General features: G+C 38.8%; 2 protein-coding genes, 1 long non-coding RNA gene and 1 other non-coding gene across 12 annotated transcripts; 1 reads left to right on the forward strand and 3 right to left on the reverse strand.

The window, feature by feature from the left end:
• Window positions 1–1840: 1840 nt before the first annotated feature.
• On the reverse strand, window positions 1841–1913 carry TRNAR-UCU (transfer RNA arginine (anticodon UCU)). Its single transcript has one exon. It is a non-coding gene; the product is annotated as a tRNA-Arg (tRNA).
• Window positions 1914–18310: 16397 nt separating this feature from the next.
• Window positions 18311–22088, forward strand: erm (earmuff). The gene is made up of 2 exons (XM_064679402.1): window positions 18311–18470; window positions 19888–22088. The coding sequence occupies exons 1-2, from the start codon at window positions 18459–18461 to the stop codon at window positions 21781–21783; spliced, it is 1908 nt and encodes a 635-aa protein (XP_064535472.1). The 5' UTR covers window positions 18311–18458; the 3' UTR covers window positions 21784–22088.
• An 18036-nt stretch (window positions 22089–40124) lies between these two features.
• Window positions 40125–41110, reverse strand: LOC135426264 (uncharacterized). The gene is made up of 3 exons (XR_010435881.1): window positions 40911–41110; window positions 40603–40851; window positions 40125–40542 (listed from the first exon to the last, which is right to left on the reverse strand). It is a non-coding gene; the product is annotated as an uncharacterized LOC135426264 (long non-coding RNA).
• Window positions 41111–42449: 1339 nt separating this feature from the next.
• Window positions 42450–112584, reverse strand: Wdr62 (WD repeat domain 62). Of its 9 annotated transcripts, XM_064679200.1 has the most exons (20): window positions 111790–112584; window positions 78207–78346; window positions 77478–77611; window positions 53789–53880; window positions 53160–53403; window positions 52884–53093; window positions 52404–52823; window positions 51526–52248; window positions 50226–51460; window positions 49775–50085; window positions 49572–49714; window positions 49314–49358; window positions 48114–48219; window positions 44961–45056; window positions 44734–44879; window positions 44597–44672; window positions 43864–43938; window positions 43614–43799; window positions 42974–43130; window positions 42450–42909 (listed from the first exon to the last, which is right to left on the reverse strand). In XM_064679200.1, exons 3-20 carry the CDS (start codon window positions 77553–77555, stop codon window positions 42705–42707), a joined length of 4548 nt encoding a protein of 1515 aa, XP_064535270.1. In that variant the 5' UTR covers window positions 77556–77611; window positions 78207–78346; window positions 111790–112584; the 3' UTR covers window positions 42450–42704. The 9 variants fall into 9 exon arrangements, with proteins under 9 accessions (XP_064535270.1, XP_064535273.1, XP_064535275.1 ...); XM_064679203.1 differs by lacking the exon at window positions 49314–49358; XM_064679205.1 differs by lacking the exons at window positions 77478–77611; window positions 78207–78346; window positions 111790–112584 and adding exons at window positions 45292–47867; window positions 73814–74191 and having other exon boundaries at window positions 44961–45090.
• Window positions 112585–121990: the final 9406 nt, after the last annotated feature.

A 121990-nucleotide genomic window follows, 5' to 3' on the forward strand; every position in this document is an offset into this window, starting at 1 on the left:
CTCCTTAGACCTCTATGCCATAGTCTGCCTGCCAGAGTATTTAATCTTCGGTGTGTCGAAGAAGCTGTTCCTTCTTTGTTTTAGTTGAAATACCCAATGCACCCGGCGAATCTTTAAAATGGATATACATATAAATATATACGGGCTCCTCCCTGATTCATTTAACGAAGATTACGAACATGCAAAGTCTGGGCTCAAGCAACGCGTACAAGTGTAAATCCGAGTCTTCGTGGCGAGAGGGGACTGTGGCTGCCTGTCGGCAAATTACGGCAAAGTAAATGTGAATTTATTTAGAAAGCAGCAACAGCAACAACGGGAATAACAAAACAATAAAGTGCCTAAAGTGTCGAGAGTGCCCGACTAGCAGATACTCTGGATCCTCCTCACCTTGCTACACACTATACGAAATGCATTCCAGAGACTTGTACTCCGATCCTTTTGCAATTTTCAAATCTTGAATGTGGCACCCAACTCTGTGTATAGACCAAATTACAAGTTGAAATTTGTAAGGATCTAAAAAGTAAAATATTCTTATTCTTATAAAATTTGGTACATCTATGACTTATAGTCTTCGAGTTACGCCTAAATTTTAAATTCAGGTATTATTAAAATGGGAGGGAATGCTAAAACCAAAAACCAAATTGAGTGAGAGACCATATTTAGTTGAAATTACAAGTCTCTAGCTATTCTAGTTTACAAGCTCGACAAGATTATACAGCCAGACATAGATAGATCAACTCAGTGCGTCCTTCTGGTCAAGAATATATATGTTATATATTTTGTGGAGTGAAGCTTTCTTCTGCCTGTTACATACTTTTTCGCAAAATCATGTAACCTTTTGAAAGCATTTTCAATGGGTCAGGGTATAACAAGTTGCAAATTGTAAATTGCTGGGTTACTGGCATAGTCGTCGTCGTCGTCGTCGTCGTCTTCTTCTTCTGCTTCATGCAGAGTTGCACATTTGAAGGCGAACAAAATGGCGTCGGCTCATTTGATTTGTGTGGCGTGTTAGATTTGCGCAATTCGCGTGCGGCGCTGATCATTTGGCGAGCGACAACAAATTGCTACCTTTAGTTTATCGTCGAGAGTATCTGCATCCATTATATGAGTATGTACGAGATACACAGATACATATGTGTGTATGAGTGTGTGTGTGTGTGTGTGAGAAACAACCCTCGGTGCGTGTTATGCGTTATGGAGCGCATCTTTTGTCAATATTTGTACTGGGCATGTAAACAATTTAATAGGCTGTTAGTTGCTGTGTGTTTTACAGATATGGAAAAACCGCCGTTCAGCGACCACTTGACAGCTGTTGCAATTTACGCTTGATCTAAATCAGAAATATGCCTGCCCTTGTATATTTGTGTTTGGGCCTTGGGGGGGTTGTGTGTTGAGATTTTGTATCTTGTAGATGCTTAATTCATGTTATTTGTGCACAGCAAATAGTTTGTTTAGCGCTTGCCAAGCAGAAGTTTCACTGTACTTCAGGGACTTCAATTGAAAATTACATCGTGAAATACTTGTGTACATAAATTCAGCTTGTTTTGTGTTTGTTTAATTTAATGAGCCTTACACTTTATTGTATGCATTGCAAATTGCTTGCAATGCCATAAAGAGTTATTATTATTTATTGCGAGAGTCAAGTACATTGCAAAACTGCAATGATTATCCATAATTTAAGGCTTTCATTTCTCATAAAGAGTCTAAGAGAGTCTTATCCTAGAGAAGTTCCATAGCTTTAATTTTATTATACGTCTACAAATTCGACAAATTTAGTGAAAGTGTTAGACGTCATGGGTATACAGTAATTTTTGAAAAATAAAAAAAGGAAATTCATTAACAACCCTTGCGGGGATCGAACCCGCGACCTTTGGATTAGAAGTCCAACGCGCTATCCGCTGCGCCAAAGGGTCTAATTGTCTGTTGTTGTCTTAACACCCCTGAATATGCTACAGCAAGAACAGAATTTTTGGTATCGTTTGGAACCAAAAACAAGCTGAATAGAAATATAAGAGCAGCCCAATAACTAATCTAGCATCAATTCATTTGTAAACAAACCATTTAAACGCACACTTTTTTCACAATGCCAGAGAAACAGCTATTTAAATATGCGTATATGTAGTTATTTATTTATAGAACTAAATTCGGTGGTTTACCTCCACGGTGTGCCGCAGTATAGATATAGACAAAACTATATATATATAGTCAAAGCATAAATGTGCGACAGTGCTGCAGTGTTGCAGCATTGAACAAATCGATGAAAAACTCAAGATCTGTTGGCAATGATTTCGCTAAAGGGTTTCCAACTTATCCACACCCTGGGCACTGGTGAATCCGACGGGGCATTCAAGTGCTCAATTTGCCTGATTCTCAGTCTCAGTTTCATTTTCATTTGCATTTTCCGTGCTTGCTGGCGAGTTGCTTTTATCGCCGCTGCGATCTTCATGCGCTTTTGGCTGATACCCGGCCATTCAATGGGAAACCCAGAACCATGGAGAGAGCTCGGGGTTGTTCACGAAAATATTTCGTGACTGGTCGCAATTACTCAACGCTTGTGTTGTTGTGTTGTGGCTGTTGCTACTTTCAGTTTGTTAACAAATTAATCAAATCGAACACCAGACTCTGCACTCTGCACTCGGGCCAAGTCCATGTCTAATAGAGTAATCGTCGAAATGTGAAAATGCCCCAAAGCCAACGTCAAAGTTCTTATCGCTCTCTATCTTACGGCTTGCTTTTGGTATTGTCCCCTTTCGGGGAGTTTTCTCACTTTTCGCTGCGTGATTTATCTACTCCTTCCGACGTTTTTTCCTTTTCTTTTTTTTTTTTTGGACGCCTTACTGTATCTATGTAGACCCGCCACCAGCCAGTGTCCGGGCAGATTATGCAAACATTTTTTTTTACGCAAATCGCACACTCGAAACGGATATTAAATTTTATTGCTCCTGTTGCCATGACTTTGACTTGGGCTGGAGTTTCGGGCTCCGGCCGTTCCATTGTTATGTTCATTGAGCATTGAAGTAGTTGCCTGGTCAATTAGCCTAGACTAATAGGAATGATAAGTATGTGCATTTGGAATCTGCTGGTGGCAGGTGCTTCACGTGGAGGGAGGGAAAAGTTGGATTTGCATAGGGAGTGTTTGCTTCGGTATATCAAACAAATGTGAGCATATTCAAAAGATTATGCCCTGTATTTTAAGCAATTTTAGTTAGTATTTTAAATTTAAACCAATTTAGACGTGTCAAATAGTAAAGACTAAAATGACGTTGATAAACAAAATAAATATAAATGCAATAGATAAAAAGGTCAACATATACATATAGGATTTTTATATAGTATGCATTATAGTTTTGCTTAAAGCTGTAAGATTATTTCTAAGCCTGGGCATAAGGGAAGGGAATCAAAAAAAAAGTGACAGACTAGAAGATACACTGAACTCTATACTCCCTTCAATACATACATGCACAGAAATATATACACATACAAATACACGCGGGTCTGCTTCTTCTTTCCTTGTACTATATTATGAGTGGAAAATGGAGTCTTGATTACCTTCGGTGTTTGTAATCCGATCTTAATAAAATTTGCAGAGTTTGCATATGACATAAAGAAATGTGGGCATACCAAAGCGCATGGCTATACCTATAAAAATTACTTTAATTTTTATAAAATGAACAATTTTAAATCTGGATAGACTATACACGAAACTACTTACTAAATTTGGGGACTCTTGTTTCTATAGTCTTCGAGGTATGCTTAAGAAAGCATGATCCATAGTCGAAAAAATTACATACTCGTTTTGCGTATAGTATAGACGAATATACATTTTAAATTTGAAGTCTGCCTCTGTTGTAGATCGACGCAGAGACAGACTTTATGTGGTCGGAGATGCTTCCTTTTGCCTGCTGCACACACATTTGCAAACAAAACCCTTTCATACAGTTTCAATGGAATGCAAATGCAAATGTGCGCAGATAAATTCAAAATTTTAATATCAAATATTTATGCTCCGTACTCATTGATAGTGGATAAAATATGTGAATACGAAGGTTGTGCAGATGTACGCAACAGGCAGAAGAAGACATCGCCCGTGAATCTCGATATATAAAACTGTTTGTCCTCACTGACTGACTGACTGACTAATTGACTGATTGAATGACTGACTGACGATCAACGCACAGCCATAAACTTAAAAGCTAGGAATATAGAATGATAGAAGTGCACGCTAAAGCAGGGGGAAACCCTGCAGGAATCCCGTATGGTAAAATCGCGAAAAACATTTAAACGAAAAACTCTTGAGCTTACCTTTCGATCGGTCTCAAGATTATTTTCAACGATTTTCGTTCATTCAGGGGTGTTTCACATTTTTCTGAAAATAAATACCATCTTCTACATCCGTTTGCAGTACACCTAATAGAGCGATCGGATAATACGTCAAGAATCAAATAAAGCATGTCTTGGATATATTGTGGAGCAGAGGGAGTAAGATACACACACGTTTTTTAAAGTTCTTAGCTCTTTCTGTAGTGGAGCAGGGTACAGGGTATCTCCTAATCGGGTGCTTTCGACTAGAGCAGTCATATTTTGTTTTGCAGTGGAACTGCCTTAGCACAGTTAGCACAGAGTTCGCACTTCTTTTTCGTCTTAACTCTTGTTGAGGGTTATTTGGAATACCTCTGAATACCCTTAAGGAAGGCATATGGCAAACTTAGCTGCAGCTGCTGCTTCAATCTCTCTTCAATCCAATAAGATCGGGTGACTGCAATGCCTTCTGGAAATGTTATGCAGCAGTCGCTACGCCCCTTTTAGACAACGCCCCGTCCAAACGCCTCCTCAAGAAACTGTCTCGGCCGGCGTCTCAGTCCCAATCTCGGCACGCGCTCAACAGGGAAGTTTAGTGCCGAAATTTGCACATGTTCCGTCATCAGGCAATCTAATTGCTACATATGCGACACTCACCAGGCCTACGCCTCCAAAAGGAGCGCTTGGGCACGAGATTCGAGGTACCCTCGTGCTGCTGCTTTTCTTCGACTGCTTCTGCTGCTGTTGTTGTTGTTGTTGTTGATCCTTCCGGTGGCTGTTGGCTGTGTGGCGGGACACACAATACGCCGGCTGAGCATAAAGACAGGAAGCAATGTGCGCTGTGGAACAATTGTTGGCTGAGATTTTGGTAGGCGCAGCTGCTGGGGCAGCTCTATCAGCTCCTTAAGTGGGCAGGAATAATCAAATGGTGTACTTGTTTACTCCTCGATCGTCATCATCAGCGTCATCATCATCTTAATCATCGTCAGCTCAGACTCGACAATTGTTGAAAACCGGTTGGCTCTTTTGGGCGTTACCTAGTCCTTGTCCTCCGACTGACATTTGATTTCGCTGCTTTGCTTTTTAATTTCGCTTTCGGCAGCGGCGGAAACGCTTTTTCTACCCAAAGGCCAAGGCTCGCATATTTGTACGGTTGTTGACACGCGATCCTTGCCAAAGATACTCGCCGAGGCCGTGGCTGCGTCTTTGACGAATTCAGCGGTTTCTGGTACGTCTGGCGCGTGTGCCTGCTTCCGGTTAATTATATTCACGTACATTTCCAAAATGTGCAAAAGCGAGCAACAAAACATGCCCTTCGGCCCCTCAGCTCCTCAGCTATGTAATTGAAAGCGAAATTTTATGCTTTCATTTGTTCGCTTCGCTCCATATTAAATTAAATGCATATGCTTTGGCTTGCTGCATTGTGAACTGCCTCGCATCTTGATGTCCTGGCATTGGCATTGGCTTTGTGCTCCAGCGTATGCTGTCACTTCCTTTTTTTGTCGGTTGTCCCTCGCTTTGTGTGTCTTTCATTTGAGCTCTATGAAACCTAAACAACTGCTCATTAATTGTGTGTTGGCCCTCTTATGCTTTACTCCTGCCGCTATCGCCCTCATCACCGACTTTGCATTACACTTTGACTCGTGCCAGCTTTGGCATCATTTTGTAATTCCCAGAAACGAATCCTACCTCAAAACGAAAGAGATTTTTGAGCTAATGCTTGGCCTGAATTAACTTTTAGCATGTAACCGTTGCAAGCTACTGACAGACTTCTATATCATATAGCTTCCATAGGAACACTCGGTTGAATGTTCAAGTTCAAGTTAAAGTTGAAAGATATCTTGAGGAAATTGTACATCTCTATAAATAAAACTTTTGTTTTGACTGTCTTATTGATTGGTGATAAACGAAGCTGACATTTTTACTTTAACTACCCACCTACCCTAGGACGGGGTTTTTGGAAATTCCACTTGTTAGTGTGAAAAAAGAGCGGAAAACGGCTGTATTGAAATTTTTGTTTACCATCCGATCGGCCTTAGGCTCAGGAAATTGTGGCTTGAAAATTGGTTCAGTTAAGTTCTACATTTTTAAAAGATTAAGATATCGAATACGTGTTTCAACGATTTTTTACCATTTTTTTATCCGATCGACTTTGGACTAATATATAAATGTTCGAGCAGTCAAACGGACGTTACATGAAATCAAAATAAATTAACGATTCCTCGGATTGGGTGAGATGGAAGTGATTAGATTTAATGTATATAATATAATATTTAATTCAGTTATTGAGATTTTGTTCTATTTGTAAATTGTAATCAGCATAGTAGATGTTTCTTCTTCTTTGTGATCAACAGGGGAATAAATTGGAGTAAGACGCTGGTGTAATATGCTGTAACTTAATAGTTAAAAAACAATTTATTTCATGAGAGCAAAATTGATTTTAGCGTCAGTTAGCATGGTTAAAAATAATGCCAATGTTAGTGTAGAATGTGCTGAGAAAGCATTTATTAAGAGAACCTGGCTCGAGTTTCTCCGCCGGTATCTAATTTCCACATAAGTAAAATGTAATCCGGAAATGAAAAAAGAAAACTTCTTAAAGATAGAGTTAGGTGCATATCTAAAATGTATGCAAAAGTTAATGAAATATTTATGTTTATAAAATGTGTTACAGGTTTTAAACTGCAAAACTCCCAAAAGAGAGTTACAATTCGATTTAGATTTTCTTATGTCTTGGCCAAGTTGGCGTAGTTTTTTCACCAAATTTGTCAATTGAATTTTCTTTGCAAAAAGTAGGTTGTATGAAAAAACTTCCATTCGTCAAAAAATGCTAGAGTTCTAATTTCCCACACATTTGTTATGCCCCATTCAATAAGCGCATTGCTGTGCGGGTACATATATTATATATATATATATAATATATATATTCAACCGAATTGGCTGGAATCACGCTGCCTAGTTGAAGCCCCCTTTTCATTGTCTACTTATCGAGGCCAATGAATTTCTCACCCGCATTTCAAAAGCACACACATTCAATGCGCAACAAAATAAAACTCTTCCAAGCTGATTAGCATAGGGATATAAACAGTTTGCCGGCGACCAGCTCGGGAAGTGTGAGCGGAAAATTGTGCCGCATGTCGCAGTACTTCCTGTTAATAAAAAGCAACAACAGGCAACATTAACACTTCCGGGTGACAAATGCCTCGCGCCTCCTGCAAGGGTTGAGACTCCTTAACAACCTGCAAACAGGACAAGTCAAACGGTCCAAGCCCAAAACGCGTGTCGACGTTTCTGTCGGGGCCCGAGGACATTATTATTATCATGTTTAGTGCTCAGTTCCCAGCCCAATTTCGGCCCACCCCAGTGAAGGAACTGCGGTTAAGCGTATTACGCAACATTATGACATTCACCTACAACAAATATGCGACACGCGACTGAGACGCCAAACAGGCAATACAATTATAATTGCAACAAATTGAACGACGCTCCCGGCACGCGTCCTATTAGCTCATCTTCCGGTAGTCAGCCTCACTCAGAGACAAAGGGAATGGCGACTAGAAACGCCCATCGAAGTGGGTTGGGTCTATGTCCGGCTTGCTGCTGTCTGTCTGTTGTTTGTTTTGTCTGTTCTTGAAAATTGTTTTCCTCTAGTCTGCGTGTTTTATATACCCTGTTGCCAAAGTGGACGGAAGGGTATAATACAATATCAATATGCTTAAGTTAGTATATCACAAATAAATATATACTTATATTATAAACTAGGATAAGTTACCCGGCGTCGCCTGGTTCAAACTTCAGACACTTAGAAAGCTGCCCAAAAAATCCATTTTTAACCCTCATAAATACATATAACAGCAGAAAGATTAACCAAATTAAACGAAAACATTCAATTAATTATACTTTGCTTTTGCTATGTGAATAGTAAAAAATTTGAACCAGCGACCTTACGCTGGTTAGTTCCACGCTCAGACAGCTCTAGAAGAATGTGGAACGAAATACATTTTTGCACAGCTCGAGACAGGGTATCTTACAGTATACCCTGCGAATGGTCTGCGTGTGTTATGTACTTTTTTATGTTTAAGTGTTGCCGTATTTTTTCTGCGGCTGATTTATTGGCTTTTACTTATTTCCGGTCACGTCTATTGGGGTATTGTTGGTTGCGTACATTGGGAGGTCGGGCGAATCAGCACAATGTTGTTTAAGTAGTTGTTATAAGCCTGTTGGTGACACATTTTGGTGGCTTTTCGACATCAACTTGAACCTAACCGTAAACAGGAACTGATATCCTTATTTAAATGACTAGCAAGTGTATTTAAACTGTATTTAGATGCATTGTCTAAATGGAGTAAATTAAAAGGAGGCCATGTGGTCGTCAGGAGAGTAGGAACAAGTGTTGTCACATCTATGGTGTAGTCTATTAATATTCCCCTGAGCTAGTCATGAGAGAGTTTATATTTGTATTCTCTCCTTACATCGTGATTAATATTTAGTTGGTTATTTGCAATGTTCTATTGTTCTTCTTTCCGGCTGTCTTTGGAGACACGATTTCTTCGACCTTATATTACAAAATGCCATATTTTTTACATTCGGTATAATAATGTCAATTTCCTCAAATAGTCAATTATTTCCAGACGTTGTCTTGGGGTTAAAGTCAAGAGGACATATGACCACATCCACAATTAAAGAGCAAAATATAGAAAAGAAAAATCCAATTTGTACCTAATTTTCTTCGATAACTGATAAATATATTGCAGCTTTTCTAATAATAATTAATTATAATATTATTCCATAATTGAATCCATTAAGTTTGTATACCCAGTATATATGTTGGATAGTGTAATGTATGTAAGAGCTAAAAGGAGATACCTTGAGCCTGTCTGTCTATAGGTCTATCCGCTCGTACTCCTCTATAGACATGCGAACCTAGAAGAGTCTTAGAATCCAAATTTGGTATATAACGTTTCGTATGCCATTATCCGATCGGTAACTTTCGATAACTATCCGAAACTAGTAAAAATTAAATTTTTTTTTCTCTATGAACTGAATTTCATGAAGATTATAATAGTTAAAAAAATCCAATCGTTGCCTCTTTGATTGGATCACAGATATTACTCCATTTCGGATATTTCCACTTAAAGCCAGATACGTGGTATCTTCTAGACGGACACTCTCAACACAGAACCTTCATCAGGAGGTAGTCTTAGAGTCATGCTAATTATATTAGGCAACTATTGAGGATTTTCTTAGATTTATTCAGGCGCAAACCGCAGCTGTTGGTCAACCGCTGCAACCAAAGGCAATTAGCAACTTATCATCGATTGGGTTGCACAATGGGAAAAGATTTGGCAATTGCAAGGCATCTCTGGCGGTCTGATCCGCTGATATCGTTTATAATAATTTCTCATCCACATTTTACTAATTTCGATTTGGTTAATGTCCGATCGGAGAGCAACCGCACAATGCCCGGCAAACTATTTGTTTTCTGTTTATAAACGAAACACGTCAAAATACTGTCAGCTCATTTTCCTAGCTGCACTTGTGGCCAATTGTTCGACAGGCAGAGTGAAAGATGTTTTTTCGGCTTTGATCCAACCCGACAATCGGTCTGGTACCTAAATGCAGAAGCAGCAGGATCAGGATGATGCTCTTAGTTCCTAAGATACCTATTGTGTTTGCCGGCAGGGTAATGATTGGGATTGGGCATATCTACACAAAAGGATTAAACGTGTAGTTTGACATGATTAGTTGCTTAATTGAGCCAAAATGCATGCACAGCTTATAAAATATTTGCCTTAAATATTTTGGTTAAATTATGAAAGGGTACACACTTGTTTAGCCGCTAGAAGGATAAAGGATACGAGTTGGCAGCAGACTAGACAGAAAGCGTGTTTGATGAGCCCTGCCGCAAGGCTTGAGAAAATGAAAAAAATCAGCTCAATATTTGGGTATCATTTCATGTTAATCGCAATCAGAGCTGCAGGCTCCCAAAAGAATAATAATTTGGGGAATCGATTTATGGTTTGAAGAAAATCGATGTATCTAAGTTTCTTTATGCTAACATTAAGTTGGCCCTTTTTTCATACCCTGTAACGCATAGAAGAAGACATCTCCGACTCCATAAAGTATATATATTCTAGATCAGCATCAATAGCCGAGGTGATATGTAATATGCCCGACTGTCTGATTCTATGTGAACTAGTCTCTCAGTTTTAAGGCTGTCGTCTTGACAATTTGTTTATATGTATATGTATGACATTCCGTACTCATGTCCAAACCAGCCGGATCGGACCACTAAATCATATAGCTATCAAAGAAACGATCGGTCGAAAGAAGGTCCTTGGTTGAAAAATATTCTGTTCATCAAGATATTTTCATAAAACTCAGCATTTACGAGCCTCACTATTCTCAAATAACTGCAAAAGGGAAATGTCTACAAGTGTATTTAACAATTGAGTAAAAGTATATTATATATTTATCATATATTATCCGTACAATATTCATATTTAATTGTTTATCAAAAGTTAGTTTAAACCTAAGATTTTAAAATAAACATAGGATTAAGCCATCTAAGGGTTAAGCTACAGATGCCTCAAACAACTTTGATTTGCTCTTGATTTTGATTGAAAAGAATTATTGTTCTTAGTAGAGATAATTGATGTTTTCGATCATGGTCGAAGCACACCTCCTGCCAGAAATCCACTTAACAGTCCCCAAGCTGAAGGACTCCCTGTCCTGCACAAATCTTCTCACTCAATTTGGCAAATAAATAATTTTGCCCAAGCAGCAATGTCTACCGTTGAGCGATGTCAAACGTTTATTATTTTGCTCGCTAAGCCACAATTTCCGGTAACGCCTACCAAAAACCACCACAACGGCCCCCATGACCGCAGGAGGACGACAGTCGGTACATCACATCAAGAGTTGCTGTCAAAACGCATGCATTAAAATATGACAGGGCGGATGGGTGAATAAATGCCAAAATACGCATGGAAAGCCAATTAGGAAAAAATAAATCACGCGTCATGTGTGCGATTTCTTGGCACGACCGCCAGGACTCGCCCATAGATCCCAGCTATTCAGAGCGTGTGTGTGTGTGGTTGTGTGGTTGTGTGTTGCAAACAAAGCGACTAGAGCCAGAACCAGATCCACATGCAGCTGCCCCAGTCCATAATCAAAGCCAACCACCCCGCATCCCATCCAGTTCACAGCTTGCTGAAGAATCTGAACAAGTGCCAAAAGCTGATTTCACTGTAATTACAATTCACACTCGCAGCATATTCGAGACCGGGAAAGTCGGGGAATATCCCCGTAAATGTGTTCTTTTTGTTTGGTAGCACTTAAGCAACGCCCCCACCAAACCCACCCACATGACCCACCCAACACCCAACACACTCCATATCCAAAAAGGGACAGAAGAGAACAGAGCAAACTTTTTGTGTGCCAGCTGATGATGGCGATGAGCAGGAAAACCCACAAACAGACACACCTACTAACCGACAGTAAGCAGAAACTCTTTCAGTGGATGGCCTGGCCCTTTGGGTGGTTGGGAGGTTGGGTTTGGGTGGGGGTAACTGGGTGGCTGTGTTCGCGGTGAACGCGTGTCAAGCCTACCACTAAGTAAACAAAGACCAAGCCCTGCCTGGCAGGGTTAGCAATAGAAATGTCACAAACAAACCGATTAAACAAGTACTTTTCAAACAAAACACTACGGCAAAAAAAAGCCGCCTACTGCCAGCAAAAAAGTTGAGTTAAGAAATGTCCGAGGGTTGACAAAGTTTCCGACATCGAGCAACCCTTTAAGCTGGAGATCAATAAATTTGCCCAAAGTGGGCGACTTTTCAGTGCGGTGGTCTTTAAAATGTATATTTCCATAAGTTTCTGGTCACGCGACTGCTTTGTCCCAATTTCATCTTCTCCCAAATTATGTTAATGCGCCTTAAGCCTATTAGTGTCAATTAAATAGTATTTCACAGCATTTCATTTCGGTGTTTTTTGTGCCTGGGTGTGAAGGGCTTACCAATGGGAGTCTCATTCCCAGCTACCAAGTGTCAAATGCAATCAGTTTTCGCCTGTGATGCGATTAGTCGGTCAACAGGTTAGACGATGCTCTGTGCTTCGGTTCACGGTTCGAATCCTGCTTTCTATATAGAACAATTTAATTTTTTATCACATATATGTCATCGCTTTTATTATCTTATATTATCTTATCCTAGTCCAAAGTTCAACTAATGATTAATAAGCAATTAGAATACCTGAGTCAAATACTTATATGATATCCGAGCTTATGAGATCTTTAAAGATTTTAATTGAAGCAAATCCACAGCTCATTATTGGGTTCTCGGTCTACTAAACCACTAAAACAATTTACGGTTCGCACCTTGGGCATGTCACCTGAACGAAGTCCACAGAAATTAACCTTAAAATTGAAGATTTACACCTCGGAGTCCTGTTTGGCATAAACCTATGTGTAATCATGGAAACTGCATTTTCCAGTGAAAAACTGAAAATCAATGAGAGCTCGACGAAACATTTTCGCCCAGTTACTTGCATAATCTGCTGTAAGCCCACGGCGATTACAAGGCATTGTATAAGAACGGGCAGTGTGTTCATGAGATACATGGCGGACATGCAAAGCGAAGTTCGCTGTGAGCCATGCGAGCTACTGACCCAGCAAAGTACACATAATGCCGAGTACCCAACGGTGACCACAATGGCGTTCCATACTCGAGGGAAACTCAACAGCTGCTTTCGATGGGCGGATGAGAGGATGAGTGGATGGCGTGGGCGTCTGTGTCCGGGCAACAAATATCCGTTTTGCAAATGAAACAATTGCGGTGTTTGACCAATTTCACAATTGATGTAATCCTGTAAATCGCTATATTAGCGACGACGACGACGACGAGGACGAGGAGCGAGAAACGGGAACGGGAACGAGAACGGGCGCTGGCATTGTGAACATTGCCAGCATTACGATTGTGAAATTGAAATGTTTTGAGTTCATTGAAGAGTAAACGAACACATAATTTGTGTTAGACCCGAAGGTTTATAATAATATTTTGCTAACCTTCTTTTCGCTTGTAAAAGTTCAAAAAGATTTCGCCCGCTCTTTGTAGGCATTTGGCGATTACCGACACAGATTAAGGGATGTTCGCCAGCATCATCGTCTGCTCTGCTCCGAGGCTTGGCTATCCCACAATCGGCTTTTGCGCATGCGCGGCAGGTTCCTTTCGTTCCTCCGTCCTTTCGTCCTTTCGTCCTTTTGCCCTGTTGTCCGGTCGTCTCATTGCCAATTCATACGATGGCAATTAGACGAGTTTTCGCTTTTGTTTTGTTTTCCGCCCGACAGACATATTTCGGGCATTTATGCCCCTGATCCTCTCTATCCCTAAATCTGTGCACTCGAACATGCGTCCGTAGCTTCATAGAGTCTCCTAGTCCCGATTCTCCCCGATTTTCCCATTGTGTCGCGTGTATTTGGCGCGTTTAAATAGATTAACCGCCTTGCAATTTGCTTGAATCGTATCTCAGATTGTAGCAACAGCTACCTAAAACTCCGTATCCGAGCGTTGACTCAGGTTTGCGTGCATTCTCATCTGCCTGCTGCAACTACACTCAGTTCCTTCCCTGGCTACTCTGCTTGTCTGTCTAAGATTTGCCTGGCTATTACAATTAGCTGTGGTCGTCTTTGTTTGCCGTCTTAATCTTTAGTAAATTAGTTCATTAAGAGGTTAATTCTTCACAACTCCCACAAATTGTTCCCGAAATGAATAGGACCATGTGTGCAGCAGTGATTCTCACTCTTCTCCCATTGGCCAATAACCTGTATATATGTATATATTTGTAGCCCAATTATCTTGTGCTTATTACTGATGACCATTATAGAATGGAATCGTTTGTAGGCTTACCACTAATATGTTGATACATTGGCGCTTAAGCCGCAGTAAAATCTGTATATTAGTCTATAATGTACTTGGAATATCTCTAACTACATTTAACCTTCAGTCGTGATCAACATTTAGCTGGACTTCAAATCTTTTAAAAATAAAACAGCAATACAAAAATTTTAATAAAATAATTTAAATAAAATAATTAGTGTTACTTGGTCAATGTATACCCTTAAATATGGTATATTGCGATTTTGCGAATTTATGTATCGTATAGCTTTATCCGTTTGTCTATCTGTCCGTTTATCTGCCCGTCCTTCCATTGACACCTCGGACTTTAGGAGTTCACTTGGCTTGTGGTGTTTGGATCCTGTATTGGAGACGAAAATTAAGAATATTTATTTTATTGGATAACTCCCACAAAAGCATTTTTGGACGCTTATTAAGATGTAACTTTGCTTAACAAGATTTAATTTATAACTTCGAAAGTAATTGTTGAATGAAAAGAACATGTTCTATTAATATTAATATTTTTGTACTTTGCCGGTCTTTTCCCCTTTCTTTGAATCAAAATCCTCTGCACATTTTTTCAGTGGTTTCCTAGTTACATACAAATTTACCATGAACTCTGACAACCTTGCTTGAGCACACGCACTTGTCCCACATCATAAGCTCTGTGTTTGCACAACGCCGTGTGCACTCTACATTGGGTCAACTTGAGATTTGCAACAACGTAAGGACAAGCAAGTTGTTGTGATTTATCGAGGGTGCTGGCTTCGAGATACTCTGTTGCTCAACAACACACATACAGTGTGAATGACTTAGCTGTGCATAGTTTAATTTTTATGTAATTTGTAGGCCTCAATATCATCTATCTGTATATATATTTAGAACAGCATAAGCCGTAATGTTAGTGTATCTATGTTGAGATTTTTGAATCACACACTCGCAAGTCCAAAAATATTTGTAGAAACAGATCCTTTAATACTTATTGGATTACTGATCCATCACATGTTAACTAGCATTCAAAGTTATTGGTGGAAATTCAACTTTCATATTTTTCGAAAAGACCATCCACCTGAGTGAAACATGGAGGACTAGGGTCGATCGTTTAGGGGTTTTCCGATCGCCATTAAAATTGTAAAAGAATGATTACATAAAACATTATTCAATGAAAGCTACTTCGTTTATTCAAAAAGTGTGGGCTTAAAATAGCAAAGATAAGTTATAATTCACGAAAATCCAAGAAGCGTTGCGTACTTGTGTGCTACTGAGTAATATTCATTTTGTGTTTATAACAAAAAATAGAATATGCTTTGGGAGGACTTGAATATAACATACTTATATATATATATATATATATATATATACTTAGCGGCAGGAGAGGTTCTGCCCCTTACTCTCACTCGCATTAATCCATTATACCCTTTTTTGTACGGGCACAGGGTAAAAAACAAAAAATTGCACATTTAACGCTGCACTAAAAAATGACGAGTCCATTTTGAACATCAGCAAACAAACTGGACATTCACATGTGCAGAGCCAACAAAATGACAAATGAAAAGCTTGCTGATGCCTATTGCCTGCTGACTCCTCCAGGGCTTAGCCATCGTCCTCAGTCCGGTCGTGCAGCACGTTTCTCTCAGTAATGGCCTGTGCCTGGTCACAAAGGCCGTGCAAACATGGCACACACACACAAACATATCCACACAAACACCCAATGGGCGGGCAGACTCTGATTATGCTAACTTTCAATGCAAAGCTGTTGCAGGATAGACTGCGGCAGGACATGAAGGTTGAGTGGCGGCTGTGTAAGGAGGGTAAAGGGAAGAGAAAGCACTGAGTAAATTGCAAACACAAATGCAAAATCTGAAAAAAAAAAAACAACAGTGTTGTTCACTCGAGAGTGCAAGACTAGAGATACCCTGTAGCCAGTGCCGAGCTGCTGTTATAAATAAGACTGAATGCTGCGCACTTTGTTCAGTGGCTGTTCTTCTTCTACCCTAATGGTATATACGTTCTTGATGTTATTCGATTGTTCAGAGTACAGATTAAGTATTCAAATGTGTGTGAATACCAGAGCACAAGACTCTTCTAATTTTGGGGTTTTTAAACATACGAATAGGGGAACATGTTGATGCAGATCAATAGCTGCACTTTATAAGGCCGAAGAAGCCTTCCTCTGCCTATTTACTATATTTCCATAACACCATTTTACCGTCCATTCATTTGAATGTGAACCCAACATATCTAGTGTGGCTTTTTTAGGTGGTTTTTCGCTCTTCAAGCGCCTCGCGATCCGTATGGCTTTTCGTATATATAATTTGAGGGTTTTGCATGTTAAATACTTTGCACAACTTTATTAATAATATTAATAATATTAATAATAATAATAATAATAATAATAATTATACAAATAATAATAATAATAATAATTATGAAATTTAAGTATTTAATTTGTTTTCGCACTCCAAGTTTTGCATCTGTACCTGCATATACATATGTAGCTTGCGTATGTGTCCCTGTATTTAACCATTTGCAGGGACATGTTGTTGAATGGCCCGGGTTCGGTTTAGTTCAATTATTGTAATGTACCGTGTATTAGGGACAATTTGACTGGCCCCGTTTATTTGCGGATGTAGTTCAGCATCGTTTAAATTATAAAGCAACAGAATGGCGGCTGTGAGTCTGTCGTCATTGTCGTCATCCTGGTTTATTTCTTGGCCTTTCCGTCTCCCCGAAGAGTTGTGCTTTTGGATGTACAAGTTGCTCAACTGCAGCGGAGCTGCGCTTTGACAGTGAAGGCAGCGAGGATTCGACGCCGTGGACGAAGTCGAAGCAAACTCCAAGAGCAAACAAAATCAAGAATGTCGCGTCGTGCTGTGCGATATCATCAAAATGAATATAAGATTATATTTGCCAAGTCGGGGCGACGGAGCAGTAGACATCTGGAGACCGAGAACATGGGCGAGCCCACGTTTTAAAAGTGGGCGCAGGCGGATGATGGCGGAGGACGCCATTGCCATTATCCGGCGGCAGAGTCGAGGTGAAAGATGTGCAAACAAAGACACTGATAAAACGAAATGCCAAACGGCAATTGAAATGCATAACAAAGGCATGCACACTGCAGGATCGGAGCTGGGGAGATGGAGACGGAGCTGGAGACGTAGACAGAGACAGAGACAGAGACAGAGACAGAGACAGAGGCCAGAGCATGGGAATGGGCTCGTTGGACAAGTGAAAGAGGCGACGTCAACTCTTTCGAGTGGGCGACCAGAGGCGCTGCCATTTCGGTGTCTGGCTGCGCTTCTTGCAGATGCCTGCTGAATCCGCCGGGGGCGAAGGGAGCTCAAATCAAGTGTGAACAGAATACGGCCAAGTTTTGGCTGCCACTTTGCGTGGCCGCTTGAGAGAGGTGCGTCGGCTTGTAGGGGCGAGCCGGGTGTCGGGGCACGTACCCCTTAAGGCAACACTCACCCATAAGAAGACAGCCTCTACTACCATCTCTCTCGCTCTCTCGCTCACTCCCTCTCTCACTCGCTCTCACTCACTCTGTCGTGCATACAAATATTTTAGGGGCGGGCTCTGCGCTCGCTCTCTCTGTAAATTATTCCAATTCGACATTTTGTGTGAAATTCATAAAGCGGTTGACGTCGCTGCCAACTGCCACTGCCACTGCTACTGCTACTGCTGCTGCTGCTGGCGTCGACGTTAACAGCAACAGTAACGTGAATGCTGTTGTCCCATCCAATCTGAACGTCATCATGAGGTTGCCGTAGTCCTTTTGCCTGCTATGTCCTGGCCAGCCGCAGCCCTCGCATGCCATCTCTTTCGCAATCGCACAAACCAAAGACAGTACCCGGAACGCAAGTTAAGGGTGGTTTTCCGCACCCCTCGCGCTCACGAGTTTGCTCAGTTAACAGGCCCAGTCAGAGTCACAGTCAGCAGAGTCCCCTCGTCGATTCGGCAGAGTCCTTTTCATAATTCTTAAGGCCACACTGCCTCGTGTTTGCTTTCATTCCGCTTCGGTCGCTGAGTCTGTGCGGAACGCGTTAGTGCCAAAAAAAGCAAGAAATATATAAGAAATCAACTTAAAAACTCTCGGAACGAACGAAATTTTAACCAGTTGACAAGTGCACAGGGCTAAAAAATAAATAAACAAAACAAGAATATAAACAAATTTATTGATACATTAGTGCTGGTGAAACGTGAATAAATATATCGTATTATATTCAGAGCAGGGCACACAAATTGGATACGATTGGGCAGCGCCTAAATATGGTTTACTTTGTACGTACCTCAGCCTTATTTATTGATAATATAGTAGTTAAAATTTGAGATGAGTCGCATTAAATAAGTTAGCTTTTAATTGTGTATGATTGGAATGCAAACAAAATTAATTCTTGGGAATGCTTGCATTTTGAGCTGAAAGATAAATGTGTGTGGAATATTGTTTTTACTATATATCATGTAATGCTTAACCTATCTGGAGATATCGAAGGAAAAAAAAATGAAAATTATTTATAATATTTTAAAAGATAAATGTGTTAGCGAGGCATCAAGTATTATGTGTAGATTAGTTGGATTTGAAATAATCAATTATAGTTTCGTTTATATCAAAGTAAATGTTGGTCAACCTATTTTGTAGTTGCCCGTATGTGGGAAGAGCCTGTCAAAGCTACTTAGTTCTTGAGTTTCGAGTGGCCACTGGAAAACTTATATTAGTCCGCATAAGTTTAGTAAAGCAAGTGTCAAGATTCAATTGAGCAAGGGCGAGGGTTAAAACTAGGCCGCCCCCATAGGGCAAGACTTAATGGAATTAATAGCACTTGAAGTCGGGCCATCCACAACACTATTCCCAGCTCCATATGCGAGCTACTTACTGAAGCGTCAAATAAAGTTAATTAAAAACGGCAGTCGCGTGCATCGACGCCTGGCAAGGAACGGGCACGGGAACCCGCAAGGCTGAGGCCTGGGCTGAGCCGAAACCGAAAACGGATGTCGCGCATTATGCACACTCGAGAGAGCAGGCGTGGAGATGGCGACCGAGCGTAGCTTGGAGATGGCAGACCTTACACTTGCATCCAAGTGTAAACAATTTAATGAGGAGCAAATAAAAGCAGTGCAAGACCCGCGCCAAAAATATGCTGAGAACGCGACTCTCGGAGCATGTGTGTGCGAGTGTGTGATATGATTGATTTAGCCGAAGCGATTTATGGCAATATGCTGTCAAAGAGGTGATCTGGTCCCCGGTGACTTGCCGACTTGGTGGCTTGGACCATTGTTCTGGGCTAGTCGAGCGTGGTTAAAGCACGGGTTAAGAATCAAACCCACAATCAATAAGCGGACCTATTAAAATTCTATAGGGTATTTTGCATAATTTTTACATCGCTGCGGTTTTGTTTTAATTGCGACCCGCTGACTGGGCAGCCACAAAGAGTGTGTCCTCCCGGTGAGCTTTGGAGGAACGGGTACGGGAACGGTTGGGAATAAAATTGGGAATGGGAGTAAGAATGGGGTTAGAGGCATGCAACGCCCCTGCGACGATGCTGCGTTTGTTTGTATTGCTTTAGATTTGCCTTTTCACTTGACTGAGCAGCTTGTAAGGCGGCTGCCAACCAACAATGGGGCGTATGCTCGATATTAATTGATGACCCGTTGCTTATTTGCATACACGACTAACTAAATGCCTTTGTTTCACTTGCAGAGTCCGCGTGGCATGCAACCGTGTAGTCCATCGGGTGTTGTCGCTATGATGCCGCCATCGAAAAGTCCCATCATGGAAACCGCCGCCAGTGATGGCAACCAAGCAAGCAGCGATACAAAGCGCTCGTGTCCACTCAAGTTCTCCATTGCCAAGATCATGGAGCCGGATAACAAGCAGGCAGCGCCGACCTCTCTTTCCTCAGTGCAACAACAGCGACAACAACAACAACAACAACAGAATCAGCAACAGTCTGAGGAACATGCTCTGCGGGAGGAGGAACCACGAAACCCGGATACGTACGCGGATTCGGAGCGCTCATGCAGCCCCATTGAGGTGACGGGAGATGAGGAGCCGGCAGCTATGACGGCAATTAACTACGACTCGGCCTTCAAGAAGTATGTGCCCGGATCAAGCTTGGGCTCCGCCACAGTTTCCGGCTCAGCTTCGGCCTCAGCCAGCGCTGTGCAGCAGTTTGTCAGCACGCGGCATCAGGAACTGCTCTCGCAGTATCCCCTGCTCTACTATGCGCCCAACCAGCTGATGTGCGCCGCCGCCGCCGCCCAGTATGCGGCTCTGACTGCCCAGCAGCAGACGCTGGCCAGCGCGGCGCATATCAGTAGCTTCACAGCCTCCCTCAACGCCACCCTGCATCATTCGCAGACGCTGCGTCGCAACTTGGGCCATCCACTGGCTGCAGCTGCCGCTGCTGCTGCAGTGGCTCAGTCCCAGCAGCAGCAGCCATTGGCACCGCAGCAGCAGAGCCTGGAGAAGTCTCCAATCCGGGCTCCACATGTGCCCCAGCATGCCAGCCTGAAGCGCAAGCGCTCTCCCCAAGGCGACGTAACAACGCCGCCATTGACATTGCCGTTGCCGTTGCCGCCGCCAGTTGGAACGTCGTCGCATTTGTCTGTTGCACGGTCCCGGTCGCCGTCGCCGCACGGCTCGATGGAGGACAGCAGCCCGGGCTCGGCCAATGGGGGCAAGCCGAAGACCTTCTCGTGCTTGGAGTGCGGCAAGGTTTTCAATGCGCACTACAACCTTACACGGCATATGCCGGTGCATACGGGCGCCCGGCCGTTCGTCTGCAAGGTGTGCGGCAAGGGTTTTCGGCAGGCGTCGACCTTGTGTCGCCACAAGATCATACACACCTCGGAGAAGCCGCACAAGTGTCAGACCTGCGGCAAGGCCTTCAATCGCAGCTCTACGCTCAACACGCACGCCCGCATCCATGCCGGCTATAAGCCGTTTGTGTGCGAGTACTGCGGCAAGGGATTCCACCAGAAGGGCAACTACAAGAACCACAAGCTGACCCACAGCGGCGAGAAGGCGTACAAGTGCAACATCTGCAACAAGGCCTTCCACCAGATCTACAATCTCACCTTCCACATGCACACACACAACGACAAAAAGCCGTACACGTGCCGGGTCTGCGCCAAAGGCTTTTGCCGCAACTTCGACCTGAAGAAGCACATGCGCAAGCTGCACGAGCTAGGCGGCGATTGTCTCGACGATGATCTGCCGCCGGCCTACGAGCGCAGGCGGGAGTACACCAGACGCGAGCCCCTTTCCAACTACAGCCAGGCCAGCCAGTTGACGCCGGACTCCTCCTCCGGCAGTCTGTCGCCGCCCATCAATGTAACCACCCCGCCACTGTCCAGCGGCGAGGCCAGCAACTCGGCCTGGACGCGCACAGCATACCAAGAGTCGTCTGCGGCCAACGCGGCCAGCAGCCACTTTCACCATCATCTGCAGGCGCCGCCTGGGGGCTTGCACGGCGATTACCCGGGCAGCTCCCCGTTCCTTCAGCTGGCTCATCCCGCGCAACAGCAGCACCAACAGCAGCGCCTGACAGCTGCCGCCCTGGAGAACGTGCCGTTCATAGCCAAGGTATTTTGACAGAGATACTATGCGGAAAATCTTGCCAGTTGTACGGCGACGGCAACGGCATCGTCATCAGCATCAGCGGCGGCAACTCTGGTCACGAGTTCTTTGTCCAAAATCCCGTTGCCAACGGCAACCAAGTCCGGTACGAGCTTGAGCAGCGATCTGCTGATCGATTGACTGCAGTTCGTGTCGGCAGCGGCAGCTGCCACAGCGCCACAGGAAGGCGCCACGTCCGGCCAGGGGCAAGCACGTGATGCCGCCTCGCCGGAGCTCGGCTGCACGACTCTGGGCAATGCTGTGCGTGCGCTAAATGGTCTCTTCTGAATGCGCCCCCGGAATTTGTCTGCCCCACCAAATGGTTTCAACACAACCTGTGCAATATTCTATATACAGATTAGTACCAATCCCCCCCACTCAAAAAAGAAAACAAATTTCGAGCTATCTATGCAGCACATAGGCTAGGAAAATAGTATGTGTGATCTTCAGAGCAAATTAATGTCGATTTTATTTATACAATTGAAAGTAAGTAACTTAATTGTTTATTGACAAGATACACTCTCGAGTCATACGCGTATCTTGCCTCAATCCAATTAGTAAGTGTGTATTAAAGTTAGTTAGTACGAAATGCAGCCTGGACCGATTCCCGATTCCCTGGCCGTGCATATAGGACTTTAAATCTGCATGTCGAATTGTAAATGTATTATTAATTTCAAGGATTTAAATAAAAAAGTAAACAAAAATTCAACATACAAATATCAGCATCATACTAAGTATATGTATTTTTATGGATTGGTTGAAATGGAATCAAATTTTATCGACATCATTGAAATTGTTTAGAACTTAAGTGAAATTATTGATAATGTTTAAGCAATAAATCAATTCTTCAATATAACTAACCATTTTTGTATGGAAATGTATTTATACTGTGGAGACCATTTACATTAATCTTGACATTTTATTTAATTAAAAATTTAATATCCAGGCGCGTAAGCCATATATGTCCGTCATCAAGCAGACGAGCTGGACGATGTATCGTCCTTCAGTCAATTGAAGAGTCGTCTTTCCAACCGTCTGTCTATGTCAACTTTTAATAAGCCTCTCAGTTTTCAAACTAAAACATATATATACATGTGCATATGCCGGCATTGGAACAGAAAGTGTGATTTTCGGGATATATTTATCCAACTCTTTAACAAAACCAAACGTCTTAGTATGCTTTTAATACACACACGATTTATATACAGATTACCAGCTGAATTTACCCAAGTATGTTTCTTTATATTCCATATTCCGTCCAGGGAAAGTTATAACTTAGCCATTTTACGTCCTAAATGACATATTACATATGTACATATATCTTCAAAAGTCGATCGGATGAAAAAATTTGAAGATAGATATAGATATCCGATTGTTTTTCCAAGACCTTTTAAGCCTGGTAATAACCCCGGTTAGTCTATGGATATTGTCTTTGCTGGCCCATAGTCTAGCATATGGGAATCACATTTTACATGGCTGTAAGATTCCTTGAAGACGGATACATTTAAAAAACTTCAGGTACATTTTGTTTCCATTTAATAAACATTTCAAATGTTGTATGTTTTAAGTTAAAGTTAAATAATAATCAAGCTACTTTTATGGTGAATAACTTAGGGAAATCAGCTTTAGTAATAAATAAAATTTAGATTAGAATTCAGTTATCGGCAACCTAGGGAGCTGCTAAAAGAGCCTGTTCCTATCCATTAGACTTGTTCTCCTTCAAAAACAACTTAGACTCAGATGAAATGCTCAACGCATCTGCAATTTAAATATGCAAATGGAATGTGGCGCTTTTTAATGAAAACAATTATTGCCGCATTTGCGTAAGAGGTGTCTTAATGGGCTGAGTCAAATCGGAGTTAAAACAACCCACGTGGAATTTTCGCAATTTAATTAGTGGTGAGCTGGTTGGCCACTCTTACGGTGCTCCGCCGCAGCACACGCCGCAGCACATTTGCATTTCACTTTGATCTCTAGAAAAATGAAAAAAAACAAAATTTTACGGAGGCAAAATTATCACGAAGATGGCGTGTCTGCGACTCCGCGTTTTACTGCGATTCAAGCTCTCGAGGTTGCTCATAAAAATGCAACACAAATAAGTGTTCTCTATCAACAGTTGTTTTACTTCTTAAGTAAACTTAACTTAAGATGTAGAAAGCGCCAATGACAACATACTGGGCCTCCAGAGGCGAGAATGTAATCTGGATTATTAGAGAAATAATGATAAGCCGGATATAGCATTTAACTCTTTAGCAGTTATTAGGTTGGAGTTCATAGTTTTCAAATATTTTATTTTTATACTGTCCGGTACATATTTGATATAAGTAGTAGTTCGATGTCGAGAGGCTTTGCAGATATGTTACTTATTAGTTATTAGTAGGGTACATCTGAATGTTACATTAAATGTTACCCCCAAAAAATAAGGGTTTTCATTCAATAACTTTATTTATGACCGATCTTTCCTACTGCATCAGCATGATCTGGTCGACTACGAATAAAATGTTTATGAACTCTCTTAAAAGAAATGCAGCTTTTAATCTTAGAGATTAGTTTGCATAGAAATAGTTAGCCCGCCATAGCTAAATCGACTTGGCCCTTGATACTGAGCTACCCCTTTTCTTTGTGGGCTTGGAGAGCTCTCCTTCACACTTCGGAACATAATTATAATAACCCCTGCAAGTGTATAATGCATAAGTTGAAGCATTCCAGTCGGATGTAAACCATTTCGATTATTTGGTTGGTGAGTCTGAGACAGTAACTTTATAGCGGTAATTATAAATCTGTTAGATTGGGAACTATTAATTTTTCGAATTTGATTGGACGGATGTGGGATGTGTCCACAATAGTCTTGACTCAATCTTCTTCAATCGAATCGGGGCCCAATCAGCGGCGGGCCTGCAATTGCAAGAAATTCCCACAAATTGTGTCAAAAAAACTCAAACACGAAACAATGTATCTCATTCGGGCGCCGATCGTCAGGTATATTATACTTGCAACTTATAATATCTAGATCTTTTCCTGCCACCTAGTGAGTCTGCTTATTAATTTTCCAATTTTATCACAATATATTTGCCGATTTCGTGTATAACGAATTTTCAGCCTATGAGGCATCGTTTAAAAATTATTAAGCTGGTAAGTACTGAATTTTGGAATATTCACAAATTTTATTGATATTCTTAGTGCTTTAAAGTTACATAATAACAAATAACTAATTTATAAATTCACCCATGTGCCAAATTTGCTTAAGTGTTAGAAAAGTTATTTCTACCCATATCCCGCTTAGTATTACCTAAAATATCTAATTTTTATCTATATTTTACATATCTATTTTAAATGAAGTGAAATCGATTTGAGTTTTTCCCACTTTACTCAAGAAAAATAATGAATAGCTTTGCAAATGACTTTTGACTTTCTTTACTTAGGTGATATTACGCCAAGCCTGTTTAGGTCCTCAGGCTTTATCGTGGACAAACGTCAAAGGCGGCTTTTTGAGTAAGGCTGCATCGTCACGTAGGTAGTCGGGGGACTCTGGGGCGGCTCCTATGTCGTGGTTGGAGGAGGTCCTTGAACGATCTTCTCTTGAGCCTCCTGACTACACACCTCCCAGCGAGGTCTCTTGCTACCCGGCTGCAGTGTCGCTGCAAGCGTTCGCTGTACCGGTTGGCGAATGCTCCGACTTGGCTGTCTATGGTCTCCATTTTGAGGTCTCTGTGCAAGGTTGAATTTCTGACGTACCAGTCAGCACCCGTAATTCGGCGTATGGCCAAGTTTTGGAGTGTCTGAATCCGTCTTCGATTTGTCCGAGATGCGATGCCCCAAACCTGAATACCGTATCTCCAAGTTGGTGCCACCACGACGTTGTAAACTGCCCGTTTGCAGCGAAGTGGCAATGGGCTGTTGGGGACTTTTGACTTTCGTCCACACAACATTTGACCTCAATTTTCTACCCAGGAGGTATGGATATTGTTTAGAAATTCCGTGAGAATGTAACCAATAGACTTTCACTTTCTGTGAAGCAAATTGTTACAACCATTTTCGTAAGCTTTCCACAGCATCTAGTAGAGTTTCCCTGAACCCCATCTTGGCTTTTACGTATATCACATAAGGTAACTAAGGTAAAAATGTCAGCTACCTGGCTGATCACCAATCAGTGTTATACTAGTTTGGGGCTTAGGGAAATGTGAAGCTCAACCGCTGCGTTAAATGTGCAGCTTGTGTCTATAAAGGTGAAAATCGCCTTGACTTCAGATCAATCATAATTTCTTTGTTCCATTAATTGGTTGAAGTCTATGAAAGATATCAGTTAAAAGCTAAAACAAAATGACAATTTTAGCCATATTTTTGTTTGCAGTCAACGCTAGAAATGTTATTACAAAGAACAACATTCGTAATTTTTATATTTTTAAGTTAATTTATTCACAATTTGATTGAGTTTGCGATGTCTCGTTTAGCAGAGCCCTTCTTTACAGGGTATAAATACAGAAGTTGGTGCATGTGTTGCCACTTCAGTTGACATATCGCTCACAATTGCTGTCGCCAGCCTCTCTGGGTCTCCCCTGCATCTGCATCTGCAGGCGGATATGAATAATTTAAGCGAAATCAAATCAAATGGGAGCGAAAAGCGGTATTAAAAAGCATTACTTTATGCAAATGCAAATACGACTGCGAATGCTCTCTATCTGCGTGCATATGCCTAAGCACACCGCCCACTGACAGACCCATCCCATTGCCCAGCCTCAGCCCAGCATCAGCCCCCGCCTTAGTTTCCTTCTTAGTTGACAGTTTGTGCAAGGAACCAGCCCACAACGAACACACACACACACACACACACACACTTATGTACTAGGATACACATCATAAATGGCGCAAAGCTTGTGCCAAAATTCAGATGACTTTTGACACCGCCTCGCGGCATTCTTTTGAACCCAGTTGGCTGCGAGGATGATTTGTATCAGCCTCGACGAGTCAAAGACCAACCCCCAATTTTGACGTCGATGGTCCTTCACGTTTTGTCATGTTGTCCGCGCGCTGATTTGATTCCTTTTGATGTTTGCTTTATGCACGCCCAAACGACCATTCGAGTGGCATTTCGCCACAGGTCCGTTCCATCTATCATCCATTCGAGCCATCCGCTAGCCATCATACGTCCACAATCGCATTGACACAAAACCGCCTTATTTGGCTAATTGAAGTCCTTGGCTATTGCCACCCACCCCAACTTTGCAGATCTTATGCAGATAATTCTCTACTTTTCGATTCGCTTAAGCATGAATCCTTGACACTTCTTGGCCACAACTCCCCAGGCCTTTAATTAAGCTAATTAATTGATATGTGTTAGGTTAGTTGGCCAATTGCTGTAACTCTCAGTCCCAAAAACTAAAATCATGTATATGTACATGTAAAAACATATATAGTCTTGTGTGCTCATCACGAGATTCCGACTGTCAGTCTGTCTGTCTGTTCACCTGTCTATCCATCCATGTGATCACGTCGATCCCCGAGACTATAAGAGGTAAAGACTTTAAATGAAGATTTGGGATAAAAATGTAGAATAAGTTTATCTATTTTTTAATAACTCAGCAATTTCCTCGAAATTCATAATAAATAGATTTTCTGCCTGGAATTTTTAAACATATCAAAGAATTTATTACATATCAAGAATGCTTCAGTTATTTAAAAGATATAGAACAAATTTTTCGGAGCTGAGGCTAGAGTATCTTTTAGTCAGACACTTTGTCGACAAAGTAAGTTATAGCTGGAGCCGTTCGAGTTAAGCGGATGTGGTGCCTACCATTTGTGTATTTTTGTTGTCGAACCAATTCAAACTCTTTCAGCAATTCCTTCTTCAGTTCAGTTTACTTGATATTACTTGATATTGATATTTAATAGGCTATTATAAGTTGTATGTGCCATATAAGGAGATGCGCATATACACACTGTGTTCTTATTCGCTGTGCACAAAAAGAAAGAATATTTATATAGGTTATGAAACCATTTAAAATGGAAGGGTATAATGGCTAAGTGATAATGTATGTAACAGCTGAATGAACTCGAAGATGCGACCCCATTCTATTCTTGATCAGGTTGACGAGCTGAGTCGATCTACAGAAGCTTAAGACTGGATATTTGAAGGACAGATGTATTCTGGTATATCATGTGCTGAAGGAGATTATCTCTTTTGTATGATGTATCCTAACATTATCAAAATATCGATACATATCGATTTTGAGGCATGTTATACCATAAAGAAATGCTCGAAGATTATACGAGCTAGAGAGCTAGACATTGTTATGTAGCTTCCCATATATTCTAGACATATCCAGAATATTTAACATTTTGTATACCTCTTCGCATTCCACCAAAGATTTGTATCATGTTTTAATGATTAGATAAATATCATTATGTTGTCCATTGAAAATATGATTGTTTCCCATACTTCATGTATTGCACTTCATATTTATCGTCATCCAAATGCTTGTTTATGTCTCCCAAATTGTTTACAGCACATAAACAATTTGAAAGGCGCCATTGCTGTATTTTGTATTTTGGCGCCAAATGTCTTCCATTATTGCATATTAATAACTCTTATCGGGGCCCAATCAGAGCCGGGCCTGCAATGGCAGGAATTTCCTTATAAATTGTGTCAAAACAACTCGAACACGAAACAATGTGTCTCATTCGGGCGCGGTTAAGCACTTTGCCATCAAAAAATTATAATCCAATTCTATTGTTTAACGTGCAGCAATGGAGAAACAAAAAGATGAAAAATTTACAGAGCTGTTGTGTCGACTGCGCTTATCACCTACAACCCCAAGGAGAGCAAGGAGAGGCCTGCAGAGGCCAGAGCACAATGGAACGAGTGAAACCCTCAAGTGTGCGGCGCATTCGGGCGTAAATTGCAGCATAATCTCTTCCGGATATGATTACGTTCTTAAGTGATCTGACAGGGACATTGTTGCCTTGCTGTCAGCTCTCATCTTGGCTAAACGCTGTGACCTATCAGCTTTGTATCTTTATCTGCGCGAGTGCAATATGTTGTGATTACAATTTTTTAAAAAGCTAAAGCTGCATTTTTCTTTGAATTACAAGGGCTGTTTTGTCTTGGGCCCCAGCGCTCGGGACGCATGACTTAGGACCTGTGTCTCGCGCTATGGTTATGGGCATGTATGGTATGTAAGTGTATCTCTCACTGGCAAAAACACTTAACGCTGCACGGGCGTGGCTCGTTGTCAACAACATCTTGGCATTGTTTATAATTGTGCCGTTAATTGTCGAGGTGACGACCCCTCCGCTACCATGACACGACCCTGCCTCCCTACAACCAATGTGCGGGTGTGAGTGTATCTCAATTCTTGGCAACTATTAAATGCGAGAATTTTAGCATGCAGAGACTTCGAGTAGTTTCTTAACACGAAGCTACATGGGTACCCATTTCAGTTCTGAGAAAAAATTGTAAAATAATAAATAAAAACAATTAAAATAAATAAGTTAACAACCGACAGATTGCTAGAGGACGAGTCATTTTGAGTATGATAGTGACATAGGTGGATCTCCAAAATAGTCAGCTTCAAACTGTAACTTTGTAAGTGGGGGACTTTTGCAGTAAATAAAGAGAAGGCCACCAAAATAACATATCCTAAGCAGACTTTATTAACCTTATTTTTTTTAATGCAATCAACTTAATAACCAACATTTTTAATAAATTATTTCAATAATTATTTGTATGAATTTAACTCGTTTTATCAACATAGATTGAAATGTCTTTAATAACAGATTGTATGATAAGACGGCTTAATATGCATGAAAATGTATATATGTATTTATAAGCTAGTGCATTATTATTTTATAATACTTCGTATAATGTTTTTGTGCCTATATGTGACAGGCAGAAGGAGGCATTTCCCACTGAAAATGGATACGGACCGGGCAAAATGAAGACGAATCTACAATTTTCAAATACACACCGCAAAATGTTACCAAGGTACATAATATCATTCTACGAGTATCTTAGTATACTCGAATGTTTTTTTCGACTGGTTTGCGTCGGAAAACTTGTAACAGTCGTGTCTATGAGTTTTAGTTGGAGCATGGGTCTATCGCCCAGTCGATACCTAAGTCGAAAGCTATACCTTATACACTGTTTTTACTGTATCCTGATTTGATATTGCGTTTCTTATTGATAAGGCTTTTACGAACCCACACTGAGCACGTACGAAATAAAGTTTTGCAGCACGAGCCCGTCAAGCCCTATTCTATCTCCGGCCTCATAAAAAGGTGCGCCGATCCACCCGCCGGTCTGCCAGTCTATTGACTTAATGTTAGGTATCATCATGCGATATTTTTGTCGATATCTTCTCTATGTTCATAGCATGTATAATAATAATATAGTATGGTGTGAATAACACCCGACTGAAACGTTCCTACTAGTTAGCAGATGTAGGAGTCAGGCATAAAAGCTGAAAAACACGTTTGTTAAGAATCTTTTCTGTTATCTACTAATTAATAAACAAAATAAAGTTGTAAAACAGCATTTATCCGTGGCTGCATTTAGCGAGTAATGGGAGAGAGAGATGCTCACAATGGATACAGTGCATGTGCTCGTCATGCCAAATCGCAAAGCCAAGTACATAAAAGCCAGACCATATTACACAGGCCATATTATATTTAAAACATATTCATGGCCTGTCAGGCAGCACAAATGGGCAGCAAGGCGTTTTTGTGCCCTGGTGTGAAAAAGCGTGTAAGGAGTTGACATAAAGCTGACGACTGCGACCGGCGACAATGCCGACAGCGATGGTATCCCGGATCGCTGCAAATCTGCATTGGAAGCTGCTGAACCGAACTAATTGAGTCGCGTTACATCAAGTTGAATGCATTTCAATGTGTTGCCGAGCATCATCAGATCATCGTCACACATTGCCATAGCTTCTATCTTGTCTGTTGATTCTGGTCTGGGAAATGGAACAACTGCCTGTGTTTCAGACCCTCAGCTACACTTGCACGCTAGATAAAAAAATGCTTACCAGATGCGCAAATAACAAGTAGAATACTCTAGTCGATAGTCTTGTCCAACCAGGTCTAGGGTCCTACCGAAGTTTTCTTATACAAATCTTTGAATGCGTCTGAAGAACATTCGAATGCACACATTTAAGTGGGCGACTTAAGATAACCCTCTAGTCGAGAATGCTCAACTAGGAGACGCCGTATAACCTAGTCCGAAGAAATTATTTGTAATAATGTAAGTACAAAATTAAACATATGTTACATAAAATATTCGTTAATAACTTACTTGTTAGCTGTCTAAATATCTATATATGGTATATAAAGTAACTAACTGATCAGGGTTATAAGAAATATGTGCATATTTGTATATATTTTCGTATGTTATTCGAGAATATATATATGTCGAATTTCAGGTCTCTAGCTTTTGCAGTTTACGGAATCGGCGCTCGTCCTTCTAATCGAGGCCTTAGAGGCCTCATTTTGACACTTACATATATTTGTACTATTAAAAAAATAAACACATAAAGGATGGGAAGCATTTTAAGCCAGATAGAGCGCAAATAAACTCAGCTCGTATTGCTTATAATAAAGTAGAGATAATGTATTATTTGACTGACATCAGAATAATCACACACAGCAGACGCATATTTCGAGAACCTATTGTAGCTGAACGTTAGCCCGAGTATCCCACGATTTTTTTAATAACTTTTGTTTTAACAGTAAATCTTATTGTACTATGGAATATTTGTATATTCTCAAACGTCATTTCCATTAAAATTATGGCTTAAATTGGTGGGCAATAAAATTTGGATTATTTAGAAAAAACGTGATGTAACCCCTTGCCATTTTGACGATTTTGGTGAAAATTTAGATTTTCATTTTTTTGATGCCAATCGATAGTACTGATCCTTACGAGTCCAAAATGGTATAAAATTCCCAAAACGGACATTATTTGGCCGAGATATCCCAAAAAATCATAATCAAAAATTTACAAACGAATCGGTTTTTGTTCAACAACATTTTTTTACCCATCGATTTTTAAAATGTTTGAATGCCAATTGATAGTAGGGATCCGCACGAACTCAAAAAGGTATAACATTTCAAAATCTGACAATATTAACCCGAGTTATTAAAAAAAAATCATCAAAAAAGTTTTGATTTTCGAACCGACCCGGATTTTTAGAAAAACCCCTTGCCATTTTGACGATTTTGGTGAAAATTTAGATTTTCATTTTTTGGATGCCAATCGATAGTACTGATCCTTACGAGTCCAAAATGGTATAAAATTCCCAAAACGGACATTATTTGGCCCAGATATCCCAAAAAATCATCAAAAAAAGGTTGACTTTAAAAACGAATCGGTTTTTGGTCAACAACATTTTTTTACCCATCGATTTTTAAAAGTTTTGAATGCCAATTGATAGTAGGGATCCGCACGAACTCAAAAAGGTATAACATTTCAAAATCTGACAATATTTACCCGAGTTATTAAAAAAAAATCATCAAAAAAGTTTTGATTTTCGAACCGACCCCGATTTTTAGAAAAAACGTGATGTAACCCCTTGCCATTTTGACGAGTTTGGTCAAAATTTAGATTTTCATTTTTTTGATGCCAATCGATAGTACTGATCCTTACGAGTCCAAAATGGTATAAAATTCCCAAAACGGACATTATTTGGCCGAGATATCCCAAAAAATCATCAAAAAAGGTTGACTTTACAAACGAATCGGTTTTTGGTCAACCACATTTTTTTACCCATCGATTTTTAAAATGTTTGAATGCCAATTGATAGTAGGGATCCGCACGAACTCAAAAAGGTATAACATTTCAAAATCTGACAATATTAACCCGAGTTATTAAAAAAAAATCATCAAAAAAGTTTTGATTTTCGAACCGACCCCATTTTAGAAAAAACGTGATGTAACCCCTTGCCATTTTGACGAGTTTGGTCAAAATTTAGATTTTCGTTTTTTTGATGCCAATCGATAGTACAAAAACCCCTTGCCATTTTACGATTTTGGTGAAAATTTAGATTTTCATTTTTTTGATGCCAATCGATAGTACTGATCCTTACGAGTCCAAAATGGTATAAAATTCCCAAAACGGACATTATTTGGCCCAGATATCCCAAAAAAATCATCAAAAAAGGTTGACTTTACAAACGAATCGGTTTTTGGTCAACAACATTTTTTTACCCATCGATTTTTAAAATGTTTGAATGCCAATTGATAGTAGGGATCCGCACGAACTCAAAAAGGTATAACATTTCAAAATCTGACAATATTTACCCGAGTTATTAAAAAAAAATCATCAAAAAAGTTTTGATTTTCGAACCGACCCCGATTTTTAGAAAAAACGTGATGTAACCCCTTGCCATTTTGACGATTTTGGTGAAAATTTAGATTTTCATTTTTTTGATGCCAATCGATAGTACTGATCCTTACGAGTCCAAAATGGTATAAAATTTCCCAAAACGGACATTATTTGGCCGAGATATCCCCCTTGAAAAAATACAATTTAGATTTATCGATACCGACCCAAAAATTTACAAAACGAATCGGTTTTTGTTCAACCACATTTTTTTACCCATCGATTTTTAAAATGTTTGAATGCCAATTGATAGTAGGGATCCGCACGAACTCAAAAAGGTATAACATTTCAAAACTGACAATATTAACCCGAGTTATTAAAAAAAAATCATCAAAAAAGTTTTGATTTTCGAACCGACCCGGATTTTTAGAAAACAACCCCTTGCCATTTTGACGATTTTGGTGAAAATTTAGATTTTCATTTTTTTGATGCCAATCGATAGTACTGATCCTTACGAGTCCAAAATGGTATAAAATTCCCAAAACGGACATTATTTGGCCCAGATATCCCAAAAAATCATCAAAAAAAGGTTGACTTTACAAACGAATCGGTTTTTGGTCAACAACATTTTTTTACCCATCGATTTTTAAAATGTTTTGAATGCCAATTGATAGTAGGGATCCGCACGAACTCAAAAAGGTATAACATTTCAAAATCTGACAATATTAACCCGAGTTATTAAAAAAAAATCATCAAAAAAGTTTTGATTTTCGAACCGACCCCGATTTTTAGAAAAAACGTGATGTAACCCCTTGCCATTTTGTCGATTTGGGTGAAAATTTAGATTTTCATTTTTTTGATGCCAATCGATAGTACTGATCCTTACGAGTCTAAAATGGTATAAAATTCCCAAATCGGACATTATTTGGCCGAGATATCCCAAAAAATCATCAAAAAAGGTTGACTTTACAAATGAATCGGTTTTTGGTCAACCAAATTTTTTAACCCATCGATTTTTAAAATGTTTGAATGCCAATTGATAGTAGGGATCCGTACGAACTCAAAAAGGTATAACATTTCAAAATCTGACAATATTTACCCGAGATATTCAAAAAAAATCATCAAAAAAGTTTTGATTTTCGAACCGACCCCGATTTTTAGAAAAAACGTGATGTAACCCCTTGCCATTTTGTCGATTTGGGTGAAAATTTAGATTTTCATTTTTTTGATGCCAATCGATAGTACTGATCCTTACGAGTCTAAAATGGTATAAAATTCCCAAATCGGACATTATTTGGCCGAGATATCCCAAAAAATCATCAAAAAAGGTTGACTTTACAAATGAATCGGTTTTTGGTCAACCAAATTTTTTAACCCATCGATTTTTAAAATGTTTGAATGCCAATTGATAGTAGGGATCCGTACGAACTCAAAAAGGTATAACATTTCAAAATCTGACAATATTTACCCGAGATATTCAAAAAAAATCATCAAAAAAGTTTTGATTTTCGAACCGACCCCGATTTTTAGAAAAAACGTGATGTAACCCCTTGCCATTTTGTCGATTTGGGTGAAAATTTAGATTTTCATTTTTTTGATGCCAATCGATAGTACTGATCCTTACGAGTCTAAAATGGTATAAAATTTCCAAATCGGACATTATTTGGCCGAGATATCCCAAAAAATCATCAAAAAAGGTTGACTTTACAAATGAATCGGTTTTTGGTCAACCAAATTTTTTAACCCATCGATTTTTAAAATGTTTGAATGCCAATTGATAGTAGGGATCCGTACGAACTCAAAAAGGTATAACATTTCAAAATCTGACAATATTTACCCGAGATATTAAAAAAAAATCATCAAAAAAGTTTTGATTTTCGAACCGACCCCGATTTTTAGAAAAAACGTGATGTAACCCCTTGCCATTTTGTCGATTTGGGTGAAAATTTAGATTTTCATTTTTTTGATGCCAATCGATAGTACTGATCCTTACGAGTCCAAAATGGTATAAAATTCCCAAATCGGACATTATTTGGCCGAGATATCCCAAAAAATCATCAAAAAAGGTTGACTTTACAAACGAATCGGTTTTTGGTCAACCAACATTTTTTTACCCATCGATTTTTAAAATGTTTGAATGCCAATTGATAGTAGGGATCCGTACGAACTCAAAAAGGTATAACATTTCAAAATCTGACAATATTTACCCGAGATATTCAAAAAAAATCATCAAAAAAGTTTTGATTTTCGAACCGACCCCGATTTTTAGAAAAAACGTGATGTAACCCCTTGCCATTTTGTCGATTTGGGTGAAAATTTAGATTTTCATTTTTTTGATGCCAATCGATAGTACTGATCCTTACGAGTCCAAAATGGTATAAAATTCCCAAATCGGACATTATTTGGCCGAGATATCCCAAAAAATCATCAAAAAAGGTTGACTTTACAAATGAATCGGTTTTTGGTCAACCACATTTTTTTACCCATCGATTTTTAAAATGTTTGAATGCCAATTGATAGTAGGGATCCGTACGAACTCAAAAAGGTATAACATTTCAAAATCTGACAATATTTACCCGAGATATTCAAAAAAAATCATCAAAAAAGTTTTGATTTTCGAACCGACCCCGATTTTTAGAAAAAACGTGATGTAACCCCTTGCCATTTTGTCGATTTGGGTGAAAATTTAGATTTTCATTTTTTTGATGCCAATCGATAGTACTGATCCTTACGAGTCTAAAATGGTATAAAATTCCAAATCGGACATTATTTGGCCGAGATATCCCAAAAAATCATCAAAAAAGGTTGACTTTACAAATGAATCGGTTTTTGGTCAACCAAATTTTTTAACCCATCGATTTTTAAAATGTTTGAATGCCAATTGATAGTAGGGATCCGTACGAACTCAAAAAGGTATAACATTTCAAAATCTGACAATATTTACCCGAGTTATTAAAAAAAAATCATCAAAAAAGTTTTGATTTTCGAACCGACCCCGATTTTTAGAAAAAACGTGATGTAACCCCTTGCCATTTTGACGATTTTGGTGAAAATTTAGATTTTCATTTTTTTGATGCCAATCGATAGTACTGATCCTTACGAGTCCAAAATGGTATAAAATTCCCAAATCGGACATTATTTGGCCCAGATATCCCAAAAAATCATCAAAAAAGGTTGACTTTACAAACGAATCGGTTTTTGGTCAACAACATTTTTTTACCCATCGATTTTTAAAATGTTTGAATGCCAATTGATAGTAGGGATCCGCACGAACTCAAAAAGGTATAACATTTCAAAATCTGACAATATTTACCCGAGTTATTAAAAAAAATCATCAAAAAAGTTTTGATTTTCGAACCGACCCCGATTTTTAGAAAAAACGTGATGTAACCCCTTGCCATTTTGACGAGTTTGGTGAAAATTTAGATTTTCATTTTTTTGATGCCAATCGATAGTACTGATCCTTACGAGTCCAAAATGGTATAAAATTCCCAAAACGGACATTATTTGGCCCAGATATCCCAAAAAATCATCAAAAAAGGTTGACTTTACAAACGAATCGGTTTTTGGTCAACAACATTTTTTTACCCATCGATTTTAAAAATGTTTGAATGCCAATTGATAGTAGGGATCCGTACGAACTCAAAAAGGTATAACATTTCAAAATCTGACAATATTTACCCGAGTTATTAAAAAAAAATCATCAAAAAAGTTTTGATTTTCGAACCGACCCCGATTTTTAGAAAAAACGTGATGTAACCCCTTGCCATTTTGTCGATTTTGGTGAAAATTTAGATTTTCATTTTTTTGATGCCAATCGATAGTACTGATCCTTACGAGTCCAAAATGGTATAAAATTCCCAAAACGGACATTATTTGGCCGAGATATCCCAAAAAATCATCAAAAAAGGTTGACTTTACAAACGAATCGGTTTTTGGTCAACCACATTTTTTAACCCATCGATTTTTAAAATGTTTGAATGCCAATTGATAGTAGGGATCCGTACGAACTCAAAAAGGTATAACATTTCAAAATCTGACAATATTTACCCGAGTTATTCAAAAAAAATCATCAAAAAAGTTTTGATTTTCGAACCGACCCCGATTTTTAGAAAAAACGTGATGTAACCCCTTGCCATTTTGCGATTTTGGTGAAAATTTAGATTTTCATTTTTTTGATGCCAATCGATAGTAGGATCCGTACGAACTCAAAAAGGTATAACATTTCAAAATCTGACAATTTTACCAAGTTATTAAAAAAAAATCATCAAAAAAGTTTTGATTTTCGAACCGACCCCGATTTTTAGAAAAAACGTGATGTAACCCCTTGCCATTTTTCGATTTTGGTGAAAATTTAGATTTTCATTTTTTTGATGCCAATCGATAGTACTGATCCTTACGAGTCCAAAATGGTATAAAATTCCCAAAACGGACATTATTTGGCCGAGATATCCCAAAAAATCATCAAAAAAGGTTGACTTTACAAACGAATCGGTTTTTGGTCAACCAACATTTTTTTACCCATCGATTTTTAAAATGTTTGAATGCCAATTGATAGTAGGGATCCGTACGAACTCAAAAAGGTATAACATTTCAAAATCTGACAATATTAACCCGAGTTATTAAAAAAAAATCATCAAAAAAGTTTTGATTTTCGAACCGACCCCGATTTTTAGAAAAAACGTGATGTAACCCCTTGCCATTTTGACGATTTTGGTGAAAATTTAGATTTTCATTTTTTTGATGCCAATCGATAGTACTGATCCTTACGAGTCCAAAATGGTATAAAATTCCCAAATCGGACATTATTTGGCCGAGATATCCCAAAAAATCATCAAAAAAGGTTGACTTTACAAACGAATCGGTTTTTGGTCAACCACATTTTTTTACCCATCGATTTTTAAAATGTTTGAATGCCAATTGATAGTAGGGATCCGTACGAACTCAAAAAGGTATAACATTTCAAAACCTGACAATATTTACCCGAGTTATTAAAAAAAAATCATCAAAAAAGTTTTGATTTTCGAACCGACCCCGATTTTTAGAAAAAACGTGATGTAACCCCTTGCCATTTTTCCGATTTTGGTGAAAATTTAGATTTTCATTTTTTTGATGCCAATCGATAGTACTGATCCTTACGAGTCAAAAATGGTATAAAATTCCCAAAAAAAAATCATCAAAAAAGGTTGACTTTACAAACGAATCGGTTTTTGGTCAACCACTTTTCTTAACCCATCGATTTTTAAAATGTTTAAATGCCAATTGATAGTAGGGATCCGTACGAACTCAAAAAGGTATAACATTTCAAAATCTGACAATATTAACCCGAGTTATTAAAAAAAAATCATCAAAAAAGTTTTGATTTTCGAACCGACCCCGATTTTTAGAAAAAACGTGATGTAACCCCTTGCCATTTTGACGATTTTGGTGAAAATTTAGATTTTCGTTTTTGGCCGAGACATTATTTGGCCGAGATATTCCAAAAAACATCAAAAAAAGGTTGACTACAAACGAATTAAAAACGTATATAAGCAACTCGATAATAATATAAAAAAATTATAGTAAATATATTCTTGCTGAGTACGTCGAGATATTCGAGGGATCTCTTGCTTGTTTACTTGACCAGCATGCCAAATATGGCGATTCCAGCTCTATTAGTCTCTGAGATCGACTAAGGTCTGACGTCCTTCTGACAACTTTGCCACCAGGGACCTTCGAAGGATTGTCGTGCAGGTTTTCGCTTAGCTCAATATTGACACAATTTAATTGAGCCCCAATGGCTGTGAATGTATCAATGGCAACGACGGACGTAGTCACTTTCGCTTTGGGTCAACAATGAACTGAACAACCACGGACAGCAGCGGGCCAATACGGAGGATGGACTCCAACACGGCCACAGTGGCTGGCACGGCCTGTAACACGTGCTGCCCGGTTCATTGAATTGCCTGCCACATATGGCACGTTGGCAGGGTCGAGGCAAAAAGTTTAAAGCGAACACGTCCGACTCCAGTCGAAATTTGGGCACCAAGAAGGGTGTCACCTGCTGTGCTGGTCAGCTCTTTGATAGCTTTAATGTAGCTTAATTGCGGCACACCTACTGTGTGACTGGCCATCTCATACAATGTAAAGAGAATACAAAATGTATATATATCATGGCCATTATTGCATGTCCAGCCTATTCTTTAGAGATTCAATTATCCGATAACGATTCCACTGTCATGTATTAGTCGAGTTTTGATTTGAAAATCATGGTTCAGGTCGGCAATGTTACCATGCGGCTCGTCCATTTTAAGGTCGACCAACGAGCGATACATTCTATTGACCATGGATCATTTTATTTCACATATGCTCTTAATGATAATACGCAGCTGCAAAGACGTCGTTCCGAGTGCACCGTAAAAACACCTATTACAGCTAAGGCGAAGTTTCGAGGAGGACCCAAACAAGTCGATTACCCATCGCGCGCGGCAATTGAGGCTGTGCAACCATTTTTCGAAATGCATTCACGCAAGCATAACGGTGGCTAAATTAGCTAAAATTATATTTATAAACAAATACCCTTACAATACAACAAATTTTAAATAAATACAAAATTCTGTAATTAATAACAATTTTAGTTTCATTGTAAAATTTAACAATATTGATTGGCTCAAAAACAATATTTGAATATGGAATCTTAAGAATATCATGGTAACGGGGAAAGTTATCGTAGTAATAGATATTTGAAAATAACCTTGGAGTCCATAAGGAACCAAAAGTTGGAATCAACGTTTCCCATATCTTATGGTGAGAATCTTGATGCCAAAAAATTTACTTTTATCAATTCACAATTCACAATGATCTCTGAAAATATACTTGAAGCTAATCGAATAGTCAGCAAATTATTACGTGGAATCATAAAGCAGCTGACCAATCCCAAAAACAATATAAATATTATATTTTCACCATAACATGCGCAAAGTTTACCCATCCAAATGTTCGATTCGCATAAGAAAAATTAGTATTTATTTTACGGAACTGACACTGTGTGGATTTTTATTTTCACGGACATCGAATTTAACAACTCAGGCGTCAACTAGGCCTAAGATACCCAAAATCATAATGAAAATATAAACAATGTCAATGTAAATACCTAAAGCGGCAATAATATAATCATCTTCGCTATACTCGTTCCTACGACCGCCGACCATTAATTGTATATCGTACACTAGGTAAAGCGAAAATACTAATAGGCCAAGGCTACAGTAGACCAACGATAGGATTCTATTCCTTATAAAGAACGCAAGTAATCCCATTATCACAAGGATTATCGATAGCACGCACAAGTAAGGGCCCCAGCCTGTAAAGTCGCACGGTGCAAAAATCGCGAATAAACTAAGTGCTATACAAATGGTAAGCGTGATTCCGATAGCGTACAGGATCTTGGAGAAATAAAATGAATTAGTACATTAGCTATTAGGTTAAATTCACGTTCTACTCACCAACCGTGTCGTATAATAAATAGACATACAGCTGATTCCGAGAGCCATAAACCCGGTGAACAAGAATAACAGTATGTAATTAATGGGAACTTTTCGCGCGACTGAATTGCAACAAATTAATATTAAACTGATGATCATAGTCCCAGCCAATGCTATCCATTTGATATATGGATTTTCCATTAACAAATCATTGGCTGATTCGACGAACAGGAATATGGCTGTAATTATTGTCGTTACGGCCATTTGCAACTGCAAAAGATTATTACCGCAGTTGATTGGGGTTAATAGCATAAACATTTTAGACTTACGGCAACAATACTGCAGACTTTACTGATAAAGTGCCGCCGTGTATGATCGTCGTCCCAATCAGTGCCATTTGTAAGATCCTCACTGGGACTACGTCTCATGAACGGCATTTTTCACTTAGGCCAGTTATAAGTAGCTGCTTGTGCTTATTGGAAATCTGAGTTTTTGTGTGTGACATGTTACGCCTACTAGATTTTGAAAACAATTATGTGTGTCTTTGTGTGATTCGCGCCTACTTTTGATGGTTACAACAAGTCAGATTGAGTGGGTAAGTGGGAAGAGCTCAACTAGGAGATACTCGGTAGCCGGAACTCGGATCGTCGACTAAGTCACTACAAGGAGCAGCGATAAGATATTTTTGGTCTTACTAGAGCACCATATGTTCTTTGTTTCAAGGACTTTTAAATTATTTTGAAATATGTATGTAATATATAACTATATACGTTAAGTTCAAAATAGTATCGGTCGATTTGCGGCTGGAAAATGGTTGAAAAAGTTGTATTTTAAATTTGAAGCACAAAACTTGCCACGGGCAAGGCCGGGAATTTATTATAATTTATAGTCTCACAATTTAAAGTTTCGCTTTTGTTCTTAGTTCGTTTTAGTTTGCTTACGATGTAAGGAGTTAAAATATTGTTAGGTTTTGCCGCAGCCCATCATATAAAACACACTTTATATGTAGTATATGTGCACACATATATACCAAATGTGATATTTTGTTGGATGGATCGAGGCCATCCTTTAGATTAGTTAAACCCCTAAGCAAACTTGAAAGATAAATGTAAAATTGAATTTACACAGTGCCTGGAGTGTTGAGTTTTAGTAGTTAAAAGAAGAAAGATAAAAATACAAAGTTAATATTTTTTAAAATTATACTTCTGTATTACTTTCGATCAAATTACAAATCTATAGTTTTAGAGTGAGTAGCATAAGTGGAGATAAATAATCATTTTAGGTTTTGTTCTAGGTTAAGTTAATTTTAATACATTTTGTTTAGTTGTAAATTATTGTAATGTAGAGTTTAATTATATTTTATAAATTTAGTGTCAATGCTTAGGTATAGGTGTTTGGAATACAATCAAATAATGAACTTCTAATTTACAAAAAATAGTGCTTTGAAATTGAATTATGTAAATTTGACAATAATTATGCCATTATCCGACGATTAGAAGCACTTGATAATTGTATATATATATATGTATATTTTGTATGCTTATTTATAAAGTAAAGAGGTGCAAAATATTGGCATACAACATTTGCATTTTCTTGCTAACATTTTTGAATAATCCGATGGATTTTGCCTTTCGGCTTAGGTTAGTCCCTTGACTAAATTGTAAACATGGAAGAGAAAAAAACAAAAAGTCAACATACAGAATGTTTGGCGTACTTTACAATTCTGCCACGCCTGGCATCCGTTTTAGACGAACGTAACTAAGATAACACTTAACAAATATAAATTGCATATTAACCTTAAAGCGCTAAGAATTCAATTCAAACTTTACAAAAGTGAATTTATATTAATAAAGGCCAAAGCAAAAAAAAAAAAGAAATGCACGCTCACAAATACGCAAATACTTAAGAGCTACAAAGCTTGACTAAAAACAAATTAGATCTTTACAATAACTATTAATGAATATCAATTAGAAATAAGTTGGATCTGATTTTAGTTTTGTTGCTTATCTCTGCCATTTGCCAGTTTAGTGATTTAGATAATTAGATTTAATAAATATTAGTTTGTTTTAACCCATTTAGTTGCCATTTATTGTTAACCTAACAAGTAGTATAAGCGCTACACACTAGGAGTTATTCTCACAGTCGTCGGGTTTGTGCTTGGTGCGTAAATTGCTTAGCAGATCGGCACAGTTATTGACCATCATAAGGTATTGGCCATTCTCCAGATTGCCTGTGGCTGATATCTGCTCACGATTGAGCCCGTCTCCGATCTCAGCTCCTCCCCCGCTATGATTGTAGCTTTGACTCGAGGGCGCCTTCTCAGTTTGCCTGAAATAATTACAGAAAGTTATAAATCAATTCTCCTTTATTTATTGGTTAAGTTAAGCATTACCGATTGTGAGTTATACTGCCAAGCATATTACGAGACATAATCACAGCATTTTCCAGTTCCTTTAGCAACAACGAATTCTTCAGATTCGCGTGCAGCTGCATTGCAGTCTGCGTAGTCGTGTAAAGCTTGTTGATCACATTGTGTACCTGCGCCTCGGCTGGTAAATATGAAATATGCAATAAAAAAGAATTTATTGATTAGCCATAAACGCACACTATTATATTTATTTAAATATATCACAATCATTGCTTTTTGGTATATACACAAAGGTGGGTAGCATATTCAACCTCTGAAAATGTCTCGGTGTGGCTGGGCGAAAAATATGTGTTTACTATGTGTGTGTATATAATATTGTTCCTGCATTCCAGGCTAGATCTACCTGACTTATTAGAATTAGAGTTCCCTTTTTTTGACAGGTAGAATACTAAGGAACTGCTCTTTAGATCGTGATGAACATAATAAGACCCTGCACTGATGAATTTCAGACATTAATATGTTTTAACTGATAGACCAAAAAACGTTGGGCTTATCTCTCATTATTATCAAGAACGCTTTTCTTCGCCGAGGCTGAATACTAAGAACAGAGTATTGCGGAGTTTCAACCCTTTTCTGTTATTGGTATTTCGTCTTTACGACTTACAATCAGCGGCCTCGTAGTCATCAAGTCCGCCGACTCTCTGCTTGGCTGCAGTGGTTGGAGTATTGCTGTTCAGTTTGCTCTTGTGATCGAATCCCAAATTTCGAGGTCTGGGCGGCACAACCGGCTTGTTGCCGGCGGCGATGTTGGGTGTTTCCTCCGAACTGGAGTCATCTTGCAGTGCTGTGCCTATAAATCAAAATCGAACTGCTTTGTAGAGTATTTCAGTCAAATGTGCAATTACCAATATTACCACTGTTGAAGTTGGGCGCTTTGCGTCGATTGCTGTTGGCGTTCGTGATTTTGTTGCTGTACTGTCGAGAGGCGGCTGCAAGACGGCAAAAAGAAATGGGTTAGAGGAGATTGGTTTAAGACCAACTTTGGGTTAATAAACCCTGTTCAATAAAGAGTGCTCTAGTCGATAGGGCACGACTAGTACCCGAAATTCCTGCTGTACATACATGTGATTCCTTTCTCAGCCCCACTTTATGGAATAGACATTCTTGAATAACTTCGCTGTTACTACCCGAATCCTAATGAAAAGTTCGGGTCTCATATGTGCGAATATTCCACTAAATACGAAGGAAACTTTTAATCAGAATGACGAACTCAGATTAAGTTTACATTTATTTTTCGATAGCTCCCCAAATTCCATATTGATAGATATAATATATATGGATCTCGAGCCAGCCAAACAAATATTTATAATATGGAAGGGTCGCCAAATCCAGCATTCGATTTTTTTTAAATGTTTGTTAAACATGCAGCTAAAATATTAGACACTAGGGTATGCACATTGCGTGCCCTCGAACTATATACACTGGAGTTATTCTAGAAGTCATTTCCCAACAATAAGCACATTCACAGGCATGTATGTATATGAAATCAAGTTCGAATTCTGGTTGCGCAGAGGGCAACCTTTAGTAGGGAGTCGTTTTCTAGATCACTCTTGCCTTTCTCTTTATGTCTTTAAGATTAAAACCTACCGACAGCTCCATTGTTACGACCTTGTCCGTTGTTGGCACTGCGCAATCGATTGATGTCTTCTGTCTCCGAGTCGCTCTGAAAGAATGGTTTGAGTTTTGATTCGAATGAAGTGGTTTGTGCTGAATTTGGTACTTACGACCTGATTGAGCACGTTCATGGAGTTGCTGGAGGCGCCTAGGCCCGATTTTCCCTGCAGACTGTTGCGTTTGCTGGCCGATCGGGCGATGTTGCCGTTCCGATGCTGAGCCGTGGGCTTTTGAGGAGTGCCATTGGACTTGCTGGCTGTAGGGGAGAAGAGTGGGAAACGGGTGTGAAACGTTAACGTTAGCTGCGGGAGCAACAGGAGTTTTTCGTGGCCCTTACGCTTGCCAAAGTTTCCCATATGCAGATCACTCAGCGAGCAGGCGCGACGAATCGACGACTCCTCAATGGGGATGGGATTGATCAGTTTGGGATTACCTGTAAGTAGGCGTACACGGTTATTAATCGGGGTCTCACATGCCGGGCAGGTGCTTCTTCAATGGTTCGTGTAATAAAGGACGCGTCAACTAATAAGCAAAACAAAATGTGTGCGCACGATCATGAAGGAGTACAAAATGATTCAGTGGAGCAAAAGAATATTTGTGCTTGTTCTGTGGTGGTACAACAACGAGGCTGAAACGCTCAAACCTTGATCCTCAGCATTCGATTTGGCGGCGTCCATTTGCTCGCTGTCGGAGTCGAGATGAACACATTGTTGGGTGTCATCGTCGGCAATCACTTCCTTGGCCAGCTCCACGTCGTTACCATTGCTGTGGGCACGGTGATAGCCAAAGTCGGAGCTCTCCAGTACGTCCGGCAGGCTGCAGTTCCTGCGGATGTGACGCGCATAGGCACACAGATCGGCATCTGTGGCGGGCATATGCTCCCCCAGCTGCAGATTATGCTGGTCCTGGGCACGCGCCAGCATGTCAAAGTTCATAGTCAGACTCTTGACGTAGCCCTTTTGCTTCGAATTGCAGGCAAAGGGACGCAAGCGGGTCTCAGTGGCCTTTCGTATCTGCTCTATTTTGCGCTCCTCCATGGCGATCAGCTTCTCAATGATGTCTATCTTCTCGGCAATGTTCTGGCACTGATGACTGGTGGAATTGCCACCACCGGAGCGCACCACATTGTCCATGTTCTTTTTGTGCTTGGCGCGCTCCTGTTGAATGTCATCGACTACCGCCTGCAGTTGGGGCTTCTTGTACAGCTTCAAGCTTTGCATATTCTCCATATTCTCCAAATTCTCCGGCGCATTGCCGTTCTCTGCGAAGTACATCTCAAAACTGCGCTCGCCCCCGTAGTCGCTGGGCAGACTGCCCACGAGCGGCGCCTCTAGCGCCTCCGACTCAATCTCATTGCTGTTGACATCGTTGAGGCTGGCGCGCTCCCGCTTCGCGCTGGGGGTGTACTTTATTTGCGACACGGTATTGAAACGGACGCTGATCTTGGGTCGGGATTTCTGGCGCACGCTGGTGGCGCGTCGGCTGCTCTCGCTGGTGTCGAAGCGAGACACCTTCTTCAGGCAGCTGCTGGGCGTAGCCAGCGCGCCGCTGCTCACCGAGTATCTCATCGCCGGCAACGGGCGCTGCTGGGTGCGCTGCTTCTCGCGCTCAAACTTGAGCAGATTGTGCTCGAACTGACGCACCACCGTGGCCGTCCTGGAGGTGCCCACACAGGGCTGACTTTTTTCAACATTGCATGTGAGCGTGGACACCAGATTGTGAGGTTTCGCCGGTATCGGAGGCTTCGGCTTGAGTTGCTTGCGCACAAACAGCAGCTGGCTATTGGGACGAGCAGGTGTTTGGCATTGGGATTGCGATGGGGATGGGGCATGGTGACTGGGCTGCGAGACTGGATTGTGAGACTGAGACAGGGGATTTGAGTTGCGCTGCTGCCGCTGCTGGGCAAAGTCAGTGCTGAGACTCTTGTTTACTCCGGAATTGTATTGCTTGTTCTTGGATCGCATTGTGGGAATATGCTCCACGGCGGCAGTTCCCGTTGGAACCGAGGCTAGACGAGGGTATGTTTTCGAGCTGGGCAGTGGCTTCAGCGGCTTCAGGTTGTAGCCGGTGACATCGAAGCTGTCGTAAGTAGCCGCCGCAGCGGCGGCTGTCTGCTGGCGCATATAGTAGTCAAAGCTGCCGTAGGCATTGGGACTGTTGCCGTACGACTTGGAGACGGGACCGTGCAGAATAAAGTTGCGTATGCCAGCGTGGCACTGCATCGCTTGCAGGGGCCGCTGCTGGTCGAGAGCCGGTTCAAGGGGAGCACTCTTGCAGTCGCTTTCGTCGGAGAGGACGCTCTCAAGACTGTTGCAGTAGCTGCCGCCGTCTGAGAGCAGCGACTCCTGGCTGTGCTCGTGCGGCAGCTGGCCGGAGCTGCTCAGGAAGAAGCTGGCACTGGAGTGGCGCTGTGTCTCTAGGAAGCGAGCCTCCTCGAGGCGCTGCTGCGTCTCAGTAAACTGCTCTGGCTTTAGAATATCTGACAGCGACACTTTCCGCTCGCACTGATAGATTTCTCGGTAGACATAGTATTGGGCGCGTGGTGGAGTCGCCGTCGGCGTGGACTCGCTGGTGGAGTCCAGGGCACGCAGATTGGCCGGCACGGAGCAGGAAGCGGGAAGAACAGCATATCTAGATGGTTCATCAAGATCGCCGTACTTGCGCGTTATTTCATCGATCATCTTTTCGGTGTCCGCGTGAATCATGTCCAGAATTGTGCGTGCGTCGTCCGCGTAGACCGAGTGTCGCTTTGGCTCAGCAGGCGCGACCCGCTCCGCTTCTGCCGACCACTCCACCTCCTCGTGCACCGGCGAGACTGGACACGATTTGTAATGCTTGAGAATGCTTGGGGTACGCCGATTGTTGCCCGCCGGATTGCGCTTGGCTGCGCTCAGCCGGGGCGTGGTTTTCGCTGTGGCTTGTCTCGCTGCTGCTGCCGACCTGCCGGACACGTAGCCGGCGTTGCTGTGGCCAAATGGAACGCCCGGTGGCGGGTGTATCTGATGAACGCCCACGTGATGCGGATAGGGCGGATAATGTTGCTGCACTTGACGCATGGTTTGAAAGTTCTGTTGTAGTTTCGTCCTGGAGGCGGCGCTGTTAAAGAAGTGCTGCACAGAGCAGCCATAATGCTGAGCGTGCTGTTGTTGTTGTTGTTGTTGTGAAGGCGGAAGCTGCTGAGGCGATGCGGTGGTAATGGATGAGGTAGTGGACCTAATGTACTGTGAAGTATCGTGGGAATCAACTAGTGGAGTTATTCAACAAGGTTAACAGCAAATGCAGATAACAAGTATTTATGATTTTTTGTTTTACCAACATTATTTAGGCCAAAGTGAGCGCAATACGGAAAGAGAGACAAAGAAATTGAAAGAGAGAGAGAGAGAGTGGACGAGGCAAACAAAATATCGCAAAAGTTGACGAATTAGCCTACGTTCTTAAAGGTACACATATATATCCACACAAGCTTATAGCTCACGCGGCCGATCCTCACCTGGCTTCGTGTAGCGCATCGGGCCGGAACTGCGCGATCCATCAAAGTTTCCCGCAAGGCTTAGATCCGAAATGCTATGGCTGCCTCGCAGGGGTCTATGGCCGACCTGTGAATATTACAGCAATAAATATTTATTTTAATACGTTTCTTTCCAGATTTTTATAGTGTTGATTAGGTTAAGAACTGAGGAACTTAACTGTTAACAAGCGAGAAAAGCTATTTTCTTAGTATAATTGTTGCTTTAGATGGTATTATAATGTTGCATGGGGATTAAATAACTGTTAGAAATAAGCAAAAGCCATATCTTTTTTCGTTGGCCAAACGGGCGACTCTTGTTAAGTCCCGTCTAATGAATAATCCCTGCTCCCTTTGGAACAGGCAAGCGAAAGCTTCTACGACCTCAAAATGTTTAAATATTATTGATCATGAGCTGAGCCGATCTCAGAAACCCTAAGAGCTTGAAGCTTAAAACATATTAATAATAAATATCGTACATTCAGAACGAAGGGTATTTTTATTTTGAATATCTCTCTCAATTATCATAATATCGATAAATATCGATTTAAAAACCTTGTTTTATAAGTCTAACTCGGAAATTATAAAAGTCAGATATCAAGATATCAAATTCGTTAGCTAGGGTCTCCACCTTAACCTCTTATACATACGGACCGACGCACAGACAGAATAATGCGGAGCAAGAATGAAGAGATGTGTGTTTGATGTATACATAGACCAAAGTTCGAATGCATGTGACAGCAGTTTGGAGTACAGGGTATTTAGTGGTCGAGTTCTCCCTTGCGGAGGGTATTATTATGTTGCCTTGTAAGGGATGACAAAAAGCTTGGTCCATCTGACTGTATGCAAACTAGTTAGTTTCGATTTAAGGCTTGATGAAACTTGGCAATTTTCCGTCAGTCGGACTCTTAACCAAGCTCTTTAATAAGCTGATCTACTCTATATTAAGACCTGTCTAAGTTTTAGTTGATTTTTGGGGAAATGCATCGAGTAATTCAAAGCTCTTCTTGTTAAGTCATGTTTTTGTTGTTTGGTTAAGTATCTCTTGAATAATTAGTTGTCGTTAAATGAAATGCCAAATTTCTTCAGCTCTGCATACTTAGTTTAATGAGAATGCAATAGAAACAAGGCAAGTGTCAGTCGTAAAGCATCGACAGAAGCAGTTAAGATAACTCGGTTTCTCACCTCAGCGATGGTATTTAACTTTTTAATACCATTTTTGTGCGTGCCCTACATATATATATATATAAGGTCGGGGATTTAAGTATTTGGGAGTTGATTTGTCGTTCAAAAGTGTTGAGTGGTGCCCAAGACAGACACAGACAAAGCAATACGCAACACAATAAAATACATAAGGAAAACGAGAGGAACACAAGATGTCAGCGTCAAAACAAAGAGTATTTGAAACGAAAACAGCATTAATAGACTCAGATATATACTCACATTCTCCAGCTGCTGCTTGACCTTGTTGATGACCTGAAGTAACTCCTCTTTCTTGGTGCTTGTATATGACTTTGTGATGGTCGGCGCCGCTGACACGCCCTTCCCGCTCTCCGTGTTGTGCTTGGCGCTGATGCTGCGACGGCCTGCGGCATTACAACGAGGCGAGAATGAGTAAAGAAACGACATTATAAAGATTCGCTTACTGCTTGTGCCGCGCTCCAGCAACGTGCCAGGGCCTTCAGGCAGTGCCGCATGCAGAAAGCTATTGCTGGTCTGTGGCAAGTTCTCGGAGCTGCCACCCAACGTTGAGGCCAACGAGCGCTCGGCATTTTCAGCGCTGGGCGTCGAGCCCTCGTCCTCTGTGTCCGATGTTCCTGTTCCAGTTCCGGTACTCGCCGTGTGGGAGCTGCCGTTGTTACTGGCTGGGGCCAATTGGAGTCCGGTTTTTTCGAACTTCTGGCGGCGCACCGACTTTCGTAGTTCCTCCTCGTTCATGGCGGTCACCTTGAAGTCGCTGTGCATAACAAATAATATTAATAAAATATTTAATTGTAATATAATTCTATTAAATGTAAGCAGGAAGTCATCTCTGTCCCTTTGGAGTATATATATATACTCGGCCCACATTAGTCTGTTCCCCGTTTTGGAACTTACGTTGGCGTGCTGGGTGCCAGATTGTTGTAGAACATGCCGTGATCCGAGCTGGTTCGTTCGCCATCCGAGATATCCTCAACATCGCCATCGTGATCGTGAGTGTGCGTGTCGAAGCGCATTCCGGGCTTGCGTTTGTCGAGGAGCAAGCGCTGTTGACCAACGCCCGTAGCCGGAGCATTTGTGCTGGAGTTGGTGGTTGAGATGTTGGAGATGGTGCCATTGTTGTTGCTGCCAACGAACTTAAGATCCCGTCGCGTCTCCATGCCCGAGTCAATGGAGGAGTCCTCGCTTAGGTACGTCTGATTGTACATGATGTCCTTGGAGGAAGCGCTATTGTAGTCGGAGGTTTGTATATTATGGCCGCCCACGGAAGAGACTGTGCCCAGCGGGCTCTCGGAATTCGAGCGCAGATCCTCCGACTCCAGTTGACTGCTGCGCTGGGCCCAGCGTCCACGAGCGCGGGGTGCTGCCACGCCCAACTGTTGACTGGGCGATGAGCTAAGGTTGCCCATGGATGACGCCGCATGTATGGTCGCAGACGACAAGCCGCCGACAACAGGCGTTGGTATGGACAACGCGCCGCTCTCCGATTCTGCCGCCTTGCGCATGGCCCACTGCGGCAGCTGGCCCACGTCGGACAGCCTGTAGGCATGGCGATTGGGCTGCGTCTCTTCAGCTACTGCGAACTTGGGAGCTAGCTGCTGGTGCTCAAGCTCGCTGCTCGGAGACTCGACCACAATAGCATCGGGCGGCGATATGGGCGCCAGTGGTCGCTGCAACGGAGCGATGCCGGAGCGCAGTCGCTGCTGGGACATGCGCGCCTGCATGGTGACAATCATGTCGTGCGGCACCTGCCAGATGAATATGCAGCCGTCGCCGCTGGCCGAGATGAGGTGCCGGCAGTCGTTGGTGAACTTGAGGCCCGTAACCAGCTCGCTGTGTCCGTACATGCGCGCCATGCACTCGCTGGAGTAGTAATCGTAGACGGCGAGCGTCTTGTCCGTGCAGGAGGTGGCCACGTAAATGCCGCTCGGATCCAGGCTCAGTTTAATCAAGCTACCCTCGTCCGAGTGGGAGCCTTTAAAGGTTTTCGTTTGCTTCGCGTTCTGAGTGCCGTAGACGCGAACATTCCGGTCCTGGCACGCGGTCAAAATGTGCTTGGCGTTCGAGTCTACCTCCATGTCGTAGAGCGTTGTCTTGCCAGAGGTGTTTGTGCCGCGCATAAAGATGTTACCCTACAGGAGACAAAGGTCCAATCAGCTACTTGGTTACCAATAGAGAGACAGCGGCAGACACTTACCTGAAAGCTTCTAAACATAATAGACTTGTCTGCCCCGCAGCTGATCATCTGAAAGTTGAGTCCAGCGCCCACAAATTTAATGGAAGTGATGGAGGAGCTGTGATCATCTAATGTCTGCAGCAGCAGGTAGTTCTGCGAGACGTCAAACACGTGGATGAGCCGGTCGCGACTGGCGCTGGCGAGCAGCTTGCGTTCAATCTTCTCATTGGAGTACTCCAGGCAGAGCACTTCGGACTCGTGGGCCTCTATGGTGGTCAACAGCTTGAGGTTAACCAGACTGTAGACGCGTATGTTGCCACAGCGATCGCCGCTCGCCAGATGCTGTAGCTCTGGGCTGATTTTAATGCAGCGGACGCCGTTTCGGCCATCGTAGCTTGAGTTGCCGGCCTTGTCGAAGAGCGAGGAGCCCTGGTCCTTGATGTACTGCAAATCCTCGTCGCTGTAGATGATCTTGAGTAACTCTTTGGAATATATATTCTTGCGATATATCTCATTGTTGGCACAACTCTCTAAGCCCCACACGCGTATCGTGTCGTCCGACGAGCAGGTAACAAAACAATCCTCTGGCAACGTCTGCGAAGCCTCGCGCTCCACGTTATATGGCACAGTCTCCACGCCCCAAATGCACGTGGAGTGATACAGGAATGAGTGAGATTTGCCCACGCGCGATATATCGCGCAAATCCCAGATGTACAGCGAGTGATCGTTGTAGACGCAGCTGACCTGAAAGTGGATGTGGTTAGAAGTCTCTATCAAAATCACGGATAATCTGTTGGATATCTACGGATTTTCGTAAGATATACATATTGTAGCATAATATAATAGAGTTCGTTTGGAGAATATCTCGATTAGTTGGCTCTTAAGTGGGCGATTCGTACCTTGGAACGCTGCTCGTCAAAAACCATGGCAATACAATCGGGAAACTTGGCATGCTGAGGCACAGACATAATATGGTTGATCTGAATACCCTGGGACACATCTACGCCCAGGTAATGTGTTCTCGGCAGGGTCGTCACGTACTCCAAGGTGGCTGCATTAAAGATGCGTATGATGGACTCGGCACAGCCGACGAGTATAAACCGTTCGTTGACGCAGATGCAATTGGCGTTGCTGGTGCGGCACTGCACCCACTTGTCGAGCAGCCGCCGCGAGCTGAACTCGACCAGGTGTCCCTGCCGTGTGATGGCGTAGGTGCTTTCTGAGCAGATGCCCTTGCCGCAGGCGACGGCGCAAAAGTCATTGTCGCGAAGATCGCCCAGAATAGCGCTGCGGCCCATAAGCGGGATCGGATCTTTGTACTGCAAATGGAAGAACTAATATTAATTTCTCTGAATGTATTATACTTGAGAGTCGGTTACCTTGCGTCCACCCTCCAAGTACCAATATTTGACATGACGATTGCCCACGGTGACAAAGTAACTTCCATCTTCAGCAAAGCAAACGGCTGCCACCTTGGAGCTTATCTTGTTGGAGGCCATTTTAAGATTGGCGCGCCAGTCAAACACGTTGACAATCATGTCGTGCTGGGAGCCCACCGACACCAGGTACTTGCCCGTGGGCGAAAATGCCTGTAGTTAATGCAGAATAGTACAATTAAAGACGAGATTAATATGTAGCTCTATAAGTTTACTTACCACACAGGTAACGGCGTATTTGTGATCCACAAACTCGGCAACAACGCTGCCGCCGCTGCAGTTTTCCAGATTGCCATTGGGCGTCTCCAGCTCCCAAACTTTGATGGCGGGATTGATGCCACACTCGCCCGTGGCCACGTAACGGCCGCAGCGCGAGAAGGCCACGGATGTGAATGCTTTGCGGGAGGTATTGACCAGATAGGCCTGTGTGTGACGTTTGGCATTGAACAGGACCACAGTGCATCTGTAGGGGGCAACATATATGCGGAAAATGTATATGAAAATCTTTTTCTTTTGAGCAAAAGCGTTCGCAGAGACCAGCACGAGGCCAGCACACAGCGGGTCTTGTGAGCAAACTTGAGAGCTAAGCTCGAATCTAGTTTAGTTTTCGATTACTGCAGATGGTTTCAACCCACAGAACGATTCTGAATTCTTGCGAATTCTTAGATTAAAATAAACACAAATCTATATGCGATTAGTTATTGTCAAGAGTTAATCAGAAAGTTATGATTTGTATTAAACGTCCGTTAAAAGGAACATTTCCAGAGCTGACATGAAATGTCTACAGGCCTTGTAATATTATTGGTCTGGTTTTTGTTTAGTTCAGGTTCGCTTGCATAGGAACTTACCCCGCTGGATAGGCCAGCAGGCCGCTGACAGGCGACACATCGAGTGCCGCATTGCTGCAAACAGTCAGTCCCAAGACTCTTTTGAGTTTTATCTGCAATAGAAATTAAAAAAGAGTTATATAAATTAGGCATTACATTGCTTAAGAATGATTCGATTGCTTAAAACACTTATTAAAACGAGAAAGAAAGGATACTTTCGGCGCGCCAAAGATTAAATACCCTTGTACACATGTAGATGACATGAGTTTATGTATGAGATCTATAAAATCGAAACCTTTTACATAAAAAACCTCATTTTCTACTGACTGTAGTCCGATATTAATAAGATTACGCTAATAAGTAAAGAATAAAAGCCTTGTAAATACTAAGTTCAGTTAAGATATCTTGAGAAAAAAGAAAATTTTCATGAAAGTATTTAGTTTTACACCGATCTTTCCTATGACAGCTATGTGATATAGTAGTCCGAACCAAAAACCTGCAACATAATTGAAATTTACTTGATGATAGCTTTAAAATAAGGGACTAGTTTGCATAGAAACAGACATATTTCGCGAGAAAATTATACTACCCTATACAAGAGTATAATAAATAGCATAAATAGTTTTATTCAATTGAATGTGCTGTGTAATTTGATTACGCACATAATTCGCACGTTTCTATGCATCGGGCTTGTGGGAATATAATTATTATACACTTATACATGTAATATTACGTATACGCAACAGTATAAACATTCATGGAGGCGTTGCCTCGATTTTCGAAAAGTGGTCGGGTTGAGTTAAGAATAGCAAAAACAAATAAAAGCAGCTAATTCAATAAAAGTTAAAGTTATTTTCGCGTGAACATAGATATACTAACCCATAATAAAATGACCTTTGGTTAGATGAATAGAAGATAAAAGCGTAGATCGCTCACAAATTGATTATACTTAATATGCTCGGTGATTTACCAAATCGCAACAAACAAGTATGACTTCATTTATGAGCTTCTATTTTTTTTTTTAAATATTGCACTTCAAACTTATGTGATGTACATACAAGCAGGGAGCGTAGGTACAAAGTATAAGGACAGGAAGTGCGAGTCAAGTGTTTTATGGCAGCCGTGACGCAGTTGCACGAGTCTGGCGGACTGGCCATATAATGATAGGTTCGACGTGTGGGCGAGCAGCTTGAAGCACTGAAAACGCAACCAATTAAATGGTTCAATATTCGCTGGCATGCAAAGAGAATCGAAAAATACTCATTAGACACCCGTAGCATGATTTTGCGTCGCAGAGACAGATCGTACACCGGGCTGAGATCATCTGGCCAATAGTCTAGAGTAGAGGAATGTGCGAGCCTTTGGCTCGATGTTTGTATTGTTCACTACTTTGACTAGACTTTGAAGCCGACGCTTCTCAGAGCAATATTTTATTCGCCTATTTTACTTTGAAGCTGCCACCAACGCAGCTTCGAAATATTTCTCAATGCAAAAGGTCGTTGTGAACCGGTTTATTCTATAGCTGACTTGAGATATTTGCATTCGTAATGAGTATAATATGCCGTGAAATTGTAAACACTTTGAGCGTGGCTAGAAAACTGTCAACAATACTGAACGCGCGCTGATGATCGAATAAGAGATACCCACTACCCGGGTCGAATCAACTACAAGAGCAAAAATGAAAACAAAACTCTTTTGTGCTGAAAGCGAGAGTGAATCTTGAAAATTGAATTGATAATATACGCAGGACGAGTTCAAAATATTTGATAGGTATTCCGTCATGTTGTTTCCGGAATAACTCAAAGATTATAAAAGTTAGATTCGACAATCTTTATAGGCTCTCGAGTTTTATGCACATTTTAAAAATATTTATATTTTCAGATGTCTCTCCACATTCTACAATAAAAAACTTTATTTCTTAAATCTAGAATCTTGTTTGCAATATTTAGCCCTTGAAACAGTGAAGTTGTATATTTAAGGCAGCACCTTCCATCGGGGAAGAAGATTGAGCTAGTATGTAACTATGTTCAGGGTATCTGCTAGTTAGTCACTCCTCACTCCTTAGTCACTCTTATTACTCTCTCATTTGTTTACCGACAATGAGAATTTACAAAGAAAGCTATGCCAGTAAAAAGTCGACTTCATTCGATGTTGACATGCTCATCTATCTTTCTGTTTGAATCCAAGTGCTTTCTGTTGTAAATTGCTGAGGAAATCATGGCTTGAAAACACGCCTCAATCATTGCGGCAAAATTTGATTGATATTGAGTCTTTCACTAAATCATATATCTGGCAAATTTATTTCATTTCTGCCACCCGGAAGATATCTGTTCACCTTTGTTGTACATTTATCAAATGCAAGGCTGTACCAATAAACCAGCCAGATTCCGACCATGGGCAAAACATATCGAAGCAGCTTACAAGCCATTTAATTTGTTGACTTCTTCCCCGATTCGCTTATAAATAATATGAGAAGTTGTTGCATAATCGAACCGTAGCCAAGTTCAGTGCACGAGGAAGCCAACAGTCCGAGCTTTGGCCGAGGCTTATGGCAAATTTGGTCAGCTGTACTCGCTGGTTCGTTGAAATGTGCCGAATTCTGATGGTTCAGACTGAATGTGCCGCCGTGTGGGCTGGTGACACATTTTTGAGAGCTGCCTACGCCAGAGATACAAAGCATCAAAGCTGCGGTTATAATTCTGCGACGCACGATCGCAAATATTTGTCTGACAGGTGTCAGCAATGACAAGCAATGTGCTCTGGGCTTAAGGTCTTCGTTTTCAGCTGGATCACGTGAAATTGGCTGCTAAAAATAACCACTTACAAATAACTCTATATCAAATGTTATTGATTGAGAAGAAAGAGAATATGAATCAATTAAATGAGTGCCAGAGCTAATCAGATATACTTAAGTAATCTATAAACTGTATTTAAAACAGAAAGGCTTACTAAATATAAATACATATGCACAACTGAATTAACAAGACAAGTTGAAAGGGAAGCAAATATATATAATAAGTGTTATTAACATTCTATAATTATACCCAATTAGGAAGAAGGGTATTATAAAGTTGTTCAAACATTTTCAACTTTTATTATTTACAAAAGTGGATCTATCTCAGAATAGACGCTTCCTGTGAGAATGCCTGTTCTCTTCAAGTTGTCAGTTTATAAAACAAAAAGGAATACGAATCTATAAACTTTGCTGAGCGTAGGGTATACTATAGTCCGGCACAGCTCGACTAGAGCAAGCTTACTTATTTTGTAGTTTTATTTTGTTTTGTTTTTTCCGCTCTCGGTGGACACGTTTTTTACATTTCTAATTTGCGCTGAGCGGCTTGTTTTCTCGCATTTGCGCATATGCCTTTGGCTAGCATACACGAACATACTTATAAATCATCGTCAAGTCAAACATCGAGCAGCTTTATATACGTGTTCGTATGGATTATATAGTATATAGGCACACATATCTACTTTTGTATCTTTGTATCTACTGCAAAGCGCTGTCGGACGTGAGCAAAATGCTTATGCTTGAAGTAAGTTTTTGGCAGCCTTTCGCTCAGTAAAAAGATTAAAAAATTGCGAAAATGGTATGCAGAGTTGCCATGAAATATTTAAACTCTATACCTGTTGCATAGTCGATTCCTTGACATTGTCTAGGCATTCCTCTCCGGCTTAGAAGTTGCCGATGCAGCACAAATAGTATCAACAGCGGCAACGGCTAATTGCCTATAATTACGATCCAACAATTCAACCAAATGGTAAGCAATATCTATATGAAAAGCTTAGCCCGACCACAAACACACACACACACACACATGGACCGAATTCACGGACAATGGAGCTGAGAGAGAAAACCACAAAAACCCATTACAAATGGGGAGACAAAACTTTTGGCCATATAAATCATGCAACAGAACAAATTGTGCTCTAGCGAGATTCGAAGCGGTCGAAGCAGAGCTGACAGAGAAACATAAAAGTGCTCTAGCCCGTCGAGGTCGACTAGGAGATACCCTTAACCCAGCGTCCAGCTGTTGTTACAAATATTGGCACCTGCTTCTTGACATAAATACATACACGCATGCATACATACATATACGTGTACACATACAGACACACACGCACTCACGCAGCAGGCGATGCAGCCCACACTATGGAAAATGCATTCTAGATTAAATTCGGGCCACACAAGTCAGATTTTTGCAATATTTGCAAAGCACAAACGAGTCTAAATACTTGAGCCCAATAATAAATCTTTTAAATCGTTAGTAGAAAAGAAACCTAAAAGTTAAATATTCTGAAGAGATATGATAAAAAAATAGGACTTCGATATCGAAGGTTATTGATATCGATTTCGCTCAAGTTTGAAAACTTTCCCATTTAGGTCCCGAGATAATACATAAGGAAAGACAAACAGAGTTTATTAGTTCAGAGATGCTCTCGTCTGCCTGTAACACACATTTGCACAGAAGCATTATGCCCTCTTTACCCACATTCAATAGGTTGAGGGTATAAACATGTTTGATAATAGGTATATGCATATATCCATAAAATAAATATATACTTGTCAGGGCGTATAAGTGTAAATATGGTCGTAAAAACGGATGTACCTCATAGGCAGCTAAATCCTCCTTGCCATATATGGCAACTGGCGATGAATTCCGTGGCGCGAACATTTTGGCCTTGTCTGATAATACATGCCACCGACAATTTCTTGGTGGATTTTAATTTCTACTTAATTATTATTATTATCGGTTTTTTAAGTGGCACTGAGAGAGAAGAACGCCCACAATTTCTCACTTACATATGTACATATATGTGCTTAGCTGTATGTCTAGATTATAAATTCGGTATTTTTTTGTAGGGGCGTTGTTTTCAATAAATAATACTTTTCGGTTTTTTTGCACTGTTTTAACTGGGATTCGTTGTTGTATGAACGATGACTAGTCTCAATATATTTGTTTTTGTTTTGTTTTGATTTGTTTTCAAGGTCGTAGTTTGGTATACTTCGAGATTTTTGGGCTTTCGGTTGTCCGGTTCACTTCAGTGTTCGATGGGCCTGAAGGCCATATTAGATTGAGGATTTCAGAATTTCGTTAGCAAAGTATTTGTATGCATTTGCTCTATTTATTCGCTAAACATAGTTTACAACGCTGTTTAATTTATTATTTATGCTCGGGATATATTCGTTACACGTTTTTGGTTTCGTTGCTAATTTATTTAATACAACTGCGAATTGATGAGCTCCTAATTGCTCGCTGACCCGTCCCCGTCCCTTCGTTCCTAATTGTCGTTGTCGGCCGTTGTCGTTGCGAATCTGTTGGATACGTTTCGTTATTAGCGCGACTCAAATGAAACTGTTGAGATTTCTTTCTAGTCGTGAACAATCGACTTCGTCATCGTCATCGTAAGAGAGACTTCAAAGCTGGCCTGCCACCTTCTCAGTCTCAGTCTCAGTCTCAGTCTGTTCGCTGATTGGGTTTTTGAGAGACGGCGCATTTGAAAGCTCTTTGCGTACGTGTATCTCATGAATGCTTAGCTTACTTTCAGTCAAAGTCCCGCTCTTTAATTTGCATGTTTTGAAAACAAGTTTTCGGCGGGCGTGGACTGCAGTCAAGCACGAAAACAAAACACACACGAGGCTCGATCGCTTGACCGAGGCGAGCTTGTTGTTTACTCCCGCTGTATCTATTGCCTCATGCTTAGCATTCTAATATTACATTTACATTTTCAATTGACAGTTGCGAAAGCAGATTCCACAGTGCCACAATCGAGAATTGCATTAATCAATGCAGCGAAAAGAAGGCGTGCTTTGGCCAAGAAGCAATTAATCAATTATAGAAGCACCCACGCAACGAATCCACTAAGCATTACAGGGTATTCTGCTGGGAGTCCACATGGTAGACTGATACAGGGTACGTTCAGTCTCGAGCATTCCTTAGCACTCTGCATGGGTAAATAGTCTAGCTTAAGTGCTTAAGGCCTCATTATAGTAGGGTATGTGTTGTTGTCGCGACATATATGTAGTTGAGTTGGATTCTGTTTCGGTCTGACTGCACTGCCCACTAAATACAATAAATTATTAGTAAATCAATTCATATTGAATTGTGGGCGTACACGCTTGCGCCAAAGTTGTAAACAATCGCAAAATTAGGCAAACCAACAACAACAACAAATCATCAGTCAACAGAGGAAGCCAACCAGAGCATCGACAGCCAGCCAAACAGGTGGAACGAACCCGGCACCAGAACGAGCAAATAGCACCCGCAGATATACAGATATATATAGATATACAAACTGTCCAGATAATCACGGTGGCAATGGCGTAATAAAGCAATAGAACAAAAATATACAATAGAGTAAATATGACTTTGCACTCTTTTCAAGATATCTACGTGGCCTGGAGTGTGTCGAGGTTGTATATATGTACAAAGCTTCGAAGGTATTCCAATTAATGAATAATAACATATATCCATTAGGAAACAGATAAGCTTAAAAACAATTGTCATATCGGTTGATACCCAACAAATATGTTGGATATTTCAATTAAAGCTGCCCAAGCCATTGTACAATTTGCCTTTTAGTGTTATAATTATCGACTTTGGGAACAATAACAATGCCAAAAATATACTTTTATGATAGAAAAAAATCAATTATACGTTATGCAATTAGAGATATCTATGGTTTATAAAATGTATTATACAATCCCTAATCAAAACGTTGTTTAACTGTTTAAATGTGAACTATGCTTTACAAAAGCAAATCAATTTGCATAACACACAAATACACAAATCAAGAGCAAAAGTCACACACTGCAGCGCGACGTTTGGACAAACAAAATGCATTGTTAACATTCCCGCTACCAATAAAGAGGAGGGCAACAACTTAAACAGCCGCACAAAGATTCAAGCGACAGCGCAACGCACTTGACTCAGCCCTGCGAGAGCAGATCAAACCCGAGGCCGAGACCAGGCTACAAATAGAGATTCCATGCTGCAGACAATATTTACCCATTGACAGCTTGTACGAAGGGTAAACTGTTTCGGCATAACGAATTTGCAATATATATTCTCATGCGTATACTTAAGACAAGTTGATCAAATTTATTCAATAACAACGATAAATATCTCCCATAAAAAATAGATATTCCAAACATGGCATTAAGGTTCTCGGACAGAATACTGCAATTCAGAATACTTGAATTTTTGAATACGTTCCCTCATTTTCTCCTACATAATAAAGGCTTTAACATTTTCAAAAGGATCAGACTTTCCCGTTTTCTATAGTATTTACATTGTAAAGTTTAAGGTTCGAGTATTTGTAACGACAGCTCGGTATCTCCTAGTTGGGCACGCTCGACTAGAGTACTCTTACTAGCTTTTGTTGTGCTTAAATGTGAGTGTTCATGTGTGTGTGTTGCGTGTGTATTTTTCTGGCGACGGCGCCTTTTCTCGTAGTTTATGGGGGAAAGTTACGAGCGACGGCTCTGACAGATGCTAGGCAGATAGATAGATATGCAGATAGTTCAGACTCGAACTGCATGCGGCGCATATTCAAATGAATGCAGCTTGTTGTTGTTGGGCTGGTAGCTGAGCTGTGCCACTTGGCCGCTTTTCCTTTGATTTACGCCGTGAAAAGTTGCCGGGACTGTTTGCTATGTATAGCCATTTACGTGGATTGCGGATTGTTGATAGCTGATTGTTTCTCTGTGGCTTGTGCAATTAGATTACATTTGCTTTGTTGTCACTCGACGACATTGTACAATGTCTTATGACGTTTTTGTCATTTTAATAATGTAATTGAAATGATTGCCAAAGGTTTCTGACTTCTCAATTTGGCTGGCTTACACGTAGGTATTTCTAATAATAATGATTTATGGCTAAGCCCATGTTTGTGTGTGCCACAAATACAGTCTGGGTGAGAAGTTGTTTGATTATGACTTGTGCTCATTAACAATTGACGCAATGGTTATGATAAAATTGTGCATATGCATACAACATGCACACGGAGGCATCTGTAACATATCTTAGGGGCAAGCAATCAAATCAACCGAATCGCGCAGGAATTCTAAGAGAACATACACAGACTAAGAATATTTGAAACCAGAAAGTGTGTGGGAGTGAATTTGCATGAATATATGTATGAAGAGAGCTTTGTTTAGAGTATCTACTAGTCGGCACTTGTTGTCCAACAGTGATATTCCCAAAATACTCTACTATAAGCTCAGTAATTGAATTTCTTACTCAAGTCATGTCCAGTCTACACCCGCTTTCTTCCAAAAACTCCAATAAAGTGCCAGCCGATTTCGTCATATATAAATATTGCTATTAACCTATTTTCGGCTTCCCTGGGAAAGCTGCTATTTATTAATTTTAATTAAACACATTTTACTGATTAAACAAGCAGTTTTGCATATTTTTCATCTATCCAATGAGTGGGCTTTGTTGTTATAAGAGCTTTGCGCCGATTAAGATATTGAATGCACGACCACGGTTAAAGCTTCACAGTAAGAGTTAATTACATAGAGGGGGTTATCAGAGCTATGTTTCGGCGTGTATTTTGTAAACATTTTTATGTGCTGCTAAATGCTGCAGAGGAGTTGGGTTTATGTCCAGACGTTGTAACAAATGCAACCAACGAGGGACGCCCACAGAAGAAACAGAAACATGACAGACGCGTACAATTTGAGTGAAAAAGTCGCATAAATTTAGCAGAAACTGAACCGAAATCGAAGTAGCTGAAGCTGAAAATGTTGAACGGAAAACTCAAATAGTTTTTGTGCCTAATAACAGGTGTCAGAGTCCAATCCAAAAGCTGCCCACTGATCACTTCACATTGACCTGTTAGAAAAACAGTGCGTGAAAGAGGGTATAATAGACTTGCACTAAGAAGGAGACATCATTGATAATGTATATTTAAACAAGTAAGGGTGTTCTCCAGCTCCAATAAAGCGCATAAAAATGTTATAGAAATAGGAGAATGATAAAGGTTAAAAAAGGATAAACAAATGGATATGGTTAGCTCGACTCAGCTCAACGACGAGATCAAGTATATGTTCGTATACTTTATGGGATGGGAAATGCTATCATCTGCCTGTTACATACATTTGCACACAGCGATTATACCCATTCTATGCATACAGGGTATGAACAAGTTCAAAATAAGATTGAATTGGATAAAGCTCGTTAATTCTAATTACTGGCTCATATATATTTACAACACCCTTGCAATTCAATCATTCGTTTATACTCTGTCTTTGAAATAAAATCATATTGTTTTTTAATCTAGTTCAATATAAGTGAAATAATGCATTTCTTTATACCCTGCCATTCATTCCCTTGGCATTGTTGTGGTTAAAGTTCGCATATAAATTACTCAAAACTTTAATCTAAATGTTTAGCTTAGCCATATGGTGGTATACAATATTAAATTACTTAGTTACAACTGAGACTACAATCAAAAATGCGTACATTATTTACGCAGGGCTTTAGTTAGCAATTCTCACCTTGCTCTTTGATTTTGATATAAACTTATGTATATATATAATTTATGTATATATATGCAGATTCTTGACTTACTTCCTTGTTTATAATAAATCGCTCGTTATGAAAATTTCTGCATACGATTATGAAACAAAATTTTAAATTAGCCTAACCTGCGTATGGCAAACGAAGGCCTACATTCCAAATTTGCCTTTGCTCTCTGCCGTAGTCTTAGATATAGGCCTGCTTTGGTCAAAGTATATATATGGCTAGATCGATTGGGTTATTAATTATGGCATATAACAAATCATTTTAAGTGCTGTATAACATGTTGTACTCTGAATATGCTTAAAATTGGATTTCGTGCTGTTTGAAGCAGATAGAAGAAAACATCGCTGACCCAAATTTTGATCAGCATCAACAGCCTAGCTTATCTTGACACAATTGTCTATCCATCCGTTGTAGAGTATACACTGCTAAGGAATATTATATACTTTAAATATTTCCCAAATTGAAAAATCATATCATTCCTATGCGATATTCTACAGTTAGGGTACAGAGTATCTGCCAGTCGGTCACTCATGGATAGAGCGCATTAACTCGTTTCTTTCTGCATTCTGCGACGCGCAATTGCAAAGTCAAACTAAATCAAAGAGTAAACAGGAATCAAAATTGGCTACAATAACAATATATCTGACATCATTCCCTGACATCACTAGCTTATATAAAAGTCGACGGCTAAGAGCTCAGCCACCTCGAAGCTCATTAGAAATGCATTTTCAAAATTCCAAGCCTGTTAGAAACCTGAAACAGTTTCTAATTTTGTGATTTTTCTCGTGCAACTAATTAATAAATCAATAAGTGATCAGCAACAAAAATACAACACAAAACATTCAGAAAACAAGTAAAATTGATCTGGTTGGGAGTGAGACAATAGAGAATACCCTGTATTTACTCAGATCCGAGATAATGTAACAAATTGTTGAACTTCTTTTTCAACATTAGAAAAAGACACATACACAGAACCACGCCAAACCACGCACAAGTCAGGCGAAACGCTATGGAAAGCGAATTTCTAAATAACTTTGGAGTTTTTGCTTTAAAGACCTCAAGATAGGAAATATTGAAATGTTAATGCATAAATCAAAGTGTAAGCCAATACAAGAACCGACTATCAAAACCTTCGATGGAAATTTTAACAGCCCGGGGTAAAAAATCGATAAGTATCGGAGGAGATTTACTCAATTTTATACAACTTGAGCTATTACATACATCGGCACAAACAAATTATTGATTTGTTTTTAATATTTACATATATCAGTACAGGGTATATAGATTGCCGGACAGACTTAATATATCATACATCCGGTCAATGATTGGCCATGATTATCTGTCTACCATATCTATTTGATAAAACCTATAATTATTATTGTGTATACACATCTGTCTCTATTCTATACCAAAATTCTTTACACTTTTTAAAAACTTTTTTTTCACTTTATTAAATTTATTATTTATTACAAATAAGTCTAGTTTTATTTTTTTTATTTTGCTTAAGAATATTTACCAAAATCTCAGCTCTAATAACATCACTGATATAATTAGCTATGAAAAGGCGAATAACTGACCGGAAGTTCAGAGAAATAATAACCAAATCGGGACGGTGATGTTATTAGAAATTTTTCTACTCTGATTGGGATTTTAGCACTTAATTTTTCCATTTTTAAATACTTGAGTTGACACTAGTTTAATGGCATATCAGCGACCGAATAAGAAAAAGCATATTGAGTTATTCGATTTTTCGTCCCAATCGACGATGTAGACGGTTCTATGGGTATACGATAGAGGAGATATGACAAGCCTTGAGGGCTTTTAAAAAATAGCAGCACTTAAATAAATGCAAATAAATCGAATGCCACAGTGGAAGTGGTCCAGCTCCAATTTCGGCAGATGTAACCGAGTTGAAATGGGACAATTTATTGAGGCAATCTGTCAATGGGACTAGCAAATATGTGCATACATATATCAAATTGATTATTGTTTTTAAAAATTAATTAACTTTTTTTTGCCGACAATGTTTTTTGCATGTTTCTCTGTGATTCTTGCGGTGTCGGGCCGAGCGTGTACGGTAGCCACATCCATACTCAGGTCTCCGCGCACACATAAGACACGAGACGAGGCATTTAGGAGTGCCCGTACATCAATCAAGTGCTAATCATGTGGGTTGGTTTCCAAAACAAAATGTTCGCGAGCACACAAAAAGTATAGAAACAACGCAACAAAACGAGTTTCTGCGGTTGAGGGCGCACGCTTTCGGATACCCTGTAACGATTTGCCTGCGACAAGCGTACATTCGTGCTTACTTCAGTAATATTTAGCACTCAATTTTAATGGATACAGGGTATGAGAAAATAAACTTGTTCTTGCATCGTATAGTATTGTATATAAGAGCCAGCCGCTTAAGCTTTAAATCTTTTTAGTAGACAAGCTGGCAGACAGAGAGACGCACGGGCTTGATATGTAGATCGACCCGGTTGTTGATAGCGGGTTGCCTGTTACATACATTTCCACGACCCCATCAATTTAATCCATTATTAGTTGTACAGGGTATGCACACACGGAGTTGTAAAGGTGTCAAAAGCGATGATGAATAACTCTGTTGATAGTCCACAAATATGTGTCGATAACGTGGACTTGTATAATATTTAGGCGCGATATTTTGTATGTTGAATGTAAAGATTTCGTTATTCCTTCACATGACCAGCGCAAATCAACTTTGGGTATGTCATAAGCATAATATGTGTTTGCATGTGTTAAATAAACACAAATTTCAAAATTAACATTTCAAAATGGAGGCTCCTAAAACAACATAAGACAAATTGTCGGATCATATAAAATGAGTTCCTGAAATTTCAACTATAACGTTAAGCCGAAGTGCGTAGTACCAATATTTTAAGCTGATTTCATTTGCTTTTAAACTGATTTTTCTTATTGAGAGATATGTGTTTAAGGGAAAACTAAATGTTAAACACAGGTTGGGGTTTTGCTAATTGCTCCCGCACAGGTGGAAGATTTATTATTAACGATAATTCCATTTACGGCAGATCAACTAGAAATTATTTTGTATTGAATACGTAAAAATTATTTGGTAAAATGATTTAAGAATGTAAAAATATTTGTCAAGCTTAATATTTAGAAAATATTTAAAATCCTTTTATCACTCTTTGTGGAAGAGGAGGGTCACAAGGGTCTACATTTCCAAGCCCATTGTACATATATTTTACGTCAAGACGGCTAGCTGAGTTCGTATGGCTATAACCTGAATATTTCAATGTCTTTTTGCCTTGAAAACCTGTTGAATAGATCCTTCTTACTGCTTCGGTACCCACAATATATCGAGCTGCCATACTACTACTACTCTTTAAGGAAGAGGCTAGTCCTAAAAGGAGAGGTCCAAGCTCATAAAGTATATACATATATGGTATGGCTATAACCTATGGCCTTTCAAATCCTTTTAGTCTCCGAGTTTTTAATCTGCCTTGATAACCTTTGGCATAGATCCTTATCCCTGCTGCAGGCAGTATCGACTATATATAGAGCTACCATAGCAACAGCCGGTCGAAAGTTGAGATGGGAGCACAGTCTTATTAAAATTTATACCAAAACGGAATCTTTCCACAGAGCTATGCGATATAGTTCCCTAATCGGGCACTCCCGACTCTAATTTGCTTCTTTTTTTGTTTTTTTGGTTTTTGGCCCAACAGTTCATTGACATTGTGAGTAATGCTTGATTTTTGCTTTCCGTCCAGCTGGCTACAATTTGACGCATGTGTGTGTATTCTGTGTCTGTTGTGTGTCTGTTGTCACACCGTCGTCGTTTGTTGCTCTAACTGTTTTGCATTGTTTTATGATCAGCTCAGCTGTGTGTCGTGCCTCTGAGTACATGGGAATCAACGCCGTCAAAGCCAACAACAACAACAGTATCCAGAGCCGCAACAGAAACGTGCAACGTGGTGCAACAGCTTACCTTTAATGGGGTCTGGGGCGTTAAGGCTGGCGGGCGCCGGGGGTCACCCACAGTGGCTGTGTGTTAGAGGTAGCACAGAGTTCGCTTTTGCCGTTGCTTATTTAATGTCACTCGCATTTTGTTGATCGGCTACTGCTCACACATGTGTAATAAAAAACGTGGCAAGTACGAGTGCTTGGAAGTTTACCTGCTCCACATAACATGTTTGTAATTTCTTTGGAGGTGCGATTACGAAAAAGTGTGCCTTTACAGAATTCTCAAGAATTAGTATTCAAATAGGGGTTTCGGCCGTTTAACATGCTGTCTCAGTTGTTTAACAATGTATAAAAACTGCTCTATGCTATTAGAAATTTATTAACTATACTAATTTAATAAATTTTCATTTAGAATAAGTTCAATTTTCAATGCATCTAATACACAACGCGCCTTTTACAACTGTCTTAGGTCCTTACCAAGTGATTAACTACCATTTCCACAACACAAAACAATTTTCAACACTGTAACAAACATAATTACTTAAACTAATGTCTATAAAGATATATACCCGAGCTAAGATGCACGATTATTGATTTATTTTACTGCCTTTAGGCGTTCCCAATAAATGTTACGCTAATTAAGCACATACTAACTATTTTAACCCCGTAAATGTGACTGCAAAAACATTAAAGGCAATGTACGCATTAGCCAAAACACGAATCGTGCTAATGGCACAACACTTCTTCTCTCACTTTTGAGCAACAATCCAGAAAATAAGTATTATAAGCAACTAAAGCCTCCGCAACATGGGTGACTGCGCTCGAGGCGGCAAAGTAAAAAAAAAAGGGAAAACAATTTTCTGCCGGCAAGCGGACAGCGTTTTCCACATCGATGCACAAAAATTAGCAACGAGATCAACCTAATAAAATTACAAACACACCGACTAACTTGCATACGGCGCTCCAATAAAAAAGGCAACCAGCCAAAATTCAAATCTCGCAGCGAGAAACCTTTGCCAAAGAAGCAGACAAAACAAGTAGAGGAGCGCCAAAGTCGGTTATGCCCGACTAGGAGATAGTCTGTTCCAAGAGCTAGTACTTTGAATTCTTGTACAATATATTCGTACATCTGCAAATACATGCACATATGTATATATATACTTCAATCTCATCCTATGTCAAATACATCCTCATGTAACTCTGGTATTTATTGTCCAATCTTAATGAAATACTCAGGAATTTATTATGATAACCAGTTGAATGCATATACTAAAGCCCAAGAATATTCCTCTAAAAATTAAAAAGTTATAGATTCTAGCTCTTTTAACTCGTTTTAATAAGCATAAGAACCTTTGATACAATATCTATATTTATTGATATTATAAAAATGGGAAAACTTATCGCTAAAATATAATCTCATTCTGCAAATGATAAAAGCAAGTATATATTTCAAAAAGATATATCTCTAGCTAGAAATAGACGTGCGGCGTTGGAGAATCTTTCACGCACACATGTACGAAGTATTGCAATATACCCAGTTTCAATGGGTACAAGGTATAATAATAGCACGACATGCAAAAGTTGAAAGTAGCAGACAACTTTCTCAAATAGTGCTGGACAAATGCGCTCGGCAACGGCAACTGCAGCTTTTAGCTGCACTTGGACCGGGCGGATCCGGGTCGTTTTTGCGTGGGCGCCTCACAGCCAGGGGAAGCCAGAGGAGGGGGGGAAGAGATATAAAAGCCAGTGCAGTCGCAAGACATTAGCCAAATGGCTGCAGCTAGTCTGAACCAAACCAATGCCACTTTGGCTGCCAGCCTGCCTCCACGTGGTGTGGCGCACATTTTTTTTTTTGGTTAATCATATGTTAGCGGCACATAATTATGTAAAGTCGTAACCAGTAAAGTCCCCTTTGCGGCTTTACATAAATTAAATGAATGAACCAAAACAAAGTTGCCCTCGTTGCATGCCCAAAAGCTGTTCGAATAAGCAGCCGCACGATTTTGTTTGAAACTGTGTTTCAGCCCAGTCTGCTGTTTTTCTGGTTTTTCACGCCAAACCTGAGAAAAGGCCATCAAACTGTGCAACTAACATATTGAAACATACATTTTGGCTGTAAGCCAGAAATTGGATTGGCGTTAGAAAAATTACAAATCGAACATTCAACAAGAACGTTGCAGTCGGATGCAGCCGACCTGTCAATACCCTGCTTGAGGAGTTCCGAGTAGTCCAATATATTTGACAAGTTTCTCTCCCTAGATTCTATATGAATATTCAAAAAGTCTTAATTAGCGGGAATTAAATGGGAAAGTGTGACAAGATAGTGTGAGAGGGAGAGCGCATTTCCTTTCTAAGACACTTTTGGCCTAGTCGTTGAAAAGTGAAACATTGCGAGTAGAGCGGAAAACCAGTTCCATGCACTGAACCACTGTGCTAGTCAGATCTGGAGATTAACGTAGTTTAGAGCTTACACACGATTTCTCGCTCTTTATGGCAAATGATTGGTGGAAACCAATTCCAATAGTGGATGCTACCACGACTGCAGCTCCCCTGTGTTATTAGCTGACTGAACATGACAGAAGCTGCGTGATTAGCTCCTCCTAAATGTGCATTTACTAAAATAATTACATGATGCTTAGCCTCTAATCAAATAACTACTCTTTAATTAATGCCAGTGCGGCATTCGTCCAAGCTTACGAAAACATATACATCTAGAAATACTCTGTTCACAATTTGGAAAAAAGATGTATAGAAAGAGACGGACATTCAGACGGACACACAAGAATATCAATATTAATAATATTATACTTTTTTATACCCTGTACATTGATAATAAAGTGCCTTGTGTATGTGACAAGGTTGAATCCATTGAGTTCATATATTATATTCTAAGCAGTACATCTGAGACTTTAAATTTGAAAGCTATGTACATAACTAGTCCGTTTTATTCAGAAAATAATAGTTATAGAGCTTGAGATTGTATTTTGTGAGGTTGGCTTTAAGCTTATTCGAACTGCAAACAGCAAATTTGCAGCAGCAATATCCTCGCTCATACTTTCTTCTTCCGATTCCTACAAACTCAAATACCATATTTTTATGCCATATTGAAGCCCTGCAAATTGTACAATAATTATTATAATTAGATAATGATTGCATATTCCATTGTGTGGGGCTAAGCAAAGGAGACGCTAAGGTGTATGTACATATATATTCCTGATCAGGCCGACGTGATGATGCTCGTCTGTCTATCAGTTTGTGTGAATAGCTGGATATCGTAAACTACGAAAAGTTGACTTTATTTTTATAATATTTATAACACCCACAACATGAAGAATATAAGAGCAGAGCAAGTTTCACTTTTTTGATACTTCTCCCAATTAAACAAATTAATTTTCATAGATAAAACCTTGCGCTTTGGTATATTTACAGATAAAGTGAAGAGCTATAAAGAGCAAAATGAAGAGCTCGAATGCTTTTAGAGTTAGCTCAGCGCTGGTTTCAGGGTATCTCCTAGTCGAGCAGCCCCACTGAAGCAGTGTTAATTGTTTTCCCTGCTGCTGTTGTCAATTTCTGATTATATTAATAGCAGAACAGTGGACAATTATCGTCATTGGCACCGAATCGCTTGCCTTTTGTGGATGTCGGCACTAGCTTTCACTGGAACCTCCATACAGGATGAAGTTGAGTATTCGATTCGCAGCGGCCAGCTGTGAGCAGGCAGGGAGGCTCGGTGCTCGGTGCTCGGTTTGAAGCGCAACGAGAGTTTTCTTTTGCTCAGCAGCAGATTTGTCTTGAAGGTGGTTAGAAAGTCGCGCAACTAATGGCAAATATCATAAACGACTGTCTCTAGAAACTAGAAAGATGAACGGACGAATAGCACTTTCCCAATAGACACGGCCGACGTGGAAAACGACGGCTGGCAGTGCGACAACTTTGCGAAAAGTAGAACAAAACAAGAGGAAATCTTAGCCACATAGCTCGCATAGTTTTCTTCACGTTTGCCCAGCAAACAGCTTGCGACGCGAGGAGAGGTAGCAAGCGGCGGGGGGCAACATCTACATTGCAATTTACTTTCGATGCATTTGCAACACGAAGATAACATAGAGTATGTCCAATCTGCATTTAGATGAGCCGCCTTTCTCACTCGCCGCCTCATATGGGCCAAAACAATTACGCTCGTTCGTATGTGTTGCTTTTCTTGATTTTCTTGCTAGCGCAGCGTGGGCGGTGGGCGTGACAGCTAAGCTAGGCAATTATGTCCAGCGTTCGTGTAGAAAATATGAGCAGGGCAAGCGGAGGGGGGAAGGGGTGACTATCTGCATATAGAAAATGTTGCAGCTATGCGCAGGAAAACCCCAATCGCCGCATAAACGCAACTTTTCTTCTTAATGTTTTCTGCTCCAAAAAGCGCAAAGCGTCTGGAAAATGGCTTTTTTCCAACGCCAACTGCAGCGGCAAAAAACCAAACCGCAAGGTGGCAACAAAGTTGCTCATAATGAAAATGAAAGGGAAACCGCCTGCCACCTGCAGCTACAAATCTGCCAACTAATGAACTAACAATTGCATGCGAAATTTCTTCCATGCGATGTCGTCACCAACAGAGGCTCACCTTGAACTTTGTGCCTCCTGATTGGGCCCCAAGGTGGATAAATCAACGTGCCTGTTGTTGTTCTTGATTAATTGTTGCGCAATATGCAACGACTGCGCTTCGGACAAATTGGTAAATTGCTCTGCTTAAACTACGGCGCTGACATTTGGAAAAGTTAGGGAAAGCTGCATTAGCGAAAATAGTAAACGTGGATAATAACTGGCTTAGGATTCAATGTCAGTTGGCGGCCCATTCAAAGGTCAAACTCGGTGGGAAAGAGAACTTTCCGGTGGGAGATGAAAAGACCTGAAAAGCCAATATATTAAATGCAGATTTGCAGAAAAGGGATTTTCAATTCGAGCAACCATCATAAAAGAAAAGGATACTTAGGGAGTAAGAGTCGAACACACCCAGCTAGCAGATACCCTGTAGCCAGCGCCGACTTATAGCAGACTAAATCAGGCCAAAAATTTCCCTGCATGTGTCTCAGCCATGAGATGAACACAGACAAGATCCAGGACTTTATAGCCTTAGATGAATTTAGACATGGAAAATCATGGCTGAGTTTCAATTCATGCCTGATCTTGTTAGTTAGTTTCTATTCGAATTTATAAATGATCTCTTGACTTAAATCCAAAATGGACATTCTATTCTTTACATAAGTAAATAATATTTTATTTATTATCATTATATTATATTTGTTAATAGCGGGTATTGCCGGCTTTGGCGGAGGAACATTTTATGGTAAACATATTAGATATTACCTTTCCACTAAGTACACAATTGAAATGTACCATGACATCCACATCTTTTTAATAATATGTTTAAAATATGGACATCGAATAAACAACCAAATATCAACAGTTTCGGCCCATGTTAGTCTCGTAGTGAGAGTATTAAAGCTGAGAAATAAACTTTCGTTTATTTTTCGAAAATTAGCTTTAAACCGTGAACAAACAAAAAAGTTGCAAATTTTCTACTTAATTTTCACAATAGTGGGTGGAATTTCTTAAAATCCCGTCTTAGCGTGAATCTTAAACACAAAATTTAAGTACAGTGAAACTTATGGTTGTACGTTGATCACCAATCAGGCAATCGGTTAATCAGTCAGTCAGGACAAATATCTTTATATATAAAGATTGATATTATACTAATTATTATTCCCATATTACATTTTGTTGCTGTTAGATTGCAGAATCTTATTTTTTCAGTTGCAATGACTTTGCATTTACTAGCATTAATTGTTTAAGAGATCGCCCTGGAATATGTATAATTTATGATTTCGGAGATAGCTCAATCTACCTAATTTTGCATACAGCCCATATGCACCTTTTCTACCCATATTCAGTATGTAATTTACTTGGAAATTGGGTCAATTTTCTTATATACCCGCATTTGTTATCAAAGCAAAGTTTTTAGCACGCGCTGCTTAATAGAAAATTTAAATTAAAGTCATAATTAACACAATCGCATTTGCAAATTGTACTCAGTATTCCGCTCGCATTAATTATGTGCCCAATTTAGGACCACAAAATACGCAGAGAAATGCGCAAATGTCATTGACTTTTAAAAAACTTTAAAAATGTTACTGCCCGAAATTACGAATTTGTCATGCAATGACATAAGTAACAACTGGAAAAAGCTCACAAATAGCTTTCATACAAATATTTACGATCAATTTTGCGCAGGTGCAGATGGGCATCCCAAAGTTACTGAGTATTTGTGTTTAGTTCTAAAAAACAAAAAAAGGTTTAAACACCTCTCAAAAGAATTTTCACAGAGTTTCATTCCGATCGAATGGTAAGCCAAAAAGTTTCACACAACTTTTTTCAGCTATTTATTCACCTCAATCACTTAAAACACATAAATCACTATGGTACAAATTTTGGTTTGCCTTGTTACCAAAAGCCCATAGTCCCATATTCACCCGCATATACAGTAACTATTAGAGGTGAGAATGGGGAATAGACTCACTTTTTCGCTGCGCTCATAGTTGGCTGGGAAATGCGGGGAGGAGCCGGAGACGCCGAAAAATGATGGGGACGCCGAATGCGGCGTCAACGGTGACGGTGACTGCGATTGCAGCGTCAACTGCGACTGCGACTGCGACATACGCTGATGGTGCAGCGAAGAGAGCGTTGGCGTCGACATCGACAGCGACGTTGGGGTCATGATTAAATGCCGCATGTGGACCTGTTGTTGTAGCTGCTGTTTCGATTGCTGCTGCTGTTGTTGTTGTTGTTGTTGTTGATGTGTTGATTTGAACAATAAACAATTTTTTCACTCTCCTTTGTTGTTGTTTTATTTTGCACTTGGCGATTTACATTGTTCGCTTTTCTTTTTTTCTGCCGTTTGTTTGCTCTCTGCCTTTCATTTGATGTAAATGTCAATTGTTTTTGTGGGTCTAAACATTTTGTGAGGCACCTCTATTAAATTATGTGTACATTCATGCATATATGCATATATATATATGTATATATATATAAATACTCAGATGCCTGGGGCGTGACAGAGGGCTGGGACGTCGGGTTCAGACCTTAAACAGCTGCTGCTGCTGCTGCTGAGCTATACAATATTTTCGCCCGGCTCGCGGCCAAATGGGTTACGTTCCAATTACTTCAAATAATACGACTAAGTGTGACATATTCGAGTGTGTCCGACTGGGCGATACCCTGTAACCAGGTCGAAGTGTGCATAAAGAACGCACAGATTCAGAAGCAAACACATTATGATACATTTTCTTTTGAAGAACTGCCGATCATTGTTAAAGGCAACTTTAGGTTTATATATTTTCCGATATCTCCACCCCTCAAATTATAAATATTCGATTTTTTTTCACAAATTTCAGAAATTTCTTGTCAAGAATATAAAAAAAAAACAAATAGAAAATTGACTTTTGTTCGCTTGCTTTTCTTGTTTACTTGCTATTCTTGATTAGTTTAAGGCTTGCAATTCTCAACAAGTTTACGCTTCGAAAAGGGGACAAGGTGCTTGCAATCCTTAAGTCAATAAGACTAGAAAGAATACAGACAACCTGTTGTTAGTTGTTCTTTAAATAATATTCATAGCTAAACATACGAGAATTTTAACAGATCAATTATTTTGCGTATTTGTAATAAGTATTAGAACTTTAGTTTTTGTGTGTGTATTGCTCGTTAGTGCAGCTTAGAGCTGGTTACAGGGTATGCCGTAAGCGGGCACTCGCTACTCTCTTGTTTCGATTTGAGTTTTACTTATTTGGAAGAATTAGCATATTCTCTTTCAATTACTTTATTACCAAAGTTCTTTCTCTAATTGTTCGTTTTCATTGTTATCTTTTTCACCATTTAACTGAAATTGTTATTTTTGTATTCTTAACGCGTTTGGCTCTGCTCTCTCGCTACCCACCTTCAGGCCGAGAGTCGACACCTTTTCCGAATGCCGTTATCAGCGTAGAACAGCGGCAATTGTTCGACTTAACTTTTCTATTTTTATTTTCATTTGTTGTTTTGTTTTGTTGTTTAGTTTTCAGCCGTAATTCTGTCTGATTTTGCAAGGGAAATGAGATTCAATTAATTTAGCACTGACATTTCGGGGCGGTTTCGCCCTTGGATTCTTTTCACTATCTGCGAACTCTTATTTATAGTACCCTGTATCTTTTTATGATAAACAGTCCAATAGTACAACCAAATATGTAAGAGTCGTCAAATGGTTGATAAATAAAGTATACGCCACAGAGACACCAAATATCGAGACTAGGCAACAATATCGAGAGCACACGTAAGATTTCTCCTGTCTCTATTTCTGCTTTGTAGTTCAATTCTCAGAAGAATTCTAATTGCGATTTTTAGCACGAATATTTAGTTTAAGCTGTGACCACACATGATCTAATCATTTCATTAATTTAAAAACAAGAGCAACAACAAAATCTCTTGCAAAATAATTGACTCAACACATTCGACGGGGGTGGGGTTGCGGACTCGGACTCCGATTCGGATTCGGATTCGGATTCGGGGTTGCTTGCTGGGTGTACACGTAATTTCAGTCATCTAAACTGGGCGAGAGACTCTCGGACAGTTATTTGCGGACGCCGTTTGCGTCAGCGTTAACAGCGACGGCGACCGAATTACACGCGCCGAATATGTCCGAAGGCCGCTTAAAAAACGCACAGTTGCTATTGTTGTTGTTGTTGTTGTTGTTGTTGTGTAGATAAATAATTAAATAGACAACGGCAAAGGCGAACCGCAACAGCACATTTTGGGAATTCTGTAGCGCTTTTTCATAATTTTCCTTAGCACTGCGCATGCACTTTGGTTGCAACATGCAAAATTGCAACAACAACTAACGGAAAGCAAACGCACCATACAATGCAACGGATGAGGGGAAGGTGGCGGTGGCGGCGGCGGAGCGACCAGAAACCGAGAAAACCGCGCACCAAGTGGAATACAAATTGTAACTGAAACAGCGCAGCGGCTGCCAAACGGCGCAAAGCAAATGGCGCAGCGGCAGTGCTCGCAGCGTAGAGCGAGAGCGAGAGAGAGGCGCGAGTAAAAGGCATTAACTAACAACAGGCGATAAACTGAAACAGACACAACAACAACAATAACAACAACAAAAACATATAAAAACAACAACAGTTAGCAGGCTGAGAGAGCCGCAACGAGAGCGAGCCAAGATCGTGACTCTCAAACTTCAAACAAACGTTAAACGTTAAACGTTAAACTGCCAACTGCTGCTGGAGCGGCGCACAGCTGATGTTCGGCTGTGGTGAAGTTGCGCCTTTGGTGAAAAGGTCACTTGGAGAAGCTTTTGTTTTTGTTTCTCGCATTCGACTCGGAGAGAAAGTGTGAGGCGCTCTTGCTTCTGATTTTGAGCATTATTATTTAATAATAAGTATTTCGCACAATTGTAATTGAAGAGCTTCAGAGAGTGGGCGGAGATGTCTGCGTCTGCCTGCGTGCATTGAACTTGACATAAAACCCAACTAATTGTTGCTATTGTTGTTGGGAGGTGTTGTTTTTATTTATTTCTGCTGTTAATTGCGTGAAATTTAAAGCCCGCTAATTGTGGGTTACATTGTGTGTGCGCAGCTTGAGAGTCGCAGCGAGGCGGTTACGTTGGGCGTGTGGTGGAGGTAAGATTTACGTGACCAGCGCTTGCATGTTAATGAACTTTTCTGATTGGGCCATGGTGAATGTGGGAGGACGTCTGCGACTCCAATTAGCTTACGAAACTGGGTCGCAATTAAGTATCCCAAATATCGGGCATAATCCATTCAAACGCATTCTTTGAATCCACATCAAATTAATCAAATCGAAAAATAATAATAAATCCAAAGAAACTATGAAAAATGCATTTGGGAGCGGGTGTCTCTTATATGCGAGCGTATAACTTTCATTTTTTGTTGGAATTATGTATGTAGGCTGCATTCGGGAACTCGTTCAGTGAGAGACTGTGGAAACTGGATCGCGCGCCGCAGGCGGCCATAAATAGATCGTGATCGAGTTCAATGAAACGCGACGAAGTGAAGAAAAATCAAATCTAGCGACAATGTGGAAAAATCGTCAAAGCGAGCGGAGAAAAACTCAACGCGCTGCCCAAGTCGAAACTGACCGACTTTATGGGTAAGCAGTACCACCCATTTACTCTAAATACTCACCCTGTCCATCAGCTGTTCGTCATTTCGCTTGCGGCGAGCAGGCGCACGTATAATGCGGCCGGCATCTGGGGCGTCCATGGCGCTCCTGTGCTGTTTACAACGCGGTCTTCCGAATTAAAGAGAGTCAAAGAATGCTGGAATTTAAAAAAAAAAAACACATGTTATGAAGAACCAACTCTAAGAAAGTAAATATTGTTCTTATACGGTTTAAGTATTGAATAGTCTGGATAAATCTTCAAGCAAAAAAAATGCATATGTAAACAAACATTGTTTATACAACACACACACACACATGTGCATATATAGACTTATTAGCAAGTGTTAGCCGAGGCACACACCCCCAACTGAAACTCTTATACGCGCTCACTAGTTGTGTATAAGCTGTCTGGTGGCTGCCGCGACTAAACATGTTGTTCGTTTTGAATTTTGGTTGCAGACTTGGCTAAAATACGATCCACACGGAATGTAGCAGACTTTTCGACGTAAATACTCTATGGTACGAAAAGTATAACGCTTTTCAAAACCGTAAACTATATATTTTAATAACTAATTTATTTTTTTAAAAAAGTCTGTTTCTTCGGATACTTAAAGACTGCTAACCCAAGGCAGTGATTCCCAAACTGTGAGGCAAAGATTTTGTGGACAAACAGACAGACTTGTGAACTTATGAAATAAATATGGGCCCTACTCACTTTTATTCGAAATTTGAAGAATATGAGCTATACTCACTTTTGTTTGAAATCTTAAGGCTCCACATTTTGGGTAAATTCGTAAATTTGATAGTTGAATCTTCAGTTCGAGTTGTTTTCAATTCGTTTGGCGATTTGCAGTTGATTGGAAGCAATTGTTGCAGGAAATGTTAAATATAACTGCAAAATATAAAACAAATTTAAGATTTTTGTAAGTGAGAATTCCCGATTCAATATAAAATAGATAAGTCTTCAAGACTTGTCAATTAGCATTACAAAATTTGTATTTAATTAATTAGTTAATTAATTTCAAATAAAATAAAGTGTGAATACACCAGTCGGGAGTGTCCGACTAGGAGATACTCTGAGCAGCTGTTATAAACATTCTAGCTTCCTTCTACGCATACGTACACTAATTACACACACACACACACACACATATGCATTGCTGTGCACTTTTCGCATCGGCTTTGCTTCTTCTTCTCTTCTTCTCTCTTCACACTATTTATGGGAGATGCGATCTTCAATAACTTCGGTGTTTATTGTCCGATTTTTATGAAATTTGCAGTGCATCATTTTATATTGATTTTATTTTTGATGGAACGGGCTAAGGTATCTAGTAAAATATACTCAAACTTTGGTGGCTCTATTCTTATAGGCTCCGCGATATATCCGTTTAATATTAAATATATAAATATATATATAAATATATATCTCCTTTCGCCGGATATTTGTTTCTCTATAAGTCTAGAGGTTTAAGTTCCGCTCATGACTAATTTGACTAAATTAATGCGATCTTCCCTGTCACATCGATTTCCCGTGCTTGAAGAGTCTATTGAATTGATTAGCATGCAGACAGTTGACTCTTTTTCAAAGTCTGTACAGGAACAATGCGATGACATCACGCAGCAGATCCAATTTTGACAACAATGAGTTGACGTCTACGGGTTCGTACTCATAGCAAAAGTGACGCAAAGTAAAGGATTAATGAAATACTCTCATAATAGCTTCCATATGCAAGCACGTTTCTCCGATAAAAACCTAAACTACAGCTGCAGCTGCAAATCGGCTATCAAAGCTCGTAACTAATGTAAGTAGCTGCACCGGGGAGCTGTAAATAGCCAGATAAAAGTGTTCTAGTCGCAAATATCCGACTTGAAGATACCCTGCTTATAGCTTCGAGCTCTCTCAAAGATAGAAGAAACTAATATCGTATGTAATATATAGAGTATACCAAAGCGGAAGTCTAGAAATCTATATTTAAGGATTGCTTCGATTTCGGGAATTATCGATAAATCAACTTGGCCATTGATGCTTCAATGATCTGCATGTATATAAATATGACTGTTACATACATTTGCACAATGTCAACACACCCTTTCTTTATCCGCTTGTAAAGAATAAAGGGTAACAACGGAAAAAAAAACAATATCAGTTGTCATTGGCAACAACAACAATTCGATGTGTGATTGAGCACAAAGCGAGCAAACGAAGAATGAAAAAATCGACTTGGCTCAGCAAAGTGATTGACTAATCGATACCCTGTGCTAAAATAATCCAACACATATAGGCTTTCCTAGCATACAGCAGCAAGAGCGCGGGCAAGTTAATTTTTTTAACCATATAAAATAGATAGATAGCATAGAAATTATATCAAAGTTTTTTTTATATATTTTAGACAACTTTTGTAATTAATTAAAAATAGCATATTATTTTTGTCTAATATATTAATAGATATTTAAATTTGTCCAATAAATAATATGAATTATTCACATTTAACTCTCATCAAAGTTTGGAAATTGCTCATCTTGTTAGACCTTTAAATATAGCACAAAAATAATTCTCGTCGCATTGAAAAACAGGAACTTGCTGGACAATTTATATTTCTGAAAAGTAATAGCAATAAAGTTAAGAGGGTATCTAAGGCGAGGTTTAAAACTGAGGAAAAACTGCTGGAAACTGTGAACTGAGCTGCTGCAACGACCAACAAACAACAAACAACAACAAAAATGTGCGGTTGTATTTTCTTTTTGCTTTTGTTGGGCGAATGCTGCATTTTCTTTGCATAACTCGAGAGACGTTAGACGCCAAATTGCAAAACTGAATTGCTGATGAGAAGATATTTCAGCGCTCAAGTTGGGAAAGTGTTGGCAACACCCAAAGATAACAACCAAGAAGTTCGAAGTTCGATCTGCAAAACAGTTCAAATGGAAAACTCTCTCAGATGGGGTCAAGCAGAGAGACACAGGCACGCTGAGATCATTTCGACTGGGGGGAACAGGGTATTAAATGACAAAGCATAGCCATATCGATATAATTAAAAGCCGCCAAAGTTCGAAAACACTTTTAATTTGTTATCAATTCACGTTAATGTTATCAGAGAAACGATTAATCAAAATCAATAATAAATGCGCCAACAATTAGACATTTGGACATTTAAATAAATGGTGAGCTATCAGATGTATAAAGCTGTACACCAGGTGATGTACACCAGCTTTTCACACGGAACACATGTCCGGGCGTATCTTGAGCTTGTTCTGCTGCAGAGCTCGTCTTGTGTTTGGCAGAGTTCAAGCGGTTTTTCTTAAATGCGACCTACTAAAAAAGAACAGCAAAAACGACACGTCTACTACAAAAGACTGCAGATATGGCCCGGGCCCGGGCCCGGGCCTGGCCTGAAGCCGGGGCCGGGGCCGGGGCCAGCCGAGACCAGACAACAAAGCCCGAGCCCAGCAATTTGGGTCAATTGACTCACACAATGAAAAACTTGTTCTCAAAGCGCGCTGACAATAATAACCGCAAGACTCAAGAGCCGGCTCAGAGATGGGCCAGGCGAAAAACATAATTATGTATGGATAACATACTATAGCTGCATATATATTCGTTATAGTGTGCTGTTTGCCAATAAATATTGCATAAGCTGGGCCCAATTGTTTTCAGTGTAAGCACATGAAGACTCTCGCAAAAGTTGGCGGTTCAAAAATGCTCGTTAATATAATCTATAATCGATTAGTTACAGTATAATCAATTACTTCTCTGCTCGATCAAGGGTACAAACTTGCAGCAACAGTATTCCGCATTTTTTATTGGAACTCGCGATATCACATATTCCCACACAAGAACCCGTTCTTTGCGGGGAGTCCGAAATAACTGTGCCATATGTGCCAGCTTTTCCTGGCACAATGTGTTGGATTTATCGACGCTGCGGCAGCACCAGTACAAATAATCAACACTGAATTATAATCAAAGAAACAATAAGGCGATAAAAGCAATTTCACTTGCAAATAAAACATTTATTTATATCGCAACAACAACATTTTATAGACAAATATGCCTCTTCGGTTCCATCTGCAACATCTTCGGACGGAATGCCTGGTTTGCATACTATCTGACGAGAGACTTTAATACCCTATAATAATATATTACTGTATTACTTTACCTTTTCATTCGTGAATAAAAAGCTTTTAATGCAAAAGATAAACCAAAGTACTTGGGGGAAACGTTGGCCAACTTACTTTTGGATCTCGAAAGCGAGCAGTAAAAGGGCTGATGGAAAATTTGACCTTTAAGTGGGGGAACTCGGTGGTCAAAATTTGTATGAAATACATCAAAAAAGGCAAACATTTAAATGTGCTTTGGTAACAAGACGGAGAGACGTGAGTATCTGAACCTCTCACTAATTAGCGAGAGATCGCCGGTTCAAACTCCGCAAAAATTGTCAACTTCTTCACTTTTTTCTTTCATTTCTTATAAGAAAAATAAATAATAGTAATCAAATCACAAACAATTTTGATAGCACTTGCATTTTTAGCACTATTCTTTTGACTTGGGCAACGCCGGGTAATTTCCTCCAGTTTTCAATAGACTTGATCTGTCGAGGTCTCATAATCTCTTTGACTCTGAGACGGGCATGGCCAGAACGTCAGCTATTGCTGCCTGTTCTTAAATTCGGGCACCTCACCTGCAGACAAAACCAATATACCCATCTCTAATGGGTACAGGGTATACAAAGTCAAAGTTTTCTTGAAAATGTACAAGTAAAGTACGTAAGCTGCAGAAGCTGCTGTCCAGATTCCCCACAGACCCAGTGTTCTTTTGACTAAAGAAATTGGTGGCAATTATTTGCCAAGATTGCAATTATTGTTCGCCAAGAGAGGCAATCCGAACGGGAATAGCTAAAAAAAATCACGGATGAATTATTATATAGACAGAGAGCAATTGCCATAAAATGCCAAACAGACCCAGTTTCGCGACGGGGCAACAATAATTGCAAACTTTTCGATGGAAGGCCTTTGACTTTTCGGGGAGCTTAAACTGCATGCGAATCGAGTTCAATGAATTTCTGTGTCAACAGTTTTCCATTTTTGAGTTTATTAACGCAATCAATGAACCCAAACATGCCCAATTCAATGATGTGGAAAGTTTTAATCGCCGACCTCGGCTCATCTTTGACAGACTCTGCTGGCTTCTGGCTGATCTAGGCAAAGACAGGATGCAGATTCTAAAATCATTGAGCGGAGCAAATCAATATTATATTCCACAATAATAATATTATCAATAAAAATAATTACTAGCAATAAATTGCTTAACTGGATAATATTTGCTTAGCGCGTACTCATTAAAAATGAGTCAGTTATAAAAATTCCCGATACCATACGTAGATCAAGTTCATTTCCGTTTATTGAAAAAAACTCCAAGCTAAGCGCGGGGTTATTATACGAAATTGTTTAAACACATTTATTTATTTATATTTTCAGTTTAGCGACCTTAGTTTAGACTCGATAAACAAATCGATCGCTAAGCTATTTGTGGACGGATTAATTCAAGTTCCCAATGGACTACGAATAGGACATAAAACTTCTATTCGTTGAGCTCAGAAACTAAGAACTTAAACTAAAATCTTAAGATTTACCATACGCAAAACGAGTCTATAATTTAATTTCATTTTGATTTTAAGACTAATTGTTAAGCACAACTCACAACCACTTTAAGTATTGCTCCTTTCACTTCTCCCTAATATTAGAAAAACCAAATTCTTAAGGAGCCTTTTACTTAGCTACACAACACAGTTGGCATGCCAACTGAAAATCGCAACATGATCGGATCATAAGCACCGAATTTATTTAAGAATGCAATTCACGAATATATGTATATATATATAGAAGGAATCTAGAATATTTGTGGCGGGTGTTTCCTCCTAAAGCACTTTTACTTGTTATTAAAGAAATGCAATAATAAAAGGCCCCCATAAAACAGCAGCAGCAGCAGCAGCCAAGAGGGCAGATGAATTCAAATAGCGCGCCGTGGCAAAATGAAATGAAACGAGAAAGAAGTGCTATCTTCGGCACACCGAAGATTTAATACCCTTGCAGACCCAACCTTTTCAAAATGCTCATAGTGCTTTGCCCGTATCTAAGAAGCACAGGGAAAATAGTTAATGCCGAGTATGGTTAAGATATCTTGAAAAACAAAACAGGTTTCCATACAACAACTTAATTTTCGACCGATCGTTCCTATGGCAGCTATATGATATAGTTGCCCGATGTGAATAAGATTTTGCATAAGTGGAGGGAGCATAGTAAAACTAATAAATGCCGAGTTTGGTCAAGATATCTTGAAAAACAAAAAAATTCCATACAACAGCATAATTTTCGACTGATCGTTCCTATGGCAGCTATATGATATAGTTGTCCGATCTTAATAGAATTTTGCATATATATGGGGACCGTAGTAAAACTAATAAATACCGAGTTTGGTTAAGATATCTTGAAACACATAAAAATTTTCTATACAAAAACTTAATTTTCGACCGATCTTTCCTATGGCAGCTATATGATATAGTGGTCCGATCTTAATAGGATTTTGCATATATATGGGGAGCCTAGTAAAACTAATAAATACCGAGTTTGGTCAAGATATCTTGAAAAACATAAAAATGTTCCATACAAAAACTTAATTTTCGACCGATCGTTCCTATGGCAGCTATATGATATAGTTGCCCGATCTTAATAGGATTTTGCATATATATGGGGAGCGTAGTAAAACTAATAAATACAAAGTTTAGTCAAGATAACTTTATAAACAAAAATGTTTTTCATACAAGAACCTACTTTTCGACCGATCGTTCCTATGGCAGCTATATGATATAGTGGTCCGATCCAGCTGGTTTTGACATATGAGCTGCGTGCAACAGAAAGAGGGAATTCTGCAAAGTTTCATAAAGATAGCTTTAAAACTGAGAGACTAGTTCGCATAGAAACAGACAGACGGACAGACGGACAGACGGACAGACGGACATGGCTATATCAACTCGGCTGTTGATACTGATCAAGAATATATATACTTTATGGGGTCGGAGATGTCTCCTTCTATGCGTTACACATTTCACGACAAAATTATAATACCCTCTGCAAGGGTATAAAAAGCGAATCGAAAAACGCGGAACGAAATAAAAGACAAGTTGCTGCAAGTACAGAGGAGGAGTGCGGGAGGCTCGTTGCACGAACTTAGCGCCTCAAGTGTTAATAAAATGATACAGTTAAGTTGCAATAACACCATCGGACACGGCCCGCTCCGATGGAAGCGGGGGGGTGGGGGGTTGGGCGGAGGCTTGTTGCACACACAGGTTGCACACTTGCGGCAACAGTTGCAAATTCAATGCGAAATGAATTGCAACCAAATGTTGGGTAAGGTGATTGCATTTCTTTCCAATTATTGGCAATGGGCTCCGGGGCAGCATCCAGCCTTAAATTCATGCAGCCAAAACTGGCAGACACACACGTGCACACATGTTAATATACACACACTTGCAGTCAGACAGCAAGACAGCCCGAAAACTGGGAAACATGAGACGGCTGGAGGCACATGCAACAACAGCAACAACAACAACAACAACAGCAACAACAACAACAACAACAGCAACATAAACTTAGCAATGGAATGCATAATATGTTTGCCATATGCAAATACTTGCAATACACTTAGAGAAAGAAATGCTAGCCAATTATACAAAAGCGACGAGATTCTATGATTGATCAAAAAATAAACATTTTCATTTGGTCAAAAAATATCTTGAAGTGCACCAAATTAGTTTTTATACCCTTGCAGAGGGTATTATAATTTTGTCGTGAAATGTGTAACGCATAGAAGGAGACATCTCCGACCCCATAAAGTATATATATTCTTGATCAGTATCAACAGCCGAGTTGATATAGCCATGTCCGTCTGTCCGTCTGTCTGTTTCTATGCGAACTAGTCTCTCAGTTTTAAAGCTATCTTTATGAAACTTTGCAGAATTCCCTCTTTCTGTTGCACGCAGCTCATATGTCAAAACCAGCTGGATCGGACCACTATATCATATAGCTGCCATAGGAACGATCGGTCGAAAAGTAGGTTCTTGTATGAAAAACATTTTTGTTTATAAAGTTATCTTGACTAAACTTTGTATTTATTAGTTTTACTACGCTCCCCATATATATGCAAAATCCTATTAAGATCGGGCAACTATATCATATAGCTGCCATAGGAACGATCGGTCGAAAATTAAGTTTTTGTATGGAACATTTTTATGTTTTTCAAGATATCTTGACCAAACTCGGTATTTATTAGTTTTACTAGGCTCCCCATATATATGCAAAATCCTATTAAGATCGGACCACTATATCATATAGCTGCCATAGGAAAGATCGGTCGAAAATTAAGTTTTTGTATAGAAAATTTTTATGTGTTTCAAGATATCTTAACCAAACTCGGTATTTATTAGTTTTACTACGGTCCCCATATATATGCAAAATTCTATTAAGATCGGACAACTATATCATATAGCTGCCATAGGAACGATCAGTCGAAAATTATGCTGTTGTATGGAATTTTTTTGTTTTTCAAGATATCTTGACCAAACTCGGCATTTATTAGTTTTACTATGCTCCCTCCACTTATGCAAAATCTTATTCACATCGGGCAACTATATCATATAGCTGCCATAGGAACGATCGGTCGAAAATTAAGTTGTTGTATGGAAACCTGTTTTGTTTTTCAAGATATCTTAACCATACTCGGCATTAACTATTTTCCCTGTGCTTCTTAGATACGGGCAAAGCACTATGAGCATTTTGAAAAGGTTGGGTCTGCAAGGGTATTAAATCTTCGGTGTGCCGAAGATAGCACTTCTTTCTCGTTTATTATAAATAAACAAATATATTCTAGGCTTTATGAGGCAAAAGAAAAACATTTTTGAACAATATTTTACATATCCCATACGAGTCCAGACTCCTGCCCGTGGACTACGCAAAAACCAGTGTTGCAAAGCGAAAAGTACTTAAGAGTATCCACGGCTAAGACGTTATTCTTATTACTAAATGAGTGAAAGTAAATAATAAATCAGTTAATACTTACAGACTATCTCCCAACAGAAACTGTATGCTTATATCCCATGCTATATTAAATCATTCAAAGCGTTGTCAAATTCTATATAAACTTATCAAGGCTTTCGATACAAAATGTTTTAAACTTGCAATATATTTATTTCCTTCAGAACTTTAATATACTTCCAGGAAAGGTGTCTCACGTTGTGAACACCCCAATTAAGCCTTATCTAAGATATACATATATCCATTGCCCTTGTCAATTAGGTTCTTATTTAGCAAGTATACATACATATATCAGATTTGCAATTGATTTCTCTTCTTAGTCCTCTTCCTGCTCAGCCGATTGGTCAAAATATCTGAAATAATACTCTGTAAATAGAGTCTACTTCACATTGGTGACTTAAGAAGATATCGATCTTCGCAATTTTTGACAGACCTAGAGGGGTCGATCTTAAGAGTAGATTATCAATAGTCTACCCGAAATCCTACCAGAGTCTGCCTGGTTAAAAATAGATTTTCTCTAGCTACTTTTGGACAGTCATGATGGATGTAAGAGACAATGTTTTATTTGTATTTGAGCCATGTCTAGATACATTTCGCTCAGTGTTAAGCGAGGTGTTGAACAGCCGCTAAAAGCGAGCTACTGCTGCAAAGGCAAAAACACGCAGTAAAAATATAATTTTGTATGGAAATGTAGATAAAAATAAGCCGAAAACAGTAGCATGACAGCCGAGAAAAACACAGCCGCAGACAATGAGACGTTGGAAAACGTACACACATACATTCACACATGCATACATACACACATATGCATATACAAATTTCACGGAAGTTTTATACGAGGCGTCTCTATGATTGCATCAAAATTTTGCGAATATTGCGAAAGTGCAGTTGGCAGAAATAAATGAGCGTTACTTCGAGGGAGCCAAGTGATATAGGGCCTATTTGGAGCTGAATGATAAACAGTATTAGCAGCTATTATTGTTGCGGTAAAACTGTTTCATTAGCATTACCAAGCTGCGGGGTTCAACGGCCCCCCTCAAAACCAGACCGCAGACAAAAGCCGGCTCCACAAATCGCGCTCTTGAGGAAAATTTGACGCACAATTTTGCGCACGTATCCGCTAGACAAAAGCTAAAAAGAGAGAAACTGGGAAGAATACAAAGAATGAGAAACAAAAACTACGCAAGTTTCATAATAGAATTGGTGCCCATAAGAAATAAAAGCCAAGAAATAAGCAGTCGGGTATAACCCACTGCGCAATGCTCTGTTCACGTTCTAATAACAATATTGCCAGACGTAACTTTGAACCCAATTCGAAGACTGAATCCCCAAGATATTATATTATATATTATATATATTATATATTTTATTATATTTAATCCTTGCGATTTGTAGGATTATTCCAAATCTTTACGAGGATATTCTCGAGTATACATTTATTAACATTTTTTCAAGCTATTCAAATAGCTCGCATATACTCTTATTCGCTTCGTGGACAGAGTTTTAAAAGAAAGACAACAAAAAGCTCTGGATAGAATTATAAGTAGCATGACGTCATCCCACCGCCCCAGTTGTAGTTATCTTAGTTGCAAATTGTACTTTTTATACGGCATTAACTCATTCGCCATTTATTATTGGCCTTTACTTATCAAGTCGACGCGTCCGCGATAGCAGCCGGAGAAAAAAACATTTGTCAAACAGCCAAGAAAACAAATATATTACGAGAGAGACCTGGAAGTCCACGGGGAAGCAAACGGTAAAATAATGTGTCATAGCCCACAATGATCGCTGACTTCGTCGGTCCGTAAAAGTCCGATAATCGTTTTATTGTTTCTGGCGCCCGTGCATAATCATCTATATTTATTGTGGCCTTTTGTGATAACCGATAAGCTGATCGGGGAAGAAAGAAAAGGCCAAACAAAAAGGTTTGGAGATTGTTTAATTCAGTTTTGACATAAATTAACATTAGTTAGGGATTTCTTTTAAACTATTCATTAAGCTGAACATATTTTGTATATCAATTTTAGCCCTTTATCAATTCAAAACGGTTAAAACTGAGCATAATAATATTGGAAAAATGTTGTATATGTTTGTCTGTGTAATGTCATTGACTGGGCAATTCTTACATCAAAACTTCAAAATTTAGGTTCTCGTATACCACACAAATATCAGCTTAAAAACTATCAATAGCTTTTCCCGTGTCCTCAAAATCCAAATATGTATCTCTGATCTTTGGCGATATTTCGCTTAATATATCAGCCAAAAAGCTGGGAAAAGCAATGATTGAAGCAAGAATTTTCTTAAGTGTGGGCTGACGACAGAAATAGACTTCTTCCGGTTAAAATCGTAAACCTTAACAATAACTTTTCCCGTTCAGAGCCTGGCGACAACAACTGCTCGTTTTATATGCACTAAGATGTGCAATTTTCATGCACAAAAAATGATAAGCATTTATTTAATGTAGATAAGTACAGATTATTTGCCTTTGGGTCGTCTTATTAGGTCTTAAGTTTTATCTTACATTGTGTATAAATATACCAAAAGAAAAAGTTGCAAATAATCATTACATGATCAGAATTCCTTCTTTAAGACACGTATGTTTTAGTTATAGTTTTTAATAATTTTATGAAAATTTTAGGTGAAAAATTAATGATTTTCTTAGAGTCTACATTGTTACACCTGAAAGCAGCTTAAACCAAACCCCACTTCCGAAATTGATAGATTAATTACTTTACAACAGATTTTGTTATTTTTTCCATAGAAAAAAATATAGCCAAAAGTGCCCTATTAGGGATTGCCTGACTAGGAAATACCTTACCCTATACTTACAGAGTTATCTTGTGCTCTAAACTATTTAGCAAGCAGTTAGTCGTGGTCAGTATTCGCTTTTGTACTTTGCGACTTCGTGTTGTATGTTATAAGACTGCGCCTCACCGGACGGAAAGACGGGAGGTGGGGTACAGTGCGTATCATCGGTACTCGCATGAAAACATACGCAAAAAACACATATATCACTTACGAAACGAATGTGCTTCTTCTTCCCGTAACCCCACACGATTAACTTCGAAATTTATTAGCCTATCTTTAACAAATTTTCATTGCTCTAATGCGGAATACATATGATTGTTCATACCAAAGTCCAATGCTATACCATTAAAATGGGTTTCATACAATTTGGTGGGAACGGATGAAAAAGTGAAATTTTCTTAATCTGTATATAGTATAGACCAAGTTTAATGTATTTAGCTCTTATATGCTGGTTTTGAAAGACTATATTTTTGTGCATTAAGGAGAAACCATGTTCAAAATTTCAAGTCTTCTGATAACAATATGATATAATCTACAATTTTAGCTACATGTTGGTTAGATGGAAGACTAAAAGACGAATATTTTGACAGTCTGAGCTAAAAGACTATCCTGCATAAATGTCTGAATTTGTGTTTTCTTTCTATTATTTAATTGAATATTTGTTTTTGTTATTTAATAAAATGTTTAACTTTAAAATGTTGCATGAAGTTTGTTTGATTTTGCGCAAATTATTATGAGTAATACACAGAAGGCAGCTTGTCGCTGCTTACAATAATAATTCATTTGTTTGAGTGTGCATTTTCCTTTATATTTTCCTTTGCCACCAACAAAGCTGTCTCCATATATATATTATACATATATTTAAAAAATATATATAATTTATGGGATTGCAGATATCTCATATGCCTTGCAAATTTGTGTGTAAGCCTTTAAATACCCTTTGCAAGGGTGTAGGTAGATAAATCGTGGCTGTAGACTGACTTAAATAGTCGCAAAATACTACTCTTAGTCACAATTAAACTGACAAAGCCCAACGGACTGTGAACGTTGCCTGCATAGTTCTAAATGCATATAAATGCATATTAGGTTGCAAGCTGCGCACACTGAAAAAAAATCAAGTTCCAAACGCTTCTGGTTTATGGACAGTCTGTCGTACGTCAATAGCAGACACTGATTGGGCTTGCCCACATTAGAGCTCAGCTGAACTGAACTGTGCGGAACAGAACCGAGCGGAGCCAAAGGCCGTCATACGACTGATATCAAATAACCTTCAAGTGTGCAAACAAACTGGTGGCCAACCGGTTAGATGCGCACTTACATAAATACTCATTACATATACACCTTGTGGCAAAAGTAGACAACATACATCTGTACATATACATGCATTAACATATTTCAATTGAGTAATGTATGCGCGGCCTATACGGAAAAATCAAGGGTGTTCGATTAGGAGATACCCTGTACTTAGTTAAGGCTGTAAAACTTTGTGCTTCTGCCTCTCTCAGACTAACACTTGGAAAATGAACTCTGAAATAAATGATAAAGAAAAAAGTTTATATATTATAAATATACCTGCAAGAGAAATACGGACTATGCTAAGTTTTAAGTGAATAGCTATAAAACTAAGAGATTTGTTCGCGGAGCAACAGACAGTCGGACATGCCTGTTGATGCTGATCTAGAATATATGTTCTTTATGGAATCGGAGATGTCTTCTTCTATCGACTACACATTTCATCACAAAATTATTATACCTTCTACAGAAGCTACAAATTATTTTATATCGATTTCCTAAAAATGGGGCCAATTATCGATGATTTTAAGATAAAAACGTTCAAAAGAAGAATCTACTTTCCAATTTCAAGTATCTCGCTCTGAGCATGAAAGTGAATGTATACTTTTCGCGGACAAAGAAACCTTCCTTCGCTTACATACATTTGCAAAAAGGAATATAGCCCTTGTTACCCAGTCTCAATCCGTACAGAGTATAAGAATGCGACACAAAATATCTGAGGGGGACTGAAGCGGATAGAACCCACATGACTTGCCTCCTCCTGAGCTTAACATTTCCTATAAAGCCAGCCAGCTCCACAAAGCGGAAACTGCTGGCCATACGGCGTATGCGTGCGGGCCCCTCAGCTGGCTAATCTGAAATATATTGTTGATCATTTTTATACCCTGTAGCTGCAGACTTTTAATTTTAAAAATTAAAATACATATTACCGAATCTGTTGTGTAAATAAAAAGTAATTCATGTTGCAAAAAAGAGTTAAAAAGAAAACATAACTTTAATGTTAATAGTTCCATCTTGATTGAATTTTGTAGACAGAACTGCGTACAGGGTATTTCCTAGTCGATCACTTCCTCCTTAAGCACTCTTACTTGTTCTGTTTAACATACCAAATCCACACAATTGCGATCTTGTTACCGACACCTACTTTTTAGCTGCTAAATAAGACAAAGCCGTCTATTTAGCATTTTTAATCAACTGCATTAATAAACAGGGTGTTCCAGAAGCGTCTAAAGCGATAGAGCTACAATTCAGATAATATAGCCGTATCAATGGATTGTGTCTATTCACTTTATACAAATACCTTTACTCTTTTTAATAATTTCTTTCTCTATTATTTCTAATAATTATGAGTTCTAAATAAGTTATTTTTATAGAAATGTGGAACAGATAGAAGAAAACATTTCCGAACCCATAAAAATGATATATTCTATTATAGATCAGCATCAACAGCCGAGTTGAGTCTGTTTTAAGGGGAGCTAGTCTTAAAGCTTTCCCCTTGAAACCTTGCATAACTCCGCCTTTCGGACCATTATATCAAATAGCTGCCGGAGGAACGATTGTTCAAATATCAGGTTCTTGTGTGGAAAACTTTTTTGTTTATCAAGATATCTAGACCAAACGTGGCATGTATTAGTTAAACTATATTATACACTACCTATATTACGCTCTATATGAAAAATTGGTCGGAAAATGAGTTTTTTATCGCAAAATATTATATTTTCCAAGCTTTTTTCAGCATTTATGAGCTTCACTATTCTCACACATCTGCAAGACCGTAAGGCAGATGTATGCAAGGGTATTAGATCTTCGGCGTGGCGAAGATATCCGTACTTTCCCGTTAGCTGTACCATACTGTCACTGTCACTGAAAGTTATGAAAAGTAGTTATGAAAAGGGGCATAGCTGGCCGGACGGGAAAGAAAATACGCCCATCGTGTCGGTGATGTGATTGGACAAATTTGTATTCCGATTAGGTTGACACTCATTTATTAGATATTAAATAAATAAACAAATATATTTTCAAAACCATTTAAAGGGTATTATTAGGTTTTAAGGAATGTGTTACGCATTGAAGGAGGCATTTTTCAATAGAAGTGTAATGATTCTTCACCAGGACGATGAGCTGAGTCGATATAGTCATATCAGACAGTCTTTTGCTATTGCCAAAGAGTATGAAATATCAGAACCGCTTCGGACCATTATATCAAAAAGCTCTCATAAAAATGATCGGTCGAAAATAAAGTTCTTGTATGAAAGGCGTCTTTGTTTTTTAAGATAGCTTGACTGAGCTTGGCATTTAAAAGTTTCAATGTGCTCCTGACCTATAGATCAAAGCTTATCAATATCGGACAACTATATATTGTACTCCAATAGGAAAATCAATCAAAAATTTGTTTTTGTGTGGATAATTTGGCTGTTTTTTTAATTACGAGCTTCAAAATTCTCCCCTCCCCTGCAATAGCGAGTAATTTAAGATGACATGACACGTACTTGAAAACCAAATGACAAGTCAGGGAAATATCCAGATTAAGAACCGCTTGAATGACCTGAGGTCGACAACAAGCGACGTTCAATGAACTATTTGCGGTGTCTATTTGCAATATCTGTAGATGTTGGTGTTGACGGATTGGGTGCTTGTCTCCGGATTTAATGGCCAGCTGGCGCACAGCTGCGTGTGGGCTGCCCAAACAAATGTCAATTGTATGCGTGCACAAATATTAATTAAAGTTTCGGTTCGTTCAATTGCCAGCGCTTTAACACCAATGATCATTTGTGGACTCAAAAGGCATTAGGTTTAAGTGGCTATTGCGAGAGATTTGAAGCGTGGCCAAGTTAAGGTCATTGGCGTTTGCATTTCATGGTTTTCGGGTCAGGGCACAAAAATAGGTAATTCTAAGTAGATGGTAAATGCGGACAGCCTTCGAAACTACAAAAACAAATTGTGATTAAGTGTAAGTAAAAAATGGGTATTCACTAAAAACACATTTAGATAAAAGTTTGCTCAAAGTGGAAGCCACTGTAAACTTAATGGTATTTTACCAGCGGGGGATTAGAGTGGATAGAAGATTGGCTAAACAGTACTACGAATAAACAATAAGCTTCGATTAAACAAAAGTTATTTAAATTAATGAACAATAGCTGAAAATTAACAACACAATTGTTTTGTCACACAATTTATACAAAATTTATAATGAATTTCATCATTAATGTGCGTAAAGTGAAAGCGTCAATTTCGAAAAGCCGCAAAATTAAATGTCACAGTCAGTTGTGCAATTGGCACTCAAAAAAGAACTTCTTTGCTATTTAACCTCGTTTCTAGGCGTGTGCACAAGTTAAGCGCTCGACACACAGCTTTCAGCTTCATATCCACAGTTTTTGACTTACTCACGAGTCTTAGCATAAAGCGAAAAACTACAAAACAAATATACATAAATCGCGTTCTTTCAATTTGCACGCAGAAGTTAACAAAAAATGTCAAAAATAGCAAACAGTAAGAAAATAAAGCAAAACAAAAACTAAAGTCGTTGCCAGTTGGCTGGTTTTGCTTGTATTTGCGTTTTTATACAAAAAAAAAATTTTAATGATTCGATGGGCAAAACGGTAAAAGAAGAAAGTTGAGTCCAGGAAGCGGGAATAAATTAATGACAGCCAACAGAATTCATGCAAAAATTGAGTCATTAACTTGTCTGAAAAGCTGCCTGATGGCAGCAACAAAGGAAACACCAAACAAGAACTGGAAAGAGGGACAGACAACGTTCAAATATACCCTTACAATAACTACTCAAAAGAACTCAACATACATATCAGACATTAAAACTATCTTTGCAATTTAATCAGTGACAAATGAAAGTCCATCTACAACTAAACTAAGTACTATATTTGAGGTTAATCTGTTTGATTAAAGCACAAAATTTGCATATTACTCACTTTTAAAAGTCATTGCCATGAGTCTTTATATACTCGAACTCATATCCCATAAGAAATATAGTCTTCCGCCTTGGTTACGCACACATGAATGCCATATTCAAGACCTCAACATTTTACAATAATTTGGCTATAATAATAAAAATGATTTAAAAACGCATTTTTCAAAGTGAGGCTAAGGGAAAAGCAGCTCGAACGTATGTAAGACCAGCTCAGAGCTGTTTACAGGGTATTTCCAAGTCGGGCACTCTCGGCTAGAGCACTCCTACTTTAAGGGTTGTTAATGTCTCATTCTGCCAGTTACATACTCAGTTTAACCAATATAAGCAATGGGTAAAGAAGGCAGACGAAATTGAGCTTTTGTCAAATTGGCCACAAAAGATATCGGCAACAAAGATAGTTAGGGGGGAGGGGGGTATGTGTGTTCACGACATCCAAGAAATACCGCAATAACAATTAACATGTAAGATAGTGACAGTCGCACCGACTGCACCATACTCTATTTACGATATACTCTATTTTTATCATTGTACAAGAATGGGCTACACAATGGTAAACCGGCTGCTTTATTAATGTGCTACGGGCCCTAAAACTTTTGTAGGATAAATAACAGGTCATTTTCGTTCATTATACACGTGAAATGCTCGCGAAAGGTATGTATATATTCGATGTTCGGATTATCTAGCATCTACCTAGAGAGCTATCTCTACATATAAAACTCCTTGTCGTGAAGGGATTTGAAACATTCCTCCCGCAAATGTGAAATATTCGTGGATTAAACAAAGATCTTTGTTCAAATTTTGGATTAAACAAAGATCTTTGTTCAAATTATTCTTTGGTGGAAATGTGAATCAAAGATTTAGTGAGTGAACTTTTGGCTTCTCACTCATTTTGAATGGTTTTTTTTTTATGATTTCTATGTTAGTTTAAATATTTTGATTTTCATTTTGGGTTCGTAAAATTCATTTTCAAATATTTATGTAAAGTATTACTTTGTACGTACAGTTCAAGATAGTACGGATATATTTAAATTTTCTACAATAGGGAACTGTTCTCTAAAATTTGAAGCAAAAAAGTTCGACCTGGCAAAGCCGGAAAATACCAGCCAGTATTATTATACGATAACAAATAAAAATTCGTAACCTTGGAGACCAAAACCTGTTCTGGCATAGAACCAACCACATAGCCTAAAAGAGAGTTAAACAAAACTATAGTCTTCTTCCATTCCATTTCCAAATTAACAAATAATCAAATTTGGTTCCATTTCATTATAGTCTCTGAGATCGACTCGCTTATGCAAACAGACAGATAAATTGTTTATGCCCTTTTGATTACACATATTAAAGAGTATGGCGTATAGAAACGACGACAAAAAGAAGCGTAAATAAGTTAAATTGTTTTAGTGTCGCGTTCATAGTCAAAACGCATTTGCGTCCGGAGTCGGACATGAAACTATCGACCATGCCAGAAAATGGGAATAGGGTCTAACAACAAATGGGCGCGGCGAGGCACTTACAACTCTGGATGTATTAGGGAGCGGCTTTTCCAAAATGTCTGTTCTGGGATCTGCTCCAAATAGCAACCCCATTTTATGGGTGTTGTTCGCATTTATGAAGTTGCATGTCTGGCTGCCAAGACTGAGACTGTCTATCACCATGCCACCCCTTGTAAGCTCCTTACAGCAAGCTGCTTCTGTGCGGAAGGTATCTAATAAATAAAATTGCTTTAGTCGAGCGGAGTTTGCTAATAGATACACTATATTGGATAGCTTTAACTTTTAAAATCTTTGAATTAAGCTTAACTCTGACTTTACATGTAAAGGTTTTTGTAGAATTGTCAGTAACTTGAAAGATTCTAGGTTTAATATCTCTAGCTGTAATCTCTTTTATCGACTCACTTATACAGATAACCAAAACTTTTCTTGGTATTACTGGATTTGGCTCCTCTGTAAAGTTAAAATTAACAAAACCGCGTCTCACAGCTCACTTTCGCCTTAAAAATAAGCTTATGTCTATTACAACTATATCCCATACTGTTATACTCCTACTAATAATAATAATAATAATTACGATATTAATATTCACCTTAGTGAATAAGTAACCAATTGGAATTAGAGTTGGAATTGAGAAGCCTGGCTTATTTATCATTTTAATCTTTTACCTTTTGCCGTGTAATAATTAAATTATGTTTACCTGTAAAAATAATAAAGGAAAACAACATAAATATAGATAGTTAATATTGCAAATATTTATAGATAAGTTTATGTCAGTCACAAAGTCATGAGATTGTAAATCTATGATGACAAAATGTTTATTGCACAGCCATAAAAACAATACATCAGCAACCAATTTATTAATGGTTTCTTACTCTTACATTATTCTCTGAGTCTTCGCTCGTACTCCCCTGATCTCCCCTGATCTCTCCCCTCTAACGCTTGTCAATTTGTATATGTTTTCGCAATTCTCCCACCGTTTGCCTATTTATCTGTCTGTGCCAATATAAATTAACCCACTTTTGCTTCCATTCCACAACATTAGCAGTCACAACAACAACAAGTACATGTGATAATGAAATCGAAAACGTATGCTATTGGCTTACATTTCATCAGCTTATCTGTTTCAACAGGTAAATAGATCATTGCATTCGGGCGCACACGACTTCGCTGTACCCTATAACAACAGACAAAAGGAGTGTGTTTTATTTGTGAGATCGGGACAGAATTATTGAGTGAACAGGCAGATCATTCACCTTTGTCATCTACACTTATTCCAAATTTGTAGACTCTAGATCCTAGCCTCTGCAATCGATTCGTACATGGAGACGAGAAGACAGACAGACAGCTATGGCTATATTATTCTCGGCTTTTGTTGTTGATCAAGAATGTACATACTTTATGAAGTCGTGTATACGATGTATACCCTCCAAGCCATTTAACTAAGTACAGGGTATGAAAATGGCCTTCCTGATTAGTGGGTAAATGCCTCTAGGACTGTAACCCTTAGGCAATTATCTTAAAACTGTATGACCCCAGTTTTTTTCAGTCGATCTAAGAGGACTTCGCATAAATAAAAGTATTTATTTTGATTTAAATCCGTCACATTATTAATATACCCCTTTTTCTGCCTTCGGACAGAGTAAAATTAAATTATGTGAAAATGTAGTTCGGTTTTTTTTGGATTCCGTTAATGAATCATGAGCTTAATGAGTCGAACGATGCAAACACATACATACATATAACATATATAAGTACATGCAAAAATAACAATTAAGATCGCTGTAGTCAAGAGTTTTCGACTAAGAAAATAAAAACATGTACATTTACTTTGCGGAGCATGTATGTAATGCATATATAAACAAGAAAGAGTGGCACGCCGAAGATAAAATACCCTTGATTAATGTAGTTGAGCAGTTTTTTTAATGCAAAAACGTTATTTCTAACCGATTGTTCCTATATGAGAGGTTCAATATACTAGTCTGATTGGATACGGTCATGCAGATATGATGGAATAGGTACAGATAATCTCATAATTGCAGTTTGGAACGGATACTTTGAGAAAATGGATAAGCTTTCTATACAAAAACTCTGTTTACGACCGATTCTAGCTAGATTACTATATGATATAGTATCAAATTTGAGTCATGCTTAAAGAGAATACATCGTAATAAACATATATCTTGAAAAGCAAAAAAACTGTCTATACAAGAATTTAATTTTCAATAAATCATTTTTAAATTAGCTACATTAGCTCCTAGTTCGATTCAAGCGATGCCTTCAAGGGTATGTCATGATGATAGCATTAAATATGAGGCACAAGTTTGAGCGCACATGACTATGCCGACTCGGCTGCGAATACTGATTAAGAATATGATATATATATATATATATATATATATATATATATAAAATAAACTAAACATGTTGGGAGTCGTTTCCTGAAACAATTGCCAGGCTTTACACAAGGGTATTATGCGCGAGCATTGTATAAGTTATTAAAGAAATGTGTGCACACGCTGCTGGGGAATCGTTTTTCATTTAAAAGTTACATTCTTAATTATTTTCTTTCTTCCACAATCTTTTCACATAAAAACCTGTTTGCCTCTCCGATATGTTTTGACACCAATCGCGGCATCGAAGCCATATGCGAAATTGACCTTCCTCCTCGCCAAGTTTGGGCAGTCCGTGTATAACAATTTCATTGCGCCGCCGGACTGACTTTCTATGGTGATTTTACAGTTTATGGCTAGAAAGTAACGCAGCTCGTAATGCTATAAAAAATACATCGTTTTGTTGCCGCTCAGTAGTCAAACAATATTTGTGACCTGCCGGGCAATGCTTGTGATTGGCAGACTCGTGTGTATGTGTTTGTATTTTGCGGTACGTATCTGTGCAAGGCAACACAACAGTACAACTAAAATTCATTATTAATGCATTAGCCAATTGCAAGTGGCGCTCGTGATCATATTAGCTGAATTGTGTATGACCCCAAAGTCGCACAAAGCGAATTTTCATTGTCAGGCAATTTAATGGTGAATTTTCACATTATGCGACATTATCAGCGAGAACATACTCGTTTAATATCTAGCGGTTATTACCCGGCATTGCCCGGCACAAATATATTTCCTAGACATAACAATATGTAGTATTTTTTAGACATACATTGTCCAGTCATCCAGGTGGGGTAGATTTTGCAAATATCGAAAAATATTTGTTTATTTGTTGAGCACTAAAGCTTTGAGGCGAACATATTTGCTTCGTAGCTCATTTAATAGGCCAACATTAATTCATTATTGTCCAAAAGGAGAAGAAAAGAAAAACAAATAACAATTATGCAAAATAACAAACAAATTTCTGACGAAGGCAAAGTAATTGAAAGAAGCGGAAAACATTTGGTCGGAATACGCGACTCGTATAAATAATAATTTTGTATTTGGTAAATAAATTGTCAGATATTGAATTAATGCCAATTGGACACGCAACAAACTTTTAGTAGGATTGAACAATTTGTTTGAGTGTGTGCAACGGTGTATAAATGTTCGAGTGGTTGGATATGGGTTTCTTTTTCTTTTATGTTGGTCAAATGGTCGCGTTTCTGGCTGCCAACGCGACATGATTTTCCGATTGCGTCAGATTTTCACATAAGATTGCGAAATTCCACAGCAGATATATTTAAAGTCGTTGGGGATATTTTGATTATATTAAAGAACGGGTTGTAGTTGCAAAGCATTTACCTGACAACCTGCATCATAATTCGGAATCGAGTGTTTACTTCCTTTTAATAACAATTCTTATTAATTCTTATGCATGTTTCTCATCTTATATTTAAACTTGATCTTTAAATAGAACGTACACAATGTTTATGTTTTAACGAGACCTGTTCCTTTCCATTTGTGTATCTCATCTCCGTACTCCCTCTCAATTATTCACAATCTGCCAAGCTGTGAAAACTGTGAAAAAAAAACTTTCGCTCGTTGTGTGAAGCGGTTCGAATTGGAAAGTCCAATGCACATATCATAACAAGAAGCACAGTCTGCAGAAGCCCCCTTTGCCACTTTTCCCAATAGTCAGCGGTCACCTGTCGCCAGTCAAATCAATTGAACCGAGCGCCCGTCACGTTTGTCCATTTTTTACTCGTGCTGACGATAATATTCTGGAGCGAGACGTTGGAGGTCAATCGCTTTTACTCGTACTCGTACTGGTATCATGGCAACGCATAAATAACACAAGAGATCTCCGATTCAAGCTTCCAAACGGCGGCGATGACAATGACAAACCGCTAATCATAACTTAAGCATAACAACAAAACACACCGAGCTAAATCACCTAAACGTGTGCACCTCACAAATATGTGAAAACAATAATGCGGCTCCGACGACAACGGCGGAGCTGTAAAAAAAGCGACACAACAAAAGCCGCACGGACTGGTAAAAGTTACAACAATTTGCTGTCGTCGCGCCTAATGAGACGAAGCGAACGCCCCTCAAATGTTAAACTGTGACCAGGCAAAAGCCTACAACGCGTAACTATAAACCGAGTCGCGATCAGAGAAGCATTTACTTTCAGTTATATCCGAGAGATATCAAAGGGGGTTTATAATGGGTTTATTTCGATTATCATTAGCAACGGGTTCGGTTTGTGCCATGAGCTGAAAGGTAAATAAAATTATAACCAGATATGTTTGAAATCGAAATGCAGTAATAAAAATAAAAAGGCCTATCGGAGAGTATCCATAGTGTGGTTTTTCAGGTTTCTAAGGTAATAAATATACCGTAAACTAAACGACTTTCTAACTGTTTGCGATTAGAGATCTGCGCAGCAAATCAGTAAAAGTTGTAGAAGGAGTAAAAGCATTCGATGTACTCCTGTAATTGCTGCTAATTGGCCCATGTCGGCCCAGTCTAAGGTTAAAGGTGTGCCAATTAGCTACGGGCTGGTGCGAAGAGATTGCTTTTTGATTTGGCTAAAACGTCGCGTGCCAAATCCAACAACTCACGTGTTGTTTGAAGTAGCATTTTCAGCAAGGCATTTCAATTTCATTTGCATTTCCTTTTTTGTTTGATTTTTTCTGAAAAAATGTAAATATCTTTTTAATTGAGTGGGCGGATTCTCTGACCTGGCACGGCAATTAATTATACAAATCAGCTAATTTGATGCGACTTTGCACACACTTCTTCAGCCTGGGTAAATTAGTTGAAGTGCAATGCCAGCGAAGCAATAAATTAATTCTAATCGCAATGTTTACGTTTGAATCAGCTATAAGAGGTTATAAGAGGTGTGATGATGTTATATGCAATGTTTGCTTCAGTATATGAGCAAAGCTTCTAAGAACGGAGAAAAGCTTTTGATAAGAAAATGTTGCAGTAGTTAAGGATTAGAGCATAGAATCTAGTCAAGAGTTTCCGACTAGGGGATACCCTGTACCCACTTTTACCAACACCAAATGCAGCTTGCGCTACAAACTCGTTTGCTTCAGCAGCAATAAAAATTACTTAAAATAAAAAAAATTAAACTCGAACTCGTAACCGACCATACATACTACTAGCTACAGCCACATTAAAATTACACACATTAAAATAGCAATCAAGTTAAAGACACATGACCTGTATAATCTATTTTAGAAGCTACATTTTTTTTACAAATTTCACATGTCCCTAGCTCAGGAAATATCGGAATATCGGAAACAAACTCGTACTCAGCTCTAACAACTTCTGAGATCGACGCGTTTATAGAAACAGACAGACGAACATGGCTATTGATGCTGATCAAGCATTTAAATACTTTATGGGGTCGGAGATGCTTCCGATGCTTACCACTTTCAATGGATTCAGGGCAAACATAAATCATTTTCACACAATTTTTTATTTGCTTTATATATATTGTTATATGCAAAAGTTAATATAGAAACAAAAGTGTTCAAAAGTCTAGTTCGCACTTTAAAAAAAGCAATTCTAGTTCATCCAGCTACTAAACTACTTTAATTAGACGATCTATTAGGCAACGACGCACGTGTTGAAGCTTAAAAAGTACAATTTAGCTAAATTGTGAGTTTTTAAGTCATTTTGAGTTCAATAAACTCCAACATCGAGTCAAAGTTGAACAATTTTCATTTCTGCTCTTCTCATATTCTTCAAACCATGTTTTTTTTTTGTGAGATTTTGCATTGTGTTAAATTTAAATTGACATAACTAGACAGCAAAAGACACAGACAGGCAGGAGTTAGCATAACAACAAAACCAACTACATACATTACTTTTATATTGCTGGGGGTCAGTAAAACGAACGAACAATAAACAAGGCAACTAGAGACCCAGCAGCACCGTGAACAATGGAACAAAAGTCATTTTGGAAAGGAAGGGCGGCAGAATAAAAGCAGTCGGCTCATGGTTCCAATTCATTTGACAATACACCAAAACCAGCAGTGCAAAAACAAAAGAAAAAAGCGTTCAATATGTTCGAAATCTGTACGATCTACCATATTCAGTAGCATTCACAGTTTAATTCAGAATGACATTCATTTGGCTCTATTTAATTACCCTTTCCCGTTAGCCAATCCTTTATATATTTTTTGAAAACAATCAAAAAGTTTTTTCCGGCTGCCGAATATGAAATACCCTCTGCGACTAAGAGCATATAACTATATCTATATATAAATTGTTTGCACTGACTGACTAACTGACTGAATGACTGACTGGCTGACTGACTGACTGATTGGTAATTTGGTAAAATTTCCCACCTCCATAACTCGGTCTAAACTCAACCAATTTTCATAAGTTTACTTTTTATTCATGGTTTGACATCTAGATCAATCTGGCATATAAATCGCAGAACATTATTCCTGGTCGAAATTCATGTAAAAATTTACCTTCAAATATCCTATATAGACTTAGGTCAAAATTTCCCAACCCCATAACTCGGACAAAACTCAACCAATTTTCATAAAGTTTGGCTTTTTGTTCATGGTTTGGCCGCTAGATCAATTTTGCATCTAAATCTGGCAACATGACTCTTGGTCGAAACTCATGTAAAAATTTATCCTCAAATATCGTATATAGACATAGGTCAAAATTTCCCAACCCTATAACTCGGTCAAAACTCAACCGATTTTCATAAAGTTTGGCTTTTTCTTCATGGTTTGACTTCTTAATCGATTTGGCATTTAAATCTGGGAACATGATTCTCAGTCGAAATTCATGTAAAAATGTACCCTCAAATATCCTATATAGCATAGGTCAAAATTTCCCACCCCCATAACTCGGTCAAAACTCAACCAATTTTTATAAAGTTTGCCTTTTTGTTCATGGTTTGATAGATCCATAAATCCATTTTGCATCTAAATCTGGGAACATTATTTTTGGTCGAAATTCATGTAAATATGTAGATTTATATGTTATGTTAGATTTTAATTTTATGTATATGCCTGTTATAATCCTTTCTATTACTGCAATAACTAATTTAAAAACATAAACAATTTAAAGCTTTCAAAGCGAATAAAAACGAAACGATAAGAAGGACGTAACAAACACAAATTGAATAATTATTTTTAATTATTATCAAGTTTGTTTAAGAACTTTTTTAATGCAGTTTTCCCCCTACATAAATTTTGAGAATGCAAATTGCTAGGACGAAGTTTTCCTTCGACATATTTGTACTTTTGCTCAATCAGATCATGTTGAAAAATAAAAAATAAAGAAAATTTAATAGCTTCATATATGTATTTTTTGCTGCTTTTCAAACTTACATAGATGTATGTTTGGGTACTTAATATTGGAAGCGGGGTATATTATAGTCTAGAACACTAAAACATATCGTTTTCCTTAGTTCGTTTTGAGGTGTGTTCGTCTAGCAAAACAGACTGTCCAGATTGATTTATAAAGAACAAAACAGAAGCAAAAACGCAAAAAATAAGTAAAGTGCTCTAGTCAATAATACCCGAATAGGAGATAGCCTGTAACTAGCTTCAACTAACCGCTTTAACACATATATTCCAAATTTGTAATACTTACAGGGAAATATACTGAGTGTGTAAATAATAAATGAGAACGTGCACACCAAATTCGAAGCTTTCGAAAGTATATATGCTCAAAAAACTAAATCTGAAAATCGTTAATTATCGATTTATCGATCGAACTGCTCGTACAATAAAAGGACTTACAGCATAAATTAAAGACCTTAACCCACAAGTTCTTTGATATAGCTAGATCGACTCGGCTATTAAAGTTGATCAAGAATATATATATATACTTTATAGAGTTGTAGAGACATTTTTCTTAAAATCATTATGCACATTCCCAATTGGTACAGGGTATTAAGACCTCGAGCGTAGCAAAAAATCAATGACGCACGTGAGGCAAACAAACAAAAAAAAAACATCTAATTAGGCGAAAAGCGTTTAAAATATAGAGAAAAAAATATCGTACGGCAAACGACAAAACGCAAAATCGGCAATAAACCATGAATAGGAATCAATATTTGTACCCACCTTAAAAATGTTAAAGATTTTGGAGGGCCATAACAATCAGTCACAATAATTGAGGTTATTTGGCTTTGACGAAGTGAACAATTGTGCAATTTATCACGACTCGTGCGATTTTTTACTCTTTTGAGTCAATACACAGCGTTATATAAGAGTCGGAGAGATAAAATATATGAAGAATACATTTTGAGAGTAGCATCATTTTTTCAGAAAATTGTACTCCACACAAAGTGCTTTAGTTTAGAGAAGACTTCTGGTACTTTTGAAACCTGGTGTCAAGTGTGGGGCGCTTAATGCAAAGCTCCTTCTATCTGTATTAAACTAAAAGGATTACATGATTTTGTCTTTTAAAGAGGAATTTCAGCCAAATATGTCAATTCTTGCGGAGCTGCCAAATTCATCAGTTTTGACCAATTTAAAAGTGCACGAGCTTAGTTATTGAACCTCGTATCATATAGATTTTTAGCAAGGTCTCCAGTTTGCAATGACTGAGCCTAAAGTCATGGCATTCTTTGCTATTAATAAGCTGGTTTGACGCTTTATAATCTATGCAAGCAATAGATCAAAATAATGGAATTATAATGAACTAGTTAACTATTTATCCTAGTCTTGACTACTTTCAATCAAAAATTGACATTCAAATCAGCGAAAATTTGAGAGTTTCAAGTGCATTTCTTGAAAAAGTATTTTAATAACCTTTCTTCGTAAAGATCATCTAACAATATTTGTATTTGTCTTTATAAAATAGTTCGTCCTGACTAACTGACTAGCTGCTGATAAATGGACAGATCAGGCCGTAAGAGCTAAAAAACTGAAATTTGTTCTAATGCTTTCCTTTGGGTCGAATATAAGCACTAAGACGGAATTGTGAAAAGTTAAGCCTCCAAGCGGGTGGAAAACGCTGGTCACAGGCTGTACAAAAATCGTCAACAACAATGCAGCCATAGAAGTGTTTTTTGCAGATATGACGCGATGACGTCAATAACAAGCCGCAGGTCGACAGTTCAAGTTCAGAAAAAGTTGTTGTTATATTTGTTTATTACATTTCTTATTTTTTAGAGGAAAAAATCAATATTGTTAATTACAGAAAGTAGTGAATAAAAGAATGAAATTAAAACAACAATAGTTCAATTATTTTATTTGCTTATTTTGTCAATTTGAATTAAAATCTTTAATTTGGTTATTTTGTCAACTAGAACATTGTCATTTGTCAGTCCACAACAAATCGCTTGCTTTGGCACACTGTGCACGAAATTTGGAGATTGAACCCCCGTGAAGTCGGTTACATTGTTGAATTATTAATTTGACCCGGACAACGCCGGGTGATGACTTCAAGTGAATAATCAAATAAATAAGAAATTGTGTGTTGGTTTATTTAGCGCTTCGCTTGGCAGTTTGCCAGCAACAATAAAGTATCCGAGCATATAGAAAAGCTCCACAACTGTTGCAAAATAATAAAAAATAATATTTGCAAAAAGTTGGCAATTATCCCGCATATACTAAAGATTCATGTCGCATTTTGCATATATTTGAATAAACTTGGTAATAAACATCACAGAAATTCGGCGAAAAATATATAAAATACAAATTTCATAAGCCCAGCAGTTTAATTTGTCAAAATGCCTGCCATGGGTCAGACGAAAGGCTCTGTCTGCGACACAGTCAGTTTGAAATTAAAGTACAAGCTTACTTTATAAGTAATTGTACAAATGTTTATACACTTCCGATACACAAAACACTTCCTCTTAAGCATTGCCGACTAGTTCATTGCCGCAACAAAAAGAAATCTTGGCAACAGCCAATTGCCAATTGGCAATTGCAGTCCAATTGGAATCCCGATTTGCCGTATAATGGCTTATGACACACTGCGCAACAATTTATTTCTCATACGATGCAAAGACTTGAAAAGCTGTCCACCGCACGTTTGGCAAATTACCAAGCGTTAAATATTTTAACAAAAATTACTCGGCTGCAGACAATTTTCACAGCAGGCCCAGTCCCAAGACAGTGCCTAAATAAGCTGGGAATAGGTTGCTAGCCAGGTAAAAAAGATACTCAGGTGTCTGCTGAGCGTAATTGTAAATGGCAGACAGATGGAAATTATGGAAACAATATAGAAACTTATCATAGGTAAGTACGAGTAAGGTATACTATAATTGTTAAATTTAATAAGTCAGTAAATGGTAATTAATTCATTTTAAATATGCGTAAATAGATAGGCAACAAATATTTTAAGATAACTTTTAACACATTCTTATAGTTTTTGCATGATCATTAAACTATCTTTGCAAGTTATCTCTACATATATTGGTTTCGGATTGACTTCAGAAAATGATTTAAAAAAAACTTTAAGATAGTATTTCGATATAAGCTAGTTTTTGTTTAAGTAATTGTTAAGGTATAAAAACATCCTTTTATACAAACATAAATATTTTAATATAAAAACAAGTAAATAATGTTCCTAACTTCTGAGCAAGATCTTATCAAAATCGGACTACTACGTACTCTCTCTCTCTTTCTTTCTCTCTCTCTCTCTCTCTCTCTCTCTCTCTCTTTCTCTATCTCTATCTCTCTCCCTCTTTCTGGGTTTTTATATGAATAACTTAATGGTTCATCCTAACATATGAATCATAATAATATCAACATTATAATAATATATCATGTAGGTCTAATAGGAACTATCTACATGGAATAACTTGTTGTATGAACACATCGTTCTATGAGCAACCTGCTACCAGGTCTTTACCTAGTTTTAATTTTAGGCAATCCGCAGATAGCTGTTCTTTCTTGTTTCTTTTCCGAGTAGTTTTAGTTGTTAGGCGTATCAAATTTGACCTTGTTACTGTTATAACATTTGTGAGAAACAACCTTTCGGGCTCCCACATAAATCCAGAGCGTAAAAATCATCTCGCGAAAGAGTTGCATGGAAAACAATTGAAAAGAAAGCCGTGGACAGGAGCCATGCCAAGACAGACGGAAGACCAGCCCAGCCCCCAAGAGATACTCCAACGGGGCGCAGCAATTGTTGTTGTTATTATTTATTTATTTAAAGAGAGGGAACATGTGTCTGGGAAGACGTCCAGAAGAGAGGAGAAGTCAGCGATTTACGAGTCAGAAGCAGGCCTCGTTGAGTCTAGTTTGCCATTTACTCCGCTCGCACGTAAGCTCATGCATATGTATATACACTCAGAGAAAAAATCTCTACTCTTGTTCTCAACTCAAGTAAAAGTTGTTTCAAAATGCAGCCAAGGTCGACATTCTTATTTCAAGACGTTTCGTTTGACCTCGAGTTTCAGAAATGCAAAACTCAATCACAAGAAATTTTGTAGTTCCATCATGAACTAGATTTTTCAGTAAAAAAGTTTCAGTTTTAAATATTGCGAACTGAAGAATCAAGAACACATTTTTGACGGTTATTACACAATAAGCGGAGTATTTACTAGTTAGATGCACCCGACTGCAAGCTATTTAAGCATTAACATTTCTTTTGGAATCAAATTTGATTGACACTAAATAAAATGCTAAATGTAAGTAAAGCTTCACAACAATACTAGCCTTTTGGGACAGTGTATTTCGGCGAGTGACTAAGCAGCATTCCAGACATAGTCCCTAAATGTATGTGTATCTGTGTGAGACTGTATGTGGATGTGTGTGTGACTGTGTTGAAGCAGTTCCAAGTTTCACGATATCAATAAAAGTAGATGGCCAACGATGTAAGAGGATGCTCGTAACCTTGTGAAAGGATCTTAGCCTTAAATACTGCCCAATCTCTGGTAAAAGTTGACTTAATTATATAGATAAACAATGATTGACCATTTTGGCTGGATACTGTATGTCTTTCAAGTATAAATATATATATATTTGTCCTCTCAGTCTAACTCATGAATCAACTCATTAAATTTCAAGAACTTTGTGAGACTTCATTTAATACGGATTTCCCCATTTAAGGTTCAGATTGTGGCTTTGTTTTGTTTTTCAATACCTTATAAAAGGTATAACTCTTAAGCCAAGCCCAGGAGTCTCTGTGCTTATGGGCAAATCAAGATATCTGTGGCAACCCTCGCTTAGTCATACTCAATGAGTAAAAGACAAGAAGAAGGCTCAGAAGCAACAGCAACAGTAGCCGCAGCAGCGACAGTAAAAGGCAGACACAATGCGAGTGTCGAGTGAGTTGCAGCAGTAAAGAAGGAAATTCAGCCCAAATGTATTCATTGAAGGGCCAAGAAGCTGGGATAGCGATAGAGGAGACTGGCAAGTGAAGCCGAGCAAAAATGTTGCACCTTGTTGCACGTAGACAACAGCAGAGGCAACTACTCTGCCACTTCCGAGCTGTGGCAGGTTTATGGCTCTGCAGCGCACTTTGCAAATTTACAGAAAGAGAGCGAAATCCCTGGAGAGCAGAGTGTGCATAGCTTCTATCATTCAGTTTGTAGATCCTTTCATTTCTGACATTCCCCCACATTCACAACTTGCATACTTTATTTTCTGACTGGGATTTTGCATAGGTTTTTGCACTGCCTTTTTACTTAAGGCTAACAGTTTTCGTACTATTTATAGATGCTTTTTACGTTGTTTTGAAAATAGACAAGAGGGCGTATATTGGTTTTGTGCAAGTGCATAACAGACCGAGGCAAGCTTCTTATCCCATTGTCTATTCGTATCTTTAAACTCGTCATAAAAATTTCTCCAAAATTGATAAATATCGTTTCCTAGTTCGAAACTTCTAAATTTGAGAGATCCAATTTGAAAATAATATTTACATACATCGAACTTGTATAAGAATAGATTTACAAGCGCTCTCGAGTCAAGTAATCTCACTTATTAGGAAAGAATATACCTTTAATGAGATGGAAAATGTTGACCTAATCTTATTAGAATTAACCATTTAATACAATATAATATTATATATTAATGTTAAGATAGTTCAAGTATTTAAAGCCCTTTTAACTTTCATATTTCAAAACTATTGTTATTGTTCGTGCAATCACGTAATGCTATCCGGAACCACAAATATGTGTCTCGCGTTTTACAACACTCCTGAAGCTAAAGACGTATTTTCTCTCTTATTCGGTTATATGTCGGTTGCAGCTTAAGAATTTCTCTAGCTGCAGCAACTGCAACTTTTGAAGTCGCTTCTCTTTTAGAAATCGTGGGAATCGCACAAAACCATATTTAATACTGTCAGGCCCCCCATCCCAACATCTCATATATTTGTCGTTTAATCATGGCATCTAAATGACTTAACTTGAAGAACTTCCTTTCCTTTCCGCGTCCTATTGGTTACCTTTGATAAGCATGCCGCGGCTGTGTAATTAGAATGGGATTTTAAAGACTTGTTGGTATGAAAGCGAGTCGAACGTGATTTAAGAATAACCAACCGGTCTCATCAAGTACCATTTCAATAGGTACAAGTTATGGAGGAAGTAGAAAAACTATTATCGTCTTGAATTTTACAAAATTGTGTATATAAATGTTAAATTTTTACGATAACATTTTAAATATCTCGCATTTAGCATTAAAATAGTTTAATTCACATTTGCTTTTAACACTTCTTTTAATTTTGCTTATTGATTGCCTAATTAAATTGTGTATATCGCAGAATTGGAAATCAATTTCAATATATTTTTAGAAAGGATATGCTCTCTCGTAAACAGGAATGTTTAACTAACAATTAAAAAGAGCAGAATAAAAAGAAGACAAAATAATGATTCGATTATCGATAATTTAAATGCAAGATGAGAGCAAATAGGTTGAGTTCGGACAGAACGTTCAGAATCGTTACAGGTGCTTCAACAGGTAAAATTCTTAGTGTCTGTCGGCAAATAGAGGCAGGCGGGAAAGAAACCCGACTAAGAGCCAGGTAGCTGGTGAGAAATAATCAATTCCTGCCGGATAACGAAGCTTAAATACCCTTATTAACATACGACAGATGAACAGTCGCCATGGAGAGATGGTTAATCAGACTCGGCCAGGTCTTAAATTGGTATAAACCAACTAAACACTTCTTCTTCTTAGTCTGTATTTCGATCGAAATATATAAATACCTAATGGGGTCAGAATAAATCTACGCAGTCGACTAAACAATGCGACTCTTTGCAAGGGAATTGTAAAGTAAACAAACCAAATGCCGCGAAGAGAACGAATGAAAACGAAATCTGTGCACAGCGAAAGAGAAGAATAAAATGAAAAGACGAAAAGGGCAAAGAGGAGAACAAAAATCACAGCACAATTCACCTGTCACGAGCAAAATGCGCTGCTCTTTCACACTTTTTATGCCCTTTTTATGCTCTCAGATCAAGTTGTAGACATTTGACAGTGTTGGAAATCATGGAAAATGTTAATAGTGTGTAATATTATATTAATTGAGATTAAATGTTAAATGAAAAAGTAAAGTAATACAAAAAAAACTAGAATCTTGCTCTGAATATCTTTTGTAAGCTAAGCCGCAAGAAACTGGTTTCTTATAAGAGTTAAATATATAAAATAAGAAATTATGCTCAGGTCATCAGTTATTGTGTATTAGAAAAAACCGTCTACTGTCTACTCTATACGTCTATTTTTAAAGCCATAAACTGACTGTCTCCGACAGCTGGCAGCTCATTAAAAACTTAATATACAAAAACTAAAAATTAAGCATTGTGATTAATGAGCAGAGGAGCTCTTAAGTCCATGATTTGCACAGAAATATATCGTGTGAACACAGACATTTAATTGTGTGGCGCGTAAAATTGTGCAACTTGTTCAAGTGCTTTGCTTTGGGTCAAGTTCATGGAAGTTTTAAAGATTTTTTAGTTTAAATAAAAATATTGATTTGCAAGCTCTTAAGCTGAAGATTTACATGCGGGGGCAGGGGGTTCGGTTAATTTAAAGCCTCGTCTAACGGTTGTTGCTTGCGCAGAAATAAATGCCGCCAATGGCCTTCAAAGCACGGAGCCCGCACTCAAAGCCACACACGTATGTGTGTGTGTATGTATGTATGTATTTCCGTACATTTACGTAAGCAAGCTTACCTTCATACATGTGGACGTAGATGCGTATGCGTGTGCGTACATACGCACATACATACATACATCAGCTGAGCGCGCAATAACAAAAACCACCCCCAACAGACGCTGTCGCCCCCAAACAGCCTCTTGTTAGGCTTGAGAAATTTCGATACATCATCCGCAGCATCCAAAGGAATTTCAACCCCAAAATGCCGTTCATTGATTGACAAAAACTGTGTCAGAAATGTGCCAATTAACGGAACATCCACTTACCTCTTTCAGCAGGAACAAAATTGTTGTATCTGGACGTTAAATTGAGTGGCAACTGTGTTTGCTGCTGCTGCGGCTGCTGCGGCTGCTGCAACGACGTTGACTGTAACAACAGTTAGACGGATCAAAGCTACGCTCTCTGCTCTCTTATACACATGCACTGACGGCAACGTCTTTGATTTTGATTCACTTTTATTTTATTTTTATCTTTTATCTTTATTTAACTGCGACGTCAGCGTCGCCACTGACAATGACATTTTCACGCACAAACACACACACACACACGCGCGGCGCTGGTCAGCGAAATTTCTTGTTGATGTTGCAGTCTCGTCTGCGCTATTGCGGGCGCGGGGTGTAAGTTCTCCAAGGCAGGCAGGTGCACTTACAACAAGAGCTCACACACACACACATACACGCAAAGGCTTCCACTATCAAACACTCTCATACAAACACACACACACAGACGACACGAAGCGCAGACACACGAGAGACAAACAAACGATGCGGACGCTGGCACCTGGCACTTTGCTTCTCTGCTCTTCTTCTTCTTCTTTGTAATTTTTTATTTTCTTTTTTTGCACGCGGCGACTGTGATGGCTTCAGTTGCAGCTTTTTTTACAGACTTTATTTAGATTTGCTTTCTATCTAATCTCGGGGTTGTGCTTACTCTCCATGCTTAGATAATGCTTAATGGGCTCTTATCTTGCGTTTTGTCGCCTGTGCACACACTTTTTCTCGTAATTAATTAATTTTTTATAACAACCGCGTCCCGACGTGCTGATTCTTCGGCGTCAAAACAACAACAAGTTCGAAAACAAACCAAATATGACCCCATCCAGCAAATTGAAAAATACCGCAAAACAAAATATGCTATCTTGGTATTTTTTAGGCAATTACTGTTTGGACAAAATAAATACAATTCATATGCCCGCCGAACTTCTAAAGTACCCAATACTATTTAATTGTACTCGTCTGAGGATGCATGACTACTGTAAATCTAGAAATTTGCAAAGTAGACAAACGCCTGATAACGCATTTTGCAAGTAACTCATCTATTTGTTCATATAATTATGTGGTCTTTAAATATATGGTATTGTTCTTTGCTAAAAACCCACTCAACGATATCTGACAAAAGTTGAAATATATGAACAGCACTCGCGGTTGCGAAAGCAAGCGCGAAGCGCGAGTTGAGTAATCTCTGAAATGAATCAATAGGTGGCGCTTTACTTCTATGCAAAGCTTCAGATATGAAGTTAATAATTAATTCTAAATCTTCCGCTTGAAACAGATAATTAAATTTGACATATAGATGCTGCTTTTAACGTGCTTTACTACCCTAGATTCATAAATGGCGGATATGAATCCACATGAGAAGATACCCAATACCAAGTACTGTAGAAAAAATAGTAAAACTGTTAGCAAGGGCAGTGACCCAGAAATATAAAATTATTCTATAAAATTATTAATCTATTAACTTTGTTGCGCCGAAGACCTTTCTCGTGCACCACCTGTTGAAATGGAAATTAAAATAACTTTGTTTAAAAATTAACGGATTATTTCAGCGCCATGATCAAAAATGGTTACCGATATTTCACCACACTTTCACGTTACAATATGTTGTGTTTATGTTGTCTTAGGTTAGCATTCTCATAAGTTGGCAGGGCCTAAAATAACGGCGCTCTTATGTATGTATGTACATATATATGTATACATTACATTATGTCTAGAAATATGGCGAAGTACTGTTTTTTTTTAATTTTATTTTTAATGATTTTATTTTAATGCAAATCATATGCTCCTGATGTTCCATTCCAAAACTTAAACGGCTCGGAATTGACGGCTTCTGGGGACACGGTTGAAGCATCGGTTATGATGGCAGTCAGGCGACTTACATATATTCTCTTCCATATTTTTTATACGCGCCTGCATGGCTTTCATCTGCTGCTGTTGCTGGACTATCCTATTTTTTAATGCAGCCATTTCCTGATGTAGCACTTGACTCTGCTTGGCTTTTTGAACATGGTTTTTGCTTTTGTAGGTCTGCTGATGCCAATGAGGCTGCTGCTCTTGCCCTCTGCCTCTGTTGTAGCAAAGTGCATAATTGGGCCTGCATCGACAAAAACGCGTCTACTTCTCGAGAATTCGTTTTGAAATGTGTACAAACATGCGCAAATGTTGCCACCTTGTTTATTTTTAAAACAATGTTAAATAGACATTGCCACCTATTTTTTTCTTTTTGCTTACATTTTGAGTTACATCACTAACCAAATAACATATAGACCGGACATGCAGAACAAAATAGGTGGTCTCCAAAAATTGGTTTGCATCTGGTCCAACGAGCGAGTAAGATATACATATGACATCTTTTGATCGCTCACACTACAGAAAACTCCTTTGGCTTACTCTCTTCCATATGATTTGTGCGATAGAACGGCATCGCTGTTTTTTATCTCGCTCCCACTACAGGAAACTGCTTTGGCTTACTCTCTTCCATATGATTTGTGCGATAGAACGGCATCGCTGCTTATTTTTATCTCGCTCGCACTTACTCTCAGTGCTCTCGATGCTCTCTTTATGTCTAGGTACCGTTTAAATGTTTGTGTGTGCATGTGGCCGCACAAGCGAAAATGCCCACAAATTCAATTTTTGTCAAAAGTCGGTGGCATTTCTTCCCTTTTGAGGGGACGGGTAATATGAAATAATGAAAGGGTTTGCCAAGTCGATGCAAAATTCTTTCATTTTAGCTCGTTCTTCTTCGAAAGGGTACCTAAGCGTTGGCATGTGTGCATTTTAAAGTTTTTGGACTTGCTATTCACGCATACTAACATATTTTGTATATGAATAGAAGCATTTATGCGCATGTGTGCCTGTTGGTCCCTGCCTGCCTGTCCGATGCAAATTTGACAATATTTTTGGACTTCTGAATTTCGAGCTCTACACACACACACAGAGACACAAATGTGTGTGAATGGGCTGATCATGGGCGCAAAATTTAAAAATATCATTATTGGCACGCTTCTGTCGCGCGCCCTTCTTTTTATGATTTAGGGCTTGAATTGATGAATGAATGTTGACCCCTTATTACCTGCAGCAGCCCGTTGGGCCGAAAGGGTCAACTTTTGGCAAACACCTGCACCTGCATATTTAGGTCAAGTGACTGATCACTTAACTAATTTTATGACCACCTGCACCTTCATAAATTTTTTTGTAAATTTAGCCCGTTAAATGCCATAAAATCTGGGAAATCCAAAAAACGGTTTAAAAAAACTGCTAAAAATTAGACTTCCTGACATTTTCCCGGACAGACACTGGTTTAGTTGACAGTAAACTTCGGAATCGAGCGGTGCTATCGAGTGATTTTCAGTGTTTTTTCAACTATTATCTACGTGCAAAAATTCATAACATTTTTTAATATTAACAAAGACTATGGCTGAGCCAAAAAGTGTTAATGAAACTTTTGAATCTGTGCGTGTTAAACCCAAAACTAATAGAAAAGTGTGGAAAAAGAACGGTGCTAAGTGCATCATCCCATCATGTGGAAGGAGTTACAGGAAAAGTTCACCAAACTTCCCAGTGAGATTATTTTCGTTTCCTTCAAAAGAATTTTATTTTAACAAGTGGGTTAAATTGTGTAATTTGGACTCGAATTTGCCGCGAAACAAGGCTAAAATATGTGACCGGCATTTTGAACACAAATATTTTGGCAAAGCTAAGTTAAAAAGGAATGCAATTCCCACATTACACTTGTCCGAAAACACTTTGTTGCATTCGGCTGCCACTGACCTTAATGAGCAGGAGAATATTGTAGAGAATATATTAGAACCCAATATCCCAATAGAATTAGATTTTCCGTACTCCGAAACACATTCCGCCGTCGTTTCTCAATATGAATGTGCCGAAGATATAAACACAGCCAATTTATTAAGTTTCAAAGATGATCGCAAAAATCAATTATGGAAAGACCTAGACAGTCACACTAGCTTAATAGATTTTAATGCTTCGGAGAGCTTGCCATTTTGTTCTAATTGCTTAAAAAGAGAACAAAATGAGGCATATTACAGAAACAAATATTATAAGATGATGCTTGATCTAAAGAAGTCACAGGAAAGTTTAGAAAAGTTAAAAAGTAGGGTTTTTCTTTTAAAAAGGGCCTCAAGAAGACAAGGAATGTCTTTAAGATTTCGGAAACCGAAAATATCTAAAAATGTTTGCACAGCAATAACAAATATGACCCATGTTTCTGACGAAGCGAAAATTCTATGCAAAATGCTTCTAAAAAATTCGCGATTTTATAACAGTGCAGAAAGGACAGTCACTCAAAATATAAACTTTTATTCGTCTAGAACATACGATTACTTACGGGACGTCCTAAATTTGAGACTTCCTTCAAAAAAAAGTATATCTCGATGGGCGCTGTTTAAAAATTTGACCCCGGGATTTAATCCCGACTTGCTAGAAAACTTACAAGACATAGTTAGCAAAATGAGTGAAAAGGGAAAAGATGCTATTCTTGTTTTAGATGAGGTTAAAATTAAACGAGGACTGCAATACAATGCATCACTTGATGAGATTCAGGGATTTGAAAATGATGGGGTTAAAAAAAAAAAGTTGTTAGGGCAGCAAGTCTGCGTTTTTCTTGTTAGGGGCCTTTTTGAAAATTGGAAATATGTCTTAAGCTACACTGTTTCTGCAAATGGCATAAAACATGAAGCTCTTAAGGAAAAAATTGAGTCTAACATTGGACTTTCTCAAACTCTAGGACTTAACGTGAGAGCCGTTGTATGTGACCAGGGCTCTAATAATAGAGCGACTTTCAATAAATGGGGTATTTGATTTTAAGAATCCTAGCTTTAGAGTCAATGGCAAAGAAATTTTCGCTATATTCGATTCTCCACATCTTATGAAATCGCTTAGAAATATAATTATATCACGCGATCTTACTACACCTGATGGCGTAGTTTCGTGGCGTATAATAAGACAACTGTTCGAAATCGAAAAAACAAATTTAACGCGTCTTTGCCCCAAATTGACTTCCAAGCATATAAGCCCAAATTGTTTCGAAAAAATGAAAGTAAAGTATGCCACTCAGGTTTTTAGCCATAGTGTCGCGGCTGCAATACGAACAGTAATTGATTCTGGTGGCTTTTCCGATTGCAAAGAAAGTGCTGCATCCACGGCCACGTTTATTGAAAAAGTTAACAGACTTTTCGATTGCCTTAATAGTTACGTTTTGTATGATAGGAATCCGTATAGGTCTGCCTTACGAAAACATAATGTTGTACATGAATACCTCAAAGAAATGATATTATATTTTAAAGAGCTCAAATACCCACAGAAAGTGTATTGCATTAATGGGATGATTATAAACAATATCATCCGTAATTGCTTTAGCGGAAAGTCTTTGGAAAGAAAACCCCAATGTTTATTTTGTTGCTACTTCCAAACTAAACCAAGACCCCCTAGAAAATTTATTTTATTTAATAAGGTCTCGCGGAGCTACAAATACTAATCCAACAATGTTTGAATTTAATATAATAATGTCAAAAATGCTTTCAATGAAGATATTGACATCAGTTTCAGTATCTGGGAATTGTGTACCGGATGAAGATGTTATGTTAGCCAATGTCATAAAGGACTGTCGATTAGACCTATCTAAATCGAATGCCCATTTTAACGCAACTTCTTTTATCGAAGAGGATACGATCTCTTCAGACAAGGAGTCAGAAGTGGAATTATCTTTGGAAGCAACAATTGCCAACATGCGGAATGCTTTCAATGAAAATGCTTTGCGATATTTTGCTGGTTATCTTTTGTACAGGCTATTGCAAAAGTATGACTGTGAAATATGTGCTAATCTTCTTAAAGAAAGCAAGGAAATGCAATGTTCTTCGGAGTATTTGGATACTCCATAAAAATTTTGGCTTTGTAAATCAGAGTCTTAAGCTTAAAGCCCCTTCTGATAATTTTTTTTCAATTATAAAAATTCACTTCAACGTTTTCAAGCGAATATTCGATAAGAGCCCGCAAATATCTAATTTAAAAAAATATATAGTTGAGTCCTGCATCTCTGCTACAAACGCAAGCTTATATGCGGACTGGTTTTCTGCCGTTCACCCATGTTCTGAGCACAGGAAAAACATGCTCAATCAGTTTGTTTTAATTTTAATAAGAAAGAATTGCAAGTGGTTAACTGAAAATATTGTTGGTGAATCGTCAAATTCAAAAATGAAAAAGATTAATATTTTAAGACAATAAAATTATGAATACTATAAATATATAATTGCTCCTATTTTGTATTTGGCATATTTGAATATTTTAAAGATTTTAATTTTTACACAAATTTCCGCTGGTCATAAAATTAGTTAAGTGATCAGTCACTTGACCTAAATATGCAGGTGCAGGTGTTTGCCAAAAGTTGACCCTTTCGGCCCAACGGGGCTGCTGCAGGTAATAAGGGGTCAACATTCATTCATCAATTCAAGCCCTAAATCATAAAAAGAAGGGCGCGCGACAGAAGCGTGCCAATAATGATATTTTTAAATTTTGCGCCCATGATCAGCCCATTCACACACATTTGTGTCTCTGTGTGTGTGTGTAGAGCTCGAAATTCAGAAGTCCAAAAATATTGTCAAATTTGCATCGGACAGGCAGGCAGGGACCAACAGGCACACATGCGCATAAATGCTTCTATTCATATACAAAATATGTTAGTATGCGTGAATAGCAAGTCCAAAAACTTTAAAATGCACACATGCCAACGCTTAGGTACCCTTTCGAAGAAGAACGAGCTAAAATGAAAGAATTTTGCATCGACTTGGCAAACCCTTTCATTATTTCATATTACCCGTCCCCTCAAAAGGGAAGAAATGCCACCGACTTTTGACAAAAATTGAATTTGTGGGCATTTTCGCTTGTGCGGCCACATGCACACACAAACATTTAAACGGTACCTAGACATAAAGAGAGCACATCGAGAGCACTGAGAGTAAGTGCGAGCGAGATAAAAATAAGCAGCGATGCCGTTCTATCGCACAAATCATATGGAAGAGAGTAAGCCAAAGCAGTTTCCTGTAGTGGGAGCGAGATAAAAAACAGCGATGCCGTTCTATCGCACAAATCATATGGAAGAGAGTAAGCCAAAGGAGTTTTCTGTAGTGTGAGCGATCAAAAGATGTCATATGTATATCTTACTCGCTCGTTGGACCAGATGCAAACCAATTTTTGGAGACCACCTATTTTGTTCTGCATGTCCGGTCTATATGTTATTTGGTTAGTGGTTACATGAAAAAATTCGATTATCTCGAAAATCATACTGTTAATTTTCATGAAATAAAAACAAAATAATGATTATGCCATATTTACTATATATGGGAAAAATAAATATAAATGTAAATTATATCAGATGTTGTCGCTAATATTGCCATAAATGTGTGTAAGACAATGTAAAGCAAATATCTAATTATAATTATTTATGCAAATTACTCACACAATTTATTCTTGAATAGGCTTTGTTTGCTTTTAAATGGCATATTTCCCAAAATTCCAAACCAACCAAATCAAAATGTATTGCAAACTTGCGCATTTCGATTTCTAACATGTATTCAAAGTTGAGCAATTTTGCGTAGCTGTTAACGCATTTTAAGACCTGTTAACTCAGATTGCGCATTTATCAAACCGCTAATTCAAATTTAAATAAATTGAGTAAAAATATGTAACGGTCAGATGATACTACTTTGTGCCTACTTGATTTATGGGAGGGGAATACTGAGGGGATTATTGTCGACAAATTGGAGGTGCATGGGCAAAATACTCCAGGGGTAAAAATATTAATCTATATATTTAAAAATACCAGATTTTATGCAGCTTTTGAACATAAATGAAGCAAAATCGTTTAATATTTAGCGAGTGGAGCTTCACTGATCAGACTCAGTTATCATGTTGCATAATATCAATCAACCTCGACTGTGCAGCGACACTTGGTAACTTTTTAAAGATAATAATAAGTACAGATAATAATATATTAAATATCCTTCAGCTTCCCTGTTGCCAAAATATTCCAGTACTCACCTGATGCATAGAATTATACTGGATAAATCAATCACCGGTCTAAATTCATAGTCTTTAAATAAAAAATATTATGGAAAAAGTAAATTTTCAAGGATTTGCTTCCAAGGATAGAAGCTATATGATTATGGTCCACATTTTCTGGTTAAATCCCAAGGTCTGCATGTAATATGCTTGATAGTAAATTGATTCAACCATTAGCTTATGAAACTTGTGCTCCAATCTGAAGAACCTAAAGAATATAAATCGAAATACAACTGCAATACTTAGTAATAGACAGACAGCTAGACAGACAGATATGGCTATATCGACTGGGATAGCGAATCTTCATCTAGAATCTGCCTAGAGCAAGAGCTATATTCTAGTGTATATGATTATTATTTTCCCACATTTTATAATAGTTGAAGATACGTGTACATAGTATATATTTAGAGCTCTTTAAGCTCGAAAGCAAAGTCTATCTGCAATTTCCCTGTTTGACTTATTTGCGTAATACTTTTGAAATGAATCCATCTAATACGATCTCGGGCTTCTGCAGCATCTTGCTCATCTACCTGGTTTTATCTGATAATGATAACAAAAAAGATCGTGATAACAGTCCGTCTCTAGTTAAATTTGCTTACGTATGGCGTTTTACAATGTGTGTTTGCCTTATGCCCGTAAATCATATTCTATACTATGTATTTTATAGGGGTCGCTAAAAATACATCGTGTAATCAAAGATAGCTCCTGTCAACGTTCCGTTTCGAGCGGTTTTATAATGCCATAATTAAGGGCTAACAGAGAATCGGGCAGAGCGTAAAGGTTATTCGGCGCGAAACTGAATACATTGAACCCAGCTTATCTTTGATCATCTAAAGTTGATCATTTGCATAAATTTAAGGATCAATAAGTCAATATTAATAAGCATTAGGGAAATAATCCTAAGAAGAATGCCAAATCATTGTACTGTAGATCGCTTCTTAAAAACCTACACTACTTTCATAATTATTATTCTAGGTTTAAAAGATAACATGCATGTTACCAGTTTATCTTTGATCATCATCATTAATCGTTGGTCATATTAATATTAATATTAAAAAGTCTTAGGGAGCTAATCCGACATCATTGTTCTGTAGATCCCTTCTAAAAAAACCTACACGACTTTTATAATTTTTATTAAGGACAGTCTAGATGTTAAAGATAACATGCATGTTACGACTTAAGGGGCATACACATTGAATACATTGATCCCAGTTCGTCTTTGATTATCTTTAGTAGATCATTTTCATAAATTGAAGGATCAAAAAGTCAATTTAACAAGTATTAGTACCTTTGTTCTGTAAGTCCTTTCTAAAAACCAACATGACATTTGTAACTATTATCAAGGACAGTCTAGATGTTAAAGATAACATGCATGTTATGACTTTCATACTGGCATACTTATGTAGACTTATATAGCTGAGCACGTGGTCGTGTTACCAGGCGGTAATAGTCGATCAGACTGATAAGCACCTGTCGCGCATATCAATCAATGCGAGCATTTCGATATATCATCCAATTGTAATGTTGTTCTTGTTGTTGTTGCGACTTTTTTTGTGTAATTGTAAATGGTTATGGTCACGGCCGCATAATTGACTGGACACAGTTGACTTTTTCATTTTCTACAGCTCGGCAGGAATTCGCTGCGCGTTTCTATTGTGAATAGTTTTTCAACGAAATGCCTAAAACTTTTTCGGCTCAGCGGCAATTTTCGTGTGCAAAGATTGCGATTCGCCAATCGCCAGTTCAAAATCAGCTTTTGGAATCCTTGTCAGCCTTCGAAACGGTTTATGAATATGGCTGATGAGCATTAGCATTGTTAATACGTAAGAAGTGTAAAACTAGAAGTGAAAAGTAAAAAGCAATTAGCACACATTTTTTTCGTAATATTGTAACCTTAAAATATACCAATCAAAAATCGTATAATTATAGCTTATGGGTGAAGAAAATAACACTAATGCATTAGATATCAATTTTGTTGGTTGGCTAATATCTAATATCTGTTGGCTAATATCCCAAGAACCCCATACGTACCACATGCCTGTGTTCTGTTAATCTCCCGACTCCTAGTTAAGAAGCAAATTCTGGACTGTAAAATTGCGCCCATCACACCTCCAGG

The sequence above is a fragment of the Drosophila montana genome, unplaced genomic scaffold (assembly GCF_035044405.1).
Source record: "Drosophila montana isolate Dmon_TW-CO22-7 unplaced genomic scaffold, ASM3504440v1 contig_1_1, whole genome shotgun sequence".
Taxonomy (NCBI): domain Eukaryota; kingdom Metazoa; phylum Arthropoda; class Insecta; order Diptera; family Drosophilidae; genus Drosophila; species Drosophila montana.

Bases quoted from the DNA above. Each gene is read 5' to 3' on its own strand.
- Wdr62 (XM_064679205.1), bottom strand. From the start codon at position 74,026: ATGCGGCATTTAATCATGACCCCAACGTCGCTGTCGATGTCGACGCCA. The intron at 48,220-49,313 runs GTGAGAAACCGA...TAATATTCACAG, and splicing joins AGTTAAATACCATCGCTGAG to GTCGGCCATAGACCCCTGCG. The intron at 44,880-44,960 runs GTAAGGGCCACG...TCTCCCCTACAG, and splicing joins TATGGGAAACTTTGGCAAGC to CCAGCAAGTCCAATGGCACT.